At 49.3% G+C, this 130,308-nt stretch overlaps 2 protein-coding genes and 1 pseudogene across 5 annotated transcripts; 1 reads left to right on the top strand and 2 right to left on the bottom strand.

The window, feature by feature from the left end:
* Positions 1 to 21,783: 21,783 nt before the first annotated feature.
* Positions 21,784 to 85,644, top strand: KIAA0930 (KIAA0930 ortholog). 2 transcript variants are annotated; one of them, XM_049884644.1, is made up of 10 exons: positions 21,784 to 21,947; positions 65,484 to 65,635; positions 71,519 to 71,644; positions 71,742 to 71,819; positions 72,101 to 72,202; positions 73,484 to 73,624; positions 74,409 to 74,600; positions 77,296 to 77,458; positions 79,266 to 79,424; positions 79,982 to 85,644. In XM_049884644.1, exons 1-10 carry the CDS (start codon positions 21,884 to 21,886, stop codon positions 80,020 to 80,022), a joined length of 1,218 nt encoding a protein of 405 aa, XP_049740601.1. In that variant the 5' UTR covers positions 21,784 to 21,883; the 3' UTR covers positions 80,023 to 85,644. The 2 variants fall into 2 exon arrangements, with proteins under 2 accessions (XP_049740601.1, XP_049740602.1); XM_049884645.1 differs by lacking the exon at positions 21,784 to 21,947 and adding an exon at positions 43,699 to 44,366.
* Positions 85,645 to 87,112: 1,468 nt separating this feature from the next.
* NUP50 (nucleoporin 50) lies at positions 87,113 to 106,134 on the bottom strand. 3 transcript variants are annotated; one of them, XM_049884642.1, is made up of 9 exons: positions 105,845 to 106,134; positions 104,565 to 104,721; positions 102,416 to 102,494; positions 100,100 to 100,183; positions 96,985 to 97,171; positions 95,183 to 95,821; positions 92,768 to 92,849; positions 91,521 to 91,639; positions 87,113 to 90,617 (listed from the first exon to the last, which is right to left on the bottom strand). In XM_049884642.1, exons 3-9 carry the CDS (start codon positions 102,482 to 102,484, stop codon positions 90,415 to 90,417), a joined length of 1,383 nt encoding a protein of 460 aa, XP_049740599.1. In that variant the 5' UTR covers positions 102,485 to 102,494; positions 104,565 to 104,721; positions 105,845 to 106,134; the 3' UTR covers positions 87,113 to 90,414. The 3 variants fall into 3 exon arrangements, with proteins under 3 accessions (XP_049740599.1, XP_049740598.1, XP_049740600.1); XM_049884641.1 differs by lacking the exon at positions 104,565 to 104,721; XM_049884643.1 differs by lacking the exons at positions 104,565 to 104,721; positions 105,845 to 106,134 and adding an exon at positions 105,112 to 105,816.
* A 24,002-nt stretch (positions 106,135 to 130,136) lies between these two features.
* The window catches only part of LOC126076498 (60S ribosomal protein L17-like), a 590-nt pseudogene continuing 418 nt past the window's right edge, over positions 130,137 to 130,308 (bottom strand).

Genomic DNA, 130,308 nt, shown 5'->3' with positions numbered 1-130,308 from the left:
TTGGGATTTTTTTGTTTGTTTGTTTTTCTTCTGAGGCACCTCTGGGTGGACTCGAACATCCAACCTTTGCACCATCCAAGGACTGTAATCAACCAGAAACACCAGACAAATCCAAATTGAGGGACTCTGTGCAACTAAACTGGCTGAGAGCTGTTGTGGACTGAAGGAGGCTAAGGAGACATAACAACGAAATGCAATGAGTGGCCCTTGATGAATTCCTGGAGAGAAACAACCAACCCACCCATAACAAGCATTATTGTTACTACGACAATGGGAGAAAGTTGGATGTGTTAGTAAAGAATATTGAATATACTGTGGACTGCCAGAAGAGCGAACAAATCGGTCTCAGAAGAAATAAACCAGAATGTTCCTCAGAAGCCAGGATATGGAGTCTTTGTCTCGCTTACTTTGGACCTGTCATCAGGAAAGATCAGTCACCGGAAAAGGACATCATGTTGGGTAAATGAAAAGGTCAGCAAAAACAAAGGAGACCCTCCATGAGATGAACTGACCCCATAGCCACAACAATGGCCTCAAACATATCAAAGATCACGAAGATGGCGCAGGACCAGGCAACCTTCTGTTCTGTTACATGTAAGGTCACTGGCGTCGCTGGGAGGGGGGTGGACTGCACAATGTAACACTGTCAGAGGGAGTGACACTAAAGTGACTCTATAAAATTTTTGTGTGGTTTTTCAGCAGAAATTTATTACTATTTTTTCTTTTTTTTTATTGTACTTTAGATGAAGGTTTATAGAACAAACTAGTTTCTCATTAAACAGTTAGTACCCATATTGTTTAGTGACTTTGGTTAACAACCTCACAACCTGTCAACACTCTTGCTTCTCTACCTTGGGTTCCCTATTACCAGCTTTCCTGCCCCCTCCTGCCTCCTAGTCCTTGCCCCTGGGCCGGTGTGCCCCTTTAGTCTTGCTTTGTTTTATAGGCCTGTCCTCTCTTTGGCTGAAGGGTTAACCTCAGAAGTGACTTCATTCCTGAGCTGAAAGGGTGCCTGGGGGCCATACTCTCAGGGTTTCTCCAGTCTCTGTCAGGCCAGCAACTCTGCTCTTTCTTTTTGGGTTAGAATTATGTTCTACATTTTTCTCCAGCTCTGTCTATTGTGAACCCTGTCAGAGCAGTCAGTGGTGGTAGCTGGCACCATCTAGTTGTGCTAGAAATTTATTATTTCTCATTTTAAAAAATCCCTGTAGTTAACAACAAAAAAAAATTTTTTGTAAGCCAGTTTGCATATATTAATATACTTAAAAGGCTAAAACTCTATGCTAATTTACTTTTTGAACCTTCTAATGAGTTCTGGCCAGAGCTGTCATTATTGCCCAATTACAGTGATGCTTGGCATCACAAGGTCTTGCTGCGAGCATGCGCTGTTGTTTTCGTAGCTGCCTGTGTTTTTACAGTTGCTGATTTGTCAAGTTTTCTGGCGTTTTAGCTACAATAGCACGGTAATTAGCATGCGGGGGCGGGGGTGGCACAGTGAGTTATCACACTGCTTGGTGACACCAACCCTAGTGACGCCAGTGCATAAGGTGGCCATGAATCGGAGTCAGTCGGACAGCAACACACAACAAATTAGATAATAATATTGATTAGATGTTAAATTTCCTGAGTCTGATAATTGTATTTTATTATATGAAAGGAAATACGTGCTAAAGTATTTTGGGGGAAGTGTCACGTATCTAAGGAGCTCTGGTGGCACAGTGGTTAAGCTCTCGTCTGCGAACTGAAAGGTTGGTAGTTCGAACCCACCAGCCACTCCGAGGGAGAAAGATGCAGTAGTCTCCTTCTGTCCAGCTTTACATCCTTGGAAACCCTATGGGGCAGTTCTACGCTGTCTGACAGGGTCGCTATGAGCTGGAATCGACTGGAGGGCAATGGGTTTTTTTTTGCGGGGGGGGGGAGTACGCAACCAACTGTCTCATATGTATATTTGTTGTTGTTGTTAGCTGCCATCGAGTCGATTCCAACTTATGGCGACCCCATGTGTGCAGAGTAGAACTGCTCCACAGTGTTTTCAAGGCTGTGATCTTTCAGAAGCAGATTGCCAGGCCTGTCTTCTGAGGAGCCTTGGGGTGGGTTCGAACTGCTAACTTTTTGGCTAGTAGTTGAGTGCCTAACCATTTGGGCTACCCAAGGAGATATATACCTATCTCTCTCTCTCTCTCTCCACGTATATATGGAAACCCTGGTGGTGTAGTGGTTAAGAGCTACGGCTGCTAGCCAAAAGGTCAGCAGTTTGAATCTGCCAGGTGCTCCTTGGAAACTCTACGAGGCAGTTCTACTCTGCCAATAGGGTCACCGTGAGTTGAAATCGACTTGACGGCAACCTTTTTTTTTTTTTTATAACATATGTACATGGAGTGAAAGAGAGAGAGACAAAAATAAATGAAATATAGCGTGATGTTGACAAGTGGGGAATGTGGGCATTGATTGTACTGTTCTTGAAATATTTCTATAGATTTGAAATGTTTTGAAGTATAAAAGTTAAAGACAAGACAGAGTCCCTGTGAGCTATTCTGGCTCTGACGTGAATACACTGTTCCCCTCTCCGGGCCTCAGTGTCCCCTCTGTGAAATGGGGAGGGGGACTAACCACTTCTCGGCTGTGACGTGCGGAGAGTGGATCACCAGATCCTTATCTCCAGTGCACAAAAAATGCCCCAGAGATAAGGAACCTTTGAGCAAGGCGTGGTGGGGCTCTCGTCCGAGGATTTTTATGGACTGGCATTTCTTGTCCAGCAGTTGTTTGTGACCCTGGAGTTTATTTGACACTGCAGAGTTCAGCTAGAAGACTCAGCCCAGAATCACTCGAGAGCCAAAGGCCTAGGCTCACGGTGTCATCTCCCAGGCACTGCAGTTTCTCACAAAAACATGAACACGAAATCCTCTCGTCCCTTGACTTGCCCCAAAAGGAAGAGAATGTTTGGGGGAAAATGTTAAAATAATAATCTTCAAAGGCCCAAAAACATTCTACAAAACATTCCTGGATTTATACACCAGATGGTTGACTTTTGTTTGGCCTATTTCTGTGGAGGGGAGAAAACCAAAAAAAACAAACCCGTTGCTGTCGAGTCCATTCCAACTCATGGTGACCCCATGTGTTAAGCAGAGGAGAAACGAGTCACTGAGGGCAATTTCCCGTGGGAGAGACCGTGCCGGTGTCAGTGGAGGGAGAGGTAAGGGGAGAAAGGACGCCCTGACACCTACCAACGTCTCCAGCTGCAGGCCAATGGCCCATGTGGACATTCTCCAAATCAGGCAAAAATTCTCCAAATCCTGGGCATTGAACTTCAGTCCACCTTTAGGTTTGTTTGCATATCTTCACCCTTCAGTCCCCTTTCTGAACTCCCTGGGCTGCCGAGGAGGAAGTTCTGTGATGTTAAACAAAGTCCAGCCCTTCGAAGTCCTCCTTTGAATTCGAAACATGGGGAATTTATGGGCTGGGAACTCTTGACCCAGAAGTGTTTCTCCAAGGGCCGAGAAAACCGATCTAGTTTCCACGACTCTTCTCTTAGAAGTCAGAGAAGGTGTGGGAACAGCTCACCACAGCAAGAGCTCGATGGAAGCACTTGTCCCAGGGCTTCAAACTGATTCATTCTGGCTTGAAGCCCTGCCGAGGATTTGCATTTCCACCCCAGATATACTGAATCAGAATCTACGTTTTACTTCACAGACACATCCAAACTCCCCAAGGGATTGAGTTACCGGGCTGAGGGCTGGGGACCATGATCTTCGGGGACACCTAGCTCAATTGGCTTAACACACTGGTCCCATCGCAGCTGGAGTGAAGGGGAATGAAGAAAACCAAACACAAGGGAAAAATTAGTTCAAAGAACTAATGGACCACAAGTACCACAGCCTCCACCAGACTGAGCCCAGCACAACTGGACAGTGCCCGGCTACCACCACTGACTGCTCTGACAGGGATCACGTTGGAGGGTCCCAGACAGAGCTGAAGAAAAACGTAGAATAAAATTCTAACTCACAAAAAAAGACCAGACTTAGTGGTCTGACACAGGCTGAAGAAACCCCAAGAGTATGGCCCTGGGCTCTCTTCTAACTCAGTGCTGAAGTCACTCCCGAGGTTCACCCTTCAGTCAAAGATTAGTCAGGTCTATGTTGCAACTTGATGGCAACTAGCAACAACAACAATGTTGTTTTTGTTAGGTCCCACCGAGTTGGTTCTGGCTCATCGCAACCCTATGTACAACAGAACAAAACCCTGCCTGGTCCTGCACCACTGTCACAGTCATTGTTACGCTTGAGCCCGTTGTTGTAGCCACTGTGTCCATCTATCTTGTTGAGGGTCTATAGGGCGAACAATAACACGCGTGAGAAATGTGCTTCGTAGTTCAATCATGTATACAAGACTAATGGGCACATCAGTCCAAAAGCAAAGACAAGAAGGCAGGAAGGGACAGGAAAACTGGACCAATGGAAACAGGGAACCCAGGAAATCGGGGTGAAGAGAAGAATGTTGACACATCACAGGTTGGCAACCAATGTCACAAAACAATTTGTACATTAAATGATGAGTAATTTCCTCTGCAAATTTCTACCTAAAGCACAATTAAAAAAAAATCTACATTTTAACAAGATCCCAGATGATTCTTATGTACAATAAATTTTGAGAACCACTGCTCTACTAGTGGAGTCCTGGTGGTGCAGTGGGTAAGAGCTCAGCTGCTAACCAAAAGGTCAGCGGTTCGAATCCACCAGCTGCTCCTTGGAAACTCTATGGGGCAGTTCTACTCTGTCCTGTAGGGTCGCCATGAGTGGGCACCTGACAATGACCTGGTTCTCAGGATCGGTCCCTAACCAGCAGCATTAGCCTCACCTGGGAGCTTTGTGGGAGCTTGTTAGAAATGTAAATTCTCAACAGGGTTCCAACTGGAAGAAACCGGTTGGAAGCCCTTGTTAATCCTGTTTCCGAGATCCCCTGGAAGCCAAGCTTTTCAAGGCTCTGAGAGTCAGTCATCTCAAAACAAGACAAAACAAAGCAAAACACAAGCAAAGAATCCTAAGCCTCTGGCCCTGGGGGGGCTCCCCGTCTCCCCCAGCCTGGTAGCAATTATGCTTGTGGCACTCTAAGCAGACGTCATCCACCTTCCAAGTTCCAGATTCCCGCGTCCAGCCACCTGTCCCCCAGAACATCCCCACCTTGGTCATTCCGAGGGGCCATAAAAGGGCTCAGAAAATTCCATTCGAGCTCTGACCCTGGTTCTCACTGGGCAGTCCCTGACCTTCTCTAAAGCCTCGGTTTGTTTTTCAAGAAGATGGGGAAAACCAAGGCTCCCCCTTGCAGAGATGAGGGATGGAATGTGGTAGTCTGGGGCGTGGACATGCTCTGGGTCTGCGGAGTGCCGGGGAGGGTCAAGGACTAGAGATGTCCTCACAACCCACAGGCCACCATCCCCCTCTCCCCCCATCCCCACCAGGCTCCCCAGTCTGCTCCTGGGCGGGCCAGTTCATGGTCTCTCCATCTACCCACCTCAGGGCTGTTTCAAGCCCCGCCTCTCAGATGGAGAATCTTTTGAGTGCCTGCTCTGTGCTGGGCACCCTTTGCCATCGAATGGATCCCAACTCATGGCAACCCCATGTGTGTCACAGTAGAACTGTGCTCTGCAGGGTTTTCAATGGTTGATTTTTTGGAAGTAGATAGCCAGGCCTTTCTTCCAAGGTTCCTCTGGGTGGATTCAAAATGCCAACCTTTCATGCAGGCATTCTGTGCTGGTACACCCACCCCCAGATGACTCTGGAATCCTTCTGCTGCCTCCTGTCCTGCCACCTTTCATGCAGGAGGCCCCGGTTCCACCCCAACCAACGCACCCATGTGCAGCCACCACCCGGCTGTCTGTGGAGGCTTGTGTGATGCTGAACAGGTTTCAGTGGACCTTCCAGACTAAGACAGACTAGGAAGACAGGCCTGGTGATCTACTTCTGAAAATCGGCTGATAAAAACCTAAGAATCACAACAGCCCAAGCTGCAACAGATCACGGGGATGGCACAGGACTGGGTAACGTTTCGTCCTGTCATGCATGAGGTCACCAGGAGTTGGGGGGCTGCCTCGACAGCAGCCAACAATATCTTGCCATATTTTCTTCATTCGCCTTTTTCTTTAATATTTTAAAGTCAGTTTCAGACATGGTGATATTTCACTCATAAATACCTCAGTATATTTATTGAGTTCAGAAAAGGAGTGGCCGGAATGGGGGTACTGATTCACCAGCTGAATTTAACTGGCTGCCCCTCAGACCAGGAGCCCTGGTGGGGCAGTGGTTAAGTGCTTGGCTGCTAACTGAAAGGGAGACGGTTCAAACCCACCAACTACTCCGAGGGAGAAAGATGTGGCAGTCTGCTTCCAAAAAGATTTACAGCCTTGGAAACCCTATGGGGCAGTTCTCATAGGGTCGCTATGAGTCGGAGTCGGCTTGACAGCAATGGGCTTGGGCCCCTCAGGTCCTGAGAAGCCCCTGGAGCCTGTGCCAAGGCCACATGCCAGTGCTGTGAGGTCAAGTAGGGCCAGGCGGGCGCAGGGTCCAGCCCTGTAACCTTGCAGAAAGTCAGCCTTCTCCAGTTGAGCGATAGCAAACTGGTTTGTCAGCTGCTGGAATGAAGCCTGGGTTAGATAGACATTAGCTCTCCTGATCATGAGATATGGACACTGCCGGCACGAGGGGCTGGTCCTGCCAGCCCCGAGAGAGGCCTCTGCGGGCTCAGGATTCCTCTCCATCTGCCCCATGGGCCCCGGGCTGCCCAGTCCCTCCCCACTGGCCCCCTGACCCTGGGTCAACCCTGGGTGGGTCGAAGCCGGGAGAGTTAGCACAGGCCCAGGGTGTGAGAAAGGCAGCTTTTCCACCTCCATCAATCCCCTGCCCCACAGAACTGGGGAGGTGGCCGGCATCACCCCCACTTTACAGAGGAGGAAAGCTGAGGTTACAGTGCTGGAGGGACTTTCCCTGGGACTTGAACCAGCTACCAGCCTGCCAGTTCTGTGAGCGCTCCACTAAGTGTGCGTTTCAAGTGTTCTTCAAGGATGGGGGCACCCCAGAGCCAGGCTAACCTGTGGGCACTGGGGGGCTAGAGTCCAGGTCCTGCCTGCTTTGACTGCTGCCCCCCCAACAACGTCCGTCCCAGGCACTGCCGGGCCCAGCTGGAAGGGGCCTCCATGGACACTGGGATCAACCCCCACATGGCTCTGAAGGGGAGACCAAGGAAGAGCTGGGTCCACCACGCCACATGGCCCCAGCAGGGTAGGCTTAGAGCCCTGAGTCTGTACCCCATTTCGGCTCCAGTGTCCCATGCACATGCAGGCGGGAGCCCCCGGCCCTTTCTGGACCACTCTCTACTCTCATACAGAGCAGGCCCGAGTTGGTCTTTTCTGACACTGCCCTGTGGGTGCTTGTTCCTAAAAGTTTAACACCTGTCAGTTCCCCCAGCCCAAAAGTTAGTTCTCTATCTCTTGCCCACATCCAGACTGACCCCCTAACAGTCTCTGCCCTTGAAGGCCGACAAGGGAGCTCACATCAGGCGCCTGGGCTCCTAGACCTTCCCTCAGGCTTGTCAGCCAGGCAGGGGGTGAAGGGCGCCTCTGGGGCCTTGGGCAAGTCACACCCAGGCCTCCAGGGACAAGGAGAGTGTTTACTAGAATGCAGGGGTGGCCTTTGAAGAGCCAAATTCAGCCCAGCAGAGAAGCAGTCAGGGAGCAAACAGTCCAAACTCACTTTCCTCCCGCCCTCCAGTCTCAAGCCAGGGCCCCCATTGACCAAACCCAATGGATGCTGAGGGAACCCACGGAGGCCAGCAGGGCCCAAAGCAGGGAAGAAAGAGCAGAGAGGGGCTCCTGAGGGCCCATGGAGATAGCTCAGTGAGGTCTTCACCAACCATGATGTCCTTTTCTAGTGACTGGTCTTTCCTGATGACACGTTCAAAGTAATGAGTCAAGGTCTCACCATCCTTGATTCTAAGGAGCATTGTGGTTGCATTTCTTCTAAGACTGATCTGTTTGTTCTTCTATCAGTTTGCGGTATATTCAGTACTCTTCACCAACACAATTCAAATGCATCAATTCTCCCTGTCTTCCTCTTTCATTGTCCAGCTTTCACATGCATATGAGGTGATTGAAAAGACCCTGGTTTGGGTCAAGCACACCTTAGTCATCAAAGTGACATCTCTGCTTTTTAAAATTTGAAAGAGGTCTTTTGCTGCAGATTTGCCCAACCCAATATGTCATTTGATTTCTCAACTGCTGTTTTCATGAGTGTTTATTATTCATCCAAGTCGAATGAAATACTTGACAACCTTAATTGCTTTTTCATTTGTTATGATGTTATTTATTGGTCCAGTTGTGAGGGTTTTTATTTTCGTTCCGTTCAGATGTAATCCATACTGAAGGCCGTAGTCTTTGACTTTCATCAGTAAGTGCTTCAAGTCCTAAAACTGTTTATTCAGCATTTTGGGCAGGGAAGCTGACCTGCTCGTAACCCTGACCCAGATAGAATCCACTGAACGTTATTCCCATTTTGGTTTTGGATCTTAAACTTCAAGAGGGGAGGCACCATTCGATTCCAACCCCTGAACCCCAGTTACGTTCATATCACCCAACCCTCTGTCCCCCGACTGATGACAGCATCCTTACCCAGATGAATTAGAATTTGCATTTTAACTCTTAAAATATGTAAATGTGCTGTTGTTAGGTGTTGTCGAGCCTTTTCCGACTCATAGCGACTATATGTACAACAGAAAGAAACACTGCCCGGTCCTGTGCCATCCTCACAATTGTTGTTATGCTTGAGTCCGCTGTTGCAGCCACTGTGTCAATCCATCTTGTTGAGGGTCTCTCTCTCTTTCTTTGACCCTCTACCTTACCAAGCATGATGTCCTCCTCCAGGGACTGGTCCTTCCCTATAACAAGTTCAAAGTATGTGAGATGAAGTCTTGCCATCCTTGCTTTTAAGGACAATTCTGGCTGTACTTCTTCCAAGACAGATTTGTTGGTTATTCTGCAACAACAAAAAAAAAAAAAACCAAACCTGTTCCTGTCGAGTACTCATAATGACCTTCTAGGACAGAGAAGAACTGCCCCCACAGAGTTTCCAAAGAGCACCTGGTGGATTCAAACTGCTGACCTTTTGGTTAGCAGCCATAGCACTTAACCACTACACCACCAGGCTTTCAGTTTCTTCTGGCTGTCCGTGCTACATTCAATATGCTTCACCAACACGTAATTCAAAGGTATCCATTCTTCTGTCTTCCTTATTCCTCGTCCAGCTTTCACATGCATATGAGGCAATTGAAAACATCATGGCTTGGGTCAGGTGCACCTTAGTCCTTAAAGTGACATCTTTGCTTTTTAACACTTTAAAGAGGTTTTTTGCAGCAGATTTGCCCAATGCAATGCGTCTTTTGATTTCCTGACTGCTGCTTCCATGGGTGTTGATTGTGGATCCAGGTAAAATGAAATCCTTGACAACTTCAATCTTTTCTCCATTTATCATGATGTTGCTCATTGGTCCAGTTGTGAGGATTTCTGTTTTCTTTACGTTGAGGTGCAATCCATACTGAAGGCTGTGGTCTTTGATCTTCATCAGTAAGTGCTTCAATAGCTAATTAATCATAAAGACCTTTGGACCCAATGGATCTCCCATTATTTCATACTCTTAGGGTCATATGACTCTTATGGGTCATTTAAAGTGATGTCCTCTTGAATTTTGGATCTTCTGCAGGGCTTAGTCTGATTTATGGTTACAGTTTACTGGGTTATTCTATGGAGTTTTTTCCATGAGTCACAAAATGTCTTTAAGCTAACGTATCCTTTGTCGATATAATAACTGAACGAATAAAAAGACACACAAATACATTCTACTAAGGTCACCTTCTTTAGGATATTATGGTAACTTTTTATCTTATGTATCATTATGGATTCATGATTATTCATAGGCTTAACGTGTTTCAAGTACAGTCAATTTTCTTCTATGTTTAACTTTTTCAGGAAGTGCCAAACGGTTTTCCACACGGCGGAATGGTGAGCTTCTCCACCGGCAGTGGACACATGCCCCAGTTTCTCCACATTCTCGCCAATTCTTCACTGTCCTGTTTTCATAGGTCACAGTGGCCATTCAGCCCTTCACTCTTCACTCAGGAAAGCTGAGGGTCCACAGGGAGCGGGACTGGGCCTTTAAATCAGGAAGAGGGTGCTGAGCCTAGCATGGGCCCTTTTGCCAAATCCCAGACAGCAGGCAGGGGAAATGGGTGCTCCTGAAGAAACAGAGGAAATGGACCAGGAAAGGCCTGCTCTGGGGGTTGGGAGCCCTGAGCTCTGGCCCCAGCTCTGCTCTAAGCTGTGTGGCCCTGGGCAAGTGCCCCCTCCCTCCAAGAGGCTGGACGTGGGGTGGGGCTCCATGGGGGAAGAAGCTGTGGCTCAGGGTGTCAAGTCTGGGCTCACCTCGCTGGTGGGTGGGGGAGCCAGAATTGGGATCCAAGGTTGCTGGATGTCAGCGCCCCAGACACACTCTTTCATTAGCCTGTCCATTCATTTATTCCTTTACTCAGCAGACCTCAGAGCTCCTGCTTCCTCAAATCAGGACCTGGGATCCTATCCAAGCGTGAAGAGTCCTCAGCTATGAGAGGAGGAGAGGAACACCCCTCCCCAGGGATCATCACCCCTTCAGCCTTGCGCTCCATCCAGGAGCTTTCAGTTAAGGGGTCAGGGAAGAGGACCAAAAGTGCGCGTATTCCTAAGTGTGGTCAGCTTTACGGAAGGGGAGCATGAAGGGAGGTTCTCAGAGGCAAAGGACAGACTTGCAGGCCTGACAAGCCCAGGCTCTGACTGTCCTGGGGCCAGGCTCAACCTCGCCTGGACAGGTGATGCCATACCTGCAGGCCTAACAGTCATGCTTGTTACCAGCCCAGGGAGCAGCTTCTCTGAGTGATCTGCAGGCCTTGCCTCATTTAATCGCCATGAGAACCCGAGGGGTAGCTGTATATCATGACCCCATTTTACAGATGAAGACACTGAGACACAGAGAAGTTCAGCGGTATAGCCAAGGTCACACAGCTAGTGAGAACTGCAGCTGTGACTTGAACTCAGTCAGCTTGCTCCTGTCTGTGCCATGAGCCACCTACCTACACTGGCGTGAACCCGAGGCCAGAGAGGGACCCCGGGAGTGGGGCTGGGGTGGCGTGTTCTAGAGTCATCCAAAGACAGCTTTTCCAAAACCACTCCAAAGTCCAGACACTCCAGCAAGCCCCAGAATATAAATGAGTGAGAATAGATTTTACAGGGGTAACTGGGATCCTCTCTAATTTGTTAATTGTAAGAAAACAATTTTCAAACAGCTATTTTTATTGGTCACAGATTGGAGATGGGCCTCACCAAATCTCCCTTCCCACCTCAGGGGAACACTTAATGGGAGGCGGGAGGCTGAGAAGGAGCAGGAAAGGGTGTTTCCTGGCCGAGTGACCAGCTGGGATCCTGGAGGAGGTGCTGGGAAGCTCCAGGTCACCATCAGGAACAGCTAGCTGGGAGGGTACTGCCCTAAGTCCCTGGAAGCAAATAATTAGCCCTCAAATGTTACAGACGGAAGCCACGGGGATGATGGGCAGGAGCCAGGAAGCCCGGTTACTGGGTGTCCCAGCAAGGTAGCAGGGGAGACAGGGACCACGACTTCCACGACCAATGACCTGGAAAAGCTGCGTGGGGATCCCAGCTTCCAGATGTATTGACCTGAAAAAATCAGTTCCCTAGTGCCCACTCTGGGGTCATGTGTGACCCAGCCCCATCGTTTCCTGGGGACTCACTTCCACTGTCCTGTGAAAAAGAGAGTTTGGCAGTGTGGACAGGTCCCTGGGTGCTGTGAGAGCCCAACCAGGCATGTGACCCAGCCCGTGCCCCGGAAGGCTTCCTGGAGGCGGTGGCACTCAGCTAGGTCTGTAAGGGGAAGGGAGCTGCTTGTTCCTGGGCGAGTGAACTGCGCATGCAAAAGCCAGTAGCTAAGAAGCTCATCGAGGAGGGGTTGGTGGCTGGGATCGCAGCGGAAGGGCTAGAGCGCCCAGAGGTGGGCTCTGCGGAACGTGGCGCCCCTTATGGCGCTCCCCATCCCAGAAAGGGCGGCTCGCTAGTGCCGGGCGCCCCCTGGCGGGTCCAATGTTCCTTGCGCTCAGATGCGGGTGGGACGGACAGGGCGGGGCGATGGAAGGCGGGCTGGGGGGTGAGGGTGAGCTGAATTACCCCATATCTTTTAAAATCAAAAAGGAAAAGAATGAACTATTCCAAACCCACTGCCGTCCAGCTGATTCTGACTCATAGCGACCGTGTATGACAGAGTAGAACTGCCCCATAAAGTTTCCAAGGCTGTAATCTTTATGGAAATCCTTCTGCAAACAGATGGCAGAAGCAGCTCGTGGGTGCGGCTCTTTAGGTTAGCAGCCGAAGGCTTAACCACTGCGCCACCAAGGCTCGTTGAATGAACTATTAAGTAGAGAAACTTTTTAACATAAAATATTGGTATATATGTCCTTATATACCAACTCAACCATAAAGTATCATTTTAATTTATTACTATTTTTTTTATGGAGGGTCCCTAGGCGATTCAAACATTTTGAGCTCGACTGCTAACCTAAATTTTGGCGGTTTGAACCCACCCAGTGGTACCCGGGCAATAGGCCTGGCCATCTGCTTCCCTTACTGTTAGGAGTCAAACTGCCCCACAGGGTTTCCAAGGCTGTAAATCTTTAGGGAAGCCGTCTGCCGCAGACCACATCTGTCTCCCCGGGAGCAGCTGGGTGGGTTGGAACCCCTGACCTTTCTGTAAGCAGCTGAGCACTTAACCACTGAGCCACTGGGGCTTCTTCCTTAAGATTACAGCCAAGTAAACCCTATGAGACAGTTCTGCCCTGTAACACACGGGGCCACCGTGAATCGAATTGACTTAACGACATTTTTTTGTGGAATCCAGAAGGCACAGGAGAGTGAACAGGCAGTTTGGCAGCTGGTGACGTCCAGTTCTTTTTTGCACTGGTGGGGAAACTGAGGCTCAGAGAGTGTGTGGGGGCCTGGCTCAGGTCATGAAGCATGCCAGGCCCTTGCTCTTGCTTTTCGAAGCCCCCTTTGCCTTCTACCCCCTTCTCTTTGTCCCCACTCTCACCTGGCATGGCCCCCACCTTAGCCTTCCTCTCTCTATCCCAGACCTGGCCATTCCCAGGTCATCTTTGTGTCAGTGTCTGCAGGGGACAATGAACTCATTCTTGTTTCTTCTTAAAGAAACACCACTCTTTGTGGCTCCTGTCTGACCCTGCTCGGCCACAGCCCACAGCAGTCAGGGCGGCGCAGTGTCCGAGGGGGACACAGGGCTGTGGTCTCCAAGTCAGCGCTCCTCTGATGCCCACTAGTCAGTAACCTGTCCCTCCCACGCTGTTCCTGTCCATCTGGGGGGGCTCACACCCCAATGTCATCAACTCCCCTCTGGCCAGCAAGGGCTTGCGAGTTCCTCAGACGACAGCCCAGTCCTCATCTATGCCCCATTCGCTGACTCAACATGTGTTTATCGGGCACCCACTCTGTGCTCCCTCTGTGCCTGGTGGTAGGGCCATCGTGTTGGGCAGACGGACATGAGCCTTCCCACAGGGAGCCCCGCCTGCTGAGAAGCAGGGAGTTATTGAGTCATCGCACCATTAATATATTGTTGTGAATAGAGGCAGGTGCTCTGAAGGACAATAGTGGGCTCAGGGCTCCAAGACAGCAGAGAAGACAGGAGCTAGACCTGGTTTGGGGGCCTCCCCAGGAACATGATGACTGAACTGGGCTCGAAGAAGTTTCCAGGTGGAGGAAACAGCAGGCACAGAGGTCTGCAGCTGGAAGGACGATGACATGTTGAGAAACCTAAAGAAGGCCAGTGGGCAAGAGGGCAGGAAGTAAGGAGGAGAGGGTGCCGGGGGACAGCTTGTGTGGCCTTCTGGCCAGGACTTGGGCCTGTGTCCCCGGAGAGAAAGATGGTGGAATATAAGCAGGAAAGAGAAGCGTTCAGGTTTGGGTTTTGGAAAGGTCACCCTGATCCTGACACGCTGCTATAAAAGAACATTTTAGGAACACTGCGGGAAAAGTAAAGATTAAGCCTTGGAAACCCTATGGGGCAGTTCTACTCTGTCCTATAGGGTCATTATGAGTCAGAATTGACTCGACAGCAATGGGTTTGGTTTTTGGGTTTGGAATCTTTTCGGAAGCAGATTGCCAGGTCTTTCTCCACTGGAGCTGCTGGTGGATTTAACTGCTAACCTTTAGCTCACCTTACCTGCTCTCCCATGACACCCGGGCTGGAAGGGCCCAAGGGCACATCTGACTCAGCCTCCTCATTGACAGATGGGAGACCGAAGGCCATGTCCAAGTTCAAACTGCGATGGTCCCAGGTCCACTGATGACAGCATTTCTACTCATATTACGTCCCTGTCCACCTTCAGTGCCCCCCACCCCCGTGCCCTGTGTCCTCACTTATTGCAATGACCCACTGCCTTGCAGTTCCATAATGTGGGCCTCCCCCTTTAAAACTTATAATCTCAGGTCCCATTCCGCGATGGGCCTTCCCTCCTAAGGACAGAAAACAAAAACAACAACAACCAGTTACCATCGAGTCGACTCGGTCTCATGGCAACTCCATCTGTGTCAGAGTAGAACTGTGCTCCATGTTTCCAATGGCTGAATTTCTGGATGTAGATTGCCAGGCCTTTCTTCCGAGGTACCTCTGGATGGGCTTGAACCTCCAACCACTCGGATAGCAGCCAAGCCCGTAAGCTGCTTGCCCCACTCAGGGACTCCAAAAACCAGTCATCATCAAGTCAGTCCCAATTCGCAGCGACGCCCCACGTGCATCAAAGTAGAACTGTGCACATGGAGTTTTTCATGGCTGATTTTTTAGAAGTAGATCACCAGGCTTTTCTTGTGAGGAACCTCTGGGTGAACACGAACCACCAACTCTTTGGTTCACCGCTAAGTATGTTAACCGTTTGCACCACCCAGGAACTCCTAGCCAGAGAAGGGGTGAGTGGTGTGTGCACTGGGGTCTCTTTCCTCCCTGGCTACAGGAGGCTCGAGTCCTGGCTCCAGAGCTAACGTGCTATGTGATTTCAGCATGATTTTAGCATGCCTTCACCTCCCTGGGTCTCGTTCACCTCCTCTAACACATGAAGATGACACTAGATGCCTTCCAGGGTTCAGGATCATACCGTACTTGTTCATACTCATTGAGGCTCCAGCATAGAGAAAGTCAAGAAACCTTAGTGTCTCCGTAGCCCCCCAGCCTCACCAGACACCCCTCTTTCAAAACCTACATTCTCACCGAGGTGTCAGTGTCTAATAATAACCTGAAGGCTCTCCCCTCCAGGGGAATTTTAGCAGGGATCTATTTAAAACAAGAAGTGGAGTGCTGATGGTGGAATTTCTGACAACTGGGAGGGTGCAGAAAACACTTTGTGCCTGTAAAAGATGGTGGAAAGGGGGCTGGAGGACAGGTGAAGGGAGACAGCTGAGCCTTTCTGGGTAGTTCTCCTACCGTTATAGCAGGTGAGAGAAGCCCAGAGTTGGAGGGTGTTGTTGTTGTGTGCCGTCGAGTCAGTTCCAACACATGGTGGCCCCATGTGACAGAGTAGAACCGTCCCATAGGGTTTCCTAGTGTTATGGCTTGAATCGTGTCCCCCACAAAATGTGTGTCAATTAGGCTAGGCCATGATTTCCAGTATTGTGTGGTTGTCCTCCATTTTGTGATCTGATGTGATTATCCTATGTGTTATAAATCCTAACCTCTATGGTGTTAAGGAGGCAGCTATGTTAATGAGACAGGACTTAATCTACAGGATCAGGTTGTATCTTGAGTTAATCTCTTTTGAGATATAAAAAAAAAAGCAAGGAGAGAGGAGAGGGATCTCATTACCACCAAGCGAGGAAAGTCAGGAGTGGAACACATCATTTAGACGTGGGGTTCCTGAGCTGAGAAGCTCCTAGACCAGGAGAAGGTTGATGACAAGGACCTTCTCCCAGAGCTGACAGAGAAAGCCTTCCCCTGGATGTGGCACCCTGAAAATCCTCACAATTGGACCAATAATCAGCAATATGATAAACAGAGTAAAAGTCTGAAGCTGTCAAGGATTTCATTTTCCTTGGATCCACAATCAACACCATGAAAGCAGCAGTCAGGATATCAAATGGTGTATTGCACTGGGCAAATCTGCTGCACAAAATCTCTTTAAAATGTTCAAAAGCAAAGATGTCACTTTAAGGAATAAGGCACACCTCACCCATGCCATGGTATTTTCAATCACCTCATATGCATGCGAAACTGGACAATGAATAAGGAAGACCAAAGAAGAATTGATGCCTTTGAATTATGGCGTTTGCCAAGAATATTTACTATACCATGGACTGCCCAGAAGAACGAACAAGTCTGTCTTAGAAGAAGTACAGCCAGAATTGTCTTTTAGAAGCGAGGATGGGAGAATTTGTCTCATATACTTTGGACATGTTATCAGGAGAATCAGTCCCTGGAGAAGGATATCATGTTCGGTAGAGGGTCAGCAAAAAAGAGGAAGACCCTCGAGGAGAAGGATTGACACAGTGGCTGTAATGGGCTCAAACATAGCAATGTATGTGAAGACACCACAGGACAGGGCAGTGTTTCGTTCTGATGTACCTAGGGTCGCTATGAGTCAGAATCAACTTGACCGTACCTAACAACAACACAATCTTTATGCAAGCAGATTGCCAGGTCTTTCTCCCATGGAGCCCCTGATGGGTTTGAACTGCCAAACTTTCAAGTAGCCACCCAGTGCTTAACAATTTGTTCCACTGGAGGATGAGTGAAGGGAGCCGGTGGAGCCTTTCCAGGTAGTTCCCCTAAGGTGAGAAAAGCCAAAGGTTGAGGGCGTGGTTAGATTTAACCTTTCAGATGAGAAGGAGGATGTGGAATGGAAAATAGGCTGGGGAATTCCCAGCAAAGGAGAGCCACAACTCATAGGAAGAAGTCAGAAGAGGAAACTGTAAACAGGCACACTCATGTGACCGAAGCAAGTATTTTAACTGATTTTCAGGTATGAAGGGAAAAGCCCTTGGACCCACCCCTTGGAACATATGCTCAGTGGATCAGCTCAGGGACTCAGGAGAAAAGGCAAACAATCGGAGTCTAACTATAGAGTCAATTCTGACTCATGGCGACTCCATGTGGCACAGTAGAATTGCCCCGTAGGATTTTCTTGGCTGTCATGTTTATAGGACAGACCAACACGTCTTTCTCCTGTGGAGCCACTGGGTGGGTTCAAACCTCCAACCTTTTGATTCGAAGCTGAACTCTTAACTGTTGCACCACCAGGCCTCCTCAAGTATAGACTAGCAGAGCATTAAGGCCAGGAAGGAGCTGGCATTTAGGCGAGTCCCAGGGAGGAATGCTGAAAAATGAAGCAACTGACCTATGAATGCAACTGGACTGTGCTTGATTTCTCTTTCTGCCTAACTTTGCTTTATTGTTGTTCTCGTGTTGCTTGCAAAATAAAGCTCAGGAAAGAAGTGCTTGAGCTGAGAGATGACCCGATTCCCATCCATCTTATATTTTCTCTTCGTATGGGTTTTCTGGTGCTGCCAAATGAGCACAAACTTAATGCCTTAAAAAAAAAACTCAAATATAGTATCTTAGAGTTCTGTAGGTTAGCAGCCTGATATGGGCTTCAAGGTGCCAACAGGGCTGCATTCCTTTCTGGGGGCCCTGGAGAGGAATCTGCTTCCTTGCTTTTTCCAAGCTTTTAGGAGCTGCTTACATTCCTTGGATCGTGGCCCCTTCCCCTCCTTCTTCAAAACCAGCAACTTTGCATCTCCTGACCCTTTTTCAATAATCACATCTCCCTCCAACCGCAGCCAGGAAGGCTCTCTGATGTTAAAGAGCTCATATGATCAGATTTGGTCCACCTAGACAATCCAGGATCGTCTCTCCATCTCAGGGTCCGTATCCCTAATCACACCTGCAAAGTACTTTTTTACCCTGAAAGGTAACATAGAAGGAGCCCTGGTGGCATAATGGATATGAACCACCAACCTTTCAGTCAGTAGCTGACAGCAAACAATTTAACACTACTTGACATTAAAAAGGAGCCCTGGTGGCGCAGTGGTTAAGAGCTCGGCTGCTAACCAAAAGGTCGGCAGTTCAAATCCACCAGCCACTCCTGGGAAATGCTATGGGGCAGTTCTACTCTGTCCTGTAGACTCACTATAAGTCAGAATTGAATCGACAGCAACGGGTTTGGTTTTTGTTTCAACATTAAAAAATTCCTTGTGCAGGCAGGGAGGGGGAAACGGGGAGTCATGGTTTAGGAAGCAGTGAGTTTCTGTTTACAGGGATGGGAAATCTGGCAACAACTAAGGGTGATGGTTGTACAGCATGATTCAATGTCACTGATGTCACTAAATTGTACACCTGAAAAATGTTGAGTTGGCAAATGTGGTATATATATAGCAGCACCTGAGTTATACAGATGGGTGAGCCGAACAGTCGGCCGTTCAAACCCATCAGGAGGCACCTCGGAAGACAGGCCTGGTGATCTGCTTCTAAAAGGTCGCAGCCTTCGAAGCCCTGTGGAGCAGTCCCACTCTGCACACATGGGGTCGCCATGAGTTGGAATCGACAACAGCAACCAACAACCACATATTATATACATTTTTGGGACAGTAAAAAAAAAAAAGAAAGAAAGAAATTCCCTATATGGGCAATACCTGGAGTGATATTGAAATGAAAAGGAGAGAACTCAACCGATGGTGATTATTCATTTAACAAATATTTTCTGGCACCAGCCCTGAGCTGGACACCAGGGGAAATGGAATGGATCTGACTGGATGCTGGTTTCCTAGCTTAGAATCTATGGGGGCAACAGCACGGGGGACGGCGTGGAGTGGGAGAGGTAAAGGGGTCTGCGAAGGGATCAGGACACAAACGACAACAGCCAAGCCTAATGAGAAGGTCCCATCGATAGAAAAGGACATCACGCTTGGTAGAGCGGGGCTGGCAAAAGTGAGTGAAACCCTCCCCGAGATGGATTGACAGAAAAGCCGCAACAACGACTTCAAACATACGAAGATCACGAAGCTAGTGCAGGACCGGGTCGCGTTTCATTCCATCATATGTAAGAATATATAACGGAGCCAACTTAATGGCAACTAACAGGAGGCTTCCCGCAGAAAGTGGGCCCCGAAGGTGAGTGCGAGGTCGGAGGGAAGGGATTCTAGGCACAGGAACTGTGTGAGCAAAGGCATGTCCTGCGGAACTGGCACAGATCCTGTGGAGTTTTAGGAAACAAAAAGGGCAGGACCACCAGACTTGCCAGCTTCCAAGCCCTTGCCATGCAGTCTGCTCGGCCACTCGCGTGTCCCATTTCCACTGGCCCAAATCCCAGCTCTCCAGACTCAGAACCAGAGATCTTTACTGTCAGGCCGGTGCCATCATTTTACAGATGGGGACCCACGCCCAGGGGAGGAGAGAGAGGTACCCAGGGCTGCTCATTCCATCCACTGAGTCCATAACTGTACACTTCTCAGGGAACCCCCCCGTGTCTGGCTCTAGGGACATCAAGGAAGTCAGAGCACTAGTGGCACAGAGCGAGGGGTGGGGCCCAAAGCAGGGTCCAGATCCCCCAGCTCCTCCTCCAGGCTCTTCCCATAGGCAGCCATCCGAGGCCTCCTTCCTGCTGCCTCTTCTAAGGAGGCTTTCCAGGTTCCCTGCCAGGCCTCTCATTCAGTCATTTCTTCCCACATTTATTTATTGAGCATCTCCTATCTGCCACGCACATCCTAGGCTCCAGAAATACTGCTGTGCACGTCATAGAGCCTCGCTCATCGGGGCTGAGGTGGCAGGTGGGGGCGGAGAGGGTCAGAAGTAGATCTCCAGGCCTTTCTACTGAGGTCCCTCTGGGTGGACTCGAACCTCCAATCTTCCGGTTAGCAGCCAAGCACTCAACCATTTGTGCCAGTCACCCAGGGACGCCATAAACAGAATGCACAGCTATACAGTGGAATGTCAGAACAGTAAACGCCATGCTGGGAGGAGTGATAAAGTAGAGGGGAGGGTTAGGGAGGGCTCTTTGAGGAGGTGATACCTGGGCCTAAAGGCGAGGAAGCAAGTTATGCAAGGATCAGGAGAGTATTCCAGATGGAGGGAACCAGAGAACAAAGGCCTGGAGGTGGACAGTGCTTGTGTGTTTGAGGAATGGCAGACTCGTGTCCTGCAAAGGATGATGCTAAAGACTTAGCGAGTTGGACCCCCCCATCCCATCTAGCCCAGTTTTTGAAAATGAGCTGCGGGGTGAGGTTTCTGGAGGCCCCCAGCTGCTTCTTCCCGGGTCTTTCTCTCTCGGCAGAGGCCAGCACCTGGATGGATACCCAGTGGAATCACACTCCCCCAGCCCCCTCGTATCTAATCAACACTCAGGTCGCCAAGATTGGTAGAGATCACCGATGTACAACTGGGGAAACTGAAGCTCAGAGCCTTTTCAGCTCCCTGCACTGTGGGTTGGGGGATCTGTGTCCGCAGCGCTGTGCCAGGCGCAGAGGAGTCAGCGGGGGACGGTGAGGGTTCTGCTTTGTCACCGTGCCCCCCAGGAGACCTCCTTGTGGGGAGGGTGACCTCTTTCCGGGTTCTGCGGAGGAAGTTTCCAGAAAGGACCGGCAGTTCTCCATCACCGACTTGGTGGAGAAGGGGGTGGCAGCGCGGAGGGTGGGCGACAAGGTAAACCTGGCGCGGGACGGCGGCGGGGGTGTGGCCTCCAGAGGCGGGGTCTCGCGGCGGGGGCTCGGGGCGGAGGTCGGCCTCGAGGAGGGCCGTGGCTGCGGGGGCGGAGGGCCGGAACGCGGGCAGACAGCGGGCGAAGGCCGAGGCGAGATGCGCTCAGCCGTTGGAGGAAAGGCGTGGCGGACGGTGGGGGTCGCCGGGGGCGGGCCGCTGGAAGTGGGCGGGGCTGGGGCCCAGAGCGCCCTGAGACTGCGTTTCCGGGTCTCTCCCCTCGTGGAGGATTGGCCGGCGGGCGGGAAGGGGCGGGGCCGGCGTGGTCTAGGGGCGGGAAGAGGCGGGGCAGGCCGGCCGGGAGCGGAGCCCAGAGGCGGGGCCTGGAGGGCCGGGGGCGGGCCCTGACTGTACGGAGGCGGTTCAGGGGCGGGGCCTCCTGGCGGTCTGGGGCAGTCTGGCCGTTCGGGGGCGGGCCCTGACTGTACAGAAGAGGGCCGGGGAGGGGCCTGGCGGGCGGGGCGAGGCCTGGCCGTTCGGGGGTGGGGCGGCGGTCTGGGGCGGGGCCTGGAGATCTGGGGCCGCCTAGGGGCGGGGCCTGGCCTTCGGGGGCGGGCCCCGACTGTACAGAAAAGGTCCGGGGGCGGGGCCTCCTGGCGGTCCGGGACAGAGTTGGGGGTCCGGGGGCGGGGCCTGGAGATCTGGGGCCGCCTAGGGGCGGGACCGCGGACTGGGGCGGGGCCTGGCGGGCGGGCGGGGCGGGGCGGGGCCTGGCAGTCCGGAGGCGCGCGGGCGGCGGCGGCGCGGAGGTGCGCTCCCTCGGCCGGCTCGGCGGGCGGCGGCGACGCGCACAAAGGCCGATTGTGGCTTCACTGGTGCTCCAGGCAGGCTGCGCCGGGGCGGGGGCGGGGGCGGGGGCGGGGGCGGCGGGGTGCGCCGGGAGCCCCCGCGGGCGCGGCGCGGGCGATGAGCCGGGGCCCGGCATGGCCTCCGCGCGGCCGCCGGGCCGGGCCTGCGCCTCGGCGTCCGCGCCCGCGGGGCTCCGAACCGGGCCGCCCGCCCTCGCCGCCGCTTCCCCCGAGCCTGCGGGCGGCGCCGAGGCGGAGGGGCGCTCGCTGCAGCACATGCTGCGCGCCATAGCCGAGGAGCGCAGCCGTCTCAGCCTGCGCCGCGAGGTCTGCGGCCTCGGTGAGTGGGGCCGGCCGGGCCGGGGACGTGGGGTCTGCGGCTTTGGTGACTGGGGCCGGGTGGGGACGTGGGGTCTGCGGCCTCGGTGAGTGGGGCCGTGCCAGCCGGGGACCTGGGATCTGCGGCCTCGGTGAGTGGGGCCGGGTGGGGACCTGGGGTCTGCGGCCTCGGTGAGTGGGGCTGGGCCTTGTGGGGACCTGGGGTCTGCGGCTTCTGTGAGTGGGGCCGGCCGGGGACGTGGGGTCTGCGGCTTCCGTGACTGGGGCCGGGTGGGGACCTGGGGTCTGCGGCTTCTGTGAGTGGGGCCGGCCGGGGACGTGGGGTCTGCGGCTTCAGTGAGTGGGGCTGGGTGGGAACCTGGGGTCTGTGGCCTTGGTAAGTGGATCGGGCTGGGCAGGGATTTGGGGTTTGCAGTCTCTGTGAGTGGGTCGGGCCGGGGAGGATCTGGGGTTTGCAGCCTCGGTGAGTGGGGCCGGGCCGTGATCCCAGTTCGGTGGGTCTGCGAGCCTCTCCTGGAGGGTGCGTGCCGCCGTGGGCCATGCGTGTCTCTGTGTTGTCCCTCCATGTGTGTCTATCTCTGTGCATGTCTCTGTGTGTCCATCTGTTTGTGTATCTGAGTCTCACCATGTCTGCGTGTCCCCCTCAGATACCCTCGGGTGCCGGTGTGTCCAGGTCTCCCACTGTCTGGGTCCTGCACGCAGCGTCCGGGTGTCTCTGCTTCCCAGGTCCTTAGCTGTCCTCCTCTGGCTGTGCGTCTGGTGCCTCTCTGGGTTTCTGTTCCATCTCCCTCCCTTCCTCCCTGAGGGTCTCAGTTCCCCTTCTGCTCCAGGAAGCCATGCAGGCGAAGTTGGCACAGATTCCAGGAGACCCTTAGCTTGACAGGGCAGGGCCAGCTTCCAAGGCTCCGAGCCAGCCTTCATACCCCAGCCACTGTCCCTGGCTCACACGGAGCCTGTGTCTCCGGTGCGGAAGCCTTTGTCCTCTGGAACCTCTCTGCACCTACTGCCCTCCTGTCCATTAACTAAAGGGGACCTGTTGGGCCATGCCCCCTGAGCCCCCCTCCCCTTCTGGCGGGAGCAGGGCCTGCTGCTCTCCTGGGGGGATTCCCCTCTAAGGAGGCTCCAAGTCACAAATGGAGGGTGGGGTGGGATAGAGATGCCTGTATTGTTTAAAGGGCTTGGCTGCAGGTGTGGGTGGGTTTCCAGCTTGGCTGGGTGTGAGGTAATGGATACTGAAGGATCGTGCCCAGACTGATGTGTGGAGGAGCCCCCTCCCGCAGCCCCGGTTCTCGTCATTTTCTCCATGAAAAGAACCCTCCCTTCTCCGTGCTGGGAATGACTTCATACCACATTGTCAGCCACCACCACCCGAGCGTTGCTGACTTGTGAACGCCAACCTTTAAGATTCCACCAGTCTCCCTTCATTCCTCTGTTGGGGAAATGGAGTGTCAAAGAGTGGGCCTCTCTCTCCTGAGATCACCCAGCAGCTGGGGTATGAAGCCCCAGGCTTTCCGGGCCCTTCAGCAGGCCCCGCCCTGGACATGGGGTGAGGAGAGGACATACATTTGAATGCTCCTTTTTGTGGGAGGTGGGTTTAGCACAGGACACTTTCCCTTGGTGAGCAGGTCCCAGCCCAGCCTGCGCTGGGGCGGGAGCTTTCCTGAGGGGGAGGTCAGAGGTGTTTACGAAGTGGGCATAGATGAGGACATTGGTTTCTTTGGTCTCTTCTAAAAAGGCGTCAAGACTTAGTTTTGAGCAGAAATTAGAGAATCCTTATAAATTCTTTCAGCAGACATTCATTAAGCACCTATTGTGTGCCAGGCTGCCTGCCAGTATGGCAGGCCCACCTGTCACCTGGCACAGAATGGCTGAAATGGGAGGGGTCTGAGGGACCATCTGCTCCAGGCCCCTCAGCCCCGTGTGCTCGGCTTCTCCAGGCTGCCGGCTTCGCTTCCCAGGTAACCCGTGCCTCTGCCAGCCTTGACAGCCAGCAACTTCTCACTCCTGCCCCCGTGGAGCCCACAGGGCCTTCCCCTCAGAACAGCTGTAGCAGCTAGCACTCGTAGACAGCCAGGTACCTCTGGCCTGCTCTTGTCAATACGAATGTTATCTCCATTTCACCTGATGAGCAGCCTGAGGTTCAGAGCTGCAAGTGACTCGTGTAGGGACACCCAGTGGGGATGGCCCCTGGTCAGTCTGACGCCAAGCCAGCCTTCCCCTTCCACCCCTGAGTATGCATCTCTCCCCGGCCAGGCCTTGCTGTGCCCAGGCTCTGCCTTGGGGAAGAGAGCCTCCCCATAGTAGTGGGCCAAGAGCAGAGCCTGATGGTCTCATGGGACACCTGCAGGCTCATTCATGCCATCCCCTGGTATCTCCTGCCCTGACCCCGGTCCTTCCCCAACTAAGTACCTTTGGTGCTTGGAAGCGCTAAGCTCTTAAGCTTGCCGTTTTCTCTGCTTGGGAAGCCACCCCCTACTCCTCCTCCCCACAAGCAGCTAGCTACAAGCTTTCTTTCAAGTCTATGCTCAAATGTCACCGCCTCTGCCGCCTCCGTGAGAAGCCGTCCTTCCCTCCCCCAGGCCGACTTTCCTGTTCTGCTTCCTAGGGACATGTCCATTATGGCAGTTGTGGCATTGTCATCGTCTGTGGGGCTGTCTCCACATTAACATGTGAGCTTCCTGAGGACATGTCCAGGCTGAGGTTTCTCAGTGCCTAGCCCAGGCTGTGTACAGAGCAGATGCCTGGCAAACATTTAGCAAATGGATGAAAAGATTAATTTCTGGACTGGCCAATGGATGGTGTTGACAGCCAAGGATATTGGAAATTAAATTCTCAGAAGCGCTTGGTTGCCTTCGCCTTCATTTTTCAGATGAGAAATTTGATGCTTGGAGAAGCTTAGCAGGGACTTAATGCCCAGACTAGATTTGGGGACCACAGGTTGGCCCAAGCCCCCGAAGAGAACTCCAGCCCCAAAGCACTGCTAGAGCCAGTGGGCCACTGAACCCTCTCGGCCCTGCGAGATCAGGGTTACGCGCCATCATTTCCACTTCACAGGTGCGACACCTGAGGTTCATGTACCTGTTACATTTGTGAACTAATTCAAATTCCCAGATTTTTTTGTTTAATTAAAGCTTAGGTCACTCAGAGCGTGCCATCCTTTCTCAGGCTGTTCTGAAGGTATAAAAGGAGCCTCCAGGCGCTCTTTGGAAACTCTGTGGGGCAGTTCTACTCTGTCCTTTGGGGTTGCTATGAGTCGGAAATGACTTGACAGCACTAAAAAAAAAAAAAAGCTCTGGGTTTTTTTTTTTTTTTTTTGGTTCTGGTGGAGAAGCTTGACTTTGGACAAGCCGTTTGTCATCTCTGAGTCACAGGGTCTGTATGAGTTTGAGAAACTGTGGCCCTGCCCACACAGGGGGTGTTGCTGGACTCTCATGATGAAAGACCCAGTGTATGGGTGGGTGGGGGCAGATGGAAGAGAAGCCAGGTGCCCAGGTGAGCAAATCAGTCCAATCCAGTTCTGACACTACCTGTACAGGTAACACTTCCTGCCCTGACGCTGACCACCAGAGTGAGGACAGAGCCCCCAATCCTCCAGACTGCCAAAGCTGCCCAAGACCTCAGATGCCAGTCTCAAGCTTGGGGGTCCCCATGACACCTTCACTTCTGACCTGCTGGCTCCAAATCTGAGGGCTCACTTTACCCACTCAGGATACCAGCTATAAGCTGAGGCTCCCAGGCCCCCGCTCTCTTCTGACCTGGTGGCTCCCACCACTTGATCGGGTTCAGTAATTCCCTAGAATAACTCACAGAACTCAGGGAAGTGGTATACTTAGGAGTACAATCTTATTACAGCAAACAGGATACAAATGAAGAGACTCATAGACCGGGGGTGTTTCCAACGTGGAGCTTTCGTGTCCAAAGGACAGGCCACCCTTGCCATGCTTAGGTGTGTGTCACCAACCAGAAACCTCATGGAGCTTCGTTGTGCAGAGTTTTTATATCGAGTTCCCATTACATAGGCCTGACTGAATCACTGCCCACACGGTTGAGCCGTCTTCTCCCCTGAGATGGGGCTGATATCTCTTGGTCTTTCTGGGCTGGCCAGCCCCCATCGGGAGTCCCCTCATTAGCATCACCTATTGGTGAGGTGTGGTCTGGGACCCTCAGGGGTAACAAAGACTCCAACCCCTGGGGAAATTCCAAGGTTCTAGGGGTAATCTCTCAGGAGCAGAGGACAAAGACCAAATTCTTTGAGGAAGGTTAATTGAAAACCCAACAGCGGGTGACTGTTAACTGAAGTAAAATCCGACTGGGAGCTGCCATTGCGGTGGCCACCCCTGGCAGGACTTTGGTGTTTCATCCACAGGAAACTGTGATTCCAGGTAACCTGTGAAGTATGCCGGCTGTCTGCAGTAGCTTCTTTGGGGTTTCAGGGCCACTGAGGTAGAAAGAACTGGGCAGCCAGGGCCCACATGTTGTGAGGTGCAGACATCTGGAGTGAAGGTAGAAAAGCGTGACCCTTCCTCCCAGGCTTGGGCCTTCTCGTGGGCCCTGGATGTCAGCCCAGACATGCTGTAGGGTAGGGTCCTTTGACAGGGCGGCACATGGCGATTTGGACGTGGTCTACCCAGCCTGGGTGTGAGGCACGTTGATGGCAGGGCCTGCACCATGGTGGTGCTTGTTTGCTAGACCCTACCTTGGGGAGCATTTTGAAGAGCTTTCCACACGTAGCCAGCCTCTTTTAGGTGGCCTCGGGGATTCTCCCTCTGTCTGGGGTGCTGTGGGGAGGTGTGTGTTACATTCATTAATTCCTTCTATCCTTGAGATGATAATCCCACAAGGTAGGCATCAGTTATACTCGTTTCCTGGTCCTGAGGAGGAAACGGAGGCTTAGAGCGAAGTAACATGCCGACATCACACAGCTGGGAGGAGCAGAGTCTATGAGGCCAAGTTGTTAACTGGCTGTGCACGGGGACCAAGCTGACCTGTCCTTGAGGTGCCAGGAGCCTGGCGGGTCCCAGGTGTGCATGGCTGCCTGGCACAGGTGGCTGTAGAGGTGTGAACATGCAGCCAGAGGGGCATAGAGAAGGGAGCCAGGGAGGTGTGTGGGGGGCGTGAGGCTGGGCAGGATCTGCCCAGGTGAAGGAGGAGGGGGACAGCAAGGGGCTTACGTGGCTTGAGTGCAGTTGTGGAAGTCGAGGCTGGGGTGGCCAGAGGGCCCAAGTGTGACACTGCCTGGCTAGGCAGGGGTGCCTTGCAGGTGTGTGACTTGTCAAGTGACCGTCATTGGAGAGGGACTTGGCACAAAGGACTCTGCCTGGCCGCCGTGGCTCACAGCACTGCGCACGCACAGTTCACTTAGTCCTGCCTTCCACATCGCTAGGTTCTGTTAGTCCCCCACTTTGCAGCTGAGCTTCACAGGGGCAGGTGGCTCACCCAGGTGGTGGAGCTGGGAGGTGGCTGAGCTGGGATTCCAGGTGAGGCCTGTCAGATGCAAATGGCCATCCCGGAGGGAGTACTTGAATGAATGAGAAGGAGTGAGGGGAACGTGTCCTTTGTGCTGAGCAATGACTGTGTGCCAGGTGCTGGGTGCCACCCTGTCACATGGGAGGAGGCCTGTGGACCCTTGCCAGGGCTTGCACCGTTTTGCAAGGCCCAGCATTTCTTGGGTGTAAGTAGGTGGCGGGGTGGGGAGGGCTTTAGTGGGAGGTGGGAATGGGAGGGAAGGCTGGGCCCTTGGCTGAATGCATCACCCCTCGGGGCTCTGCATACTCTTCTGTAAAATGGGGACAGCAAACCCTCTCAGTTACTGGTTTTGTGTAAGAGAAGTTCTGGCACAGCTTCATGGGCTGTTGTGTGAAGGGAATGAATGATACATGCGTGAGGCCTGGGAGGGGCCGGCTTCCCGGGACAGAGCAGGGCTTAGCCCATGCTGCTGCTGTGTTGGTATTTACTGTGAAGGACCCGAAACACCAGGCCCAGTGCCCGACACGTGGAACTGTAATTATACTCGTGTCCCAGAGTTCAGACTGCTTTGCAGTCACCCGGGATGGTTTCCTGGGTTCCCCGGGTTCCCTGGGGACCTGCGCGGTCCCTCGACCTTCAGGCAGTCAGAGCTGTTCGGGGCCAGTGTGGGCAGGAGGAAGTGTGACTGTTTGGAGTGGTGACAGTGGTACTTTCGGTTCCTGGGCCTATTTTGAAGGACTGCGGGTTCCGGCCTCCTCCACTTCCGTGGCTGGAGCTGCCAGAGGCTAGCCTGGCTGTGCTGTGGTTTTCCCAAGGTGGGACTCGCATCTTTGTTGAGCAGTCGGAGGAGTTTGGATCTCAGGCTTTAAAGACAGCGAGGTCTCAGCTGTAGAATCGGCTCAGCAGAGTGAGGGGCAGTCAGCTGGGCTTGCCTCTAGCCCGAGCAAGAGTAACTTCGGGGGAGTCATTCCCCCCCCACCCCAGCTGTCACCCTTCGGCAACGGGTTAGATCGCTTGGACCGCCCTGAGTTGAGCTTCTGGCCTTATTTATAAAGAAGCCCCGGTGACACAGTAGTTAAGCACTCAGCTGCTAACTGAAAGGTTGGCAATTCAAACCAACGAGTGCCTTCCTGGGAGAAAGACCTAGTGATCTGCTCCCGTAAAGATTACAGCCTGGTGTAATGGTCAGTGGCTGTCGGGGCAGCTTGCTCTTGGACTGCACTTCATTGTCAAGAAAGGGGCTCCAGAAGGTTCTCCAACAAGACTTCTTAGCCGCCATAACCAAGGATGGATATAATGTCAGGTGAGTGGACATAACTCCTTTAGAGCAGACGAAATGAACTTTCAATACCCATGCATTGGTTCAAGACTTGAAAACTCAGCGATTTGATAAAGCACAAGCAGAAACAATTTTATCAGCCTTACAGTTTATTGAATGTCAGCCTGGATGTTTTCTATAAGGAAATGGTCTCTCTAGCTCAGCAGGTTTCCTATAAGGTAATTAAGGAGCCCTGGTGACACAGCGGTTAAGTGCTTGGCTGCTAACTGAAAGGATCGGATAAAGTGCGAAGAATGCATGAAGGACAGGGCTGCGGCTCAGGGCCATCCAACAAACAAGCCACGTCCTTGATTACTTCAGAAAAGGTCATCCTTGCAAAAGAGTAAGAAGGTAGCCAAAATCTCAGAGAACGAACAAGTTTACAAGGCTGATAGCCTACATGGAGCCACAACCTCAGCTACACAGAGACCAGAAGAACTAGATGGTGCCCAGCTACCACTACTGACCTTTCTGACCAGGGTCACAATAGATGGTCCTGGATAGAATGGGAGAAAAATGCAGAACAAAACTCAAATTCTTTTAAAAAAAGACAGAGTAACTGGACCAGCTGAGACCAGAGGACTCTCTGAGACTATTGCCCTGAGACACTTTTTAAAACTTGAACCAAAACTATTGCCTGAGATCACTTTTTAGCAGAAAGGCAGAGTGACACACAAAATAAAGGATGTTACCCATTAGATTGGTACCGTACTAAAAAACCATCTGTAGGAGACCAAAAGATCAGTTTTTAATCCATAGCAAAGACAAGGGGGCAGGGAAACTAGAGTTCGGGAAAGGAAACAACCAGAACACAATTAAAGAGGATGTTGACACAGTATGAAAAATGTAACTAATGTCGTTGATCAATTTATGTGGAGATTGTCGAATGGAAACCTAACTTGCTGTGTAAACTTTTATAAAAACACAATAAAAATATTAAAAACAAACAAAGATTACAGCCTAGACAATGCTATGGGGCAGTTCTACTCTGTAGCACATGGGGTCGCTAGGGGTCGGAACCGACTCGAAGGCAACAACTCCAGCTCCATCACTGAGCCAGGCAGGGCCTCTCAGCGTGAGCTGAGCCATGAGGCTGCTGGAGCCCAGAGCAGGACACTTGTGAAAAAATCATCCAGAAAACCAAATAGATTTCTTTTTCCTATTAAAAAGTGTTACGTCCACATTGTAGAAAACTGGAAAATATAGGGAAAGAGGGAAAAAATGACTCATGGTCCCCACTATCAGAGACACACTGTTAATTTTGCCAAGTATTGTCTTCCAATCTTTGCCAGGCATTTTTTACGGATACTTGATATTCTATACAGAAAATTTCCTAATCTCGCTTTCTTCACTGAGAATTCCTAAGAGCGTTTCCACGTTGCTCAAACTCTAAATGTTATCTAAATGACTACGTGACGCTGAGCAGAGGTGCAGTAATTGACTGGATGGTGGCGTCTCGGTGAGAGCTTCGCTGGGATCCAGTCTTCCACCGTTACACATAACTGGCAACAAGCCTCCTTACACACGAAGAGGCTTCTGTCTGGATCCTGTCTTTAGGCTGCAGTCTGAGAGACCGTTTCCCCACTCTGCTGTCTGACCACAACGAGCAGGGCCAGGGCCACCATGAGTGGACACTGTGGGTGGTGGGCTGATGCTTAGAACAACAAAAGAAAAACAAACCCATTGGCATCGAGTTGATCCCAACTCAGCAGCCCTGTCGGACAGAGTAGAACTGCCCCGTAGAGTTTCCAAGGCTGTAGTCTTTACGGAAGCAGACGCTACATCTTTCTCCCTTGGAGCAGTTGGTGGGTTCAAACCACCGACCTTTCTGTTTACAGCCGCGTGCTTAACCACGGTACCACCAGAGCTCCGTTGGGCCAATACTTACTAACCTTAAAAAAATAAATAAACCAGTTGCCATCAAGTCAGTTTCAACTCATGACAACCCTTTGTGTGTCAGAGTAGAACTGTGCACGATAGGGGTTCCAGTGGCTGATGTTTTGGAGCTAGATTGTCAGGCCTTTCTTCCGAGGTGCCTCTGGGTGGACTTGAACTTCCAACCTTCTGGTTAGCAGCCGAGCACATAACTGTTTGCAGCCCCAGCAGTTGCTAACCTTAAGGAGAAATTCACACGGATGGTACAGAACAGAAGGAAAGCGTCTGACCACTGCTCTGTCCAGTTACCATGCTGTCCCCCGTTGTAAATGAGCCAGCCTCAGAGGGTACTCTGGGCCAGCTGCCCCATGGCTCTCTGATCGTGTTTTCCCACCCGTGAGTTCTCTTCCTGGAGCTGAGGCTTGCCTCCTAAGGGAGGGCAGCAGAGGACAGAGATCCTGTGAGGCCCGGCCAGCCCCCACCTGCACACTCCCACGGCCAGTGGCTGCGGCTCCTCCCTCCCACTTTGTAAGTAGTATCTCAGTTAGTTCTCATACCATCCCCCCCACTCCCCCAGTAAGGGAGGAACTGTTGTCGTTAGGTGCTGCCTAGTTAATTCTGACTCTTAAACCCAAACCAAACCCATTGCCGTTGAGTCGATTCCAACTCAAAGCAACACTATAGGACAGAGTTGAATTGCCCCATAGGGTTTCCGAGGCTGATTGACACACTGCTGCAACAATCCTTAAACACAATGATTGTGAGGATGGCACAGGACCGGGCAGTGTTTCGTTCTGTTGTAGTAGCGTTGCTATGAGATGGAAGTGACTCGATGGTACCTAACAACAACAGTCTTTATGGAAGCAGATTGCAGGTCTTTTCTCCCTCGGAGCCACTGGGTGGATTTGAACTGCAGACCTTTCATTAGCAGCTAGCACTTAACCATTAACGCCATGAGGGGCCTTTCAGGGAGGTGTTATGACCTTGCCAAGGAAAAGTGGAGCCCCCAAGAGCTAACTGGAGCATCCGGCTGGTCTCATCTATTGGTTTGGGTCTGTACACTTGCTCTCCGGGAAGGCAGTGTGCACCGCCTGTCACCCAAGCCCTGCCAGGGCTGGTGGCTGAGCCAGTCAGCTGATGGGCTGTGGTAGGCTTACCCCGCCCCTTTCTGATGATGTAGAGACCAGCGCAGGTGCCCCCAGGAGGTGGTTGCCAAAGGCTGTTCTGTGACAAAGTGTGGTTTCCCCAATGTGACTGGTAGCTTCCTGCCCCTGGGCCTTTGCACCTGCTGCCTTCCATGCTAGGAGGTAGCTTCCTGCCCCTGGGCCTTTGCACCTGATGCCCTCCATGCTTGGAGGTAGCTTCCTGCCCCTGGGCCTTTGCACCTGATGCCCTCCATGCTTGGAGGTAGCTTCCTGCCCCTGGGCCTTTGCACCTGCTGCCTTCCATGCTAGGAGGTAGCTTCCTGCCCCTGGGCCTTTGCACCTGCTGCCTTCCATGCCTGGAGGTAGCTTTCTGCTGCTGGACCTTTGCACCTGCTGCCCTCCATGCCTGGAGGTAGTTTCCTGCCCCTGGACCTTTGCACCTGCTGCCCTCCATGCCCAGAGCCCTTTTCCCCTGGCCCTCCTGGTTCTGTGGAGCACGTCCAGGGAGGCTGCTGAGCTGGAGTGCATGGCTGTGTCCACGACTGGGGCAGTGACCATCCTCAGCTAGGAGCATATCCATTTCACTTGGTGCCTCAGCCCCAGTGTCCCAGGCCCCCCTCACTCTACCTGCCCTGTGCCCCTCATACAGCACTACTTGGGGGCTCCTTCCCTGCAGAGCATCTGAGGTAAACTCCCAGGTTGTCCCAGGGGTCTCTGTTGTTAACACACTCCCTATGTGATTGGCTGCACTGTCCAGCGTTGGTGACCACTGCTCTGTCTGGTTACTGCCCCACCCCCATTTTATAGATGGAGTCACTGAGGCCCAGAATGGGGAGAGGACTTGCCCTGACAACCCCTCCCTGCCCCCAACCTTCCTGTGCTGAGTGGCCTGGCCTCACTCCCAGATGCCGGTTCCTGAGCCCTCGTGGGCTGACTTGTTATAGATCATATAAGTGGGATCGTGCAGTATTTGTCCTTGGGTGCCTTTCTTATCTCACTCAGTGTACTTTTCTCAGGGTGCATCCGTGTCGTAGCGTGTATCAGCACTTCACTTCTCTTATGGCTGAGTGATACTCCATTTTGCGGGCTTTTCTATAGGGAGGTGTATATGCATATTTTGCCTCGCTTGAATGTTTAGTGAAGACTTGAGAAACCTTACTGGCAAAGTGAAAAGGAGAGAGGCTGAGGTTTTTTGAGGCAGTTTTTAAATTTTTTATTTTTGTTTTGTAGGTGGAGGTGCTATTAATGTAAAAACTCCTTGCATTGGACGTCCTTTGAATCTTGAAAGGTGCTTTTTCACACATGGGACAATACTTAGGGTAGAGAGAGTGAGAAAAGCAGAATGTAGAATGACTTCTCGGGAGTGCATGTTACCTGTACAATGAGACAAGAGCCTGCTTAAAAACCGCACCTTCCTGCAGGCTCCCACTCACCCTGCCAGCGGTCTCAGCAGAATGCGGGGGGAGGGGGACCTCCCCTCCAGTTGACAGGGCTTGAGGCTCCGAGTGGCAGGCAGAGTTGGGTGACCCTGGGCCAGGGCTTCTGCCTTATCACTCTTCCTGTTGCATTGCTTCCAGGGTACCCTTATGGCAACGCCCCCCCCCACACGACCTTGGCACCCATTTAATTCTCACCTCTCTGCAGTTTCTGCCCCCCTAAGAATACGTTGGAGCCCTGGTGGCACAGTGGTTAAGAGCTCCCCTGCTAACCAAAAGGTCAGCAATTCAAATCCACTGGCGGCTCCTTGGAAGCCCTATGAGACAGCTCTACTCTGTCCTATAGGGTCGTCATGAGTCAGAATTGATTCAACAGCAATGGGTTAAGTGTATGTTCAGGAGCTCTGGTGGTGCGATGGTTAAACCCCTCGGCTGCTAACCAAGAAGTCAATGGCTCCAAACCACCAGCTGGTCTGCGGGAGGAAGACCTGGTGACCTGCTCTCATGAAGATTACAGCCTCGGAAACGCTGCGGGGCAGTTCCCCCTTCCTGTAGGGTTGCTACGAGTTGGAATCAACTCAAAGGCACCCAGCAACAACAGTAAGTGTATGTTAGAGGAGCCCTGGTGGTGCAATGGTTAAGCACTGGGCTGCTAACCAAAAGGCTGGCAATTTGAACCCCAGTGGATCCGCTGGAGAAAGACCTGGCGATCTGCTTCTGTAAAGATGACAGCCCAGGAAACCCTGTGGGTCAGTTCTGCTCCATTGCATGGGGTCACTCTGAGTCGGAATCGCCCTGATGGCACCTGACAACAATAGAGCATACGTCTGTGTGTTTGTAGCTACTGTTGGCCCATTTGTGTGGTTATGTCCATTGGGCACCTCAGAGGTACTGGGGTGCCGGGCTGAACGAAGCTTGGTCCTGCCTCCCGAAGCTTAGAGCTTGCTGGGGAGACAGTGGGGAAGGTCAGGAGAGGTGATCTTTTGTGCCTATGGCCCCACTGCCCCTGTGTCCTATCCACACCCGTCACTGGGACCAGCCCAACTCTCCATGCCAGCTGCCTTCCAGTCATTTGTCTACACCTGAATGTGTCCAGGACCTTCAGGCCCAGGCTGGTCAGGACTGGACCCACTGCTCCCCCTCCTGCCTGTCCTGCCCCCGGACACAGCTGTCCAGCACCCAGATACCTCAGCTGAAGCCAGGCGTTACCCTCCCCTGAAAACCACGTCTGTAGGCACTACATGCTTTCCAGTCGTGACCAGGCTCTGTCCTGTCCTGAGCCGTCTCTTGTTTCCCCGTCCCCACCTGTCCAGAGTTCAGGCCTCATATGAGTCACGCCTGCCTGGTCCTTTGCCCTCCCGTCCATCCACCGAGAGCAACTGCTCTTGAACCGTGTCCTGCCCTTGCTGCTTACACCATTAAGACATCCGACTGAATGTGGAAATTATAGAACAATATAGTTAATAACATACGCAGTTAAAATTTTGCTGAAGATCATTCAAAAACGGCTGCAGCAGTGTATCAACAGGGAACTGCCAGAAATTCAGGCCGGTTTCAGAAGAGGACGTGGAACCAGGGATATCACTGCTGATGTCAAATGGATCCTGGCTGAAAGTAGAGAATGCCAGAAGGATGTTTACCGGTGTTTGATTATGCAAAGGCATTCGACTGTGTGGGTCATAACAAACTATGGATAACATTGCGAAGAATGGGAATTCCAGAACACTTAATTGTGTTCATGAGGAACCTTTACATAGATCAAGAGGCAGTTGTTCGGACAGGACAAGGGGATACTGATTGGTTTAAAATGAGGAAACGTGTGCGTAAGGGTTGTATTCTTTCACCGTACCTATTCAATCTGTATGCTGAGCAAATAATCCGAGAAGCTGGACTATACGAAGAACAGGCATCAGGGTTGGAGGAAGACTCATTAACAATCTGCGTTATGCAGATGATACAACCTTGCTTGCTGAAAGTGAAGAGGACTTGAAGCACTTACTAATGAAGATCAAAGACCACAGCCTTCAGCATGGATTGCACCTCAACATAAAACAGAAATCCTCCCAACTGGACCATGGAGCAACATCATGATAAACAGAGAAAAGGTTGAAGTTGTCAAGGATTTCATTTTACTTGGATCCACAATCAACAGCCATGGAAGCAGCAGTCAAGAAATCAAAAGACACATTGCCTTGGGTAAATCTGCTGCAAAGGACCTCTTTAAAGTGTTGAAGAGCAAAGATGTCACTTTGAAGACTAAGGTGCGCCTGACCCAAGCCATAGTATTTTCAATCCCATCATATGCATGTGAAAGCTGGACAGCGAATAAGGAAGACCGAAGGAGAATTGATGCCTCTGAATGGTGGTGTTGGCGAAGAATATTGAATCCACCATGGACTGCCAGAAGAACGAATAAATCTGTCTTGGAAGAAGTACAACCAGAATGCTCCTTAGAAACAAGGATGGCGAGACTGCGTCTTACATACTTTGGACATGTTGTCAGGAGGGATCAGTCTCTGGAGAAGGACATCATGCTTGGCAAAGTATGGGGTCAGCAGAAAAGAGGAAGACCCTCAATGAGGTGGATTGACACAGTGGCTGCAACAATGGGCTCAAGCATAGCAACGATTGTGAGGATGGTGCAGGACTGGGCAATGTTTCGTTCCGTTGTGCACAGGGTCGCTATGAGTCGGAACCGACTTGACGGCACCTAACAACAACAACAATACCCACAAGGCAACAAGGCCAAGCTTCTTGGTCAAGATCCTTTCTGACCCGGCCCCGATGACCACCCGCGCCCCAGCAGGCTACTCTGTGGGGTCCCAAGGTACCAGGACACTCCCCCCTCCACCCCTTTGCTCCTCCTGCTCCGCTGCTACAGCTGCCCTCCCCACCCCTCTGCCTGGAGGGCCCCTTCTCAGCCCTCAGCTTAGGGCTGCCGTCTCCTTTTCCTGGTCCCCGTGTTCCTCATGGCACCGCTGGTCCTGTGGTGCTGCACCGCCTTCTCAGCGTGGGACTTCCTCCCTCACGCTCAGCTGAGCTGCCCACAGGGGCGGGACTGCCGGTGCCATGGGGACAGGCAGGAGGTGACAGTGTTTCCCAAGTGAAGAGGCGGTCATCGCTCAGGGTAAAGTGGTCCTTGGGCGGGGCACTCACCAATGAGGGACCCCCGGAGCACATACAGAGCCAGAGGAGGGCAGAGAAGGCTCAGAAGGCCGTTGCTGCCACTCTCTGGGCCTCAGTTTCTCTCGGCAACACAGGACAGACTACCCTCCGCCTCACTGGGGCATCTGAGATGGTCAGTGTGTAAGGGGTCAGAGCCCTCGGCCAGGATCTTGGCCAAGGAAGTGATCTTGGCAGGGCCCTCCCCCTTTGACCCCCTGTTTCCTCTTCTGGAAAATGGAGAGAAGGCTGACTGAGGACACATTCCTGCCTGTCTGCACTCTCAACTGCTGAGCCCCGAGCCACTTGTGAAAGGGCTTGACAGCCAGGGCCGGTCTCCCGCCCCCCGAGGAGGTCACTGCTCTATGTAGGCATCAGTCCAGGGACACATAAATGAGTGAAAAAGACAAAGATGAAGGCTCAGGTGCTCCCCTCCCCGTAAACCCCCAAAACGGGAAGGAGGAACCCTGCCCTTCTGCCCCCCGGAGCCATGACTTCACATTCAGGGCCGTAGCTCTCCGGCACGCTAAGCCACCCAGCTGTCTGCAGGAGGCAGCAGGCCCCTACTGGTCCCTGGGGCATCTGCGATGGCTGGCGCTGCCTCAGGATCCCCTGGCAGGTGGGGGCTGGGGAGCCCCTGAGTCCTGGCCCGAGATGGCAGCGGCCCCGCCTACAGTGGTGATCACAGCTGTAGCTCAGCCCCCTGGAGCTGTCTCCCGGCAGTGAAGCTCTGCGCCAGCTGAGGCGGGGCTGCGGGCCCCTGATGAGGTCATCGCTGCTCAGCTGCTTCGACAGACAGCTCTGCATCCATCCGGCAGCCTCCCCTGCAAGTCCGGAGACGCCCGCTCTCCCGGGGGAGGGCTGGAAGCCACACCACTGCCACCTTTGCCCTCTCGAGTTCTGCTGGCAGCCCTGGGAGGTCCCCACACCATCGCTGCTGGCAGGTGACCGCTGCAGAGGTGCAGGCACTGCTCAGGGGCCCCTAGCAGTCAGCCCTGGGCCGTCTCCTCAGGTGCACGCATCTCCACCTCTTCTAGGGCAGGCCTTTGACCCTTGGTTCTTGGTGGCTCCGCCCTGGTCTAGTGTATGAGGAGTGGCCCCTGGTTTTCACAGTGACAGTAAAGAGGGATATGAAAGGGAAGAGGGTCATGGGAGCAGAACATTCTGAGGGGGAAGTCACAAAACAGAGGACATGGAACTGAGTGAGAGAACGGAGGCCGCAGGTCTGAGGACACAAGAGCAGGGGCCGCCTGGGATGGGCTGGGTGTGCGGTGGGTTTGTCTAGTCTCCAGAGGGAATAGGCTAGATGGCTTGAAGGTAGAACGACTGAAGGGCTCAGTTGTCCACTGCATCTGCCCAGGGCCCATAAGTGCCCTTGAACCCTCGTTTTGTGTAGCGTGCAGGCAGCTCTGTGTCTTGGCGCTGAGAGCCTGTGGGGAGCCGGGTGCTGGGATGCAGCAGGGAAGGAGGCAGGCACGGTCCCCTGGCCACGGGCTCGCAGCTGTGTGCCTGCGTCCCCACCCAGAGCCTGGCTCACTGAGCGAAGCGTGAAGAAGTGGATGAGTGAACCCACATGGTCTGAGTACCTCTTACTGGGTGTTAGTCTCTACCTTGATAAAATCTGCCCCCCGTCTGTCAGTTTGTCCTACTGCGGTGGCTTCTGTGTTGCTGTGATGCCGGAAGCTGTGCTGCCGGTATTTCAGTTACCAGCAGGGTCACCCATGGTGGACAGGTTTCAGCTAACTTCCAGACTAAGATGGCCTAAGAAAAAAGGTCTGGCGACCTGCTTCCAAAAATCAGCCAGTGAAAACCCTATGGATCACAGCAGAACATTGCCCCATACAGTGCTGGAAGATGAGCCCCGAGGCTAGAAGGCACTCAGAATACACAGCGGCCGCAACAGGCAACTCAAACATGCCAACCAATGTGAAGATGGTGCGGGACCAGCGGCATTTAGTTCTGTTGTACACGGGGTCACCTTGAATCAGAGCCGCTTGATGACAACTAACAACAGTTGAGAAAACGAGGTGGTTGGGCTGGTTGGACTCTGCTCATTCCTTCTAGTGCTGGCCTGGGGCCCTGGGACTCAGTGACTTGCCTTGTGCCATGTCTCACAGTTGGGTGGAGGCAGGAGGTGGTGGGTGAGGGACCGGTCAGTGGCCAGCATGGTCACCCAAGCAGCGAGTGACCAAGGGATCTCAAGCCCAGGCAGTGGAGAGGGCGGGAGGCGTGGAAGCTGGGGTCACCGGGTCACAGCTCACCGCTGGGGCAGGACACCTCATGTGCGTGTCTGGGGAAGTCTGAGCAGTGACTCAGAACACTTACCTTGCAGGAGTATCAGAGAAAAGCAATGTGATCAGGACCCTATGTAGGAGAGGGGAGTTAGGAGCTGGAGCTGCTGGTTTTTCTGGATAATTTTGCTTGGGAAAGATTGAAACTACTTGGAAACTGTTTGTGGGAAGTGAAGTGGCAGGTGGCGTCTGATGGTGGTCCCCGCTGTGACGAGGTGGTTTTCCAGGAAGAGCTGCTTTGGAGGGAGTATCAAGGATCGCTTTTCTGGGCACTGTGATCCAACAGGCCTCTCTGGTAGAAACCCCCATCCCTGAAAGGGACCTTCAGGTCAGGGATTAGGGTTTGTACCCCCTGGGGCCCAACACAGTGCCTGGGACAGAGGGGGAACTTGGAGTGGGTGTTGACAGGTCCTGAACTGTTCCCATTATGAACCTATTGAGTAACCTGACCTTAAGGGCCTCAGTTCCCTCATCTGTAGAATGGGTTATCAGGAAGATCGCAGATGGGACCTGAGGGTTGTAAGATTTTACAGTACTGCACAAATACAAGAATGGGTCGTTCTCTTGCTATGCTGTGGTGTTCCCTGAGGAAGCTGAGAACTTTGGCTCGTTAGTCTCATGTTTATTTGTTCAGAAGTCACTGACCACTTGTTGTATACCCTGCCCTATGGTGGGCACCAGGACACCCTGCCAGCAAGGTGCCACCTGTCTTGGTGGGGAGGAAAACTCACAGGCAGTTATGAGCCGGTATGACAGGCAGGGGCCCAGAGCTAAGAGCATGGCCTTGGAGGCAGGTCTGGCTGCAGTTCTGGCCCTGCCATGTGCCAGCAGCATGACATTGGATGAGTTATGCGATGGCCGAGCCTTCGTTTCCTCATCAGTTAAATGGGGACACAGGATCTTTGTGAGGACCTGATGGGGTGAAGCAGCTCCGGTGGGTGCTCAGTGGTGGCGGGGACCATGTGCTGGGGGGTAGGTGATCAGTGAGTCAGGGAAGGCTTGGTGCAGGGGGTAGGGGGAGGCCCCTGGGTGGTGACAACTGAGCTGAGCCTCACGGGGCGAGTGGGACCGGGGCCAGGATCCCATGCTGGTGTCCGGCAGAGACCTAGGTGAGGGAGTAGAGTGCGCCAGGAGCTGCTACAGGGAGTTTAGTTCCAGGAAGAAGGGCGAGGTGGGAGCACTAGGCGACCACTACAGACCTGGAGGGGTGGTCTGGGCGCTGGGTTGTCTGACCGAGGAGCCAGACTTGGTCCTGAACAGTGCAGGGAACCAGACAAGGATTCAAGGCTGCCTGGTCCTGCCACCCAAGGACTACGGCTCAAGGGCTTCCTGGAGGTGAACACCCAGGCACCTGCCATACCTTAGGTAGCCTTTGGTTAGTCCTCAAGGTGACGCCTTTGCTTTTCAACACTTTAAAGAGGTCTTTGCGGTGGATTTGCCCAGTGCAATGTATCGTTTGATTTTTGACTGCTGCTTCCATGGCTTTTGATTGTGGATCCAAGTAAAATGAAATCCTTGACAACTTCAATCTTTTCTCTGTTTATCATGATGTTGTTTATTGGCCCAGTTGTGAGGATTTTTGTTTTCTTTATCTTGAGGTGCAATCCATACTGAAGGCTGTGGTCTTTGATCTTCATCGGTAAGTAATTCAAGTCCTCGTCACTTTTGCAGGCAAGGTTGTGTCATCTGCATAAGGCAGGTTGTTAATGGGTTTGCAGTTGACTACACAAAGGCATTGGACTGTATGGATCAAAACAAATTATAGATAACATTGTGAATAGTGGGAATTCTAGAACAGTTAATTGTGTTCAGGAGAAACCTGGACATAGACCAAGAGGCAGTTATTCGAACAGAACAAGGGGATACTGCATGGTTTAAAGCTAGGAAAGGTGTGCATCAGGGTTGTATCCTTTCACCATACTTTCTCAATCTGTATGCTGAATGAATAGTCCAAGAAGCTGGACTATATGAAGAAGAAAGGGGCATCAGCTTTGGAGGAAGACTCATTAACAACCTTCTAGGTAGGAAATGGCAAAGTTCCATGGGACCCCAGGCTTCCCTCATGGCCCCAGGAGAGGAGAGGATTGTGGGCCCTGCCCCCACCCCCTCTGTGTTGGGATTGCTCACATGGGCACCCGTCTGATCAGTTCCACTTCCAAGGACCTCCTCAGGGCACCCCGGGCCTCGTGGGCCGCTGCTTTGTCTTCGTGACCCCAGGGATGGTTGTCCAAAGGCGAGAGGCACGGAGAGGCACAAGTGATGAAAGGGCCCATTGAGGGGCCACAGAGGCCTATTCATCCCTCGTGGCTGCCTGGGCGGGGTCAGTCCAGGGGACCTCCTTGGACTCTTCCCAAGAGGCCTGGTTGACCTGCCACCTTTGGGAAGTGGCCAGACTACACAGAGTCTGCTCCTGAGTGACGCGTGCTCAGGAGAACCCCCCGGGCTGGGCATGGTGGCTACTGTCCCTTCTCCCACAGCAGAGATCCCCGTCGGCCTGCTGCCTGCCAGGCCCTTCAGGGTCCTCAGAGAATAGACACAGCCCTCGGCCCAGTGAGGCTAGAGCCTGGGCCCTCTCCAGCTCTGGCTCCCACACAACGTCCTCCCTCCAGGGCCTTAGCCTTTCTCCCACAGCAGGGCCTTGGCACAGGCTGTCCTCTCTGCCTTCAGTGCTGGTCCCTCTGCCTGGCCTCCTTAACTCCTGGTTGGCACGGAGACCTCAGGGGGCCCCATGACGCCCCTGACTCGGTCCAGCATCTGTCCTGGAGATAGCGTTGTGTGCACTCAGAGTGCAGCCAGCCCTCCCGGTGGATGCCCCGGCAGTTACTGTACTTCTGCCATGTTCTTGTTGACAACTTCTGCCTCCCCCTGCAGCCCAGGGGGCAGGAGCTGTGCTGGGTTTGCTCCTTATTGCACACCCAAGACAGACCCTGGCCTGCTAAGGAGCTGGCACTTGGTACACAGTCACCCAAGACAAGTGAAGCCTGGATGAGTGGACTCCAGTGCTGGCTCTTTTTAGCCTCTTCAGGCTTGCTGGACTTGTGAGCTCCTCAGCGAAGTGCTTAGCCCAGGGCCGGGCACACAGTAAGCCCCTGTTACTGGATTATATAGTGTACCTAGAAATACAAGACCAACTGTGTGAAAACTATGAGAAGATTTATAATGAAGAAACCAAGTTTCCTTTCTCTTCCATAGTTTCTCCAGAGGACACTACTGATGGTGTAAATAATAATTGCTAACCTGCCCAGTGCCATCGAGTCGATTCCGACTCACAGCGACCCTACAGGACAGAGTAGAACTGCCTCATAGAGTTTCCGAGGGATGCCTGGTGGATTCGAACTGCCAACCTTTTGGTTAGTGGCCATAGCACTTAACCACTGCACCACCAGGGTTTCTTAATGGCCAACACTGGGCGCTTGATTGGTGCCTAGTTCAAAGGGGTTCAGATGTAACGACTAATTTAAACTCTCACCTACCCCGCGAGGTAAAAACTATCATTACCACCATTTCACAAGTCAGGAAGCAGGCGCCAAGAGGTTTGGGCTTTGCCCTCCCCCAGCCAGCCCCAAGGGAGCGGGATTGGACCCCAGGCAATCAGCCGGGACCCCTCTTCTCTTAGCTTCTGCCCCTGGTCTGTCCTTCCAGGGATGTGTTGAGTGTAACGGGCACATATATAATTTTTGAGCTGTTGATTTTGGTGTGTGTGTGGTAAAAACAACACAACAGTCACCGATTCACTATTTTTAACAAGTACAATGAATGCAGGGACACCAATGACATTAACTATGTCGTGTGACCATCACCAGTATCCATTCACACATTTTCCCATCATTTTATATTGAAAAGCTCTAATACCGTTCCGCTCCTCACTGTTTTCACTTAATTTGTCCAAGGGACCTTTTCTCGGTAAAGATAGAACCCCTTCAATTCTTTTTTTTTTTCTAATTGTGCTTTAGATGAAGGTTTACAGAGCAAATTAGTTTCTCATTAAACAATTGATACACATATTGTTTTGTGACATTGGTTGCCAAGCCCACGATGTGTCAGCGCTCTGCCCTTCTCGACCTTTGGGCTCTCCTTTACCAGCTTTTCTGTCCCTTCTGCCTTCTCGTCCTTGTCCTGGGCTGGTGTGCCCATTTAGTCTCGTTTTGTTTTATGGGCCTGTCTGATCTTTGTCTAAAGCATGAATCTCAGGAGCGACTTCAGCCCTGAGTTAAAAGATTGGCTTGGGGCCATGCTCTCAAGGTTTCTCTAGTCTCTGTCAGACCAATAAGTCTGGTCTTTTTTTGTGAGTTAGAATTTTGTTCTACATTTTTCTACAGCTCTGTCTGGGACCCTCTATTGTGATCCCTGTCAGAGCAGTCGGTGGTGGTGGCCGGGCACCATCTAGTTGTACTGGACTCAGTCTGGTGGAGGCTGTGGTAGTTGTGGCCCATTAGTCCTTTGGACTAATCTTTCCCTTGTGTCTTTGGTTTTCTTCATTCTCCCTTGCTCCAGACAGAGTGAAACCAGTGGAGTATCTCAGATGGCCACTCACAGGCTTTTAAGACTCCAGATGCTACTCACCAAAGTAGAACGTAGCACATTTTCTTTATAAACTATGTTATACCAATCAAGCTAGATGTTCCCTGAGACCATGGTCCTCACAACCCTGAGCCCAGCAATCCAGTCTCTCAGGGAGTTTGGATGTGTGTGTGGTGCTTCCATGACTTTGCCTTGTACAAGTTGTGCTGACTTCCCCAGTATTGTGTACTGTCTTACCACTTATCAAAGTGGTAACCAAAGTTACCACTTATCTATTGTCTATTTAGTGTTTTTCTATCCCTACCCCTCTGCTCCCTCGTAGCCATCAAAGATTGTTTCTTTTTGGTTTAAACCTTTTCATGAGTTTTTACAATAGTGGTCTCATGCAATATTTGTCCTTTTGTGATTGACTTACTTCACTCAGCATAGTGCCCTCCAGATTCATCCATGTTGTGAGATGTTTGGAAGATTCATCATTGTTCTTCATTGTTGTGTAATATTCCATTAGAACCCCTTCAGTTCTTAATAGCTACACAGTATTCCATTCAATGAATGTTTTCTAATCTATTTAGTTACTTCCCTGCTGATAGGATATTTCCAATATTTTGCAAACAGCACTGTGATAATTCCATGGTTTTACATGTGTGGGAGCATGAGTATAGGAGAAAAAATTCAGAAGTGGGATTGTTGGGTCAGAGGTTTGAGCATTTTGGCTTTTATTGCCCATGTCTCTCCATAGCTGTGCTGCCATTCCACAGTGTGTGAAAGCGGCCATTTCTCCACGCCCTCTTCAACCTGGAGTGCTGGCAGGGTTTTTGGTCTTTGCAAATCAGATAGGTGAAAAATAGAATTTAGTAGTTTAATTTTCATTTTTCTTATTGTGTGAGGCTGAACATTGTTCTGTGTTTTAAAAGTTGAGCATCTTTTAGTGTTGAAAGTATCAACAACGTTTCGATTCTGTTTTTGTGCTTTATTCTGCTCCATGGAGGATTATCCCACTCTAGCTGATGATCGTGTACCGTACCGCCTTGCCTGCTTTCATCACTTCATTTCTTTCATGTATTCACTCATTTGGCAAGTATTTACTGAGTGTTTCCTAGGTACCAAACAGGGGTCTAGGAGTAAGTGAATAAATGATCAAAGAGACAAAAATCTGAGACTTCCATGGAGCTGAGGGTCTGGCCCGGCATCTCCGGTAAGACATAGGTAGGTTTTCTAGTAGGACGGGGTTGGCAGACTGTGGCCACAGACCAAATCCGACCAGCCACCTGTTCTTGTAAATAATCTTCATGGGACTACAGCCATGCCCATCTCTTAACATATGGCTGATTTCACAGTTGCAACGGGACCTTATGGCCCACAAGTCCTAAAATACTTAGTGTCTGGATCTTTACAGGAAAAGTTTGCCAACCCATGCAAGTATATTATGTTAAATGGTGGCAAGTGCTGTGGAGAAGAGTAAGGCAGGAACTGAGACGGGGAATGTCAGGGGAGGGTTTGCAGTTTTAAATAGGGTGCTTTGGGAAAGCTTCCTGGAGAAGGTGATATTTGAGTACAGAACCCGGAAGGAGGTAAGGAAGCGAGCCTCATGGCTACTGGTCCAGCAGAGGCAACAAGTGCCAAGGCCCTGGGCCAAAGGGTACATGGTGGGTTCAAGGAATAGCAAGGGTGCTGGTGAGGCTGGAGGGGAGTGGATGCGTGGGAGAGTGCTAGGAGGTGAGGTGGGAGAGCAGAGGGCAGGTGGTCCAGCGTCATGGAGGCTGTGTGGTAACTAGAGCTTTTCCTCTGAGGTGGGAAGCCATTGGAGGCTTTTGAGCAGAGACGGCAAGAACTGGTTCATGTTTTAACAGAGATGTGTTGAGACCAGGTGCTGCTGGACAAATGGGGAAGTGTGGAGAGCAGTTAGGAAGCAGCTCAATAGTTCAGTCAGGAGATGATGGCAGCTTAGTGCACCATAGTTTGTGAGAACCGACTGGATTCTGGTATGTTCGAAGATCAAGCCAGTGAAATGATAGAGACGACAAGTGAGAGAGTTCTGCAGAAAAAAAGCCATAGAAGAAGTGAACAAATCTGTCCAAGAAAATGAGGACTGAGAAGTTTCCGTTTGAGAACAGAATTCCAAATTCTCATGGAATTCAGATTTTCTGGAGCCATGAAGGTTGGATGAAACCCCAAAACTAGTGCTCTTTAAGCCTTAAAACAAAAAATTCCCCTGAGGTCTTCTTTTAACCAAACGGTAATTTAATTAGTAAAGAACATCTTCCTTGAGCATTGCGCTTTTTAAAAGAACTATCTGTATGTGACTTGTCTTAGTCGTCTAGTGCTGCTATCACAGAAATACCACAAGTGGATGGCTTTAACAAAGAGAAATTTATTCTCTCACAGTCAAGTAGGTTACAAGTCTAAATTCAGGGCATCAGTTCCAGGGGAAGGCTTTCTCTCTCTGTCGGCTCTGGAGGGAGGTCCTTGTCCTCAATCTTCCCCTCGTCAAGGAGCTTCTCAGGCGTGGGGACCCCGGGTCCAAAGCGTAACTGTCTTATTAGCCAGTTAGAATAGGACGGACACTCTCTGCGCATGTGAAGGAATGGCGTGGGGTCTAGTAACCACAAGGCCACGTGCACGCTGACTAAGGGGGCTGGGGAGCTTTTTGTTTCCAATGGTGTCGGGGTTGGACTTGGTACCTGGAGCTTTCTGCCCTCAGCCCTCCCATGCCCGTGTTTGAGGGTCCGGGGGGCGGTCAGTTGAAAGATGTGATTTCTTCAATCTGTGCGTGCTTCAGGGTGTAACTTGGGCTAGTTCAGTGGATGGAGCCACTACCTGCTGGGACTTCCTGAAGAATGTTGCTCAAAACAAGCTTGTGGTTAGCAAGACAAAGAGAGGGGGGAAAGAGTGTTGACTGGGGTTTTCAATATGGCTGAGCAGCCTATTTCAAAAGGACGCACTCTGCTCCTGGTGCTGCTTTCTTGGTGGTATGAGGTCCCCAACTCTCTGCTTGGTTCCCTTTCCTTTGATCTCTGGAGAGATAAAAGGTGGTGCAGGCCACACTCCAGGGAAACTCCCTTTACATTGGATCAGGAATGTGACCTGGTAAGGGTGTTACATCCCACCCTAATCCTAACGTAAAATTACAATCACAGAATGGTGGACAACCACAGAACACTGGGAATCATGGCCTAACCAACTTGATACACGTATTTTTGGGGGGACACATGACAGGATCAAATTGACAACAGCAACTTGAAAGGTTAGATGGGAAGCTTAGGGGACAGTGAGCTTATGTTAACGAGGGAGGAGCAACTCAGAAAAGGGGAGTAAGAATGGTTTCGTAACTCAAAGAATGGAATCAGTGTCGCTGAATCATACAGGTAGAAATTGTTGGATTGGTGCAGGTTTTGTTGTATATATTTTCAAAGACAGCAACGACAAAATAAAATAATTAAAAAAAAAAAAAAAGTTTCTGTTTGAGACCTGTATCAGTTTCTTTTTTTTTTTTTTTTTTCAATCAAGTTACTTTTTAATGGCATAACATACAGAATTTTGTAAACAATAATATTTATAAATTTAACTTTAAAATATGTTTGACATACATGCGGATGCAATGTAGCGTATATTTTTTTTTTTTTTTTATAATAATTTTTATTAAGCTTCAAGTGAACGTTTACAAATCCAATCAGTCTGTCACATATAAGTTTACATACATCTCACTCCCTACTCCCACTTACTCTCCCCGTCTTGAGTCAGCCCTTTCAGTCTCTCCTTTCTTGACAATTTTGCCGGCTTCCCTCTCTCTCTATCCTCCCATCCCCCCTCCAGACAAGAGTTGCCAACACAATCTCAAGTGTACACCTGATATAATTAGCTCACTCTTCATCAGCGTCTCTCTCCCACCCGCTGACCAGTCCCTTTCATGTCTGATGAGATGTCTTCAGGGATGGTTCCTGTCCTGTGTCAACAGAAGGTCTGGAGAGCATGACCGCCGGGATTCCTCCAGTCTCAGTCAGACCATTAAGTTTGGTCTTCTTATGAGAATTTGGGGTCTGCATCCCACTGCTCTCCTGCTCCCTCAGGGGTCCTCTGCTGAGCTCCCTGTCAGGGCAGTCATCGATTGTGGCCGGGCACCAACTAGTTCTTCTGGTCTCAGGATGATGTAGGTCTCTGGTTCATGTGGCCCTTTCTGTCTCTTGGGCTCTTAGTTGTCATGTGGGCTTGGTGTTCTTCATTTTCCTTTGCTCCAGGTGGGTTGAGACCAATTGCTGCATCTTAGATGGCTGCTTGTTAACATTTAAGACCCCAGACGCCACATTTCAAAGTGGGATGCAGAATGATTTCATAATAGAATTATTTTGCCAATTGACTTAGAAGTCCCCGCAAACCATGTTCCCCAGACCCCCGCGCTTGCTCCGCTGAGCTTTGAAGCATTCATTTTATCCCGGAAACTTCTTTGCTTTTGGTCCAGTCCAATTGAGCTGACCTTCCATGTATTGAGTGTTGTCTTTCCCTTCACCTAAAGCAGTTCTTATCTACTGATTAATCAATAAAAAAACCCTCTCCCACCCTCCCTCCCTCCCCCCCTCGTAACCACAGAAGTATGTGTTCTTCTCAGGTTTACTATTTCTCAAGATCTTATAATAGTGGTCTTATACAATATTTGTCCTTTTGCCTCTGACTCATTTCGCTCAGCATAATGCCTTCCAGGTTCCTCCATGTTATGAAATGTTTCAGAGATTCGTCACTGTTCTTTATCGATGCGTAGTATTCCATTGTGTGAATATACCACAATTTATTTACCCATTCATCCGTTGATGGACACCTTGGTTGCTTCCAACTTTTTGCTATTGTAAACAGAGCTGCAATAAACATGGGTGTGCATATATCTGTTTGTATGAAGGCTCTTGTATCTCTAGGGTATATTCCGAGGAGTGGGATTTCTGGGTTGTATGGTAGTTCTATTTCTAACTGTTTAAGATAACGCCAGATAGATTTCCAAAGTGGTTGTACCATTTTACATTCCCACCAGCAGTGTATGAGAGTTCCAATCTCTCCGCAGCCTCTCCAACATTTATTATTTTGTGTTTTTTGGATTAATGCCAGCCTTGCTGGTGTGAGATGGAATCTCATCGTAGTTTTAATTTGCATTTCTCTAATGGCTAATGATCGAGAGCATTTTCTCATGTATCTGTTGGCTGCCTGAATATCTTCTTTAGAGAAATGTGTGTTCATATCCTTTGCCCACTTCTTGATTGGGTTGTTTGTCTTTTTGTGGTTGAGTTTTGACAGAATCATGTTGATTTTAGAGATCAGGCGCTGGTCGGAGATGTCATAGCTGAAAATTCTTTCCCAATCTGTAGGTGGTCTTTTTACTCTTTTGGTGAAGTCTTTAGATGAGCATAGGTGTTTGATTTTTAGGAGCTCCCAGTTATCGGGTTTCTCTTCATCATTTTTGGTAATGATTTGTATTCTGTTTATACCTTGTATTAGGGCTCCTAGGGTTGTCCCAATTTTTTCTTCCATGATCTTTATCGTTTTAGTCTTTATGTTTAGGTCTTTGATCCACTTGGAGTTAGTTTTTGTGCATGGTGTGAGGTATGGGTCCTGTTTCATTTTTTTGCAAATGGATATCCAGTTATGCCAGCACCATTTGTTAAAAAGGCTGTCTTTTCCCCAGTTAATTGACACTGGTCCTTTGTCAAATATCAGCTGCTCATACGTGGATGGATCTATGTCTGGGTTCTCAATTCTGTTCCATTGGTCTATGTGTCTGTTGTTGTACCAATACCAGGCTGTTTTGACTACTGTGGCTGTATAATAGGTTCTGAAGTCAGGTAAGGTGAGGCCTCCCACTTTCTTCTTCTTTTTCAGTAGTGCTTTGCTTATCCGGGGCTTCTTTCCCTTCCATATGAAATTGGTGATTTGTTTCTCTATTCCCTTAAAATATGACATTGGAATTTGGATCGGAAGTGCGTTAAATGTATAGATGGCTTTTGGTAGAATAGACATTTTTACTATGTTAAGTCTTCCTATCCATGAGCAAGGTATGTTTTTCCACTTAAGTATGTCCTTTTGAATTTCTTGTAGTAGAGCTTTGTAGTTTTCTTTGTATAGGTCTTTTACATCCTTGGTAAGATTTATTCCTAAGTATCTTATCTTCTTGGGGGCTACTGTGAATGGTATTGATTTGGTTATTTCCTCTTCGGTGTTCTTTTTGTTGATGTAGAGGAATCCAAGTGATTTTTGTATGTTTATTTTATAACCTGAGACTCTGCCAAACTCTTCTATTAGTTTCAGTAGTTTTCTGGAGGATTCCTTAGGGTTTTCTGTGTATATAATCATGTCATCTGCAAATAGTGATAACTTTACTTCTTCCTTGCCAATCCGGATACCTTTTATTTCTTTGTCTAGCCTGATTGCCCTGGCTAAGACTTCCAACACGATGTTGAATAAGAGCGGTGATAAAGGGCATCCTTGTCTGGTTCCCGTTCTCAAGGGAAATGCTTTCAGGTTCTCTCCATTTAGAGTGATATTGGCTGTTGGCTTTGCATAGATGCCCTTTATTATGTTGAGGAATTTTCCTTCAATTCCTATTTTGGTAAGAGTTTTTATCATAAATGGGTGTTGGACTTTGTCAAATGCCTTTTCTGCATCAATTGATAAGATCATGTGGTTTTTGTCTTTTGTTTTATTTATGTGATGGATTACATTAATGGTTTTTCTGATATTAAACCAGCCTTGCATACCTGGTATAAATCCCACTTGATCAGGGTGAATTATTTTTTTGATGTGTTGTTGGATTCTATTGGCTAGAATTTTGTTGAGGATTTTTGCATCAATGTTCATGAGGGATATAGGTCTATAATTTTCTTTTTTTGTAATGTCTTTACCTGGTTTTGGTATCAGGGAGATGGTGGCTTCATAGAATGAGTTGGGTAGTATTCCATCATTTTCTATGCTTTGGAATACCTTTAGTAGTAGTGGTGTTAATTCTTCTCTGAAAATTTGGTAGAACTCTGCAGTGAAGCCGTCCGGGCCAGGACTTTTTTTTGTTGGGAGTTTTTTGATTACCGTTTTAATCTCTTTTTTTGTTATGGGTCTATTTAGTTGTTCTGCTTCTGAATGTGTTAGTTTAGGTAGGTAGTGTTTTTCAAGGAATTCATCCATTTCTTCTAGGTTTTCAAATTTGTTAGAGTACAATTTTTCATAATAATCTGAAATGATTCTTTTAATTTCATTTGGTTCTGTTGTGATGTGGTCCTTCTCATTTCTTATTCGGGTTATTTGTTTCCTTTCCTGTATTTCTTTAGTCAGTCTAGCCAATGGTTTATCAATTTTGTTAATTTTTTCACAGAACCAGCTTTTGGCTTTGTTAATTCTTTCAATTGTTTTTCTGTTCTCTAATTCATTTAGTTCAGCTCTAATTTTTATTATTTGTTTTCTTCTGGTGCCTGATGGGTTCTTTTGTTGCTCACTTTCTATTTGTTCAAGTTGTAGGGACAGTTCTCTGATTTTGGCTCTTTCTTCTTTTTGTATGTGTGCATTTATTGATATAAATTGACCTCTGAGCACTGCTTTTGCTGTGTCCCAGAGGTTTTGATAGGAAGTATTTTCATTCTCGTTGCTTTCTATGAATTTCCTTATTCCCTCCTTGATGTCTTCTATAACCCAGTCTTTTTTCAGGAGGGTATTGTTCATTTTCCAAGTATTTGATTTCTTTTCCCTAGTTTTTCTGTTATTGATCTCTAGTTTTATTGCCTTGTGGTCTGAGAAGATGCTTTGTAATATTTCGATGTTTTGGATTCTGCAAAGGTTTGTTTTATGACCTAATATGTGGTCTATTCTAGAGAATGTTCCATGTGCGCTAGAAAAAAAAGTATATTTTGCAGCAGTTGGGTGGAGAGTTCTGTATAAGTCAATGAGGTCAAGTTGGTTGATTGTTGTAATTAGATCTTCCGTGTCTCTGTTGAGCTTCTTACTGGATGTCCTGTCCTTCTCCGAAAGGGGTGTGTTGAAGTCTCCTACTATAATTGTGGAGGTATCTATCTCGCTTTTCAGTTCTGTTAAAATTTGATTTATATATCTTGCAGCCCTGTCATTGGGTGCGTAAATATTTAATATGGTTATGTCTTCCTGATCAATTGTCCCTTTTATCATTATATAGTGTCCTTCTTTATCCTTTGTGGTGGATTTAAGTCTAAAGTCTATTTTGTCAGAAATTAATATTGCTACTCCTCTTCTTTTTTGCTTATTGTTTGCTTGATATACTTTTTTCCATCCTTTGAGTTTTAGTTTGTTTGTGTCTCTAAGTCTAAGGTGTGTCTCTTGTAGGCAGCATATAGATGGATCGTGTTTCTTTATCCAGTCTGTGACTCTCTGTCTCTTTATTGGTGCATTTAGTCCATTTACATTCAGGGTAATTATAGATAAATAAGTTTTTAGTGCTGTCATTTTGATGCCTTTTTATGTGTGATGTTGACAATTTCATTTTTCCACATACTTTTTTGTGCTGAGGCGTTTTTCTTAGTAAATTGTGAGATCCTCACTTTCATAGTGTTTGACTTTATGTTAGTTGAGTCGTTATGTTTTTCTTGGTTTTTGTCTTGAGTTATAGAGTTGTTATACCTTTTTGTGGTTACCTCATTATATACCCCTATTTTTCTAAGTAAAAACCTAACTTGTATTGTTCTATATCGCCTTGTATCACTCTCCATATGGCAGTTCAATGCCTCCTGTATTTAGTCCCTCTTTTTGATTATTGTGATCTTTTACCTATTGACTTCCATGATTCCCTGTTATGTGTATTTTTTTTTTAATTAATCTTAATTTGTTTGTTTTTGTGATTTCCCTATTTGAGTTGATATCAGGACGTTCTGTTTTGTGACCTTGTGTTGTGCTGATATCTGATATTATTGGTTCTCTGACCAAACAATATCCTTTAGTATTTCTTGTAGCTTTGGTTTGGTTTTTGCAAATTCTCTAAACTTGTGTTTGTCTGTAAATATCTTAATTTCGCCTTCATATTTCAGAGAGAGTTTTGCTGGATATATGATCCTTGGTTGGCAGTTTTTCTCCTTCAGTGTTCTGTATATGTCGTCCCATTCCCTTCTTGCCTGCATGGTTTCTGCTGAGTAGTCAGAACATATTCTTATTGATTCTCCCTTGAAGGAAACCTTTCTTTTCTCCCTGGCTGCTTTTAAAATTTTCTGTTTATCTTTGGTTTTGGCGAGTTTGATGATAATATGTCTTGGTGTTTTTCTTTTTGGATCAATCTTAAATGGGGTTCGATGAGCATCTTGGATAGATATCCTTTCGTCTTTCATGATGTCAGGGAAGTTTTCTGTCAGAAGTTCTTCAACTATTTTCTCTGTGTTTTCTGTCCCCCCTCCCTGTTCTGGGACTCCAATCACCCGCAGGTTATCCTTCTTGATAGAGTCCCACATAATTCTTAGGGTTTCTTCATTTTTTTTAATTCTTTTATCTGATTTTTTTTCAGCTATGTTGATGTTGATTCCCTGGTCCTCCAGATGTCCCAGTCTGCATTCTAATTGCTCGAGTCTGCTCCTCTGACTTCCTAGTGTGTTGTCTAATTCTGTTATTTTATTGTTAATCTTTTGGATTTCTACATGTTGTCTCTCTATGGATTCTTGCAACTTATTAATTTTTCCAGTATGTTCTTGAATAATCTTTTTGAGTTCTTCAACAGTTTTATCAGTGTGTTCCTTGGCTTTTTCTGCAGATATCCTAATTTCATTTGTGATATCATTAAGCATTCTGTAAATTAGTTTTTTATATTCTGTATCTGATAATTCCAAAATTGTATCTTCATTTGGGAAAGATTTTGATTCTTTTGTTTGGGGGGTTGGAGAAGCTGTCACGGTCTGCTTCTTTAAGTGGTTTGATATGGATTGTTGTCTCCGAGCCATCACTGGGAAACTAGTTTTTCCGGAAAATCCGCTAAAAAAAAACTGCAGTCAGATCCCTATCAGAGTTCTCCCTCTGGCTCAGGCTATTCAGATGTTAATGAAGCCGCCTGGGGAGGGTGGGGGAGGGAACAGAGAGATAGGAGAGTAGCACCTCAGAATATAGCCAGAGTTGCTTGTCTTGCTTGGAATGACTATTATATCTGAGATTCCCGCGGGCGCGTCGCCTATGTGTGCTGTCTGTGCGGAGATTGCCCCCGGGGGGTCTGGCCCGCTGGAGTCACGGTCAGATCCTCCGCTTCCAGCCCCACGCCCAGCGTCAAGGCTCCCCTACTGGGACGGTGCACTCTCGACTCCAAAATCAGTCGCTGCCTCCCGGGGACTTCTCGTCCCTCCAGCCGCGTGGCCGTGCCGCCCCCGTGAACCAGGTGGGCCCCCTCCCGGGGTTAGTTCAGATGGGTGGAGTAGCTCCCCGTGCTTGTGCCGCGACCGAGTGTCCCGGCTGGAACGCTGTTCTCCCCGCTCCAATACCAGTCGCTGCCCCCGGGGACTTCTCCTACCGGCTGCGTCCCACGCCGCCCGCGCGACCCGGATGGTCACCTTCCCGGGGTTAGTTCAGGGGGTGGAGCAACTCTCCGTGTTTATGGCGTACCTGCGTGCAGTCCAAATCCCTGTGGGACGGTTCCCCGGCTCGGATGCTGCTCTTTCTGCTCCAAGATCAGTCACTGCCTCCCGGGGACTTCTCCTAACGGCTGCGTCCCACGCCGCCCGTGGAAGCGGCTAGTCCCCCTCCCGGGGTTAGTTCAGGGGGGTGGAGCAGGTCTCTGTGCTTGTGCCGTACCTGACTGGTACGCTGGCTCCAGGCTCTGGAAACAATCGCTGCTTCCCCGTATTAGTTCGTTCTCCGTCTCTAAATCTGTGTTTGTTGTTCAGGGTTCGTAGATTGTTATGTATGTGATCGATTCACTTGTTTTTCCGTGTCTTTGTTGTAAGAGGGATCCGAGGTAGCGTCTGCCTAGTCCGCCATCTTGGCTCCGCCTCTCGAGACCTGTATCAGTTTCTGATGAGACAGTAGCTGGGGGAGATGTGGGGTCAAGGGAGTATTTTGTCGGTTGGTGTATTTTTGGAAGGGTAGGGGAGTCTTGAGTATTGTGCTTGTTAGGATTTTTTTGGCTGCAAGTGACAGAAACCCAACCCGTAGGAGCTTAGAGAAAAGAGGGAACTGTATGGGGGGATGATCTGTGGAAGGGTTGAAAAATCGGACCCCGGGAAGAATATTGTTGTTATTGGCTGCCGTCGAGTCAGGCCCCAACTCATGGCAACTCCACGCACAGTGGAACAAAACGCTGCCTGGTCCTGCAGCATCCTTGTAGTCGGTTGTAGATCAGACCGCGGGGAGAATAGGAACCCCCAATACTAAGGGCTTAAGTGGCCCCAGCTCTCTCTTTCTAGCTCCATTCTGTTCCCAACAGCCCTGGGTTTTTTGTCTCTATCACCCAAGGGTAATGGATCGTTTGGGTGGGGGCTTGAAGACTTAGCTTTGTCGTATGTGCTTATAGCTGGTAGGAATGCTGTCTCCACATCGCTCCTCTTTGTCTGAAGTTTCCTGGCAGTTCTCACTTATTTTAAAAGATTCTTTTGGCATTTCTATTGGGTCCTGGGAAATTAATAGATCAAATTAGATAGAATGGATCTCTTTATGATTTGAGTCTTCCTAGATAAGGACTTCGGAGTCCCTGAGTGGCGCAAACAGTTGACACATTCGGCTATTAACCAAAAGGTTGGCAGTTTGAGTCCACCCAGGGGCACCTCAGAGGACAGGCCTGGCGACCTACTTCTGAAAAATCAGGCATTGAAAACCCTGCGGAGCACAGTTCTGATATGACATACGTGGTGTCTCCATGAGTCGGAATCGACTTGACGGCAGCTGGTTACTGGTTAGCTAAGAACTTGGTCAACCTTCCCATTTGTTCAGGTCTTTTTTTAAATTCTAAACAGAGCATTTCCCTCATTTTATCTTCTAATTAGGAGTGTTGGTTTGTATCAAAGCTGTTGGTTTATGGATGGACTGGTAATTTTGTACCCTTATGACTTCTGTTGTTTGAGTAGTTTTTCAGTTGATTTTCTTGCATTTTCCAAGTCAGGTGTGTACCATTTTGTCTGCAAGTTAAGCTAATTTTTACCTTATCTTTACAATTCCTATTATTCTAAATATCTTTTGTTGTCTAATTGCCCTGGTGGTGTAGTGGTTAAGAGTCAGAAGTTCAAATCCAGCAGGTGCTCCTTGGAAACCCTCTGGGGCAGTTCTGCGCTGTCCTATCGGGTCGCTATGAGTTGGAATTGACTCGATGGCAACGGGTTTGGTTTTGGTGTTGGTTAGTACCTTTAGAACAATGTTAATAGCGGATTGCGATAGGACTTATTTTGTTTCTAACTTTTTCTAGTTGAGATTATCATGTTTAAGGAAGAGTCATACAGCCTTGTTTTTTTAATCAAGAATGCTCATTGACTTGTATTGGATACCCTTTCAGCGTTTATAGAGGTCATCACGTGCCATTTCTTTTCTGAGCTGTAAATACAGTGAATATGTTAATATGTTTCCTAATATCAGACCATTCTTCTATTCCTAAATTCAGTTCTACTTGGCCATGCCACGTTCTTTTAATGGCTTGCTGGGTTCTTCTCTTTGTTAAAATTCTGTTTAAGATTTTTCTGTTAATCTCCGTGAATGAGATTAACCTGTAGCTTTCTTGATGTGTGTGTCTTCTTTGGAATCAATGATATTCCTGCTTGCTAAAAACTTGTAAGTTTCTCAGGCTCTACAAATGCGTAAATTGCATTCGCGATATGTTTTCTTGAAGATCTGGGAGAATTGCCCTCTCGAAAACATCCTTTGGCCTTGTACTTTTTTGGGAGCAGCTCTGGACAGTTTTCTTTACTGGAATTCATGACCACCATTTTTGGTGGCTGTAAACTATCTAATTAGGGCTTTACTGTAGTGACCTTCACCTGTGTGGTTTAATGATCTAGAAAAGGATCGGAGTGGGTTTGAAGGAATTCCTTCTAAACTGTAACCCGTGATTATTCTGAAGGTCTGGTGAATGGAGAATTATTCCAAATTACTAGTAGTAGTAACAAGAATAGCACTTAATAGTGAGTTATCATTTATTGAGTGTTTACTCTGTGCCAGGTGCTCTCCATAGCAACCACAGGAGGTAGCTGTCACTGTCCTGATTTTATGGATGAAGAAACTGAGGGTCCAATAGGTTCAGTAACCTGCCCAAGTAAGTAGTGGGTTACGGATGTGAATGAAGTCTACTCTTAAATGCTAGTCTGACAAAGGCTTCCCCCAGCTCCATCTTGTGATGGCATTAATATGAAAATCTTTTAAGATGTAAACTTTCTCTCCCTATTCATCATACATTTAATGAATTACCAGCAATGAAAATAATTAAATTATATTCAATTAAATTATTGCCACTCGGCTGGGAAACGGAGGACAGGCCTCTTCAAATGGAGTGACTCGCAACTGTCTGTCCTTGATGTCACAGAAAGCCTTGAGATAGTTTAGGGCCCAGAATGGCCCTAGTACACTCCTGTGGGGGCAGGGCCAGGGGCATTAGGGCATGGGCAGAGTGGTTCCTGGGGCTCAGGAGTGTAGCAGGAAGGTGTGGAGAGGTCCGGAAGCCCGAGTTGACTGGCCAGTCTGTGTACTCACCTGGAGACTGCAGGAGCCCTCAGCTCCCCAGGTATAAAATGGGCTGAAGAACTGGTCCTGCCTGTGCCTGTATGGTGCCTCAAGAAGAATATGGACTCGGTTTTGAGGAGCTGGGTTTGAATCCCTGCTCCTACATATCAGCTCCTACATACACCATGTGGTCATTTGATTTCTGAGCCTTGATTGCCTTATCTTGAAACCAGAGACATTTTTCCCACCTCACATGGTTGCTGTGAGGATCTGCCGAGGTAACACATAAAAAAGGCGTTGTAAACTGTAGAGTGTGGGGCACACATCAGCTGTCTTTGCTGATCCTTGTGTCTCAAGCCAGTACTGTTGGGCCTTGGTTTGACCATGTTACCTGCTAAAAGAATCAAAACCATCCAGTTGATTCCAACTCATAGTGACCTGGTGTTGCAGAAAGAGGCAGAGAACCTGGGCACTGCAGAGCCAGAGGGACTGAACTGGGAGGTAGGCGGCGTGGGCTCTAGCCTCCTTCTCACCGTGTGTCCACTTCTCCCACTCATCCGTGAAGCCATTAGTCTGTACTGGGCTCCTCCAGTTCTGAAGTGAGAAGCTTGTGGAAGCAGGTCAGTGACGGGGCCAGCAGAGGAAGCTGTGTCCCCACAGCCACATTTTGGAGCTGGGAGTGTCTGCTTTCCTGGGAAGTGCTGCTTCTTAGGACCCTGGAGGGAGGGTGGCCCTGGGCATGGAGCTGTCCGTGGTCCTGCCCGGCGCCTGCTCAGCTTCAGCGGACCGCAACTGCGCCCTTTAGTCTGTCCACTGGGTTCAAGGGCGGGAAAACCTGCAGCCTGGCAGATAGATAGCAGGGAGACTGGGAAGGAGAGTGTTCTAGAGAGGAGGAGGTGCCCTGCTGGGCATTTCCTGCTGGGCAGGCCTGGGAAAGGATGAAGGGAGAAGGGGTTTCCGTGTCAGGGCAGAGACACACTGATTTCACATCCATGCAGGGTCCCTTGGCTCCTGTTCACGCACGGTCACTGCACCCCTCGGCCAAAGGACCCTGGGGCATTCGAGACCGGGGGAACTAATCTAAGCAGGTCACACCGCCGACAGAAGGCACGATAAAGTAGCAGAGTGGTTGGAAGCTCACAGTTTACAAAGTACTTCCACGTCTACCTCTCACCCAGTCCTCACCGTGGATTCTAGAAGGGTGGCAGCTCAGACCCGTCTGACTGATGGGGGTTCACTGGGGTTCAGAGGTCAAATGAGTTGGCCCCCTGGCTCAGGAGGAGTAGAGTCAGGTCGTGAACTCAGGTCTGTTTGATTATAAATCCTATTGTTGAACCTGGCTTCCAGGACTCAGAACTGTTCCTGGAACCTTGACCAGACCCACGTTTCTGCCTTGTAATGTCCTCCCGTGTTTGCCTCCCTCCCTCCCTCCCTCCCTCTCTCCCTGCCTCTCTCCCTCCCTTCCTCTTCCCCCCCTCCTCCCTTCTGTGACGTGGGAGTCCTTTCCTCCTCATCCTTCTTTCTCACACTCTGTCTTTGATGAACCTTATAACAGTAACAGTTGTTCATGAGAAAAACTATAATTTCATTATTGGAAATATTAAAAAAAAAAAAATTCCCCGCAAAATCTCCCCTGTTAAACCCAGCTACTCCTCTCATTTCCGTATGTTTCATGTGTGCCTGTACCTTGGTGTTCCACCAAATTTGCATCTCCAGGCATCTACATGGCTGTCTTCACTTTAAAAGATTGACTAAGATTGGGCTGAAGCCCTAGTGGCGCAGTGGTTAAGAGCTCAGGTTGCTAACCAAAACGTCGGCAGTTCGAATCCACCAGCTGCTCCTTGGAAGCCCTATGGGGCAGTTCTACTCTGTCCTATAGGGCCGCTGTGACTCGGAATCAACACGATGGCACCTAAAAACAGCAACAAGAACAAGATACCTTAATTAAATGTTAATAATTACAGAATATTTTCTTTCTCCTTCCTTACTGTTACCATCATCATCATATTATTATTTTCTGTCAGTAACAATGCAGAGAACATTTGTGCACAAGGATTTTATTTTTGTATTTTGTGTTTCTCTTCCATAGGGCAGATTCATAGAAGTAGAAAAATGCTCATTTGCTTTTCAAAAGAGACATGATGCTTTTTATTCTCTAGCAGTATGTTGAGAGCGTCCAGACCAATGTCCCCCTGGCAGCTTTGGCTACTGTGATTTTTATCAACTTTATTGGAGTATAACCTACATACAAGAAAGTACATCCGGTTAAAGTAGATGGTTTGCCGGGTTTGGTGGCTGCGCACACCCCTGAAACCGCCACCCGCTGGAGACGCAGCCCATCCAGGCCGCCGCCGCCCGGCTCTTTGTCACTGTAGCTTTGCCGTTTCTGACGGTTCACGTGAGTGGATGAGTGGGATCACGCAGAATGTAGCCTCGTATACCTGACTTCTTCTACTCACCCATCAGGATTTTGAGATTCATCTGTTCTGTTGTGTGATCCGTAGTTTGTTTTTGTTGCCGAGTCACAGGCCATTGAATGGCTAAACCACATTTCTTTTGTCCATTCTTCTGTTGATGGACATTGAGGTTGTTTCCAGTTTGGGGCTGTCAAGAATAAAGCTTCTCTGAACCTTCCTGTCTGAGTCTTTGGGTGGACGGATGCTTTCATTGCTCTTAAACCTATGCCTGGGAGTGGCGGAATAGTGTGGGAGTGTATGTATCTATAAGAATGTCCTCATTTTCCTAAGTGCTATTTTTTAAATAACACATGGGGTCGCCATGAGTCGGAATTGACTCTATGGCAACAGATTTTTGTTTATCTTGTTGTTGTTGAGAATGTACACAACAAAACATACACCAATTCAACAGTTTCTACAGGGAAAATTCAGTGACATCGATTACATTCTTTGAGTTGTGCAACCCTCCTCGCCTTCCTTTTCCGAGTTGCTCCTCTCTCATTAGCATAAACTCACTGCCCCCGAAGCTTCCTATCTAATCTTTCCAGTTGCTATTGTCAATTTGACCCCGTATAGATAGCTCTTAAATGAGCATGATGCTTGAGGCAGACATTCTTTACTAGTTAAGGTAAACTGTTGCTTGGTTTTAAGACTTCAGGGGATATTTTTGGTTTAAGGTTTAAAGATTATCTCAGGGATTCATAGTCTCAGGGGTTCATCCACCCTTCATGGCTCCAGGAAGGCTACAGTCCATGATAATTTGAATCTTTTATCAAATTGTTGAGTAATGGTAGCTGGGCACCACCCAGTTCTTCTGGTCTCAAGCCAAAGAAGGCAGTTGTGCACGAAGGTAATTAGCCACACAGTCCACTTCCTCCTCCAGTTTCTGACTCTCCTTCCTCTGTTGCTTCAGGCAAATAGAGACCAATTGTTGTGCCTTGGATGGCCACTTGCAAACTTTTAAGGCCCCAAGGGTTTTGGGTTTGTTTTTTAAATACCAAATTTGCCAATTTGTTCTTCTAATTTGAATTTTTTATTACTAGTGAGGTTAATAAGGAGGCTTGGTGGCATAATGGTTAAGGACTTGGCTGCTAACTGAAAGGTTGGTGGTTCAAACCCACCAGAGGCTCTGCAGGATGAAAGGCCTGGTGATCTGCTCAGGTAAAGAGTGCAGTTCCGCTCTGTCCTATAAGGTCCCTATGAGTCGGAATCCACTCGACACCACACAACAGTGAGATGAATATTTTCCCACAGGTTTGTTGACCGGTTGTGTTTCCTTTTTGAGGTGTTGCCTGCTTTGATATTTCACCCCTTTATCTCTTGGGCCTTAAGCATTTGTTATAACCTGCTATGATGTGAGCTCTTTGTATTTCATGGGCGTCGTCATCATTGTGGATTTTCCTCACCCCGTTTTTCACCTTCCTTTGGATTCGGGTTATGCTTCTCTTGGGCATAAGGGAGCCACGAATGCTTAAGAGGCCAGTTCTTAACCGTGTCCCTTTTGATTTCTTTCCTTGCTTTTAAATTTTGCGTGTCCTGAGGGTGCAGAGGTGTCCTGCCTTGCGCATCCTGTCAGTATCATTCAGCAAACATGATTGTTGCAGTTCTTTCTGACTAGAGTGCCTCTCCCCCTCTTCGTGGCCTCAGGTTAGTGAGGGGTGTGTGTTTGTGTTTCCGGCAGACTGAGTCCCTCCCCGCTGGGCCTGTCATCTGGTACTCTAATAACAACATGAAAGATAAAACGGCCATTGACAGCTTACAGTGAATTTCTGAGTGCCTTGTTTCCTTTAGAGCCTGTGATAACCCTGGGGGATAAGAGGGTGTTGCTGGCGTCTTTGGTTGGATCTCCTAACTCATGTGTGCCTGGCGCAGAGAAACAGAAGGTGCTCGGGGAGGCTGGGTGATTGATTCAACCCAGGGATCAGGGCTGTTTAGACAGCTTCTTCTCCCAGTTGTACCTTCTCTGAGCACGTGGTGGAGCCGCCTGACCCCTTTCACCATGGCGGCGGTTTTCCACTGTGGAGTCACTGCTCTGAGCCCCAGAAGAACCAAGCAGGTGGGGTTTCAGATCCCCGGCCCCTTCATGCCCGAACTGGAGCCAGCTCGTGCTTATGGTGTGGCACTTGGAGCTCCTTGGAAGATGTTCTTAGGTCGGGGCTCTGGTTGCGGGGAGGTAGCAGACCCAAGCCCTTATACTCAGGGTGGGCGGGCGCAGGCTTCAGGAGGACGTCCCAGCTGGGCTGCCTCCTTGCCCGTCACCCACCTCGCTGAGCTCGTGTGCTGTTGCATTGGGGGAATCATTTATTCACCCAGCACTTACTGAGTGCCGATCGCGGGCCAGGCGCTGTTCTGGATAGAGTGGCGATTGAGACAACGTCCCTATTCCTGTGACCCTTTCATCCCGGCGAGGGCAGTCGGTAAACGAATGGGAAGTCTCCAAGTTATGAGAAGGGTTACGATGATATGCTAGGGAGGACCCTGGGCCTCTCTGAAGAGGTGACATTTGAGCTGAGAGTTAAATGACCACAAGGAGCCACCCTAGAGAAGAGGGTTGGTGGCAGATGAAGGACAGGTGTCGAGAGGCCCTGAGGTGGCAGCCACCTGCCTCACGGAGACACAGGAAGGAGCCTGTGTCCTGGAGGGGAGCGGGTGGGGGGAGTGCGTGGAGGGGAGTGCGTGGTGAGAAATTTGGATTTTGTTATAATCGGTGGCCGTTCCAAGTGGGGGCAGGAAAAGGTCATCTTCCTGTTTTAATAAAGGGCCATCTGGCTGCAGTGTGGAGGGTGGATGGTGAGGGTGAGAGTGGGAGCCAGCAATGGTCGCACCCCCAGGAGATGATGCTGGGGTGGATGGGGTGGGGGAGATTTGGGCTTCCCAACAACCATGTGGCTCTGAACTTTGGCAGGGCCAGCGCTGGGCCTGGGACACTGAACATGCGCTCTCTCCCTGTCCCCTTCTGCAAGGTTGTTTGGCCACTGAGCCCCAGGGTGTGCTGTTCAGGCCCACAGGGAACTCCAAAAGGGGGCTCCCAGAAAAGAGACCCGGGTTTTGGCCCAGGAGCCTATTTGTGCTTTGCCTTCTTGACAAGAGTCAGTATTGGCCGGCGGTCTGGGTTCCATTACTGACTTCCAGGGCCTGGAGACTCCTAAATAGCCAGGATGGATGAACTGAGAATAGAATGCTTTTTCCCCATTGTAAAGTGGGGAGATGGGACCCTGCTGGCCAGGGCCCAGGGTATCATAGAATGATGGAAAGCCAGCTGGCCACATGTGGCCTGCCACCTCCAGCACGCCGAGATTGGACCCTTCACCTTCCCTCCCCACCCAGCTGCCCCTGAGCCGACCCCTACGTTTACTGTGGTCCTAGGGTAGCCAGCCGCCTGCGAAGCAGTTGGGGTTTGTTAGCTGGTTCCTTCCTTTCACCAGGCTGCTGAGGAACAGGCTGTAGCATTGAGGTTTTTCAAAGAGCCTGAGTCTGGGAGGCGGACAGGTCTAAGTACGTTATATCAGTCTCTAGCTCTGTGAACCTGGGCACGTTATTTAATGCTCGAGAGTCAATTTCTTCTTCTGTGAAATGGGGCAGCAATAACAGAGTGACTGGGAATTCAGTGAGATGAGCCACACGGAGCTCTTTGCCCAGTGCTGAACATGTGGTAAACCAAAATAACCCAACCCCCATGCCACTGAGTTGATTCCAACTCATAGCAACCCTGTAGGACAGAGGAGGACTGCCTCGTAGGGTTTCCAGGGCTGTAATCTTTGCAGGAACAGATCACCAGATCTTTCTCACTCAACGCAGCTGGTGGGTTTGAACTGCTGGCCTTTCGGTTAGCAGCTGAGTACTTAATCACTGTGCCACCAGGGCTCCTTGAACATATGACAAGTGCTTGATGAATTGTAGCTGATGTCACTAGTATCATTGCTGTGGTTGTGGATGTTGTGATCACCCGGGAATGAGCTCTAGTACCGCTTCCGGGTTGCTTTTGTGAACAGAATAAGATCATCTGAGGAATGGCAGTGCTTAACCCTGGGGAGTGACATTAGTGGTGAGATTTGCCTCATGGTGGCTGGTGGTGGGGTTTAGAGCTGGGATGGCCAGAGTTGCCCGTCTCCACTACAGGCCAAGGAGCAATCAGCACGCATTTTAGTCTTAAAGGCCTTCTGCTGGATTCTAGGTGAAGAGGGAACTACAGCAGGACAACGCTTTTTGTCGTTAGGTGCCGTCGAGTCAATTCCGACTCACAGCAACCTTGTGTACCAGAGAACGAAACACTGCCAGGTCCTGTGCCATCCTTACAATCCCTGTTATGCTTCAGCCCATTGTTGCAGCCACTGTGTCAATCCATCTCATTGAGGGTCTTCCTCTTTCTCACTGACCATCTACTTTACCAAGCACGATGTCCTTCTCCAGGCACTCGTCCCTCCTGATAACTTGTCCAAAATGTGTGAAATGTCTGGCCATCCTCGCTTCTAAGGAGCATTCTGGCCGTACTTCTTCTAAGACAGACTTGTTCGTTCTGCTGGCAGTCTGTGGTATATTCAATATTCTTTGCCAGCACCGTAATTCAGAGGCGTCAGTTCTTCTTCAGTCTTCCTTATTCATTGTCTAGCTTTTGCATGCATGTGACGCGATTGAAAACACCATGGCTTGGGTCAGGCGCACCTTAGTCCTCAAAGTGACACCTTTGCTTTCCAACACTTTAAAGAGGCCTTTTGCAGCTGATTTGCCCGATGCAACACGAAGCTCTACTGAAACCTGTCCGCCATGGGTGACCCTGCTGGCATGAGAAATACGGGTGGCATAGCTTCCAGCATCACAGCAGCATGCCAGCCACCATGCTATGACAGACTGACAGACGCGTGGTGGAGAGCAAAGTCAAGGGGATGGAAAGAAGAGCACAGACCTTATCCAGGAACACCATAGCACCTTTGCTCACTTTCGTGGGGAACCTGTGGTAGTGTGAATTGAGCGTGCCTGTTCCTGAGAGTGCAGGAGGAGTTTTCAAAGCCATGATGGAGACAGGGCAGTTCTCGGCTCCCCATCAGCCAGGGAGATGGGTCAGCCCTACACGTTCTCCTGGCTTCACCGGAAGTTGACCAAGCCCTGCTGCTCCTTGCCTGCCCACACCCAACTTCCAGGGTCAAGGCAGGGTGTGGGGCAGGTGACAGGCAGGGTGTGAGGCGGGTGACAGTCTAAGGGTTGGTTTCCAGCCCTTGTTCTTTGGCCCTCAGTCAGTGGTATGACCGAGGTTAAAGAAAGACTGGTGTTTTCTGCAGGCGACCTGGCTGCCGACTCCCAGGAGGTGAGGGCCTGGGTACGCTCTGGTCCCCTCTGAAGGGTCTGTGAGATGCCGGCAGCCCTCCCCATCTCGAGTGCGGAGAGCAGGTTCTCTGGCACCCCCGTGCTAGGCCCAGGCCACAAGGGCAGTGTTTTCTGGGAAGGGGCGGGGAGGAGGAAGAGAAAAAGGAACCAGTCGAACAGCGGCAGTTTGAGTTTATGAGAAAGATCTCTGTAGCATCTCTTGGAATTCTGTTGGATCCCTCTAGAAAGGGATGATAGGCTCCTCTGTTGGCCTTGCTCTCAGCCCCAGGCCTCAGCCACCCTTGGCTGACGGGTGTGGGGGAGGGGGGCGCCTGCGGACCAGAGGAAAGAGCTGGCATGGAAACCCCAATCTTTCTACCAAAGCCTGCAGGCTGCTTCTCTGGGGGAGAAAAGAGTACAAATGTTGGTCATAAGGAAATGCCATTGGTGATAAAAGCATCACACGGGGATACACCTGGGGGCTGGAAGCCGGGGAGTGTGGGGTCTCCCACACAGGGCTGCCGAGACTGTCCCTTTAAATTGGCGTCTCCTTGGGAATTGCTGCAGCCTGGGGGGCAGGGAGGGCTGCTGGCTGAGGATGGAGCTGCCTGAGGATCTTCCCTTCCGGAGCCTGCCCGCCCAGCCAGCCAGCCTGCCCGTGAAGCACTCCCCGGTTTGCTCTTCTCCCCCTGAAGCTGCTGATTCTTCTGCAGGCTGGCCGTGACTCCAGGGCCCGAGCAGGGTTCTTGGGATGGAGCAGGCCTCCTGGGAGGTATCCTCCTCCCCGGAGGTGTCCTCCAGCCTCTCTGGATGCCCCATGGGTGGCGGGGGGTAGGGAGAAAGATATCACCCAGCCCCAGCAGGTGTCTGACTGGAGGGCCAGGTCCAGAGGACAGGACGTGGCCAAGGGTGCCCGTGAGCGCAGGCTTGGCTGGGCTCTTCTCACTCCCTGTGGCCTCCCCCGCAGGGTGTTTCAAGGATGACCGTATTGTCTTCTGGACCTGGATGTTCTCCACCTACTTCATGGAGAAGTGGGCCCCGCAGCAGGACGACATGCTTTTCTACGTGCGCCGGAAGCGGGCGTTTGCGGGCAGCGAGAGCGGCACCGAGGAGGGCAAGGTGAGTGGCCCCTCCAGCCTGCCCCCACCGTGCGGGGAATGAGGGCTCCATGTAGCCCTTGTGTATGGCAAAAGAGGTGAATGTTTATTGGGTTTTTACTGCATGCTGGGGGCCCTGTGGGGACAGTCACGCCTGCTTTCTGGTGAGGGTGTGCCTGCGTGCTGTACACGTGTTCTTAACCTCCACCAGGCCCTGGAAGGTGCCGATTGTGACCATGCTTGTAGCTCTGGGGGAGCCCTGGTGGCGCAGTGGTTAAGGGCTCGGCTGCTAACCAAAAGGTCAGCAGTTCAATCCACCAGCTTCTCCTTGGAAACCCTATGGGGCAGTTCTCCTCTGTCCTATAGGGTCACTGTGAGTCAGAATCCACTCGATGGCAACAGGTTGTAGCTTTGCGGAGACTGAGCTGCAGACGTGGTTTGGCCAGCTTCTCCTAATTAGTCAGCGCTAGGGGAGAGCTTGACCCAGAGCCCGGTGTCCGCCCCCGGCCATGGGCAGGGAGAGCTAGCTTGACGACGATGGTGATGATGATGCCGTAAACGCCTACCATCTATTGTACCCTCATCACACGCCACACACAGTGCCCAGCCCTAGACTTCTTCATCTCCTGTGCCCTCCAGCTCCCCCACAGGGTGTCGTGCCCCCTTTTTACAGATGAAGAAGCCAGGGGCTCAGGGAGGTGAGGTAGCTTGTCTGAGGGCGTTCCTGCACCAGACTGAGGTGTGGGGCGTTCACAAAACAAGCTGCACGTTCCCTCCGCTAACCTTCAGAGGCTCTCACAGCGTGTGCCAGGCGTAGAAATGCGTTCTTTTCCTTTAGAAGCAAGGGGGGGCCGGGGGGGGGGGGCATGGAGCGGGGCCTGGGGCTTGCCATCTCTCCAGCTCCAAGTCCAGTGCCCTGGAGCTCCATGACCATGGACGCGTGGAGCCTTCCCCTGCGTGTGCCTGTTCTTTGAGCCCAGATGTGCAGAATACCCAGAACCAAACCCATCACTGTCAAGTTGGTTCCAACTCATAGCAACCCTGCAGGACAGTGTCGAACTGCCCCATAGGGTTTCTAAGGCTGTAACCTTTACAGAAGCAGACTGCCAGGTCTTTTCTTCTGCGAAGCCACTGATGGGCTTGGATCGCCAGTCTTTTGGCTAGCAGCCAAGTGCTTAACGGCTGAGCCACCAGGGCTCCTTGTGTGCAGAATAGGACAGGTCCAGTGCCTGCTGCAAAGGGGGCACCGGGACCCCCTGCCTGGCTGCCCTCTGTGCTGGCAGCTGTATGTCTGGTGTGGCAGGGCCATGTGATACTCGAGATGACCCAGGGGTTGGCTGTGTGGTGAAACTCAAGAGATCCAGGGAGTGGCCTGCTGCTCTCTTGGGGTTCCCCTGGTGCCTGCAGTGACCTTTGTGTGACTGAGACACTGGGAACCTGCAACCTTCTTGGGATAGTGAGCACTATACACAGAAATGGGCCACCTAGAGCCAAGCCAGTGTGGGAAATAGTGACTGGGAAGGGGTGGACCGTGGGCAGTAAAGGCTCCTGGGGGGGGGGGGGCAAGTGTTAAGAAAGGGCAAGAGCTACCCCCAGCAGAAGGGCCCTGAGAGCCTGTAAAGTCATCCTCATCAGATGCAACCTCTAGTCCTGTTTGAGTATAGAAAGGTGGGGGGCACAGGAAGACGAGTGGGGGGTGGGTGAGGGCCTGACCATGGCAGACCCTGAAGGTCCTGCCCAGGAGGCTGGGTTTCAGCTGCGGAGCCCTGGGAAGCCTGAGCCTCATAAAGGGAGGAAGAAACAGGGTCAGAGTGACATTTCGACGTTTCATTTTGTGAGCAGGGGGTGGGGGAAGGATTGGAGGATTGAAGCAGGGGGCTGGTTGGGGGCTGCTGGTGGAGGAGGGAGAGAGAGGGCCTGGGATGGGAGAAGAGGAAGGTCAGGTGGATGTGAGGTCAGGTGGATGCGAGGTTAAGGAAGTGCTGTGAACCAGCAGGACCTCTGTGATCCAGTGTGGGACTAGAGCCTAGAGCCTGGTGTCTGACTTGCCTGGGGGAGTAGGGTTCGTTTTGGCGGCGGGGTTGGTGTACAGAGGAGGGAGCTCAGTCTTGGACGGTCTGTGTTGGAGGTGCCAGAGGACATGCAGACAGTGATGTCTGGTGGCCAGTAGATGTCTGTCACAAACTGCTCAGAGATGGCAGGGGTGGAAGGAGAGATTGGGCCTGTCCATACTGAGGTGTTGAGGATTTGGGACAGAACCTTGAGCCCAGAAACCAGAGACCGCAAGGGTCTGGCCAGAGAGGTGGGGGTGAGCCAGAAGTGGGGCGGAGGGTGGTAGAGCGGATGTGGCGGGAGGCCCTGAGGGCCTGAGGAGGAAGTCTGGCAGGATGAGAGGGAGTGGCCCACTGGGCTGGTGATGGAGGTGTGGAGGCCCAGGCAGAGGAATTGCAGGGTAGGCGGAGATCCAGCCAGACTCAGCGTGGGCAGGGTGCTCTCTGCAGGGAAGAAGAGGAAGCCTCTTCAGTGGGTCTGGCTGGCAGGTGTTGGTGGAGAGACCCCTGAGCCAAGTGCCCTCCAGAAGCCCTGCCCACGCTGCTTAGCCCCTGGTCACCCACCCTTCTGGGGTGTAGTTGGGAGACAAGCTTTCTAGTTGGAATGCTGACCCCAGAGTTGGCGTGTGACTCTGTCAGTCAGTCTCCCTCTGGGTCTCAGCCCCTCCTTCTGTAAAAGGGGTTCAGGCCACAGCACCCTAAGGCTAGGGACCTCCCATTGTGGACCACGGGGAGGCTGGGACTCTTGGGGTGGACGTGACCACAGGAGTCCGATGGCAGTCTGATGGTGGTGTCCCAGGACCCTCACTGCCAGTGACCACTAGGGGCGTGTTCTCAAACCCTCAGCACAGCTCTGGGGTATAGGCATTCCCACTACCCACGCTCACAGACAGGAAGCCGAAACTCAGAGGGTCATGCACTGGGAGGGGCCCGGCTGCCTGATTCCTGGCTGGCCCACCCACCCTGGCCTGACTCAGCAGATTCAGAGACGCTTTTTAACAAAATCTTGAACTTCACCCCAAGGAAAAGTCTGTTGAGCCCAGCGTCCCTGAGGACACACCAAGGATGCTCTGGGCAAGGCAGACCGCATAGGCAGTGCTAGTCACCAGGCTGGGATGGTGGGAAGGCCGGGGGACAGCAGTGTCTGAGCCCCCCATGTGGAGGCGCAGGCGCTGCAGAGGCTGGAAGGCCAGGGGCGGTGTGGGCACACAGGACTGCAGCCACACAGAGCTGGGCACTGCGAGGCCCACCTGGCTGTGTGGGGAGGCAGGTGGGGTGGAGCTTTCTCCAGGACACAGACACATGGGTAGCTTACCCAGGCGGATAGGGACCTGCGGGGACGCACCAGGCCCTGGGGTGGGGGGCGGGTGCTGGAGGCATCCCTTTAAAGACCAAGTGTGGGGAAAGCCCTGCCCAAGCTCAGTGTGGCTGTGCTACTGCGCCTGCGTTCTGCTCTGCGGGGCCTCTGCCGCAAGCCACTGGTTCCCCTCCGGGTGGAGCTGCTACCCCGTCGCCATAGCAGCCAGCCTGGGCTTCCTGCCTGTGGTAGGAGGTGGGTGGGTGGACCTGAGCCTGTCAGCAGCTCCAGGAAGGGTCAGGAGCAGCAGTGCGGGTGGTGCAGGATGCTGGCGTCCCCCGGCAAGACCAGGGGCGACCAGGGAGATCCCAGCCTGTCCCAGGGAGGGACGTCCTGTATTCCTGCCCTCCGTTCACACCACTCCGGGACCAGAAAGCTCCTTTTTCGTGGCTGCCCAGCTTGTCTCTGAAAGTGAGGGGACCCGGCATCTGTGTGAGGGCTTGTCCTGTGCTGGTGGCCCACGCTGGTGCCAGCTTCTTGCTCAGTGATGCCCTCAGCAGTCCTGGGTACAGAGTATTCTAGCCTCACCTTGCAGAAAACTAAAGCTCAGAGACAGGAGGAATTTGCTTTGGGGTCTGCCACGTGGGGTTACTCCCAGTCTAGTTTTGTTGTTGGAGGGGTTGAATTTTTCCTCATAACAAACATACAGAAAAATGCACAAATACACATGTAGCTTGATGATTTTCCTCAAAGTGAACACTGGTTAACCAGCCCGTGGATCACCAGACAGAACATGACCAGAACCCCAGAGGCCACCTCCATGACTGCCCTTCCCCAAGGGTAACCCCCGCCTGGATGGCTCACACGCAGTGGGTGCTTTGCCTGTTCTTGGGGCCCATCTCGTGAAGTCACAGACTGTGCTGTGTCGGCTGCTTCCTCCCGGTCTCATGTTTGTGATATTCCTGCCTGTGTGCAGAGGGTGGTGATCTGTCCATTCTCGCTGCTTCAGAACCTTCTGTTGTGTGGATGGACCACGCTGTGTATCCATTCTCTGTGGGTGGGTGTTATTTCAGAACCTTCCATTGTGTGGGTGGACCTCACTGTGTATCCATTCTCTGTGGGTGGGTGTTGGGGTGCCCTGGGGTTGGGGCCTTCGGCGTGGTAGTGCATCAAGAACCTGCCTCCTGGTGCACACCTGGACACTTTCTGACTCTCCTGTGTACCCTGTGCTGGCCCACCCACTGGTTTGTTCTCTTCCTCTCGTGCACTGAGGCAGCGAGTACCTCCCATCAACTTTGTGCAAAGCAAAGAGCTAACGTTCTCTTGGAGAAGACCAGGCAAGATGATTCCAGAGAGTGATAAGTGCAGGGAGGAAAGAAAACAAACAGGGCGACAAGATGAGACAAGAGTAACCACGGTCGTGTGAGGAGCCACACAGCCCTGGGAGGTGGAAGCCACCCTGCCTCTCCATGGGACAGACTTTCTCACCTGGGCAAGGGTGGCCTGCCCCTCTTTCCATGGGCTCTGCCTCCCGCGTGCACAGGCCTTAGCCCCTGCCCGCGGCCCAGCATCACCCAGCAAAGGGTGGCTCACCTTCCGCAGGGGTCTGGGTCAGAGCCAGGATGGCAGCCAGGGCCAGGACAGGCTGCATCAAAGCTACCCCGGATTTTTTTCAACACCTCTTAACCCGTGGGCAGATGCTCTGCTTTCCCTGTATCTTGTGCTTGTTATTTGATAGTCAACAAATTTGATCTTCATCTGTGAAAATGAGACTCAGTATGGCGCAATGGTTAAGTGCTCACTGAACGATTATCGGTTTGAACCTACCCAGCAGCTCATGGGGAGAAAGACCTGGCAGCCTGCTCCTGTGAAGGTTACGGCCTGGGAAGCCCTGTGGGGCGGCTCCCTGTCGGACGGGGTCATTACGAGCTGGAATCCACTCAACAGCACCCAGAAAAACAACCTTCCTGCTTGCGGGGTTGTAAGGGTTAAAGAAGAAAAAAAAAAAACCCAGTGCCGTCGAGTCGATTCCGACTCATAGTGACCCAATCAGTAATTATTAATTAATAATATAATTTGTCATTAAATTAGAATTAATAAGTTATAAAATGATCAGCCCAGACTGTGGTGCCCACCGTGAGCGTGATGGATGTCACTGTCACTGTTATCATTGATGGAAACCCTGTAGCTCTTAACCAAAAGGTTGACAGTTCGAATCCACCAGGCGCTCATTGGAAACTCTATGGGGCAGTTCTACTCTGCCTTATGGGGTTGCTATGAGTTGAAATCGACTCGACGGCAATGGGTTATGGGTTTATTATCACTGATGCTTTACAAATAATCTCTTAATTGTCACAACAGCTCTGAGAAGTAGAATTTTTAGCCCATTGTACTGACAGGGAAACTGAGATGCTTAACCCTGGGTCACACAGCTAGAAAATTGAGGAGCAGGACTGGGGTCAGGTCTGCCTAACATTGGCGGGCCCTGGCCCAGGCCTAGGCCTCTGCAGGGAGCCACGGCGGGCCTGGGTGCTCACCTCTGCGCTGTGCCCTGCAGGTGGCTGAGATGGAACCCGAGGTGGAGGTGGAGGTGTACCGGCGGGACTCCAAGAAGCTGCCGGGCCTTGGAGACCCTGACATTGACTGGGAGGAGAGCGTCTGCCTGAACCTCATCCTGCAGAAGGTACCAGGGTCCGGGTGGGGTGTGGGCGGGGACAGGTCTCCAGGGACCTCGAGGGACAGCCCGCCATCCATCTCACTGCCCTGCCCTTCTCTTCCAGCTGGACTACATGGTCACCTGTGCTGTGTGCACACGCTCTGACGGGGGGGATATTCACATCCATAAGAAGAAATCCCAGGTGAGCGCTGAGCCAGAGCCCAGCCCTCCAACTGCCCTGGCCACCCAGGTGCTTTTGGGGGAAGTCCCCTCCCCCTCCTTCCCTGCCACTGAGGGAGGGGTCTGGCTCCCAGAATCCACTCAGTGTCCCCGGCGAGGAGCACAGCACCCGCCAGCTCCCCAGCATGGTTCTCCCTGGGTTTAGAGGCCTTGCGCAATGTGACACGGTGACCACCCGGCTGAGTGACGGGCACCTGTACGCACGGTGGGCCTCCCTCAGTGCTTAAACTCTCCTTTTCTCAGCAAGTGTTTGCATCACCCAGCAAGCACCCCATGGACAGCAAGGGGGAGGAGTCCAAGATCAGCTACCCCAACATCTTCTTCATGATCGACAGCTTCGAGGAGGTGAGCCGTGTCTCCCCGTAGTTCCCCTTTGTCAGGAGATGTGGGGAGAAGCCTCTCTCCCTGAGGCCTCACACCCTTCAGAAAGGCATGGGGGTGGCTAGGATGGAGGAAGGTCTCTATTCACACAAACGTGGCTCTCACTCTCCCCAGTGCTTGAACTTGGGCAAGTGCCTTCACTTGGCCCTGAGCCTCGGTTTTCTCATCTGTAAAAGGGGGGCAATGACCGTCTGCCCTACTTACCTCAAGGCGTTGAAGATCAAACAAACTAATGAATGGGGGAGTGCATTGTAAACCCTTTAGAAAGTGCTGTGCAAGCAGGCAGAGTCGTTATTACTGTTAAACTATGAATGCCTGCACCCACTTGGAATCCCGGCATGCCAGAGGGGGTGGGACTTCAGGAGTTACCTGGGACAAGGTTGGGAAAACTGGGACCCAGGGCAGAAAGTGGCTCACCCGGGGACACGGGGCTGGGAAGAGTGGGGGATGGACTGCACAGTGCCCTGTCCAGCAATCTTCCTTGCCCAGTGCCCTGATAGATGGTCCTCTCACTCTCCAGCAGCTGTTAGAGCCTCAGGGAGGGCTCGGCAGAGAAGGGAAGTGTGTTTTCAGGGTCTCTCCTCATTTGATGGTGTCTTGATCGGCAGGAGTTGTCTTAAAGCATCTCAGGGTCGGGGTGTTAAGACACCTTCTCCAGGCTCCAGGGCTCCTTAGTGGTGGAGCTGAGATTTGAGTCTCAGCCTGTTCCCCAGGCCCTGGGAGTGGTGACCCAGGATAGCACAGGGCAGGCTTATACCGGCTGTATGCACAGGTCCAGGTATCTCCTGGGCAGCTCCCTCTGTCAGCGCTGCAAGCCAGCGGGCAGAACCCAGGACTGGGGCTGAGGCCTGGGGCTGCTCACAGCCAGCATCAGGGAGGGCCCAGAAAATGGGCCAGATGTCCCTGTGAACAGTTCATGTCCCCCGCACAAGGTAGTGTGGAGCAGAAGGGTGGAGCGGGATGTTGCCTTAGAAGGGCCATGGGGGACGTGCAGTACCCAGAGTTCCTGTTCTGAGCACCGGCCCTGCCCCCATCAGCTCCACCCCCACAGGGAGACTGCTCGCTCCTCTGGTCTCCATGGAGTGGCTGGAGAGCTGGGTGACCAGGGACAGTGTCTCCATGTCTCTGGCTCACTGTTCTCACCCATGAAATGGGGTTTTTCCAAGCAGTCCTCCCACCAACCCCGGGGAAGAGAGGGCTGTGGTGGGAGGGGTGGGCTGACTCCTCTCTGTGCCCCCACCCTAGGTGTTCAGCGACATGACGGTGGGAGAAGGAGAGATGGTCTGTGTGGAGCTGGTGGCCAGTGACAAAACCAACATGTTCCAAGGGGTCATCTTCCAGGGCTCCATCCGCTATGAGGCGCTCAAGAAGGTGTATGACAACCGGGTGAGTGCAGGGACGGCCCGTGGCTGCCCAGGAGCCGGGTGGGGTGCCCCCACGACCCCACTTTGTTCTTGCCACTTTGAAACTCCAAGCTTGGTTCATGCTCTGACTGCCCAGGCTCAGCGCCCGCAGCCCCCCGTCCCTTGGTACTCTAACTGCCCCTGCTCAGTGTCTGCAGCCCGCCACCTTGGTTCTGTAACTGCCCAGCTCGGTGTCCTCAGCCCTCCTTGGTGCTGTAGCTCCTCTGGCTCAGCACCTGCAGCCCCTCCGGGCCTCTCTGAAGCGGTCCATGGCCCGCTTTATGTTGCATCCTTCACAGGGTGCCTCAGCTCACTCTGGCCACCTCCCCCCATAAGAAATGTGAGTGGGGGGACCTGGTCCTTAATTTGTAACTCTGTGGAGAGTGACAGCTGGTGGTGCTGTGACTCTCTCACTCCTGAGTCACCCACTTTCTGGTGACCAGCTCCGGGTTTGGACAACACTTACGAAATTGGCCCTTGACAGCTAAGCTGCGGGGAGGGAGGTGGTCATGGAGGCAGGCGGGCTGTGGCCCCCTCCCTCTCCTGGTGCTGGGGTTGGCTGGGGCTCAGCCCTCGGCTGGTAGGGAGAGCATCACTCACTCAGAATCTGAAGACGTTCCGAGCTGTCCCTCCTGCTGACCAGCCTCCCTCCTGGGGCTCAGTCTCCTGAGGCATGGAGGGCAGCCCTCAGGGGTCCATCTTTGAGGGACGATGGTCCTGGTGCCCACGTCTGCTGCTCTGACCCCATCATCTCCACCTGCCCGCAGGTGAGCGTAGCGGCTCGCATGGCACAGAAGATGTCCTTTGGCTTCTACAAGTACAACAATATGGAGTTTGTACGCATGAAGGGGCCCCAGGGCAAGGGCCACGCTGAGATGGCGGTCAGCCGCGTGTCCACTGGAGACACGTCCCCCTGCGGCACCGAGGACTCCAGCCCAGCGTCACCCATGCACGAACGGGTAAGAGTTGGACGGCTGGGAGGGCAGGTCCCTCGGAGTCTCTGCCTACCGCCTCCCTGGGCCCCACAGCCTCCAGCCAGCTAGGTGCCAAGGGTTGGAGAGGGTGTGGCTTGCCCAAGGTCACACAGCAGCTTCGTGCTTGGGCCGGAGCTCTTTCTGCTTCCCTGAGCCACCCCTGCAGCCACGCCAGGTCTCCGGAATGGAATGGACAGAGACCGGCTGGGAATCCAGGGTTCAGTGTCTGCCCTCCCTAGAGTCACGTGGGGGTGATGGTGAGCCTCTGTACCATGGCCTGGGAGGACCGGTGAGAGGACAGGGGGCCCTGGCCCTTCCGTTTGTTGCCTGTTAGCTGCTGCGAGGCTACAGACGCTGGGCAGGTAGGCGTGAGAACCCCTGCCTTACGGACCAGGAGCTGAGCCAGCACTGCCTGGTCACTCAGCTCTCGCGATCCAAGGCCCGCTCCTCCTGGCCACCGTCCTCTGTCAGGGCAGGAAGCCAGGGCCAGGGCAGCCTTCTCTGGACCCAAGGCGCAGGCACAAGGACATCTTTAGCCCCTTGGTCTCCAGCGGGGCTGCTGAGAGCTGGAGGTCTGGGAAGGGGATGGGAGCCCATGCAGATGGGCAGGGTCCTGGAGGCTGCCTTGCCCAGCCCCTCCCCAGAGTGGGTACTGGGGGGACCCCAGTGGCTGGGACCGGGCTCTGCTGCCCACAGCACCTCAGACAAGCCCTTGTTCCTCTCTCGGCCTCAGTGCTCTTACCTGGGAGTGGATGAAGCCCCTGCTTCTGCTGTGCCCCCCAGGCAGCAGCTGCTGTAGGCGTGTGTGCTGTTGACCTGCTGGGAAAACGAGTCCCAGGAATGCCAGCGATGCCAAGGCCGGGGAGGGGTCTTTGCTCTGCTTCTCATTCTGTAGAAAGGGCAACCACAGGCGTCTCCAGGGCACACCTTGTTTTCTTCTCACTCCCTCATTTCTTCTTTTTGTATTTTCTTCAGTGAATGTGTCTTATAAGCAGACCAAAACCAGTCAGTGCCCTTCTTTTAGGAAGATGGGGGAGAATTCCAGGCGGGGGCCTCTCTTGTCTTTGGGATTCAGGTTGTTTCCATGTTGGAGTTCATTTCTGAGAGGGGGCCCTAAGTAGCTGCCACTGGGCCCGTGAGACAGACAGGGCTTGAGTCATCCTGACAGAACATGTGTGTGGAAGCCCTGGTGAAGAGGTAGCCTAGACTCTAGGGCGGGACAATCGTGGGTGGCAATTCCAGCACCGCCCTATGTTTGCCGAGACTTTGATTGCCCCTTCTGTGGAATGGGAGTGATGAGCCCCCCTCCCAGGGTGCCTGTGGGGAATGGAGATATGTGTGGAAGCTCCCGGCACCTGGGAGCAGGGAGCCCCAGGGCAGGGGCGGGCAGGCGGGCGGCTGCTGGAGCCAGGCAGTGGGCAGTGGGCAGTGGGCAGTGGGCAGCAGCAGGCCGGACCTCCGAGTCAGCCCAGGCTCCTGCCCTTCTGCTCGCCGTTGCGCGTCCTCCTTTTACAGAGCGACTTTTTGTAGCCAGTGCGTGACAAGTGCAGACGCTGTGTATATTGTGGTTTCTCGTGTGTGTTCTTTTTTAAAACCTTTCCCCTGCTGGTGTGAGGACCACATGGAGCCCAGCAGCTGCCAGGACTCTGGTGGAAGCCGGAGCCATGAGGAGGAGGCTGATGGGTCTCCCTGAAGTCTCAGCCCAGCGCATCTTGTTCCGCAGATTCTTGTTTGCGTGGGGAGGAGGGAGGAGATGGGCCAAGTTCCCTCTGCCTGGAACGCCCTTCCCCCCCTTCTTCACCTGGCGAACTCCTACTCGTCCTTCAAGACCCAGCTCAAGCAGCATCTCCTCCAGGAAGCCTTCCTTGATTTCCCAGCTGTCAGACTCTTTTGCCTCTGGGCTCCCCCTGTATCCTGTGCCCCCCTTTCTCTGTCTCAGTGACCACCTCACTGTATGTATGTGGTTGTCACTCTCCAAGTCTGTGAGCTCCTAGAGGGCAGGGACCAGTGTCATGTGGTGTCTGTCCTAACGCAGCATCTGCCTGGCCCCGAGTGGGTGTGCGGGGTGTCTGGTGAACCATGCAGGGTGACCAGAAAGTAGAGCCGCCTGCCTGTAGTACTTCTCGTGAGAGGACGCTGGAATAGAGGGACGGGGACGTATCAGCTGAGAGGCAGGAGGGGAAGAGGCAGAGGACCTGGGCTGCAGGCCCAGCTCTGCCTCGTCTTGCTGGTCGACCTTCGGCAGCACCCCTGCCCTCACTTCCACGTTTGTCAAGTGGGCCAGCGCTAGCTCTGACCTCAGGAGTGGCTGGGGGGCTCAGTGAGTGCCTGTGACATGGTTCAGTGTCAGCAGCTGGTGGTATTATATTTATTGAACAACCTCTGACCATTGTCTGAGGCCTGGAAGAAGAGCCTCTGCCACTCATGGCCCAGTTCCTTCTTGAGCAGCCCTGGTGGCAGGCCGTCCTGCTGGCCCCTGAGCTGAAGCCCAACTCCCAGTGCCCTCTGCCCACTTAGCCCTGGAGGCTGGCTTGGAAGGGCAAGGCCAGAGACTGCAGCCCAAGGCTCCTGTCCCCATCACAAGCTCCCAGCTAGATGGAGGGCAGGAAGTGAGTGGCCCTGGCCCCATGGCCCACGGACAGCCCTTGCTGCTGTGGTGACAGCAGCTATTTTTCCCCAGGTGACCTCCTTCAGCACACCCCCTACCCCCGAGCGGAACAGCCGGCCCACCTTCTTCTCCCCATCCCTCAAGAGGAAGGTGCCACGGACCCTGATGGCCGAGATGAAGAAGTCGCACTCGGCCAATGACAGCGAGGAGTTCTTTCGGGACGAGGACAGCCGAGGTGACTGCCCCTCTGCTCACAGCGCCCCCCATTTCCTCTGGGCCTAGGCTAGCGGCTCAACAGGTGGGGCACGAGTGCCATGGGCCAGGGACTGACGCAGCGCCTCGAAGAGAGCGACAGTCACGGCTCACGCTCGGGGAGCTTCCCTCCCAGTGGGCCTCCCCCTTCCCCTAGAAAAGTGCTCAGGAGCACATCCATGCAGGCTTTTCAGTTTCAGGGGTCTGTGGACTTTCTGAAGCCCTCTGGTTTTCCTGAGAAGAGCTGACCATCGCTGGTCTGTTACGCACAATGGGTGCGAGAAACCCTGAGTGAGGGGTGAACTCTGGCTCATTCTTGCATTTTGTGACTTGACACTCTCCTGGTTTCACTCCTTCTCAGTGTCTTTTTTGGCCAGCTCTCCCTCCACTCTAGAACCTTCCTTCATTGGGGGTCCTTGGGGTTCCCGTGTCTCCCTTACTCTGCGCAATCTCCTTAGGTGCTCTCTGCTCTGTGGCAGCAGTAGTCACCACTGGCAGCTGCCAGCTGCGCACCTTTACCTCTGGCCTCCCCTGCCCAGCCTGTGTCCCCAGGGCCTCCTCAGCATCTCCTCTGGGAGGTCCCAGCCGTGCTCCCACGTAACCAACTCCCAGCCTGCACCTGCGCACACACACTCTGTCCCAGGCAGTGCGCGCCCACACACACGCAGGACACACATGCACACACACACACAGGACACACACACACAGGACACACACAGTCCCTCTCCCAGCTTGTGCATGCCCACACACACACACACAGAGGACACACATGCACACACGGGACACACGCACAGACACAGGACGCACACACACCCTCTCCGAGCCTGTGCACGCCCACACACACATAGGACACATGCACATGCACACACACACACTCTCATGCTCCGTCTCCCAGCAAACCTGTGCTTCCCACTGTGCTGTTGATGAGCGGCACCCCATCACCTAGGCATGGCATCTGGAAAACCGTGGATGGCCTTAGGCAAGGGAGTGGCAGAATCAGAATGTTCTAAATAGCACTAGGAGGTCCTTGTGAAGATGGCCTGTCATTGGGAGACAAGTTGGGAGGGCCCTGCAAGCTCTGTGGGGCGCCACGCCCATGTATCCACAGGGCCGCATTCCTGCAGCCATCTGTATTTGCTAGCTGATGCAGGAATGTGTGGCCTCACTAACCTACCGAGCACTTGGGGAAGACAGCAGTTCTTGTCCCGCCCACCAGGGCTGAGAGCAGAGGGCCCCACATGTGGGACAAGACCCCGCCCCAGGGCCAGGAGACCCTTGCTTGGGCACGGGCCTTGCAGGTGCTGGCTGAGATCTTGGGACAGCCCTTCTCCTCTGAGCCTGTTCCCACGTTAGTAGGAAAGTGCTGATTCCCACCTGTCTGCCCCTGTGGTGTGAGGTCCCCTGACTGGACCATGAGATGGTGACAGGTGTCCAGGCCTCACTCCTCACACACTGCAGACTGGCTGTGCTGGCTGCAATGACAGGCGAGGCTCTGTGCCAGCCTGCCTGGAGGACTGAGCTCCCTGAGGCAGAGACTTTTCCCGGGGGTGGGGGATGGCTGAGCCCTGGCGGCAGGGCTAAGGTTTGGAGTCAGGAGCAGGGAGTGAGGAGGCCCCCATCTGGTGTGGGTGTGGAATCTGGACTTGTGGGGGAGCCCTTGGCAAAGAGCGCCCTGCCGCACAGAGGGTGGGGCTGGGCCTGGAGGGAGTCATCCCAGAGTGTGGGTGGCTCTTCTGCTGCTGTCCCTAGGGCCCCTCTGCCTGCTTCTGACCTGGCCTTCTACCTTCCAGCTGACCTGCACAACGCCACGAATCTGAGGTCACGGTCCCTGTCTGGCACGGGGCGGTCGCTGGTGGGGTCCTGGCTGAAGCTGAACAGAGCGGATGGAAACTTCCTCCTCTATGCACACTTAACCTACGTCACGTTGCCGCTGCATCGGATTTTAACAGGTAGCGCCAGCTGGCGGGGGGGGGCTCTGCCACTGCCTCGGAGCAGCTGTGGCCCTGGGCCCCAAGGGCTACTCGTGTGGTTTTCTCACCAGCGCTGTTCCAGGCCAGGGCCTGCCCGTTTGCACTTCCATGCTGGGTTCTCAAGTTCCTTGCTGCAGACTCCAGGTTGGGGATCCGGGGAAGCGTGGCCCCTAAAGGTCTCCCTTGGCCCACCCCTGTGGCCCCTGCTGGCCCCTCCTGAGCAGCAGGAAATGCCCCAGGTGTGAGCTCCTGTGGGCAGGTGAGACCCTGGCCTGCGTGCCAGGCACTGGCCCTGGGCTCAGACCGGCCTGGGTTCGAGCCTCCTTCCGCCTGGCCCTGGCCAGCTCTGCTGCTCCAAGCCCATTTTCCAGTCTATAAAGTAGGAGTGGTAACAGGAGGCACCGACGAGATGCGTGGGAATTATTGGGTGTGGGCTTCGCGTGGGGTCAGGGCTTTCTTCATAAATAGCGGCTGCTGTGGCTGCAGCACTCAGTGGGCTGAATTTTCTTCTCTGTCTCTCCCTTCCTGCCGCCTAGACATCCTGGAAGTACGGCAGAAGCCCATCCTGATGACCTAGCAGTGTGCGGAGCCCGAGCAGGCCCACCAGCCCTGCCCGGCCCTGGGAGTGCTGCCAAGTGCCTATCTGTGCCACCGTCCCCGGGGTCTTCTGTGACAACCCAGCGCTGGAGCCGGGCCAGGGCGGGGCCGACATGGCCCCTGGGGCCAGGGCCGACTCCACGAACACCAGCCCAAACTGAAGTGCCTCTTTTCCCTCCCTGCTGGCTTTGCCCTGCCCCATGCTCACCACCCACCACCCCCAGCCCATCTCTGGAGAGTCCTGTGCGTCCGGCGGGGACCAGAGTCCCAGGAGGCCATAGGGAGCACGAGAGGGAGCAGCATCCAGAATCTGTCCAAATGCACGAGTCCTATGGCCGCGTCCCAACAGACCACAGCGGAACCCCCAGCTGGAGCACTCCGTCGGAGCTTTGTCAAGGAAACCCACGTGAGGTTTTGTAATGCCGCGCTGATGAGCGTCAGCTGCCCAGTCAGGCTGCCTGCTCTCCCTGGCTCACCACTTGGTTGTTGGATTACCACGGGGAGATGGGGAACACAGAGGTGCACAGTTTTGCCCTGGGCTGGGATACCTCACCCCACGCCTGGTTCCAGAAAGGCCCAATCCCTGCCAGAATGGCCTTTTGCTTCCAGCCAAAGAACTCCGCCAACACACACACCTCCAGTTTGGAGTCCTCCCGCGGGGGCCTCGCTGGAGGGCCCACAGAATCTGGACCTGAGGGCAGGAGGAAGGGTCTGGCGGCCAGGCAGGAGGAGAGCGGGAGCCCCACCTGAGGAAGGTTTAGGCCAGAGCCCCTCCGCTGGGGGCTGTGGGAGGGCGTGGCGCGTTGTTCCACCTGCCCTGGTCTCCGGGAGCTCACCTGCTCTGACTGAGCGTGCTGGTCCCCATCTCAGGCCAGCTCTCGGAGGCTCCCGGCTGGGCCTGCTCCACCACGGAGGCGCTTCCATCTGAGAAGACGCACATGAGCCTTCTTGCATCAGAGCTCCCCCGGGAATAAACTAAGATGGGTCTCTTTGTGGCTGTCATTTGTTTGGTGCCCCAGGAGTACCGGTGTGCTTGGAGGTCCTCTTTGGGGGAAGAGGAAAGAGGGTGGGCTGTTTCGCCGCCCGGTCTCGTCCTGCGGCCTCTGACGGTCTGCGCTCGGGGACAGGGCTGCCCTGGGGCTGTTATTAAAAGCGAGCTGTTGGCATTTTCTTCCACCTCAGTTTACCCACCTGTAACACAGGGCTGATGCCACCTACCTCACTGAGCGTGTGCAGGTTCACGGGGCACGACCGCCACTATTCTGCGTAGCTCTGGTCAAGTGTTACACTGGGGGTGCCCGCCCCACCCCCTCCATTAACCTTGTCAAGAAGGGGTGGTGGGCTTGGCCTCCGTGCCCAGCTCAGCTCTCCACGCTTCCACTTTCCAAAGCAGTGTCTTAGGGCAGCCAGAGGCAGGCCACGTCCCCCGGAGTGGGAGCAGAGCACCCAAGGAGCGTTCTTGGACACCCCATCCCCAGGCTTGCGTCCGGGGTGGCTGAAGTCTAGCTGTTTCTCCAGGGACTTTTTCTCCCGGTCATTCTGGGGTCTGAAGACTGAAGCTCAGATCTGGGGAGGACACAGGCAGGATGGGGACGCTCGAGTCGTGCAGAAACGCCGCTCCCTCCTGTCCTCAGAGGCGAGGAACACGTGAGGGTGCCTGGGGCTAGTGCAGACCGGCATGCCCTGGCTGGCCCAGCGGGCAGAGCCCTCATCTGTAGGATGGCAGACGTTCCGGCCACTTGTGGTAATTGTGAGGTCGGTTAACGTGGGGAAGTGCTTCGCAGGGCAGGGAAGTGTGGGCGTGCAGCGGGATTTCAGAGCTCACACCTGCATTTTCAGAGTGCAAACAGACGCACGATGGTCTGGCTGTCCAACATCTGATGTTTCACAGCTCCAGCCGCGTGCAGGCCCTGCGGTGAACACTATTAGCCCATTTTACACATGAGCGACAGCAGCAGAGAGGATACGGGAACTCCCTGAGGCTGAACAAGAAGTAATGACGGCTAGGCATCAAGCGCCCTTCTGACCACAGCCCCCACTCCAGCCTGCCCAGACAAATGGACAGACATTTGGTGGAGCCGCCCCTTCTGCCTTTAAGGCCTTCCCCAAAGGGCACGATTAGAGGCACCCTAGCCAGGCAGCAAGCTGTTAGTCTGAAGCTTGGTTTTTTAAAGCAGCACGTAACATCAGTAACAAGCTGCAAATGCCAGGGCCACAGCCAGGGCCCCAAACGCCCTGGTGTCAGTCAACTTTCCCTTCTCGTGACGCCACCGTTAATTTTTCTGGGGACGTGCCCCTCTTAATAATGTAGGGAAGACCAAATGCTACGTACATTTCCTAATGTGGAACTGGAGTTAAAGTACACCTGTCTTTTGAGGAAACCTCAGAGTCACTTTTCAGGACATTAAGAAGAGTTATCTTTTTATTGTTTCTTTTAAAGAAATATCATGGCCCTGGACTCTGATAGGTAACACACTGTTTCTATTTAAATCCTTCAACACCTGAACGTTCAGGTGGCTCTTATCTTAACATCCTGATGTCCTACTGGAATTTCTAGGGCGAGTTTGCATCTTTGCCCATAAGGACAATGAAGGTTCATTATTTCAAAAGAATGTTATTTAAAACACAAGTAACAGAGAAGTAGGCAAATGAGAACAAAAAGAAGCCAAGTATTCTATAGCCCAGTCGACTTGGAGACAGCCTGGGTTTTCCCGTGAGTCAAATAATTGTTCACATTTCCTGCAGACAGACCAGAAGCCAGTCAGGTGGGTGTCTTGGTAGCAAGGACAAAGGCACGTTCTCCGTGTAATTTTTTAAAAAGAATCTTAGCCAGAATCAAACCAGGATCTATTTACGCTGTTTTAATCACAGATAGACTAGTTAACAGAAGACTTAAGGACCAGGAAAAACTTTTTTTTCCCTTAAACAACATTCCAGAAGGAAGCTTCTCATGCACTTGGTACATTCCAGTGACTGACTGGTGGTTTTAAATCATTGGCCAAAATTCTTTACAAACTTACATATTAAAAATCTATCTGCTAACTTTTTGGATCAAAGAAACTTCGTTCGTTTGATTTGGATGTATGTTCTCTTCGGTTTTTCAGTTTAGCCGGAATTTAGTCGCATATCCATTTTCAGAAACCAAGTAACTTTTGGCATTACCCTGATTCTTCCTGTCTGGGCTTTCTACCATCCTTTGTATCGGAAAGCAGGATTAGGTCTCTTAAAAAAAAATAACCGCCCTAGTGGAAAAGGAAGGCCGACATCTGGGCCCGGAGTCGGAGCTGAGGCAGCCCGTTGGCGGTGGGCCCAGCCCTTTCCTTCAGGGAAGCGCCCATGCGGAGGCCAGGAGGCCCGGTGGTCGGGGTCCAGCCCTGCCCTGTGTGGAGAGGACCTCTGGGCGTGAAGAGCTGGGGACGCGCTGCATCTCTCGTTTTTCCCTTCCATTCACCTGCACTGACACGATCCTCAGTGGAAAAAGGAATCCTCCAGCACCTCTGAGCTCCCGGGGACACCACAGACAAGCAAATTCAGCTGAATCCTGAGGGATCTGGGGCGGGGCCTGAGCAGTGGAGGAAGCCACGACCTGCGTCCACAGTGCGGAGAGTTTGTGTTTACAGTTTTCTATTCTTCCCGAGGCTAGCAGGATTTTCAGGGTTCCCCTTCAAGTCCTCGAGTTTCATAGATTAAACATAACTGCCGTCCTCCAACTCTACCGGGTGGCCGGAGGCATTCGGACTTGCCTTTGTCCTTCAGTTTCTCGCTTTGTCCTAGGTCAGGGCGGTTTAAGTGTAAATAGTTATTGTTTATGGTTTTCAAACTAATTCTATGTATGAGAATCATTAAGCCTGCAGAGAGGACCTCTTGAGATTTTTCACTACTTGGAGGCTTCCTAGTGATTTTTACAAAACAAATTTTAGCCACAACACCGTGATGGTGTAGGTAGCGATACATTAGTATGCTAACCATCAGTTAGGTATTTCCCTAAACGTGACCCACTACTGGCTGAGCCAGCCTCAACTGTTCCCCAGCAGTATTTGTGGTTGGCTGTTGGCTTGGCTTTATGATTTCCACGTTTCCTTTGAACATTGATTTGCATGTTAGATATTAAACTTTTCTTCCTTGTTTTCCTCTAAATTAGTCTGTACCTAGTCATTCTTTCCTGGTAGGCTTTATCAGATTAAATTCTCTGCAGACGTTACAGCAACGTGATAACTCTGTGGTCGAATCATTTGCCGCCAAGACTTTTTTTTTTTGAGCTTTGACACCAGTGACTTTTTTGAAATGGAACGTGTTTGAGGCCATCAGAGATCACCTCGTGCACTGCTGAAGGTGTTGGCGGGCCCGTGATGCTTAGTTGCACATTTGCAAAACCACGAGAGACGAGTTTTGGGTTTAGCTCTCAGAGCCCTAAAGTAGCATATGCTACTTCATACAGTTGTCCTGTAAAATCCGGAGCTTGTTCTAGAGAACTTCTTTAAAAGCCCTCCCAGACGTGAACAAATACTTGGAACAGAAATCAGGAGTCCAAGTTCTGACCTGACTCCTGGCCAGCTGCCTCGTCTTCTGGAAGATGAGGTTTTGGGATGGGTGCTCTCTCTGTTGCCTTGCAACTAACTGTACAAATAATCAAGTACGATGTTGAGCATGTTCACTTTTTTTTTTTTTTCTGGTTAATTCTACCAGAGCCTGCTATGCAAAACCATCAGAGATGGAAGCAGCCTCAGAAGCTACCTTTCAAGCGACGGACTCTCTTTCCATGATCAGTGAGTAAGGTCTGAGACACTGCAGAAAGCTGTAGAAGAGAAAACAAGGGAAAAGGGGGACCCGAGAGGAACGCATATCCAGGTGTGGAAGTACAGTTAGGGGCTTCACATCAAGTGACTCCCCTCGGAGACAGTCATCGGATTAGACGCATCTGAACCAAAATTTCCTGAACCAGCATCACGAAGGGCAGACCACAACGCAAGATGGCAGTGCTATAAGGAGGCGGTTGAACAGGTTAAAAAAAGTCTTCCTTGCCATTCACATGAAACGCTGTTTTCTTATTAAATTATTAGGAAGTCCTTTTTAGTCCCCTGAAACGATGTACTTGTTGCTATTTGGGGAGAAAGTCTATCCGGGGAGCTACATGCAGTGACAACCCTAGTGACTGCCCGCTCTTGGTACTGATATTGCTGTGTTCAGTGCTTTTATCCGGAATTACCGTCATGCCTGAGCTTAGAAAAAGTGTTGACTGGAAGGGAAGACCTCTGGGGATTTTATAGTGGGAGAGCGGGAAACATAAGGTAACTTAGTGGTAGGATAACCCGGTCCATTGTAAATTCACGTGTTGAATGTATAAACGTGGCTGCCCTTCGTGCTTGATGTGGAAATGACAGGAAAGCAGCTGGGATGTCTAACGAGGAAGGGAGCTACTCGTTTCCGGGGATGATGAAACAACGGTGTCTTTCTTTTCCTTGTGGCTTCATTGACTTGCCCCTGACTTACCCCCACATAAACCACAGAGTTGAAGAAGCTACTTCTTCCCTACATGTGGAGTCAGGTTTCTTCTCTTGGAATTTGACTTTTAATAAAACAACGCTGCTCAGTTTGAAATAACCATGGTTTTCAGTGAACTTTAATGATTATATTTTGAATAAAAAATTTTGTTCAAAAGATTGTAGCCGATTCCAGAGGTCAGTGAAGTTCCTTCATTTAAGGGGACACATACACGCCTCTGAGTGGCGGGCCGCAAACAGCACACACAGGCCTGGGTTTTCTCAGGGGAAGGAGAATCGCCACCTACCTTCCCCCAAGGTACAGTGAGGTTCAAGCGAGGCAAGGTTATCAGAGGCTGGCATGGTCCTGTTACTGATCACTGCTGCTGCCCTCCCCGCCTCCAGAGGGCCAGAAGATTCTTCACAGGTTGTCTGGTCCTTAAGCCAGAGTCACAAGGGAGCACAGAGCTTGCCCAGTGGTTCTCAAAACTGAGCATTAGATCCACCTGCTGAAACCCAGCTGGCTGGTCACAAAAACGTTCTGGAATCAGATAGGGGTGATGGTTGCCCGACTGTGCTAATATACTAAAAACAGAACTGTACACTTCAAAAGGGTGGATTTTACTGTATGCAAACTACAGCTCAGTTTTAAAACAACAACAGGTGACTGGGTGTTCATCAGAGGTCCTGATTCAGTAGGTCTGGGAGGGGGCCCGAGAGTTGCCATTTCTAGCCAATTCCTAGGCTTTACTGATGCTGCTGGTGCCGGGACCACGCTGAAGAGAGCCACTGTTCTAGCCCAGCTACTCAGCTGAGTACCTGAAATGGGCTTGGTACTCAGGCACCATCCTACTCTTCGGTTAAAACCATCAGTTGCTGTCAAATTGAGTCCAGCTCGTGGTGACCCCATGCGTGTCCGAGCAGAACTGCACAGAGTAGGGTTGTCAATGGTTAGTTTTTCAGAAGTCAATCGCCAGGACCTTCTTCCAAGGTGCCTCTGGGTGGACTTGAACCTCCAACCTTTTGGTTAGCAGCTGCACATTAACTGCACCACCCAGGGACTCCCACTCTTTAGACAGCACCTGGTTAGTGCCACTTTATCAAGAGTTTCCATTAGATGTGAACACTTCAGGAACACTTTGATGGGTAACTTCAGACTTTGCAGTATTTTCTTCAGCAGGAGACCCTTATGAGCCAGATAAGTGCTAAATAACTCAGGAAACAAAATGTGATCATGACTCCAAAATACTGTCATAGTGCTTTTCTCAGTCACCAAAAACTTAAGTCCATAAACTCAATCATTAATTTTTCTTGATCATTTTGATTTTCTTAGTCTCAAATGTCATTCTAGAGCTCAGGTTTTGGGCCAAGATGGGCCTGGATGCTTACCCTCCCCGAGCGACTCTTTCCACTCTGTCAGACATTAATCCAACAGAACTCTCGGCTTGTACACGGGAGTCTGGTACTAAATCTCAGCGGGCCTCTCCCTGGCCTTCAAGTGGACTGTTCCTGCTGCCGCTTCTCTTCCCTCCTGTCTGCCTGACTTAGCACCAAGCGCACCACAGAGAACAGAAGAGTGTCAAACACTGGAACTGTTGACTTTCCATTTATTCACATTTCATGGGCTGTTACACTTCTCAGCGGGAGCATTCACGAACTCTACAGACTGAGATTACATTGTTTGACAGTTCAAGCAGCTTTGTTTTAGAAAACAATTTCCTATTTAAAATAAAAAGCAAACAGTTTATCCGTCTGATTGCTGGTAAGTCTGACTTTACGGTTAGTTGCGTCTGTGTCAGAGGGGGGTCCTTAGTCCTCACCATGATTGGGGACTGGCCACGGAGACCAGCTTGTACTCAGACGCAACACTGCAGAGTGGACCGGCGTGGGGGTGACGGTCCTCACTGTCATCTGCTGGTTCCACGCAGACAAATCTGCTTCTACCTGATTCCCACTGGGGGCCGGGGAGTGAGCCATTCAGTTTGCAAAGCTTTCAAATGCATCCTACTTGCATTTGACTCTGCTAAGACATTAGAGTAGCTGGCAAATGCTCAAAATGTTAAAAAAAAAACAAACCTAAGCACAACTGTTGACCTCTAAAATGATGCAGAAAAGGCCTTCTCTGGGAGGGCGTGTTTTGCACTAACAGTCGGGGTGGGTTAAGAGTGTTTCTCGCCCCTACCAAGGGGTTGGGTTTTTGTTTTTTTGGCATGCAGCATATAAAAAAATAGGATTTACAGTTGAAATTGTAAAACCACCCTCTTAAAGAAAAGTCAGTACACCAACAGACTTCCCTTCCATGGAAAACAATCTAAAACATCTTTGAGACCCGGACATGTTTTCAGTCTATGATTCCATTAACAAAGACAACTCAATTTTTTGCTCACTGGGAATGCCTGAAAGGATGAAATGGACACACATCAGCTTTTTTTTTTTTTTAAAAAAAGGCCACTCAGATACTCAGTTATTTGTCAAGATGCAAAATGATTCAGAATTAAAAAATACACACTTCACTTTAGGTCATATATATGATACAATTTATAGATTCACAAACTAAACATGTATGAAAATTTCAGTCCATATTACATGAAACATTTTAAAGCTTACTTTCTAATATATGTTAAAAAAAAATCAAACTTAAATAACCATGGGTCGGAATTTAGCCGTGAATACCATGGGGAAAAAAGGTAAGCCCCGCCCTCCAGGGGCTGGGGTTGAAGCCCAGGCAGACTCGGGCTGCCAGACTGGCACACAAGTGGAGACCAGCAGGTTCCTGAAGCAGAAATGATTGACTTTAATATCACATTTTGAGTTAACGGCATACATATCACATTTTTCCCTGTAATTTTCACTTTAACAGTGACAGTCTCTTAGCAGCAATAATTTGCTGGGAATGTTAGGAAAAAAAAAAAAAAAAAAGCCACACATATCCACTAGTTCTTAAAAGATACAAACTTTGGCAGGGGAGGGGGGAGGAGGGTGGTTAAAAGATAACCTAGTCACGATCTTTTCATGCCCCATCTACAGACATTCCACAACCAGGCAAAGGTTATTCAGAACGTGCCATGTTGTTAGCACGCCGTGTGGCTGAGGTGTCACATGGAAATCCCCCTTGTCACCTCTTCATCCTGGTTAACAGCTGAGTCCATCCAGGTGAACAGGATGGGTCTGTGTTACTGTAACTCCATCAACCACCTGCTTCCCGTAAACTTTTCGCAACAAAAACCCACGAACATTCTCAATTCTAAAAAGGAAATGCAGAAAGAGTCACCACGTCCTCCCAAGGCCGCACAATGGAGTTGTTTGTGAACACATCCACAATAGCACAAACACACCTCTCTGCAGATACTTCTCCAAAGTCACACACTGGGCCACATTCTCCGCTGGGATCAAAAATGAAGAGTACCTCAGAGGACACACCGGCCCAGTCACCTCACCTCAAGCATTTAAGGGCTGACATATTTGATCATGAAACTGTTTTCACCATTTGGCACCCAGACTGTACCTTTTTTTTTTTTTTTTTAAAGCAACTGTACCATCCACAATTATTTTGACTACTTTCTTCTAAGTCAAACTACCTTATGTACTGAAGACCAGAATACACAACTGGGAGCGTCTTGACACTGACCTGAGCCTTGATTAGGTAACATCACGCTGGTGTCAGGATGAAATGGTTCACGAGGGATGGCAGTGGGGGCTTCAACGTGAAACTGCGCGCCAAAGTCGTGTGCCCGAGTCTCAACTGCTGGTTCCCTACCAGCCATGAGGCAGAAAGCGGGCACACATGGCGGGTTTTCTCACGCACGACATGGATCCCCTCCAAAGGGGCACGTTAAATATCTGATCCTTCAAAAAACAAAAGACTTGAGGTACCAAAGATAGAAGGTACTGCTGTCTAAAGTTGAAGGACAATCTCTACACGCAGCACCCTCTGCCACCAACTTCTGACGTGCTTCCCGCCAGCCCCCGCGGCTCCCGCTCAGGAAAGCTGGCCCGCCACCTGAGGAGCCCGCCTTCCCGCCCAGAGGCTCCCACACAGCCTCCTGGCCTGTTCTTCTACCTGGTCAGGGTTAACTTCGACTTAACTTTCTTTTCACACAGGTTTACTTTCCATGGTCTAGAAACCACACACTGGCAAACTCTGTGCTTTTGAAACGACTCCTGGCCATCCCCGTCCCCAGCTGTTCTGGGGACACAGAAGTAACAGCACTCCATGAATAAAACCACACATCGAAACCACAGAACCGCTGAAGTCCACTGGGCCCTCTATAAGCTGCTCACGACGTTCAATTGGAAAGGCAGGTCCGGAATTCTGGAAAGCTGCCCACAGCGTTAAAGGCCGACGTCTGCAAACAACAGGCGAATTCACTTCTAAGTAAACCTTAACAAAACAAAGGAAGCACACTTCTGTCACCTGGTACAAGTGCTGTCATCGCAGCGGAGTGACGAGGAGAGGAGAGGGTGCTGCTCCAGGCAGGCCTCTCTCTGGACGCAGCGGCGAGTCTCCCACCAACACTGCCGCCTGGAGCCCGTCAGGGGGGCAGTGGAGGCGGTAGGCCTGAAACCCAGGACCACGAAAGCCTTTGGGAAATCTATCGATACCCTGATTGCAGTCTGTTAAGAAATCACTTCTGGTTAGTTTAATAAACAACTGAACTTTAAAAATCTTCCAAAAATTGTCATCCAAACATACTGTACACGTTAGACAGTTCTTAAGAAGGGAGAATACAGCTTCTCGACACTTAACATTCAAAGGTTTATTGGCCATATTCATGTCCTCACAGGAGTTTTTCAGTTATCTCTAAGTTCTTAGAATGTCAGAGGAGGAGAGGAGAAAACCAGCACGGTGAGGGGTGCTGGGAAGCAGCACTCGCCCCACTGGGCCCATGGCCTCAGGCACTCTTCCTCTCCACTAAAATCTTGTGCAACTCCTCGGCGTCCTCGCTAGTCTTGACCCGGATTAACATGGTCACCGGGCTGGTGGCATTCTTCTCATCGATGGGAGGGTTGGGAACACAGACAATGAGCACGTTGTTCTTCCCCATCCGGGTGCACGGCATGTTGGGTGGAATCAAGACATTCAGCAATATGTTGCCTGCATTTAAACCCAGGAAAACACACAAATGTTACACACACTACAGCTCCGTAACAGGGTCTTTAACACACTAAGCGTCAAAGACTTGAGCAATTTACACTTAATGGATTTAAAACTGAAAGCCCAGGAAGGTCGGAGGGAACCTGGCTCCAGGCTGTGGCTGCCGGTGTGTGTGCCTGCGAGGACGTGAGGCCTTCGGCCTTTGCTGGACTCGGCCTCTGGCCTGGGAGCTGCCCTCCTCTCCCGAGATGCCTAGAGCCATAGCAGGGGCCCTGCGACAGGCCACCGTCCCACAGAATGTTCCGGCCTCTCTGAACACAACACACCCTTGTCTCTGAGGAACAAGCTGCCATGACCTGGAGTCTTCAACAGACCACACGAAACAAAGACAAAACATCTGTCACAGTGCTGGCAGTCCCGGGTAAGAGGGACACGACTGAGGTATTACCGATTCACAAGGCTCCTCGCATTTCCTTGCTGTGGCACAGCCGGGCACCCACCCTCTGACCCCTGGTCATCCCCATCCTGGAGCTGGACTCTCCTCCAGGGGACTGCCTTAAAGGGGCAGCGGTCGGCCAGGAGCAGTCCAGCAAAAGGTTACCATCCTCTGTGTTTATCATAACCATCCAGTTTATCCACTGCTTCTCAGTCACAATTCTCACACGAAGGAAAATGAAAACCATTTTGGTTTCAGCTTTCAACATATGGACATTTTCTTACACGCTATTCCCGTACTCACAACTAAATCTATAAATAATTAGTAAATACAGAATAATTTGGCCTGAACGACCTAGATTCCATTCCAAAATACACATCAATATACTTGAAAACATGCAATGACTGAACCCAGCAAGGTGCCTATAAAGATTTTGGTCATTTTGTGCCTGGGGAAGAGCCACCCACCTAAATTGGTGTCTGCCCGCACCAGGAGCTGTGTCTTCTGATTTGCTGTAGGTTTTAAGTGCAGAGTACCTACACCCTTCTCTTTAAATTCGTTGTCTTTCTTGTAAAATAGTTTGCACCTATGGAGAAAAAGTAAACGGCTTGATTAGGCACTCGGTGACAAATCAAGCCACGGTATTCTAACAACTGTGCACACTGGGTGGAAAGGCTCTGCATTAAATGGGAGCAGAGGAAGCTTCAGGGCAAATCGTTTACAGATCCAGACTGACTGGCCACCATCTGGCCACCGTCCAGAGGAAGAAAATCTGTCTGGGTATTCCAGAACTCTTCCTCATTTCCTTAAATTAACTAGTGGGTCCTACCAAACTTTTCTGTAGAACACTTTCCAAATAATCTTTTCTCAAGTAAGTCAAAATCACGCTAGCCCCCTGGCTCCCTGATCTGCTCCTCGGCCCTGTCTCGAGACCCTCTCTGGTCCCCCAGGATATGAGCAAATGTCGGACCGGCCCGCTCCCTGTTTTTCTTATTTCTGAAGCTCTCCTCAGGATTCCTTCCATTTTTGGTCTCCCACGATATTGAAATAAACCTGGAACACGGTCTCAGGCAGGGCCTGCCTCATGATAAAATCATCAATGCCTCCTTAAGGCACTGATCAGACCAAACCACCGCCTGCTCCTCTGAGTCATCCTGATTAGAGAAACATCTCAAAGTCAGAGCCATTCCTTTATATCGTCTGGCTAAGTCAATTTAAACAGAAGCAACAGGAGTTGTTAGCCTCTTTTAAAAGTTCTCAGAAATAAAACACTTGGGAATTCCACAGGACACAGATATATTCAGATATTTTTGCATTAGAAAAACACACCTAGGGAAGCTTCTGAAATGGTGTGAATGTTTCTTTGTGAAAGCTACCAGTTAATCTCATTTGACTGAAAGAGAGATGACACATTTCAAACTTTCCCCTTGGCTTTCTTTTGAGAGAAGTACTTTAAAAGCAGCAGAGAGCTAAATCTAACAGAAAAGAATAAGACCTGCCCAGCAGGGACTTTCTAGAATTGGTTTGTTTTTAAATAGGCAGGCCAAAGATTCTTCCACGTTCTAGCTCCTTAAAGAGCAGGCACGTGGGCAAGTTCGGCAGGGACGTGGCCTCCCAAGAAGACACACGATGGGAGCCACTGTCTAGGCCAGACGAACCCTTTCCCATCTGTGACAGCTCGCTCTCAGAGCGGGTCCTCGTGACAGCTACTTACTTCTTAGAGTAAAAAGCATCTTCTTCTTTGACTTCAGTAACGATTACTTTGGGTGGCTCATCACTCTCTTCTTGGTCTCCACCTTGCAGAAAAGAGCACTGACTCAGTGAGATTCAAATCCAGAGTTTGACAAGGTCATAGAAGGAGTCTACCTACTACCCCAACCCTTCAACCTAAAATTCAACATAAGCTTTCAAAAAATAGCACTCATTTGGTGAGGTTCAAGTCCAGTTTGAAAAACTGGTAGAAAAAGCTCATCTACCACCCTATACTTCAACCTAAAATGCAACGTAAGCCGAAACAGAGGCTCTGACAGCACAAACCTAATTTTTTTCTTGCGGGGGGGGGGGGGGGGGGGAGGGTAGGAAGGGAAGAAAAGAGCCCCTGCTGGATTTTAACTACTCTGTGAAAATGAGAATCATTTTTAACAGCTACATCCTGCTCAATTCTGAAATAAATCCTTATGTATAAAAAGCCCTCAAATAAAAAATGTCTATATTTATGACTCTGCATACAGGCAACAAAACCAAAAAACCAAACCCAGTGCTGTCAGGTCGATTCCAACTCATAGTGATCCTATAGGACAGAGTAGAACTGTCCAGTAGAGTTTCCAAGGAGCGCCTGGTGGATTCAAACTGCCGACCCTTGGGTTAGCAGCTATAGCCCTTAACCACTTCGCCACCAGGGTTTCCACAGGCAACAAACGCTGACAGAAAAACAAGCAGCCAACACTGTGTTCAGATAACCCACCAAGAAAATCAAAATCTCAGAGGGGCTTCTCACACTTTTGTCCCCAAATATTCCTGGGACCACAGCTGCACCATGCCAAGGAATGGTACGACGGCCAGAGAAACGGGGAAAACGGAAGTCTGACAGGGCGAGCTGTCAGAGCAATCATTCTCAAGGCACACCTAAGTTAAGGCTGGTGTGAACGGCCCTGTAACCCAGGCATTCCTGGCCAGGGACAGGTCCAAAGCACACCTTCACCGGCGACAGTACCTGACCGCAGGTGAGAAGCCTTCAGACACAGAAAGGTGCTCTTAAAGAGCAACACACAGCATAAAACTCTCTATACTAAGCAATTCTTGTCTAAGAAAAGACAATTCTGGGGCTCAAATGAATCCGGTCACAAGACTGAAATGTAATAAAGGTACTGTCATTGAGCCTGGGTATTGGGTTCATTTTTCTATTCTTTCTACTTTTTCGTATGTTAGAAATTACACATAATAAAAATTAAAGTAACAGCTACAAACAAAAGGTACTGCCAGGCCATGGCTCTCAAACTGACATGCCTTGGCACCTCCCTGGGAATTTTAAAAAGCAAGCTCCCAGGCCTCCCGAGGTAGGCTCTCCGGGGAGGGTCCCCAGCACCTGCTAGGTTAACAAGCGCCCCAGGCGTTCCAGGTGCCTTCAGTGCAGTCATCACCTACAAAAGCAGGTGACCCAGGAGCACCTGCACCAGGAGTCGCAATTCAAACTCAACCTCCCTTCCACAAGCTCCAGCTTCCCCGGCCCCACAGCGCCCAGGAGCCTGGAAAGCCTGCATGTCTCATTGAGGGCAGCGGAGAAATGAGGGGAGGCCCTCCTTCGCCCCTGAAAGCTCTTGCCCGAGGATGCACTCGAAGGCAGGGCAGACTTCAAGAGCAATGGAGAACCAGCTCAGGCAGGAACACAGGCTCCTCAGAGGCAGGGCGACAGGGGCCATTGTCTCTCTCAGTGATCAGCGTGACACCTCGTGGGCGTGCGCTCTGCACTGGCTACAAGCTCCCGCACAGACATCGCTGTGTGACACTGGCCCCGATGAGGAGGTGTGCCACGCAGACCTGCTTCTAGAGCTGAGCGCAGCGGAGGGAGACTGCCCGAGGGAGAGGCTGGGACCAAGGCCCAGCTGTTCTCCCTGGCCTGTCCGCTCTGACAAGGTGCTGCAGACGCATCACGGTCACCACGATGGCTCTCCAGAAATGTGGCTGCGATTCAGCTCTCTCTTGGGAAAACACTGTCAACTTGCTCCCTATCGCTATAAAAAGTCAACCTTCTTTATTTTAAAGGGGTTGATTAGAACCAAGTACGTTTTCCAAGCAATTTAATATAAAGCCCCACGGGTATTCGTGAACTTTCTCAATAGGACACAACTGTCAGGAGATGCTTTTAACTGACTAAATTCTTTCATATGCAAAGCCAGAGTCAATGGGACAGATGTTTTTATATTCTTAATCCTTGTAACAACCCTACAAAATAGATCTTATTCCCATTTTACAAATCAGAAACCTGAGGCTCAGAGGGGTTTATAAACTTTGCCCAGAATCAATGATGGAGCCAGGATTTGTATCCAGACCACCTCAATCAAGTCTGTTTTTTGTTCCCCGCTAAACACAAATCTAAACTTAAACTCCGAACTAAACACTCTCTATTTACCTTTGCAGTCACTGCTCCCACCTTCTGCTTGGCTCTCCAGCGTTTTGGTGGCAAACAGTGAACACACTGCTTTGCTCTGGGTAGTATCTTTGCCAAATAAGCTGCTGGCATTTCCTGGGGAGGATGAAAACCCAGCCAGGGGCCCAGAGCTCAGCGAGCCCAAAACTGCGCTGTCGATTTTTTTGCCAAAGTTAAATGAGGCACTTGCTGTTCCTGGGGACGGGTCCGTCGTCTTCTCGGACGAAGCCTCAGTTTTGCTGCCATGAAACAAAAACGCTGATTCTTGCTGTGATTTTGTTGAACCAAAGAGTGAAGGAGACTGTGTTTCAACCAACGTCTTGTTAGTTTCACTTTCAGAATTACTGCTGCCACTGTTCCCATGTTGCTGTTCGATGTTCGCTAAGTATTTCTCGTAGTCTTTGAAGATAGGTGTCAGATCACAGAGTGGGTTTGTGTTCACATGCTTCACGATCCAGTCGCGGACGGAGCAATTTAAGGCTGCTAACTGCTTGTGATAGGCATTGCCACGGCACGTTGCACTGGCTGAAAAGCCGGAGGGCTGCTGACTGCTGCCATTAGTTTTGGGATCTGAAATATTTTTCTCAACCAAGGAGGTAGGACCATTTGTAGTAACAGAACCTATAAGAAATTCAAGTTTCAGGTACTTAGAAACTGATTTGATTAAAATCCAGTTTTTCTGTAAAACTCTATTTTCTGCGTTTATTGTATCTTATTTTAGCAAAAGTTCAAAAACTATGTACACAGCTACTGCTTCGGAACGAGGCATCGTGAAGACCAAATGAAGCCGTATACGAGAATCTCCTACATGCTTGCACTGGGCCTCAACAATCTTAAAATACTCTGCCTTCAAAAGGACGGCATTTACCAACAGAACTGTCAGAAAACTACCAGTGCCAGCTGCCACTAAGTCGGCTTCGACTCGTGGTGACCCCACGTGTATCAGAGGAGATCTGTACACCGTAAGGTTTTCAACAGCTCATTTCTGGAAAGTTGACTGCCAGGCCTTTCTTTGGAGGCACCGCTGGATGGACTCAAACCTCCACCCTTTCAGTCAGCAGCCAAGAGCGTTTAACTGTTCGCACCACCCAGGGACTCCTGCTCGGTATTAGGTTAGCATAAAACTTCATCCCTAGGGGTGTTAAGGATGTAGATGTATCAGTTAAAATCCTAACAGAAAAACACTTATTTTTGTCACGTTAAATTCAAATTAAACGGTATATTGTTTCAAAACAATCAGCTAAGTGCAAACTCATCACTCAGGATCAGTTCAAGGAACTGAAGGTTTTAACCCACGATCCCGTTCTCTGTTGCTAATCCCAAAAGTTCTCAACTTCACTTCCTCAAAGCAGGTCAGGCAATCAACACGTGTGGTACAAGATAAACCAGACTGGGAGGACCCAGTGACCAAGGACAATGTCATCTGAGTCCTCACAGCCATGCTGGTGTGTGGCCCAGGGGAAGTCCTCGAATGGATGGATGGATGGATGGGAAGCCCTTACGGCATTGAGGACCCTGAGGCTCAGGGGTCAAGGGGCTTTACCGAGGCCACTGGCTGGTGACTGGCAGGCTGAGAACAGAAGCTGGGTCTGTTTTGGTTCGAATGCCTATGTTCTCCCCGTATACTCTGTAAAGAGCCAGTGTCTCCCAGATTTCGATCCCTTTCGTTATCACCCCGTTTTTGCTCAGAGTCCCAGTATCAGGATAAAGATAAGAAAATATCTTTGCAAAGTTCTTTTTCACAAATTACACTCAGATGTGGTGAGGGAGAGAAAGCTACTCACCAAAAGTCGTCTTGGTCTCTGTGGCTGCCTTGGGACTGGCAGACACAGGGGTGCTGGTCATGCTATTTCCATTTGACAGTCCTGAAGGCTTCGCTGCAGAGACATTCCCGAATCCAGAAAACCCTCCTCCTCCTCCAGAAGGTACAACCAAGCCTTTAAAACCTTTAAAAGCCCCTCCACTATCGGACTGAAATATAAAGAAAGAGCGCATGTTAGAGTATACTGTCCACTGGCAGATAAGCAAGTAAGCAACAGGAACACCCTAGTTGAACAGCACCCAGGATGCTCCTGCAGCCTGCCCTCTACGGGAACTGCCGGCACAGCAGACACCGCGAGGAGAAAGGCAGGCCTGGCACGCACGGCCAGCTCTGCAGGCCAAGGCTGCCCGCCTGAAATGCCAGGAGTGCCAGACGGTCATCGCCGACAGTGAGATACCTTCTTAAACGTAGCACGTGTACGTGAGACATGAAAGGAAAAAGGAACAACGCAGTGAATCCACGTACCTGCCACCCGGCCTCAGAAAAACACTGCAAAACTCATTCTCAATACAACTAAACCCCAAATGAAAGATTTTTCATTTATTACTTAAAGCCCATCTGCTTAAAGTTGCAGAAACACCAAATTAGATGAACTAGAAGTGTTTACTTTATCCACTTACATATGATTTCTTGAGAATTTCTGTAGCTTTCAGCCTAAAGACACTTGATTTGAAAAGCTGATTGTCTCATGCCAGATTCTGTTAGCTGAGAAATCCAGGGGTAACACTGGATCCTCATTTTCCTCAGTTATTTCCTTAAACTAGATCTCTTTAGCAATATCTTTCTAGAGGATCATTTCCCATTGTTCACGGCCATTTCACATCCCTAACCTAAGCAGCTGTGGAGATGTCTGGCATTCCTTATGAAATCCCAAACCTGGTCTCCGTCAACTTTTGGAGAAAGGTCTTTCAGCTGTAAGTGCTTTACTAAAATCACTAGAATGAGTTTTAGAAGATCTTTGTCAGAGGAACGGTTACACCACAGGGGGAGGAAGCCGCGTCCCGGATGACCCAAGGACCGTGCGTGAGAAGTTTTTCCACATCTGAGGAATACAGGTTTCAGAGCATCTCCGAGGGAGCATGCAAACCTGAAGTTCCCACGTAAGTGAATTATAACACGACTTCACCCACAAACTACTTAAACGAGAACCCCTCAACTCTCTCAAAAGGCCAGTCTAACGTCACTGCTCACTGATCACGCACACAGACGTCTCAATCCCATCTCCGGCATTTCAGGTGTTTGCTGACCACTGACACTTCACGGCAGCGTCTGATAAAATACGGCAGAGTGCCAGACCTTAACACGTATGGATTTTAATGCAGGTGATAAACACAGTTTAGGTTCTAATGTTCTAAATCTCTTTGATTTTTAATTACTTAAAATCCAAAATACACCAAACTGAGATAGCTGTCACTGGAAGTGATGACTCACGGACAAGCTGTAAAGCTACAAGAATCTTTCGGGTCTTTCAGTTCGCCCTAGATTCTAAAGCCACATGATATTTATAGCTATTTTGGAAACTGCTGAAGCAAACTGGCTCTAGGATCGTTACAAAAATGCAAGAGGTACTGGTTTTAACAAAACGAATGGCATGGCGACATTCTGCTGATTCAGCTGGGCTCCCCAGCAGAAAGTATCCCTACGACCCCCAGGCCCCTCACTTCTCTGTGTGTGTGGTCTCTCTTCCACCTTGAGGACATAAGCTCCACAAGGCAGGGACATTCTGGTCTGTCTTGTCTGCCAGCATGTCCCCAGTGCCCAGCTGGTCTGCCAAATGAACCAACCAACAAATTCTTTATTTGGTAAATGCCACATTTCAGCATCTAGGTGGATGATACGGCACTTAAGTACTTTACCATACGAGGTCCGATGGAAACTTAAAGCTAAAAGGTACAGTAAAAACAACGTAGATTTCAATTATCCACGTATGCTTCTGTCCCTTTCCTTTGGCTGTTTTGCTTGAAGGTTGTGCCGTTTCTAATTCTCATCTTCATTCATTCAGCAGCCGGCCCCTCCCTCCTGCAGACTATCTTCCCTCGGCTTCTCCTGCTCCTCCGCCTACTCCCAGAGCTGCAGCCACCGCCTGCCCCAATTCCTAGTTTTCCAGAGAACTCCACTGGAATGTGCCACAGGCACTTCACAACAGTTCCAGAAGACTCGCTTCCTAATTAAGTTGTGTCTCCCCTGTGTTTTCTCAGTGAACGAGTCATTGCTTCTCCCTCAACACCTGCATCCAACTAGTTGCCAGTCTCACGGCAAGAATGAAACGAGACCAGAAAAACACCTGGAATTAAAACACAGTGAAGGAGCCCCCACAGAATGTGCAGTTGAGGTTTACTCCAAAGCAGCCACTCAAGAGGCTCACGTCAGCTTCTCCCACCAGACAACAGACGTCCAGGGACACCAAGACGCCGCTCCGTGCCTGCCATGTATGAGGGGTGGGGAAACGTTGCTAAATGGGGGGTGGTTGCTGAACACAGACTAAATGATTTCAAGAGTAAAAACTTACCTTTATACTTCAAGCACCAGGATGGAACATTGTAACACGCTATACGGTCACTAGAAACCCCATGGGGCAGTTCTACTATCTCCTATAGGGTTGCTATGAGTTGGAATCGAATCGACGGCAATGGGTTTGGTTTGGTTTTTTTAATACTATCCTACAGGGAAAATAAACAGCCTGTGAAGCGCTTCTGTTATAGTTCAAGGACTCCTCTACCCACACTCAACCCCAGGGAGCAGAGAGGACTGAGAATCTACTCACGCGTGCTTCCCTTTCTTACTCCCACCTGACACTTCTCTGGCCTTCTGTATTGCTACACTCGTTTTTTGTCTTCACACTGTCACTCAATTTGAACCTATTATCTTTTCCTCAACCGGATAAGGTCCCTTTGAAAGGTACAGATCTTCTGCTTTTTTAACCAATCTCCCTCTCAGGCCCACACCAAGGATTCACACGAGGAGTAAGCATTTTTAAAAAGTGTGTCGGTCTGACTGCTCCCAGAGGTGGGAATGCACCGCAGCTCAGAAGTCACGTTCGGCTTTAATTATCAAAAGCTCTGTAAGAAAACACTCACTTCAAATCCAGCATTCCTACGTTTTGCTTTTTTTATGGCTCTGTTCTTCAAGACTTCCTCACTGGCCACTGAGAATGTTCCCACCTGCAGGAGAGTACAAATTTAAAAGGAGTAAGACGATGGCAAAAAGGAGATAACACAAGCAGAAAAGCTAGGATACACTTACCTAGTAGCTGCTAGCCTGCCAATTATTATTAATACAAAACACAAATTACAGACAAGGTAAGCTACACCTATCTTGTGAATGCCGACTCTAATCAGGCACGTCAGAAATCTTTCAAATCTTCAAATCAGTCTGCAGAAAGGAGCACAGGGCATGTACGTACAGAAAATTCTGAGAAGACGAAGACGATCGAAACTTTGACACAAACTGTGTGAATTACCAATTCTTCAAATTAATCTCAGGGATGTTCTAAGATATTAATAAAACTTATTACACAAATTCAGTTTTAAGGAGCAAAATCTATTATCCAAAAGCTGGAAGGCACCTAAAAGATCGTAATTAGTTGGTAGCAGAGCCAGTTCTGAAACCCAGATGCCCAAATCCAGTATCTTACTACTCAGTTTTCAAACGCCCGGCTGCTATCCAAAAGGTTGGCGGTTTGAACCCACCAGCCGCTCTGCGGGAGAAAGATGTGGTAGTCTGCTTCTGTGAAGATGTACAGCCTTGGAAGCCTTACGGGGCAGTTCTACTCCATCCCATAGGATCACTATGAGTCAGAATTGACGGCAGTGGGTTGGATCCACGTATTATTCACGTACACATATCGTTTTTAAGAGCCCGCCTGTCCACTGCTCAAAAGGCCACTGAGGGACCAGGGATTCTAAGTGACCCTCTGGGAACACTACCGCCCTTTCCACATATGCTAAAGTACTACGAAGTATTATGTCAGCACCATAAATTTGCTGAAGATCTCTGGCTCTACTTCAACCCTCCTTTCAGCCTGTAGAGTGGGTATAAAACACTTTCTGTAAAAAAAAAAAAAAAAAGTCTCATCTATACTTATTTCAGAGCCCTGGTGGTGTGGCTGTTAAGAGCTTGGCTGCTAACCAAAAGGGCAGCAGTTCAAATCTACCCACTGTTCCTCGGAAACCCCATGGGGCAGTTCTACTCTGACCTACAGGGTCAACTGGAATCAACTCGATGGCAATGGGTTTGGTTTTCTGGTTTCGGTATGCTTATTTCAGAACATGTTAAATTTAAAAGGATCCCTAATGCCCACAGAAGGGGTCATTTGGCTGCACTTGCCCAAAATTAAAGTCCTTCCACATTCATTTCACTAGAAATCATCCAAATGTGAACTCTTCCATTCCTGAAATATTTTAATGCCAAAGCAAATCATATACGATAGTCTAGATCTTAATGTAACTGTGCTGAAACCTAGAAAAATATCCTCAGTCAAAGGCTTAGTCAAAAAGCACCAAACCAGTTTGGAATATTAAAAGCCCTCTCAACACATTAATATATTTGTGATTTTTGTTTACTCAGGCATTATTAGCTCACATATTTGTAAAGAAAAATACATTATACTACAAAGAAAGGAGATTCAGAAAGCAGAAAGATGGCTGTCTAAAAACATGCTTGGAAACACTCTTGCAGGCTCTTTTTTTTAACTTAGCACTATTCTAACAACTTCAAAGGCTAACTTGGTTACAGATTTCCTTAGCGAACTGGCCCAGGAGTCTCAAACTGCTGATGAGACACGAGAAATGGAGCCATGCCCTATTTTCTATAGGATAAAAACTACAGGATCTCCTCAAGGAGGACCACTGCTGTTTTGTTGGAAGTAAACTAGGCCAACCCGAGGAGGCACAGTATCTCATTCTACTTCTATCAACCAATTGTTGGGCGTCTCAGACCCACTGAGCAGGCCTCCAAGAAGCATCAGAAGAAGGGTGGCGACCTCAAGCTTCTGAAATCTAAAATTACAGGCTCAGCAGACCAAGATGGTGGTGGTGAACCAGTTTCCAAGTCTGGGTGCCAGCACTGTGTCATACTTCAACGACTAGATCACCTAACCTGCAGTCATGACTAAAATGACTCACTCCAAACCACGGGTTAAGAATGCTGCAAGTCTGTGAAATTCAGGAAAAAGCCACTTCTACAAAGAGCAGAATTAAAGCATAGATGTTAGTGGAAAAGCCCACCGAGGGTAAATAACAGCTCTCCACACTAAGTACAGACCATGAGCAACCACAATTCTTCCCCCTCAGGAAGGTCTTTTAATTTTTACCACCAAGACTTCATGAGGAACCTCAAAATGAATTTAAACTTAGAAATGGCATGACATCATTCTTGCAGAAACTACTTTTTACCTCTTCTGCTTCATCTTCTTGATCCCAATTCCTATCTGTCAATTCCTTCTCAGCAATTCTTTTGGCCATTTTTTCAAACCTAAATTACAGAAAATAAAAGTAAACAGCTTATTTTTCAAGATCAAGATATAACTCTTAAAAGTAATTTTTAAAATTCATTCTAGCATGAAACGAGATAAAAACACTCCTGATACCCATGGAAACTACTCCGGTGAGAGCTTTATGCCGGTGCTGTTCGGCTGGTGGCATTATAAATCCAATAAAGGATTACGCTAGGAGGCGGTGGGAAGCTCCGAGGGAAGGCTGGCATTCTTTCTGACCAACACTAAATCAACTTGATTGCAAAAAATTAAAATGAAATACTTATTTTTAAAAATCTGGAACAAGTGCTTAACTGTCTATGTAAATTATTCTTAGAGTCTTAACCTAAGCAAAACGTCTTTAATATTAAAATTCTCATTAGAATGACCCGTTAAAGAAGTCCACCCTGAAGTAGAAATTTTAATAAGGTATTAGAAATGCTTTCACAACATGAACACTCTTCTTCAGGCTACAGGTTAAAAAAAAAAAAAAAAAGCCACCGAGTTGATTCTGACTCAGAGTGACCCTATAGGTCGGAGGAGAAGTGCCCCATAGTTTCCAAGGTGCAGCTGGCAGATTCCAACTGCCGACCTTTCAGTTAGCAGCCAAATGCTTAACCACTGTGTCACCGGAAAACATGTTCTCCAAGAGTGAACATTTAATTTGCCCAAACGGCACATCGTTAAGCTAAAGCATCATTTTAAAGTTCAAAATATGATTAATATGGATGTGTTAACATCCTGGGAATGTAAAACCTTTCAAAAATAAACCATCAGCTCAACTCCTCTAATACAGCGTTGGGTGGTTGGTGAGGCTGACAGCATTCTCACTGAAGTGGACATAAGAAGCACTCATCCAAAGAGGGTGCTGTGTCCATTCCTTAAAACTTTAGACTTGTGTTTTGATCCTAACATCATATCCCTTGCTATTAAAAAAACAAAAACAACAAACAAAAACAGCAAACTGAGAGCCCTCCAGTTGTGACATCCTCCCTAAGACACCAGCTCAATGGAGAGAAACCTTCCCCTTTCCTGTGCTGCCATCTTGCCCAGGAATTTATCACTTAGGTCCAGGTACCTCCAGGGCTCCTGAAACCCACCCTGTACTCTTCCTGATAAGTCTTTCCTCCCTCTCATCTGCCGTCAACCCATCAGACTAAGCTTCTTGGAACCTCATGGCCAGGAAGACACTCATCAACTTACACACCACCTACTGCTCTCTAGTATCAGTAAAATAAAACTCAAATGCTGCCATTCCAAAGGCCTCTAAAATCTCATCCCCTGTAGAGCGGTTACATACGGACTTTCAACATCCCAATAATATCTGAATTTTTCTTTTACAAGTATATGCTTCTGTTCAGATTATAAACAACCTTAATGTCTAAAGCTCTCAAGCAAAGCCCTGGTGGCACAGTGGTTAAGAGCTCAGGCTGCTAACCAAAAAGGCTGGCAGTTCAAATCCACCAGCTGCTCCCTGGATACCCTATGGGGCAGTTCCACTCTGTCCTATAGTGTCGCTGTAAGCTGGAATCAACTCCATGACAATGGGCTTTGGTTAAGGTCCTAAAATATAAAGTATTAGATTTAAAACATGTATTTTTCAACCATTTTCTGAGAATCATTCTCTTTCTAAGGCCTCCCCCAAAACAGCTGGTCAACTTTTGCTATTAACCTTTGCCATCCAAACAAAGTACTCTTGGACATAATTCCTTATAACTAATACTGCTCTGCTTAGGCGGCATGTCTCTGTGTGGATTTTTCCAGCCATTTTCCTATTCATCAACGACTTCCACCAGAGGGCAGAAAAGAAGAAAAATTGAAATGGTCATTTTTGTTATTCGAGATTAACTGTGAGTAAAAAAGCATGGAGCTGAAAGTGCAAAAACTGTAATAGGAATAAAATTTTAGCATCTAACAACTATCCGGATAACAACTGAAGAGGTGTCTGGCATTGTAAAACCGCCTCAATTACGTAGCTGCTTCCACGTGCACCGTATGAGCTGAACCAGTATACAGCCAGAGGGCAGGGATCTTTGCCCTGTTTACTAATATATTCCAAATGCCCTGACCTCTGTCCAGCTCAAGGTAGGTGTTCGATGTTGCTGAATGCATGATTTTGGGCATTCTGCATTTGAAAAAGCAATGCATTATACTAGCATCTCAATTTTGCCATTTTCTAGTTGTGAGACCTTCGGCAGGTAAGTTTTTGTTCCTCAGTTTCTTCATCTGTAAAATGGGGAAGAGATAAACGAATTACATGAGATAAATGAAGAGCTTAGTTTAGAACAGTTAACTGGAGCACAGGAAGGGTTTACGAAATATTATGAAAGAAATGAGTTCTGTCAGACACAATAGCTATAAAATATTATTTTTCCTCCAAAATTTAAAAACGGAGGATGGAAAATGAGAGAAACTTGAGTTACGAGCCTGACTTTGAAACAGTATTTTGCCGCATCTTAAGTTTATTCCAAAGCCTGAGACTCTGAACGATACGTTTCTTTTTGTGCAATTAACAGACGAGAAACCTCTGCCAAGTGCCCAGAACGCGGCCCGGTCCCCAGCAGGTCTTCCAGGCTTGCCGCCATGACCATGAGTTCAAAACACATCTGCGCTTACGAGTAAAACAGGCACCGAGCTTTGAAACGATTCCGAAGCAGGTAGAAACCCGACGGAAACCGAACCTCTAAGTCAGTCAACGTTCTTCGTGCCCAGGAGGCTATCCGGCCTCTGCCACCTGGTGCGCTGCTGCCCCCGGGGTTGCACTGGACTCAAACACAGACTCGAGTACGCTTTTCTGGGATGTTAAAGCGACCTCTCCCTGCTAACGTCAAGGTCGGCGGTTCGAGTCCACCAGTCGCCCGGTGGCAGAAAGACGTGGCGCTCCGCTTTCTTAGAGCTCACAGCCTAGAAACCCCTACGGGGCAGTTCTGCTCTGTCCTCCAGCGTCGCTAAGAGTCGGCACCAGCAACACTCAGCGAGGGGCCCGAAGGCGGGCGCACGACGGCCCGTGAAGCCCCCGGGGAAGGCGCAGATCTCAGGACCGCTCCGCAGCGGAACAGGACGAGGGCGACCGACGGGCCGGGGGTGCGGGAAGCAAGCGGAGCCGGGCCCAAAAGGCACTGGACGGGGCTGGACGAGAGAGGAGACGGCGGAGGAGCGGGCCGCCGAGGGGTACGGCCGACAGCCACCCGAGGGGCCCGCGGGGACCTCCGCCGGGCCGCGGGGCCCCGTGCCGGGGCGAGGCCGACCCACCGGCCACCGCAGCCCGGCTTCACAAACCGCCCGGGCTGCGTCGCTGCGGCCCGCGCCCCACCCTCCCGGCCTCCCGTCCTACCTCCTGCCCTCTCACCTCGCTAGGCCGTGGGCGCGGCCAAGAGCAGGTCCGCGGCCTCGGCGCCCACGTCTGAAGCGGCCGCGGGTCTCCCGGCCGCGCGCGCTCGGTGGCTTCCGGTGTGCTGAGAGCCTCGAAGAGCTTCGTGGTCAGCAAGGCCGGGCTCTCAAACACCATGTCCCCCGGCGCCCCGTCTCTCTGCGTTCGGGAGTGACGGCACAGCTATCCCCTCAGCCAGAGACCGCCGGCGCAACAGCGCTCCGGACGCTCAGAGCCGCCATTTTGTAACTCGAATCTACCCCTGAACCAATTCGGTAAAAAAAAAAAAAAAAGCCCGGGTCCAGCTACTGCGCAGGCGCGCCGGAGCCTTGGCCGGCAGCACCTCGTTCCGGGGGTAGTGGCGTCACGCGGCGCATGCGCTCCGCTGCTTGGAAGCCGTCTCTGGGCGGAGCGCGACCGTCGGCTGGTGGAGCGCGTCTGCCGCACGCATGCGCATCCGCCGCACGTATGCGTGCCACGCGCCGGCGTTGGCCGGGCGAGCGGAAGTCCGTGGTTGGCGTTTGCGGTTAGGCGCCGTAGTCACGTGGCGGCCGCCGTCGGCGTTTGTGGCGTTTCGGCGCGAGTCGCTGTGGCAGGACGGAAAGGGCTGGTGGCTTGTGAGAAGGTCGGGAGAGAAGGGTCAGTCGGTGGGCGTGATGGTGATGTTCCCCTGTGGGGTGCTGGAGGGCTGAGAGACCGTGGCCCCCGGAACTCGCTCCAACTCTGCCTCCCCGTGAAAGGCGTGAGGTGACATCGGGATAATTGAACGTCAGACCGCCTCCGCCCCGCCACCGAATTCCCCGTGGGACACGCTAGAGGTGGCCTTGCAGGGACGACCTAGGACTTCGGAACGGTTATGGCTCAGTAATGCGCGGCTGCTGAGTGAACGGTGATGGCTTGGAATCTCGGAGCCCGGAAGGGACCGGGTAGCCACCCTCTCCAGCCGCCTCAGTCCTAGGTGAAATCGCGCGTCTTCGTCGCTCAGCAAGCAAATTTTATTTATTTTCTGCTCTCCGTGCTGTAGAAGTGAACTAAACCAAAAAACACCAAACCCGCTGCCGTCCAGTCGATTCCGACTCACGGCGACCCAATGGGACGGGGTAGAACTGCCCCATAGAGTTTCCAGGGAGCCGCTGGTGGATTTGAACTGGCAGCCTTTTGGTTAGCAGCCGTAGCTCGTGAGCAGTGTGCCACCAGGGTTTCCAGAAGTGAACTAACTGGCCCCAAATCGTACGACTAGTTGGGATCAACAGAGACGAAGTCTGCAAACACGCCTTTAAACTGGAATGTCAGGCCTTCCGTGCTTTTGTGTGACTACTGCAGCTTCAGGCTGTAGAGACAGGCAGAGGTGTACAGGGCAGGTCTGTCCAGCTGTCCCTAGGCTAAAGGTGGTAACCGTAGATGCCGTGGAAATCGGACCCCTCGTGAACTGTTAAGGAACCTTGCATAAGAAAAAAAACTTCTGTACTTACAGCAGTGATTTTTAACCTTTTCTTTTTTTTTTTGCTGAGGTGTTATGATACACTTTAAAAATCTGAAGGAAGTTTGTGCGTACGTGCATGTAGGAATGCAGTTTCGGGGTGTGTATGAACCCTTCTTAAAAGCCCATCCGGGATCCAGTGTTAAGGACACCTGATCTAGAGACTAGGTTGCACGTGTGAGGATAACTAAAAAATGGCCTTTACATTTGACATTTAACAAGAAGGTCAGATTTTTTCCCGGCCAGTATGTGTGTTTACTGCTGTTACTGCAAATTGCAGAGCCAATACTGAGACTGGAGGAGGTAAGCAGCTAGAGGGCTTTATTGAACACGGGTATTCAAGGCACAGAGGCGGTTAAATCTCTCCCAAATTCCGTCTCATTTTAAAGAGCTAGCAGAGGGGTTTTATAGGGGAAAGGTTAGGGCTACCTAATGTTTTTAAGGACGTAGCCCACAGATGGTCTTACACGTCACAAAACAACTACCAGAAACTCTATTAAACTAAAGCGATGCATGTCAGACATTTGGACTCTAATCTGTATGTTTGTAACAGGTTGAAAAAACTCACATAAGAATCTCGGCCAGTCGAACTGCTCTGCGAAGTCCACTCTGGCTGAGATCCCGGTACCCAGTGCCGTCGAGTCGACTCCGACTCCGACTCATGGCTGAGAGGGAGCAGGAAAGAAAGTTGCAGATTAAAAATGTCAGGCAGCTTTTCTAGCTGCAGTCTTGCAGCCTGAAAGCCATTTCTCAAGAGGAGAGAGACCAAGGCCACAGGAGCTGAGAGAGCTCGGCACCCCTTTGGAAGAGACCGGTGCAGCTGGTGCAGTAAAAAACGTTTAGAGGTTACTTAGAGCATCGTTATGGCGTTGCTTATGTCAAGCTCTCAATCACCCCTTGTGAATAGGAGAAAATATGTTGTAAGGTATTAGGGTGTTTGTTAAGAGTGGAACAGGCTGCTCAGCCATATGTTGAACGGAACCTGTGCCATTTTCCAAAGACTAGAGATGAATCACAGCTGTACTAAAACAAATGAGGAAATGTATTCTCTCTAATATTAAAACACTGGAGAAAATGTTTTCTCTACTTCACTGTCCTGTGGGCAAGAAATCCAAAATACGTGTTTTGGCAGATGTTCTTTTTCTGAGGGTAGATGTGAAAAATATCCAACCAGGGAACTGTATTTTTAATTCAACAAATCTTTCACACCATCCCGGTGAATTGGATGGAATAACGTGAATTGGGTTAATTAATAACCAGTTGAAACAACTAGCCAGAGAATGCCAATGAACAGTGTATTGCAAAGAGGAAGGTCATTAGTGACATGCTCTGTTCTTAACTCTGTCTACTTCAGTGTTTGTTTTTATCAACAAAAAGAACAGTAGAGATATTTCACAATGATAAGCGACTTGCGAGAGCCATCAGATTGTTTGGTGGCAGAGCTAGGGCCAGAGTCCAAGTCTCACTTCCAGCCTAGTGTCCCTTTCCACAAGCTCTTTAAACAAATATTGAATGCCTGCTGTTGGCACCTCCACAGATTTGTGGGTGCCTGGGCACAACTGAGCCCTCATCTCTCCCAACTGCCCCAGTCAATTTCCCGTACTTCACAGTGACTATTCTTAGCTCTCATCACCTAAACCTCCCTAGCCACTGTAGGAACTCTGGTTGCACAGTGGTTAAAGCGCTTGGTAGTAACCCAGAAAGGTTGGCAAACCCGCTCTGTGGGAGAAAGAAGTGGCAATTTGCTTCCATAAAGATTGCAGCCTTGGAAACTGTATGGGGAAGTTCTGCTCTGTCCTAGAGGGTCTCTATGAGTTGGAATCAACTCGATGGCAGGGGATAGCCACCCACTTCCCTTTACCTGCTCCCATAGGGCCACACAGCACGCAGCCTCACCTTGTGCTTCACAGAAAAGAGGCGGGCATGAACTTGAGTGCCCGTTCCCTCAAACCTGTTACCTTATCTTTGTCCTCACCCGATATTATTTCCTTCTCTCAAATCTCAAAAAGTTGTTTTTCTGATATCGTCCTTTACCAGTTAGTCAATATTTCTCACCTGTGTTTTCAACCGCTAAGGTTCCAAGTGAGCCCCTGGGTGGGACAAACAGTTAACGTGCTTAGCTGCTAACTGAACGTTTGGAGGCTTGAGTCCACCCAGAAGCACCTCAGAAGGGCCTGGCGACCTACTTCCAAACAGTCAGCCATTGAAAATCCTGTGGGGCACAGTTCTACTCTGGCACATGCGGGGTCGCCGTGGGTTGGAATCAACTTGGTGGCAGTTGGTACCGGTGAGATCCCAAGAAGCTAGTACAATCCTGAGTACATATGGCAATAGAAAGTCAACTACCAAACGAAGGAACCCTTTTCCTTCACTGAGAGAAACATATGAGGCAATATCTGAGTTCCTGTCTGACTAATAGCTTTCACTTCTTTGTATTTGGGTCTGTCTGTGTGAAGCGCGTTCATCTCAAATCGTATATAGTGCCTTCTTGTAAGTTGAATGATGACTTTTGTTTTTAAACTTAAATGTGCAACTACTAATCAACATAATCTTTAGATTGTTACTGTATAAGGTCGTAGACATCTTAGGTTGTGGTAGACTTTCTTGTCTTGAAATGTGCTTTAGTTAAAAATCACAACTTTTATTCTTGCAGTAATAAATACTGTCTTGTGGCTCAAAAGATTAAGTACTTGGATGCTAACTGAAAGGTTGGTGGTTTGAATGCACCCAGCTGCTCTGCGGGAGAAAGACCTGGCGATCTGCTCCGGTAAAGGTTACAGCCTAGTAACCCGGCAAGGGGGCAGTTCTACTCTGTAACATGGGGTTGCCTTGAGCCCAAGGCAACTCGACAGCACCCAACAACAATAAGGCTAATTGACACAGCACATTTGTTTTAATTATGCATTGTAGCATGTGGTCCCCCGCGTGAGGAACCTTTACAGAGATCAAGAGGCAGTTGTTCCAACAGAACAAGGGGATACTGATTGTTTAAAATCAGGAAAGGTGTACGCCAGGATTGTATTCTCTCACTATACCTATTCAATCTGTATGCTGAGCAAATAATCCGAGAAGCTGGACTATATGAACAAGAACACGTGGCATCAGGATTGGGGGAAGACTCATTTACAACTTGTGATATGTAGATGACACAACCTTGCTTGCTGAAAGTGAAGAGGACTTGAAGCACTTACTAATGAAGATCAAAGACCACAGTCTTCGGTATGGATCGCACCTCAACATAAAGAAAACAAAAATCCTTACAACTGGACCAGTGAGCAACATCATGATAAACGGAGAAAAGATTGAAATTGTCAAGGATTTCATTTTACTTGGATCCACAATCAACAGCCATGGAAGCAGCAGTCAAGAAATCAAAAGACGTATTGCATTGGGCAAATCTGCTGCAAAGGACCTCTAAAGTGTCGAAAAGCAAAGATGTCACCTTGAAGATTAAGGGGCACCTGGCCCAAGCCATGGTGTTTTCAATCGCATCATATGCATGTGAAAACTGGACAGCGAATAAGGAAGACTGAAGAAGAATTGATGCCTTTGAATTGTGTTGGTGAAGAATATTGAATATACCACGGACTGCCAGAAGAACAAATAAATCTGTCTTGGAAGAAGTACAACCAGAATGCTCCTTAGCAGCAAGGATGGCGAGACTGCGTCTTACATACTTTGGACATGTTGTCAGGAGGAATCAGTCCCTGGAGAAGGACATCATGCTTGGCAGAGTACGTGGTCAGCAGAAAAGAGGAAGACCTTCAAGGAGGTGGATTGGCATAGTGGCTGCAACAATGGGTTCAAGCATAACAATGATTATAAGGATGGCGCAGGACCAGGCAGTGTTTCTTTCTGTTGTGCACAGGGTTGATATGAGTTGGAACCGACTCTTGAGGGCACCTAACAACAACAACAAGCATGTAGTAATTGATGCTTTACTGATGCAAATAAAAACCAGATTTATTCAAAGAATAGCACCTTGGCTGATTTGCAAGTTACTGGATGGATTTCAGCGCTGACTGATAACTGGCTGTAACTCAGGAGAGTAGAGGCAGGTGATGTACAGGCATCTACCTGAATTGACTTGAGCTACTTCCACTTAGTGACGCTTGTTCAAAATAATCGGAACTCACTGAAATTTGAACATAAGGTTTATTCTGAGCAGTAATTCTATATGCATATATTATTCTTGGTGTTAGGTGCCACTGAGTTTATTCTGACTCTTAGTGACCCTTTTTACATCAGAATCAAAACACTGCCTGGTCCTACGCCAGGCTCATAGTCATTGCTATGTTTAAGTCTGATGTTGCAGCAACTGTGTCAATCCATCTTGTTGAGGGTCTTCCTTCCTCTTTTTTGATGACCTTCTGCTTTACCAAGTGTGGTGTCATTCTCCAGGGACTGGTACCTGCTGATAACACGTCTAAAGTATGTGAAACATAGTCTCCCCATCCTCGCTTCTAAGGTGCATTTTGGCTGTACTTCTTCCAAGACAGATTTGTTCATTCTTCTGGCAGTCCATGGTATGTTCGGTATTTTTCACCAGTGCTATAATTTAAAGGCGTCAGTTCTTCTTCAGTCTTCCTTATTCGTTGTCCAGCTTCCACATACACATGAGGCGATTGAAAATACCATGGCTTGGGTCAGGAGCAGCTGTCTCTAAAGTGACATCTTTGATTTTGAACACTCCGAAGAGGTCTTTTGCAGCAGATTTGCCCAATTCAATGCATGGTTTGATTTCTTGACTGCTGCCTCCATGGGCGTTGACTGTGGATCCAAGTAAAATGAAATCCTTGACTTCAGTATTTTCTCTCTTTATCATGAGGTTGCTTATTGGTCCAGTTGTGAGGATTTTTGTTTTCTTTATGTTGAGGTGTAATCCGTATTGAAGGCTGTGGTCTTTGATCTTCATTAGGAAGTGCTTCAAGTCCTCTTTGCTTTCAGCAAGCAATATCATGTCAACTGCATATTGCAGGTTGTTAATGAGCCTTTCTCCAGTCTTGATGTCCCGTTGTTCATATAGTCCAGCTTCCCAGGTTATTTACTCAGCATACAGATTGAATAGGTATGGTGAAAAAATATAACTCTGATGCACACCTTTCCTGACTTAAAATCGCTCTGTATCCCCTTGTTCTGTTCGAACGGCTGCCTCTTGGTCTGTGTACAGGTTCTGCATGAGCACTGTTAAGTATCCTGGAATTTTCATTCTTTGCATTGTTACCCATTATTTGTTATTACCCACACAGTCAAATGCATTTGTGTAGGCAATAAAACACAGCTAAAAAAAAGCTTTGTTATTCCTTGCTTTCAGCCAAGATCCATCTGACAGCAGTGATTTCCCTCATTCCACAGCCTCTTCTGAATGGAACTTGAATTTCTGGCAGTTCCCTGTTGATGTACTGCTGTACCTGTTTTTGAATGATCTTCGGCAAAATTTTACTTGCATGTGATTTTTTAAAATTGTGTCTTAGATGAAGGTTTATAGAGCAAATTAGTTTTTCATCAAACAATACATATATTGTTTTGTGACATTGGTTGTCAACCCTGCGAGTGTCAACACTCTCCCCTTCTCGACCTTGGGTTCCCCATTTCTATTCATCCAGCTCTCCTGTCTCCTCCTGCCTTCTTGTCCATGCTCTGGGCTGGTATGCTCATTTACTCTCATATCCGTGGTTGGCTACATATATTATTGTTTGCTTTATGGGCCTGTTGCATGTGATATTAATGGTACTGTTTGGTAATTTCCACATTCCGTTGGATCACGTTTTTTCTGAATGGACACGAATACAAATCCCTTCCAGTTGGTTGGCCCAGTAGCTGTCTTCGAAATCTCTTGGCGTAAACAAGTGAGCACTTACAGTGTTGCATCCGTTTGTTGAGATACCTGAATTGGTATTCCATCAACTTCTGGAACCTTGTTTTTGGCCAGTGCTTTCAGTGTATTTTGTGTGGGTGGGTGGAGTAGTGGTACAGTGGTTGAGAGCTACAGCTGCTAACCAAAAGCTCGGCAGTTCGAATCCACCATCCATTCCTTGGAAACCCTAAGAGGCAGTTCTACTCCATTCCGTAGGTCAGCTGTAAGTCAGAGTCTACCGGAGGGCTATGGGGCTTTATGCAGACAGGGAGGCCATTTTGATTCCTGAAAAATCAAATGCCCTAAGAAGCTAGGTACAGTGGGGCTTATAAAGAGAAGCGGAGGCAGAAATCAACCTTTGGCTAATCTTCACGTAATCGATTGAACCCTGCTCTCCTGTCCCCTTTCACGAGATCAAGGGATATCAGTTGGCAGAGTAGCCTCTGCCTCTCCACCCAGCAGTATCTTTTAAGATTCAAATTCAGTAAGCCTGGCTTCCAACGGGAGCCCTGCTGGCACAGTGTTTCTCAAGTGTTTGGCTGCTAACCAAAAGGTGGGCAGTTCGAATCCACCAGCTACTGCTTGGAAACCCTACGGGGCAATTGTACTCTGTCCTATAGGGTAGCTATGCGTGGGAATCAACTCCATGGCAGTGAGTTTGGTTTGGTTTTGGGTTTCAACGGGAAAGAAAGGATTTGCAACTTTAGGTGAAAGAAAAGCAGCCGGCAGAGTGATTTTGGTCAGGGGTTTCTTTAAACTGAATATCTGGTTTTATGGGTAAGAAAACCCACAAATCAAAGTGCGATATCTGCTGTCAGTTTCTCCCTTTGACAGGCTCTTTGTCCCTCATGTTAAGAAATAGTCCTCCAAAGGTGTTAGCCGGCTTTCTCTGAAATCGACCTTCCTGTTTTATTTTGCTTCACCCCGGAGGAGTTTTATGGTTACCAAGATACTCATTGTTCATATTCAGAGAATAAATAACCAGACATGTCGATTTACCCATTTTACCCAATTCAAAATGAATTCACCATGATGTAATCCTGCCTTCTGTTTTGTTACTTTGTATTCCGTGTCAGGAACCACCAGTGTGTCAGCTTTGCCACCGTGATTGAGTCACAAATTTGTAAGATAATTCAAGCCCAGTTTCACCAAGTAGGGAGCCCTGATGGCGCAGTGGTTAAGTGTTTGGCTGCTAACCAAAAGCTTGGCAATTCAAATCCACCAGCTGCTCCTTGGAAACCCTATGGGGCAGTTCTGCTCTGTCCTGTAGGGCCGCTATGAGTTGGAATCAATTTGATGGCACACAACAGCAAGGACAAGTAAGAGTAGGCACCAAAAGCAACCAGAATGAAGTTTGGGGCATTGTCACCAGACGACAGCACAAAGGATTCTTAAATAGTTGTGCCACAGGAACTCGAGAGGCCTCGGCACATTGACAGTTACCCAGACCTGGTTCTAGAGCTTCAGGGTCAGAAGCCCAGTGGCTGATGCAGGTACAGCACAGAGCAGGTGTTCTGTTCAGAGTCTTGTTCCTTCCACAATTCTTCTTGTGTAAGGTTGACTCTAGAGTAGAAAGTCTTCCTTAGTTGCTGGGAGGGCAGAGGTGGCGAAGGAAGATGAGTAAAATAGCATACTGTGCCAGACAAGGACACAGCATGGAACCTGTGTTTGAAATTATCTTACTGAACTTGATTATTGGCCACGTCGCTTATCACCGGGCAGCCTTGGACAAGTTATTTCACTCTCTGTGTTCGGTTTCCTCTCTATATACGGGATAATAATAGTGTCTTCAATGAGTTGTGAGGATTAAATGAGAACAGTTCTGTGAAGTCCACGTAAGGGCTCAATAAATTTACTATTTACACAGTGGGCCCTGTTTTTAAGTTCCTTGGAGCTTTTTGTCCTTCCTAAACACCATGAAAAAATCTCATTGTCTTTTTCTGATGAGATTCTTGTTTTAAAAGAGGTTGTTTGTGAAACGATAATTCACTTTCCCATTTTTACTAATGAAAAAATGTAACTGACAATCAGAGGTTTTAGCCTTTTTAATGACTTTTATAATCACACTGAGTTCCTGTAATCCTGGCTAAAAGCGAAGAACTGTGACGTTTTAGCGGGAACAGTTTTATTTTGAGTTAGCTTTACGATTTCCAGTAGGCTTTCTGAAGTATTGCCCACGGCTCCGCGGCTCCCTGGCCCTTGTAGATCCCAGACTGGGTCTTTCTCACTCTGAGCACATTTGGCTCTATAACAAAGAACTGGTGATTAAACGGGCATTCTGCTGGATCCTCTTGAGGCTTTGGGCACAGCATGACTTATTTTGTGTAGAAATTCTGATCCGTGCCAGGCATTCAGAACCCTTTGCAACTTGTATTTTTTTCTATTTCAGACTTCATTGCAAAGGGATGGAAAAGGATAACTGAATTTTCTAGTTGGTGTTCGGTGCCGTCAAGTTGGTTCCTACTCATAGTGACCCCATGTAAACAACGAAGCACTGCCCGGTCCTGCGCCATCCTCACAATTGTTATGCTTGAGCCCATTTTTGTAGCCACTGTGTCAGTCCATCTCCTTGAGGGTCTTCCTCTTTTTTGCTGACCCTCTACTTTACCAAGGATAGTGTCCTCCACGGACTGATCCCTTCTGATAACACGTCCAAAGTATGTGAGACGTAGTCTTGCCATCCCCCATCAGTCTGTCAGTTTGTCATACTGTGGGGGCTAACATGTTGCTGTGATGCTGGAAGCTGGGCTACCAGTATTTGTATACCAGCAGGGCCACCCGTGGTGGACAGGTTTCAGCTGAGCTTCCAGACTAAGACAGACTAGGAAGAAGGTCCTGGCAGTCTACTTTTGAGAAGAACTAGCCAGTGAAACCTTATGAAAATTTTCTAGTGCTATTATTTATTTTCTCTTGAAGTTTTATAAAAAACAAAAAAACCCAAACTCATTGTCATTGAGTTGATTCCAACTCATAGCGACCCTACAGGAAGTTTTTATAGTCACACAAAAAAAGTAGTAACAGTACATAGTATGTGAAAAAAAAAAACAAAAAAAAACTTCCAAGACATTGAATTACACAAAGTGGCATATTGTATCACTTTTCTGGGAACAAAATTGGTTGATAAGAATTAAATGATAAAACCATCAGGAGATGTCCCAGGCAGCGAATGCTGATTAAGGGCCAGTGTTGTTGTTGTTGTTAGGTGCCATCGAGTTGGTTCTAACTCATAGTGACCCTGTGTACCACAGAACGAAACACTGCCCGGTCCTGCGCCATCCTCACAATCATTGTTATGCTTGAGCCCATTGTTGCAGCCACTGTGTCAGTCCGTCTGGTTCAGGGTCTTCCTCTTTTTCCCTGACCCTCTACTTTATCAAGCAAGATGTCTTTCTCTAGGGACTGGTCCCTCCTGACAACGTGTCCAAAGTATGTAAGGCACAGTCTCGCCATCCATGCTTCTAAGGAGCATTCTGGTTGTACTTCTTCTAAAACAGATTTGTTCATACTTTTGGCAGTCCACGGTATATTCAATATTCTTCGCCAGCACCCCAAGTCAAAGGCGTTAACTCTTCTTTGGTCTTCCTTATTCATTGTCCAGCTTTCACGCGCATATGATGCGATTGAAAATACCATGGCTTGGGTCAGGCGCACCTTAGTTTTCAAGGTGACATCTTTGCTTTTGAATACTTTAAAGAAGTCTTTTGCAGCAGATTCGCTCAATGCAATGCGTCTTTTGATTTCTTGACTGCTGCTTCTGTGGCTGTTGATTGTGGATCCAAGTAAAATGAAATCCTTGACAACTTCAGTCTTTTCTCTGTTTATCATGATGTGGCTTCTTGGTCCAGTTGTGAGGATTTTTGTTTTCTTTATGTTGAGGTGCAATCCGTACTGAAGGCTGTGGTCTTTGATCTTCATTAGTAAGTGCTTCAAGTCCTCTTCACTTTCAGCAAGCAAGGTTGTGTCATCTGCATAACACAGGTTGTTAATGAGTCTTCCTCCGATTCTGATGCCCCATTCTTCTTCACATAGTCCAGCTTCTCAGATTATTTGCTCAGCATACAGATTGAATAGGTATGGTGAAAGGATACAACCTTGGTGCACACCTTCCCTGACTTTAAACCACTCAGTATCCCCTTGTTCTGTCAGAACAACTGCCTCTTGATCTGTGTACAGGTTCTTCATGAGCACAATTAAGTGTTCTGGAATTCCCATTCTTCCCAATGTTATCCATAATTTGTTATGATCCACACAGTTGAATGCCTTTGCGTAATCAATAAAACACAGGTAAACATCCTTCTGGTATCCTCTGCGTTTAGCCATGATATCCCTCGTTCCATGTTTTCTTCTGAATCTGGTCTGAATTTCTGGCAGTTCCCTGTCAATATACTCCTGCAGCTGCTTTTGAATGATCTTCAGCAAAATTTTGCTTGCGTGTGATAATGATATTGTTCTATAATTTCTGCATTCGGTTGGATCACCTTTCTTGGGAATAGGCATAAATATGGATCTCTTCCAGTCAGTTGGTCAGGGAGTTGTCTTCCAAATTTCTTGTATAGATGAGTGAGCACTTCCAGCGCTGCATCCGTTTGTTGAAACATCTCAATTGATACTCTGTCATTTCCTGGAGCCTTGTTTTTAGCCCATGCCTTCAGTGCAGCTTGGACTTCTTCCTTCAATACCATTGGTTCCTGATCATATGCCACCTCTTGAAATGGTTGAACGGTGACCAGTTCTTTTTGTATAATGACTCTGTGTATTCCTTCCATCTTCTTTTGATGCTTCCTGTGTTGTTTAATATTTTCCCCATAGAATCCTTCACTATTGCAACTCAAGGTTTGAATTTTTTCTTCAGATCTTTCAGCTTAAGAAACGCTGAGCGTGTTCTTCCCTTTTGGTTTTCTATCGCAAGGTCTTTGTAGATGTCATTATAATACTTTACTTTGTCTTCTCGAGCTGCCCTTTGAAATCTTCTGTTCGGTTCTTTTACATCATCATTCTCCCTTTTGCTTTAGCTGCCTGACTTTCGAGAGCAAGTTTCAGAGACTCCTCTGATATCCATCTTGGTCTTTTCTTTCATTCCTGTCTTTTCAGTGACCTCTTACTTACTTCATGTATGATGTCCTTGGTGTCATTCCACAACTCGGTCTGGTCTTTGGTCATTAGTGTTCAATGCGTCAAATCTATTCTTCAGATGGTCTCTAAATTCAGGTGGGATATATTCAAGTTCGTACTTTGGCTCTCGTGGACTTGGTCTAGTTTTCTTCAGCTTTATCTTGAACTTGCATATGAGCAGTTGACGGTCTGTCCACAGCCGGCCCCTGGCCTCGTTCTGACTGGTAATATTGAGCTTTTACTTCGTCTCGTTCCACAGATGTAGCCCATTTGATTCTGTGTGTTCCACCTGGCAAGGTCTATGTGTATAGTCACTGTTTATGTTGGTGAAAGAAGGTATTTGCAATGAAGAAGTCATTGGTCTTGCAAAAGTCAGTCATGCGATCTCCGGCATTGTTTCTATCACCAAGGCCATATTTTCCAACTACTGATCCTTCTTTGTTTCCAACTTTGATGGCTGATGGTGACAAAGACAAAAATTGTTCTGAGGAGGGAGAAATCACTGTCTACAAAAGGAAGTAGTCACTGTACTGGAGCTAAATCTCTAAGGAGAGCCCATTCCTTGCCTCTTCCAGCTTCTGGTGGTTACCCCGTTCAGGGGCTGGGACCGCATCCCTCTGGTCCCTGTCTCCATCTTCCACGGCCTTCTCTGTGTTTGCACATCTTCCTTTTCCTTTCTGTTATAAAGACGTGTATGCTGGCATTTAGGACCCAGGAGGATAATACAGGGTAATCTCATCTTAGATTCCTTGATGAAATCATATCTGCAAAGGCCCCTCTTCCAAATATATTGGCATTTGAAAACTCCAGGGATTGAGACTCAGGTAGCCATTATTCAACTGACTGTAGTGAGCGTAGCAGACAGAATACTGTTTTTGTTTGTTGGTCTTTCATTTGTTTATATTTTCTAATATGTAAGCATGCATGGATCAATATTTAAAAATATAAAAGGAAGTAGAGAGAATAATTGTTCTATTTCTTGATCCGGAAGGTGGTTATGTGAGTGTGTTTGCTTTTTGATAGTTCACCAAGCTGTGCCATTATGGTTTGGACATCTTTCTCTATGCGTATTAAACTTTGATAAAAATAAAATAGTTTACTGAAAACCATAAAAAGCCTTCTTGCCATCTCTGGATTTTCTCATGTTATTTCCTCCCCTGAATCCTCCCTCCCTTTTTCTCAGCTTCTCTAAATTCCCCGTTATCTCACCTTCTCTAGTGGGTCTTCCCTGAGTGCTCCAGCTTTTTGTTGCTCCCTGCCCTAAATCCCATAGCACTACAGTCTTCATCTGCACTGTGTGAAGGGGGAATTTCTGAGTGTGTATTTGTGTACGTATGTGTGGTCATTCCATTTACATTCAAGAGTAGTGGTTTGCAACTTTGTAGACCTCTGGGGGACTTAAAGATTAGTAATGGGTTTAGTAGAGTTCAACAGTTAGGAACGTTGCTTGGGATGCAAAATGAGTAAACTGTGGTCCCTGTTGACAGGGAATTCAGAGTCTAGAGACAGAGACAGTCATGTAAACTCAGAATTTCGACGTAGCATCATGGGACGGATTGCCTAGGAAGCAAGGTATGCACAGGTTTGCTTGTGCTTACTAATCTGTAGTGCACAATTTCACCTATTTTTCACCACATCAAAGATGTGCTAAAACCCATGTAAACCTGTGCACTACAGATTAGTAAGTAAACACCGTTAAGCCCGTGTGTGCCTTGTTTACAGGTTAATCTGCGCTGGCAATGGGCCAAGTGCTGTGATGGAGACATGTGGGGACGCTGCTGTCAGAGTACACCACTCAGCCCATTTTCGTTCTTCAAACCACCGCACAGTAGTCACACATACCCCCACGATAAGTCCTCACAGTTAAATTAAAATGTCAGGTTTTTCTCTTGGTTGGAGTATTACCCACTCAGTCTGGTGATGCTGAATGTTGCCTGTTGATCAGATTTGATGACATTTTGTCTTCGATTTAAAAAAAATGGAAAGACGAGGAAGTTGTTGTTAATAAATGCTGTTTGGCAGTCAAAACCTTTCGAAACCATTGGGAGGAAAGGGGCATAAAAGAAATGACTTCCCGGAGGGCAGTGTCTTAAACTTATCGGTATCACGCATGTGCTAGTTGTTGAGGAAGTATTTTTTATAGTGACGTTTGGACTCTGTAGTCTCAGCACACAGAGACCTCCGCTGCTTGGGCCTAGACATCTTTTTAGCTTCCCCCTCTGATGCTCCCTGTGAGGCACTCTGTATCTTTTTGCCTTACCGAGGACATCCTACCCTTTATGTCACCGAGTCCTTGCCCGGGGGTCCCCCCTGCCTGGATACCTGTTTCTTCTCCTGACTTGGCCTTTTTGAAAACCTCGTTCATATGTATGCTCTGTGGAGACTTCCATGGAGCAGGCTGAATTAAAAGCACTTACCGTGTTGTATTTTCATGGAATGTCTGTCTTCTCCACTAGACTGTGAGCCCCTAAAGGTGAGGGCTTATGTCCAGTTCGTCGTCATAGCTCTAGAGCCAAACGAGGTCAATCAAGGCTTAAAATGATTTGGAAAAAATTAAGACTTAAAGGGTCTTTAATGAACACCAGTCTCTGTCTAGACATGAGCTAGAGGCAAATAATTCTATGTGAATAAAAAGAATATTTTGAATAAAAAGTAGAAACAGAATATTGAATACCATGAACACAGATGGAATAAGACAATCTGGAATTATATATCTACATAATTACTATATACACAGAATACTTGCAATGAGCTATCTTAGCCAAGGATACCACAATTACTGTAACTGGAATCTTTTCCAGAAAAACATGTTGCATTTTAGATATCTATAATAGCAATAAGCCACCCAGTCTATGATTCAGCTTAATTATTTCCATAATTGTTTTGAGCTTTAGGCTCAGATTTTTTGCCAGCAAAGCTCACATTTGGCGTAGGCTGCCAAATGCAAAATAAATTTTTGATATTTATAATTGGATAAACTTGATATCAAAAGAACATTTCAAAGCATGTTATGAAGACAGAGGCTAAAGGGGATAAGCTACTGGGCAAGGTTTTACGTTATATAGAGTCTAATGATTAAATTCCAATTTAGTATTTCACTTTAAGTTTTTTGTAATAAAAAGCCAGTATGCTGAGGGAGAAGTATTGGAGAGGTGAGCAGTTAAACTGAAATAATCTAAGTATGATACGTAAAGTCATTTTACTGAGAGTTTAGACGTGAGAATAATGAGGTAAATGTGGTGGCGGTCTGCGTAGATTCTGCGTGGATGCCAGATAAATATATAGTTTTGATAGCTGTAAAGTTTGGGGATTGTGATTCTCATAATATGTAGCCTGTGACATAATGTCAAGGTTGAGGATGTTAGGGACATAGTACATACATTATCACAGAAGAGAAAAATGATGAGGGCGTTGTGAGTTGGTACCCGGTCAAGGTTGAGGATGTTAGGGACATAGTACATACATTATCACAGAAGAGAAAAATGATGAGGGCGTTGTGAGTTGGTACCCGGTCAAGGTTGAGGATGTTAGGGACATAGTACATACATTATCACAGAAGAGAAAAATGATGAGGGCGTTGTGAGTTGGTACCCGGTCAAGGTTGAGGATGTCAGGGACATAGTACATACATTATCACAGAAGAGAAAAATGATGAGGGCATTGTGAGTTGGTACCCGGTCAAGGTTGAGGATGTCAGGGACATAGTACATACATTATCACAGAAGAGAAAAATGATGAGGGCGTTGTGAGTTGGTACCCGGTCAAGGTTGAGGATGTCAGGGACATAGTACATACATTATCACAGAAGAGAAAAATGATGAGGGCGTTGGGAGTTGGTACCCGGTCAAGGTTGAGGATGTCAGGGACATAGTACATACATTATCACAGAAGAGAAAAATGATGAGGGCGTTGTGAGTTGGTACCCGGTCAAGGTTGAGGATGTCAGGGACATAGTACATACATTATCACAGAAGAGAAAAATGATGAGGGCGTTGTGAGTTGGTACCCGGTCAAGGTTGAGGATGTCAGGGACATAGTACATACATTATCACAGAAGAGAAAAATGATGAGGGCGTTGGGAGTTGGTACCCGGTCAAGGTTGAGGATGTCAGGGACATAGTACATACATTATCACAGAAGAGAAAAATGATGAGGACGTTGGGAGTTGGTACCCGATTTTTTATCTTCAGCCTTATTATAAGCCTCATATGTCACCAGATGGCAAAATCTGTTAAATGATAATGAGGAAACGAATTGTACATTATAAAATATGAGCCCTGATATTGCACCCTAGAAGCTACTTATAGAACAAGAGTGGTTTCTAATGGAAAAGTCCACAGATTTCTAAGTCCCCAATAAGATGTCGAAGGTAGACACACTTCTGGAATGGTGGGGTAAAGACCTTCAAAAATCAACTCTTCCATAAAAACAGTGAGACCACTTGCAAAATTATCAGTCAACTTTTTCAGAACTCTGGAAATTAATCAAAGACCTACAACAATCCAAGGAGCATTTATTCAAGAAAAATGGCTGAATCTTGGTAAGAACAGTGAACTTCATGGTGTTTTAACTCACTCTGTCCCCATACCCTTCTTCTCAGCTCCGTGTGCCTCTAAACTAACAGCGTCACAGCCCTGGTAGCTATGAAAACCAACAGCCTAGCAGCCACCAACAGGGGCAGAATGGGGTCGGAGCTCCCCAAAAAGCCTCAACCCAAAACAATTGTCACTATTTGGCCCAAATAGCAGTTCCTTGGAAAAGCCCCATTCATAGGGCTTATCATTATTTGTCCTGACTCAGAGCTCACTCAGTGTGACCAGCCCTATTCCTGGGGTATTATTGAAAATAACTAGCAGCATTGTTCAACGTTGCAGCTGCCTGAGGCAGTGATACCAGTTGGGGCAAACAAAAGGCTGACTAAAATCTTAAAAATCTGGGGAATGAGCTGTCCGTGTTGTCAGCTGTCATCAAGTCAGCCCCTGACTCATGGCAACACCATGCATAATGCCTGGTCTTACGCCACTCCCACGATCAGTTGTGGATCAGACCACTGTGATCTGTAAGGTTTCCACTGGCAGATTTTTGGAAGTAGATTGCTACGCCTCTTTTCCTAGTCCATCTTAGTGTGAAAGCGCCACTGAAACCCGTTCAGCATCGTAGTAACACGCAAGCCTCCACTGACAGATGGGTGGTGGCTGTGCGTGAGGTGCTCATAGGGGACTTTGAAAAACTTACATATTCCTGACAATCTGGAATGCCATGCACATGTGTAGTGCTGGGTGCCTACCTAGAAAAGACTTGAGAAGACCCTGATTTCTCACTTCTGCACAAGCAGGAAGTGATGGCTAAAAAGCAGGATTGTAAACTGCTGAAACATCAAAGGCCCAACACACAGGGCCCTTCGCAAAGGCTGGGAGACATACAGCTTCAAGGCATTTAAGGAAGTCTCTGTTGAATCATTAGTTGACCACTAAACTAACCGAGTAGAGACTTCAGCAGCTGCACATGATGAAAAGTATAGTATAGACTTTACAGAATTAATTCAAGAAAGTCATTAAATAAACAGCAAAAACAAAACACATAATAAACAGCAACAACAACAAACCCTGGGGAGGTGAGGCGATGTGATTTCCAGAGTTATATTATTTAAAATGTCCAGTTTTCAACAAAAAACTATGAGAAACAAGAAAGTTATGACTAATTCACAGGAAAAAAAGTAGTCAATAGAAACTGCCCCTGAAGAAGCCAAGACAGTGGACTTTTACTAGACAAAGACTTTAAATCAGCTATTATATTCACTGAACTAAAGGAAAACATGCCTAAAAAATTAAAAGAAAGTGGAGAACAGTATCTCAACAAATAGTATCAATAAAGAGAAATTATATGTAAGAACAACCAAATAGAAATTGTGGAGTTGAGAAGTACAATATCTGAAATAAAAATTTCGCTAGAGGGACTAAACATCAGAATTGAGCTGGCAGAAGGAAGAATCAGCAAACTTGAAAATCGGTCAATTGAGATAATCCAATCTGAGGAATATAAAGAAAAAAGAATGAAGAAAAATGAACAGAGCCTTATAAACCTAGGGGGTACCTTCAAACATATTGACATATACATGATAGAGACCTAGAAGAAGTGGAGACAAACCAAAGGAACCAAACCCGCTGCCTTCGCGCCGATTCCGACTCTTAGTGACCCTATAGGACACAGTAGAACTGCCCCATAGAGTTTCCAAGGAGCACCTGGCAGATTCGAACTGCCAACCTTTTGGTTACCAGCCATAGCGCTTAACCACTGTGCCAGCAGGGTTTCCAGAAGAAGAGGAAAGGAGCATAAAGAATATTTGAACAAATAATGTCCCGAAACCCCTATAATTCAATGAAATCTACACATCCAGGAAGTTCAAAGAGATCCACACGTAGCCACATCATAGCCAGCCTGTCAAAAGACAAAGAATTTTGAAAGCCACAAACCACAAGACAAAAACAAGTTTTGCATTCAAGGGATTCTTAATAACACTCAACAGCTGACCCTTCATCAGAAATCATCAAGGTGGGAAGACAATGGGATAACTTATTCAAAATGCTGAAAGAAAGAGTGTCAACCAAGAATTCTGTGTCCAGAAATACTGCTTCAAAAATGAAGGAGTAATTAAGTCAATCCCAGATTAAAAAGAAAAACTTTCACTAGTAGATCTCCCCAGGCTGAAATGAAGTCACAAGACAGTAATCAAATCCACACGGGCATAAAAGTACCAGTAAAGGTAACTACATGAAAAACGTAAGTAAATATAAAAGGCAGTATAAATGTACTTTTGTTTTTAACTCTTTTCCTATCTGATTTAAAAGACAACTGCAAAAAACAAATTATAAAGCTGTGTTGATGAGTTTATAACACATAAAGATTTAATTTCTCTGACAATAATAGAACAAAGGAGGGAGGAGGAGATGGGATTATATAGGAGGAAAGTTTTGGTACACTGTTGAAATTGATATTAATCTTAGGTTGTTTTAAGATGGTAATTATAATCCCCAGGTCAATCACTAAAAAATATATAGTAAATTAAAAGGAAATTAAAGTGGCACACTAGAAAATACTTCACACAGAAGGCAGCAGTAATGGAGATATAGAAGAACAAAAAATACATAAGGCATATAGAAAAGAAATAGAAAAATGCCAGCTATAAATCATGTCAGCAGCAATTACACTAAACATAAATGAACTAAAAAAATTTCTCAGAAAAGCTGAGATTGGCAGAATGCATAAAAAAAATCTGATCCAACTCTATGCTGTCTACAAGAGACAGACATTAGATTCAGAGACACAAATAAGTTGAAAGTAAAAGGATGGAAAAGATATTCCATACAGACAGTAACCAATATTATTGTCAGACGAAATAGACTTTAAGGAAAAAAAGTTTACAGGAGACAAAGGACATTATATACTGAGAAAAAGTTCACTCCAGGAAGAACATAGCAATTATAAACATATACACACCTAACAGTAACCCACTGCCATCGAGTCAATTCCGACTCATAGCGACCCTATAGGACAGAGTAGATCTGCCCCATAGAGTTTCCAAGGAGCACCTGGTGGATTTGAACTCCCAACCTCTTGGTTAGCTGTAGCACTTAACCACTATGCCACCAGGGTTTCCCACCTAACAATAAAAAATAAGCTAACAATAGAGCCCCAAAATATATGAAGCAAAATTTGACAAAATTGAAGGGAGAAATAGTTACGCAATAATAGCTGGAGACTTCAGTACCCCACTTTTTTGGGGTAGAACAAACATGCTGAAAATCACTAAGGAAATGAGGACGTGAGCAACATCAGACCTAACAGACACACACACAAACTCCACCCAACAACAGCACAATACACTTTCTTCTTGAGTGTACATGGAACATTCTCCAGGGTAGACCACGTTAGTCCATGAAACAAGTCACAATACATCTTAAAAGATTGAAATGATACTAAGTATCTTCCTAATCACAATGGAATGAAGCTGGAAATCAATAAAAGAAGGAAGACTAGCAATTTCAAAAATATGTGGAAATTAACACACTGAGATAACAAGTGGGTCAAAGAAGAAATCTCAAGGGAAATTAGAAAATACCTTGAGATGAATGAAAATGGAAACAACGTAGCAAAGCCTATGGGATGCAGCAAAAGCAGTGCTAGGAGGGCCCTGGGCTAGTTCTTAAAGTGATTTCTTGTTCCGTTGCCATTTGTGCAGGGAGCGTGGCTTGACAATTTCTTTTTCCTTTCAATCAGTTATGAAAGATTTCAAACATGTAGAAAACTACAAAAGAATTAAATGCACCCGTGTACTCACTGTGGTGGAGCCCTGGTGGTGTAATGGTTAAACTACCAACCAAAAGGTCAGCAGTTCGAATCTACCAGCTGCTCCTTGGAAACCCTATGGGGCAGCTCTACTCTGTCCTGTAGGGTCTCTAATGGGTTTTCTTTTATTCACCATCTAGATTGAACAAATGCAAACATTTTGCTATATTTGCTTCAGATCTTTTTCTTTAAGAAACATAACAATGCAGTGTAAAGCCCCGCTTCCCCATCCCATTCCCCTGCCTGCTGCCTCAGAGGTAATTACTATCAAGTCAGCTTCCATCCAGGGTACTTGCCAGCCTCATTGGGCTAATGGCTCTCACGGCTTTTATGTTTTTATGCTGCAATGCAAATGTTCGTAGCCACACCAGTATCTCAGATCATTTTATGAATTTAAAGTGTTTCTTAGTGGTTTCATACTGCGTGTACCCACTGGCACTTCACTTTTTTTTACATATTATTTTTGAGGTTTATCATGTTGATATATTTTGGTCCTGTTTATTGTTTTAATAGTAGCTTACTATTGTTTCAAGAATTATCACAATTTATTTATTCTTTGCCCTGCTCAATAACTAGTGTGTGATAAGCACTCAGTAAATTATTATTTACTATTACAATAGTTGTTAAGTGCTGTCGAGTAGGTTCCGACTCATAGCGACCCTATGCACAACAGAACAAAACACTGCCCGATCCTGCACCATCCCTACAATTGTTATTCTTGAACCCATTGTTGCACCCAGTGTGTCAGTCCACCTTGTGAGGGTCTTTCTCTTTTCTGCTGACCCTGTACTTTACCAAGCATGATATCCTTCTCCAGGGAGCTTCTAACTATTAGTATAAATAGTGGCTCATTGGCAGAGGAGAATGAAGATCACCAAAGACACAATGAAAATACGAGCCCAAGAGACAGAAAGGGCCACATAAACCAGAGACTCCTGAGACCGGAAGAACTAGATGGTGCCCAGCTACAACCAATGACTGCCTGGACAGGGAATACAACAGAGAATCCCTGATGGAGCAGGAGAACAGTGGGATGCAGACCTCAAATTCTAGCAAAAAGAGCAGACTTAATGGTCTGACTGAGACTGGAGGGACCCCAGAGGTCATGGCCCCCGGACTCTCTGTTAGCCCAAAACTAAAACCATTCCCAAAGCCAACCCTTCAGACAAAGATTAGACTGGACTATAAGACAGAATGATACTGGTGAGGAGTGTACTTCTTGGCTCAAGTAGACACATGAGACTAATTGGGCAGCTCCTGTCTGGAGGCGAGAGAAGAAGGCAGAGGGGGACAGGAGCGGGTTGAATGGACACGGGAGATACAGGGTGGAGAAGATGAGTGTGCTGTCACGTTACAGGGAGAGCAACAAGGTTCACATAGGAATGTGTCTAAGTTTTCGTTTGAGAAACTCTTGAATTATAAGCTTTCACTTAAAGCAGAATAAAAGATAAATAGTGGCTCATTGGACACCCTCCTCAACATCTATCTCTGTGCACATGTGCGGGAGAGGTTTTCCAGGATAGACAGTGGAATTGCCAGGCCCCAGTGTGCACACTTAAACTGTATTAACCCACCACCCCAAAACCACCAAACTCTATTAGTTATTGCCAAATTACTCCCTAAAGTGGCTCTTCCGATTTATATTCCTGCCAGCAATGTAAGTTTCTTTTTTTGAAAATCCTTACCAACGCGCTGGATTATCAGATTTAATTCTGAAACATGAAATATTTCGGGATTATAAAGGTGTGTGAAGTATGAGATACAGAGTTTCCACGTATCCTCTATCCAGTTTAAGGTGTGTTGCTGAACCTTGGAAAGTGGGTCCTCGTCCAGCGGTGCACTCAGACTTGCCAATTTTCTGACACTATGAGAAAGAGACAGTAACTGTATCGCAATGCACAGAGCAAGGCACCCAGAGGAAGTTCCTCAGATCCGACTCCTGGAGCTGTGGGGAAGCAGGGTGTATGCGTGATTTGGGCAGTGTGATGGCGGCTGCAGGCGTACTGTGGACGAAAATTCCAGGACGGGGCCAGGAAACAGGAGATGAGGTGGCTCTTGTAGGACCTCTCGCTTCGGAATGAGGTCTGAGTGGTGAGTTTCCTTCTGATTCATTCCCCCTGTTGCTGCATCCGCTGTTGAGGTCACTTAATGGGCACAGCTGGCGCTTCTGCGCATGCGGGGGCAGGGCAACTCTGGCTGCGGCAAGTTTAAGGCAGGCGGTTCTGACTAATGGGAATTTACCGGCAGCATTTGTAGGGTCAGGTTAGGGAAGTAAAACTCTTCACATGCAAATGAAGCTCTCTCTGTGCTCCCCCGATTGCATTCTCCTCTTTCCTCCTCACAGTAAGCGTTATCCTGAATCTCATGTTCATGGTTCCCATGCGTGTTTTCATACTTCTGTAATATGAATACATGTGGATTCATAAATAGGTTTTACAACATTGACAACATGCTTCAAAATTTTGTGTAAACTTTTAAAGAAACCATAAAATACCCCACACACCCTTCTGTTGCATGCTGTTTTCACTTACCATCATTCTGAGGTTTATCCATGCTGATGACGACTATCAGGATGACAGTGATGACAGCAACAAACACTTTTCATGACAACCCCATGTGGGCAGAGTAGAACTGCTCCAAAGGGTTTTCAAAGATGGGACCTTTCAGAAGCAAGTCACCAGGACTTGACTTCAGGATGCCACGGGGTGGGTTTGTACCACCAACCTCTCGGTTAGTATTCGAGCACTGTAACCAATTGCGTCACCTGGGGACTCCCAACACTTGCATAGTGCTTGTGATATGCCAGGCACTGTTCTATAATTCAGTCATCTTAACTGTTAAATAGCAGTCAAATAAATGCGCTGTGGTTGATGCATTTTTTCCAGCGTCACTGACAGTGCTGCGGTGAGTTTTCTCGTACCTGTGTCCTTGCGGGCCAGCTGGGGTATGTGCCTGAGAGTGGAACTGCTGAGTTGCCTGACTCCAGCAAGGGGTCCTGGTGGCGGGGTGCTTAAGCACTTGGCTGCTAACAGAAGGGCTGGCAGTTTGAGCCCACCAGCTGCTCCAGGGGAGAGAGATGTGGCAGCCTGCTGCCGTAAAGATGACAGCCTTGGAAACCCTGTGGGCAGTTCCACTCTGTCCTTTGGGGTTGCTATGAGTCAAAATCAACTCGATGGCAATGATTGGGTTGCTTGTGGGATGGCCCCAGCATCTTCAGTTGTACTGATGAGGTCAAATTGTTTCCCCAAGTGTTTGTCCCATCTCTGCAGCAGTGTTCGAGAGGTTCTGTTGCTGCTCATTTTCACCAAAACCTGATTCTCTTAGATTTTAAAAGTTTTCCGATCTGATGGTTGTGGAAGGGAACATCGTGATTTTCATTTGCATTTCCTGAGTTATTAGTGAAGTTATGCATCCTTTCTTGACCTTTCGTTTCCTTTTCTGTCAATTGTCTATTTGTACTCTTTATTTCCCATTTTTTATTTGCGTTTTATTTTATGCTGAATATACTCCCAAACCCTAAGATTTTGATTTTTCGTTTCTTCTGGAGTATCTTTTTTCTTCTGTGCAGTCTCCCCTTGTAGTTTGGGAACAGTGTGTCCCTTTGCAGTAAGGATCATCTCAGCGTGGGGTGGGAAGCTCATATATGGG

Source organism: Elephas maximus, chromosome 4 (assembly GCF_024166365.1).
Source record: "Elephas maximus indicus isolate mEleMax1 chromosome 4, mEleMax1 primary haplotype, whole genome shotgun sequence".
In the NCBI taxonomy this organism is placed as follows: domain Eukaryota; kingdom Metazoa; phylum Chordata; class Mammalia; order Proboscidea; family Elephantidae; genus Elephas; species Elephas maximus.
Note: the sequence above shows the minus strand (reverse complement) of the source record. Positions and strands in the feature narration are given on the sequence as shown.

What these genes read in the sequence shown, in the direction of transcription:
- KIAA0930 (XM_049884644.1), top strand. Translation starts at nt 21,884, where the DNA reads ATGCTGCGCGCCATAGCCGAGGAGCGCAGCCGTCTCAGCCTGCGCCGC. An exon ending in GCGGCACCGAGGAGGGCAAG is followed by an intron (nt 65,636 to 71,518) that starts GTGAGTGGCCCC and finishes TGTGCCCTGCAG; the next exon opens with GTGGCTGAGATGGAACCCGA. An exon ending in CGTCACCCATGCACGAACGG is followed by an intron (nt 74,601 to 77,295) that starts GTAAGAGTTGGA and finishes ATTTTTCCCCAG; the next exon opens with GTGACCTCCTTCAGCACACC.
- NUP50 (XM_049884642.1), bottom strand. Translation starts at nt 102,484, where the DNA reads ATGGCCAAAAGAATTGCTGAGAAGGAATTGACAGATAGGAATTGGGAT. An exon ending in AAGAAGATGAAGCAGAAGAG is followed by an intron (nt 100,184 to 102,415) that starts GTAAAAAGTAGT and finishes ACTCTCCTGCAG; the next exon opens with GTGGGAACATTCTCAGTGGC. An exon ending in GCGGGCAGACACCAATTTAG is followed by an intron (nt 90,618 to 91,520) that starts GTGGGTGGCTCT and finishes GTTTAAATGCAG; the next exon opens with GCAACATATTGCTGAATGTC.